The following is a 138,844-nucleotide window of genomic DNA, read 5'->3' on the forward strand; positions in this document are numbered from 1 at the left end:
ATTATATCACCTCGAGTTTGGGATTACCCCTATAAAATGCTTTTCACAAATATCTCCCTCCTAATTTACCTTGGTTTGATATTCTGGAAATGAATCAATAATCTAAGATTAGCCGATTATTCTACAGTTTCTGTGTTTGCTGCCAAAACAGCTAACAACTGATGAACAAGAAAAGTTATTATGGTTCAAATACTCAACAGCACCTGCTGATCGTCAATTAATTGTTACTGGACTCATTTTTCCCACCTATTTGATACTGACTGGATGTCAATTAATTGTTACTGGACGTCAGTGTTGTGGAATCTTTATTACTAGTATTTTCTTCCATCGTGCTAGACTTTGATGAAGTGTTTTTACTGGATGTCAATTCTTGACAGCCAAATGTTATCCTAAGTCCCAACTAATCTTAACTCTCCCAAGTAAATGCAAGAAAACATCAAAGCACTTACAAATTTAACTACAATCTTCCAGCCTTTGTTGTGAATTGTGATAGATTCTCACAAAAATAATTTGAACAGACGGGATCTTATAGAAAAACATATAGCTCACGACAGGAATAATAACAATGGTGTGAAATAGACGACAAAAGCTTTAAAACATAGGGAATGTTGATCTCTTTGTGGGTTGTGACTTGATAATTTGCTTTTGCAAATCTCTTGCCTTTTACTGGACGAAAGCTTGTGATCTTTTACAATGTCAAACCCAATCAAAGGTGTAAAATAATAAGAGCCAACAAATGTAATAATTCTTCATGTTCACAATATAGATAGGAAAAAAAAACATTTATAACCAAGTCACTGGCATCATAATATATATGCCTTTTTTTTTGTTGAAACAATTCATTGAGGTACATACACCAAAACAATAATGAATATGAAACACTGCTAGAGCATTAGAGATTTGCTGCATAAAAATGCAGAATCAGCACCCGTTCATCCTCAATCACAACTCTAATGAACCTTACCAATGTCATGCAGCGCATTCTGGGTGGCACAGACTCCTAATAGCTCTTGCAGCTTCAAGCAGCCAAACCAGCTATCCTTTTTTTCTTACATGGATATGCACATCGAGCTCTTGTATAATACATTAAATATTTAAAAAATATAAACATAACATATAGCTTAAAACAAGTGATCTAACAAATGCAGTGGAGAATATATATTTCAATCCGTGGAGTAAATACTCCATTTCAACAATCCCACCATGAATAATATGAAAACTAACAGGGTCTTATATCTTCTTGCTTGAATTCCAAATAACATAGTACTGCTCTTTATAGAGAGCCAACTAAACAACTCGATTCTAATTTCATGGAATGGAAACAACCAAAACAACTGGTAGATAGATAGATAGATAGATAAGCCGATAATTTCACCCACTCTGTTGCATCGCCTATTGTTCGTGTGCTCCCTTGTTGGGCTTACGATGATAGATTGCAGGTGATACTGAACGACCATAATTACATGATGAGTAAGACACCTGCAACAAGAAGTTAGTTTTTATTAAATCTACCATTGAATATATTTTTATTGTATTTTACTTTGCTTTGAAAATGTTGTTATTTGATCAAACTTGAATAAGTTTGATTTAGGAAAAACCCTTCATCGATTTGTAGTGTGAAAAGGAGTACAAGGTAAAAAAAAGTCTCAATTGAATGATTATTTGTGTTGTACAGATAAAGAAAACCAGGCAAATATCTAACCATGCAAATATGCAGAAATTTGGCTAGTTGGAAATTAACTTGGAGTGACCCACGCATATAAGCATTATTTAGAGATGCACTTGATACTGCAGTGGTAAGAGGTGTGTGGTTTCAACCCTGAGATCACGTGTTCAATCCCTAACATGCTCGTAATTTGTTCAAAAAAAAACTTTGGAAGGATGTTTCTCCCTCCAAATCTTGTTTTTATTAATATAAGCATTATTTACAATGAGATGTCAAATTACGTAACATAGTTGACACTTGACTGCAATGGCATAAAAGAAATCATCTCAATATAACAATTCTCTTACGTAACGATATAGGGGGAGGGGAAAAAAGGAATGTATAACTAGGAGTAAGAAGTTGATTGCACGCTGATATGCTAAAGTTCATAAAGAGTTTTTTGGGTTTTTTTTAAGATAATGAATAACCTGGCAGCTGCATCAAAGACGTACATAGGCTATCATGCATTACTGTACGCCAAGCAAAGATAGAAAAAAATAACGTTCATAAAGATACATCATATTAAACGTTGAGTGGGAGGCTTGGTGGACCTAGCATTATATAATGGCTAGTACATGAAAAAAAAGGTTGTTGATTAGGGGAAGAAATCAGCTAAGTACCTGAGTTAGTTCATCACCATCGTATTTCGAGCGCTGCTTGATTAGGATAGTCCTTAAGTGCCTCTCTAACAACAGCCTTGCTGCTTGAATAAATGGTTGCATGCCGAAGGGAGTGGAGATTCTCCAAACCTAAATCATTTAAGCCACCCCTCCTTAGGCTGGTCCAAATACGAAGATAAAGCCTTTCAAGGTGGGGCATAGCTCCTGGTTGAAACGATGGCATCATGGGGCTATAAAAGTGAAAATCTTTTAAACTCCGAAATACACATGCACCTCTGTGGATAGTGAGCTTTTCCTATAGTTGTTCCGAAACAAATGCTAACTGTAGCCTGAGAAAGCGAAGAGATGGAAGCTCAGCGAGGCGATCAAGGTGGTCAGACTGGAGATATTCAAAACACAGCCAAATGGATAAGGTGGTGAGGCGGGAGAGCATCGACGAATTGATCCAACATGGGAATGCTTTCATATACGAATGGTGCATGAACAACCTTTGGAGACCAGAAGGAACCTGTTGCATGTCTATGATTTCTTCAAAACTATTATTATTTCTCAAATCTAGGTCTTGCAAATTGGTGAACCTTTGTATAGACGTTTGAATGGATTCCTTTAACTCAAATGTTTTTTCACTACTGAAAACGATCCTAAGAGTCCTTAGCTCCGTCAAATTGCCAATCTCTTTTATTACCTTTCGGGTAGCTTCTATTACAAGCTCCTGTAAAGATTTCATATCCCCCAGCATCAGACCTTGTGCCAGCTTCACTCTGCCAGCATATAGCCGCAACAGTTTCCTTAGTTTGGCAAAAGACATTGGAAACAGTACCTTATGAGATTTAAAAGAACTTGGTTTACGTGCACCTCTTATGTCCAAGGTTTCGAGAGATTCCAGTTTCCCAATGCTTTCAGGGAGCTCAGTGGCACCATAGTGCCCTAGACGCAGAAATCTTAGGAGGAGTAGCTTATCGAGATGATTAAGATGGTTCTTGTCCATTCCACTGCAGTCCTCAAGCTGCAACACACGCAGGACATGAAAGCTCGACAAGGGTGGTATCGAGTCGACCTTGCCGAAGATAGTAATCGACCTTACTTTGGACAATTGTTCTCTTGCTTCTGGCGAGGCATAGGACTTATTGCTGTTATGGAGAGATAATCGGCGAATCTTCTTCTTTTGTGCTGTACATGTATGTTTACCTGTTTGTTGACCATCAGATAAATACGTTGTAACAAAATCTTCTTCTACTGACAGCTGATTTATTAGCTCAAGCACCATGTCATGTACTTTGCATGCATGCACCTTACCATCTTCATCCCAAAGAGTGTTCTCACTCATTGGCTGGATCAAGCTTCGATTGATGAGCTCGTTGAAGTAGCTCTCGCCAATCTCCTGCAAGCTTGTCCCTGCAGGTCGTGTTTCATCTGTAATAAAACCCTCTGCTAACCAACTCCATATCAAAACATATTTTCTAATTAGCTCATCCTCAGTATATTTGCTTAGAGACAACAAGCAAGTCTTCAAATGAAAAGGTAGATCGCTGTAACTGAGGCTTAATATCTTCCGCATGTTGTCCACATCAAGGTTGTTCTCAAGCCCCAAACTGATAGACTTATTGACCTTGTCCCATTCCTCTGAATTCCTTGGTTTGCTAGCAAGTAGGCATGCTGTAGTGATGATTGCTAGCGGTACACCACCACATTTCTTCAAAATTTTCTCAGTGACACCACACAAATCAGCAGGACAGTCATCGTTAGAGTCAAATATTCGTTTGCAGAACAATTGTCTGGAATCATCATCAGATAAGGGTTTCATTTCATAAACACCACCGCCTGCATGTTCTGCAATGACCTTGTTTCGCGTGGTTACAATTATTTTGCTACCAAGTTTAGCATCTTGCACAGCAAGTTTGATAGTATCCCACGCTGATTTTTTCCATACATCATCAATCACGCACAAGAACCTAAAGATGGTAGCATATACACATGTTATTGAACCTAGATATAAATCATGTGAAGCCTGTCCAAAAAAGATAGGAATATGTATCTTGCACATTGAATGTCGAAAATGATGTGCAGCTTTAAATGTGTAATTTTCCAACAATTTTGACACAATAAGTGCAGCTTTGTGAATTTCTATTCACAAAGTTACAAAGATACTTAATTATGCGTAAATAGGGCAGATTTCTGAATAACTATGTGTTCCATTGGAAAACCAAAACTTTATTTACAAGCCAGTTATATTATAATAGTATAAAAACTTGAGCTAGGATTCCCGGTTATATTAGAATACAATAAAAACTTGAGCCAGGACTCTTATTTGTACAACAAAAGGTATCTTCAAATAATGATAAAAGGTAGGTATAACATAGAAATGTACCTTCTATTGTTGAGGAAGTCTCTAATTTTGTCGATGAGCTGCTTCGTTTCCCATGTTTCATCTATGTGGGAATACATTTTCTCATCAAGTTGGAGAAGAATGTTCTTGAGAATCTTGTTTATATCAGGATTCAAGGACACCGAAACAAAACAATAGCTGTCAAATTTTGCCTTAAGCTCCTGAAATAATGAATTGGCAAGAGTTGTCTTTCCTAAGCCTCCGAATCCAACAATAGAAATTATATTTGATTGTTGGCTGGATGAGCCGTCATATTCCAAGAGTTGCTTAGTTAGCTCATTTTTTGGCTTGCTAATGCCAATGAGTTTTGTTGCCTTTCGGTACATAGCTTCTAGGCGAGAATCAACATCCACAACAGTTGGCCTGGCAGCGATGTCATCGACTCTGCACCTGTCACGACGCTCGCTGACCTTCTTGACCTGGTCCATGATGTCTTTGATGACACCGTGGATCTGATGGTTAGTTTTGAACTTGTTGAACAAATTGGTGACCTTCTTGAAGCTCGTGGCAGGTTCATGCCCCTTGCACTTTAACATGAAGGTGTCGATGGCATCCTCGATGTCGTAAGATAGCTCTCTCACCTCGCTGGCCCAGATCTTGACCTGCTGGTCAAGTTGATCCACAGGTGTCTCAGCCACCTTGTGGAGTGCTGCGGTCATACCTTTCAACTCTTTCTCAAGTTCTTCGATCTCTCCCTTGACACCCTTTTGCAGCTTGTATTCGCCAACCAGCAGCTCCCCAAGCTTGGGGAGGAGGGTGTTCATTGCCCCAGTGGCGATGTTCATCTTGGCCTATCTGATGTTGAATGCCTGCACGGGTATACACAGATGCACTTAAATGAGCCTCTTGAGTTTATCAGTATGTATCAGGATTCAGGAATGATCAAGCAACCGCAAAAACATGGAGAAAAACGACATCTGAATAATTAAGCTGCTATGTAGCATGTCAAATCGAGACTAGATTGAGGTAACAACCGTGTGCTGCATCACCTAATCGATCCAAGCAAAGCTCATCACCGTGAGCAGCGCAAGATAGCGACCTCTCAACGCTATACGGTATACTAGTAACAGGAAGGACCAAGCAACGACGCCCAAACACACATGGAGAAAATCAGCATCTGGATCAACGGGGCGTACCGGAATTGGAGGGTCGGGACAGTGGATGCGGTCGTCGTCGCCGCTGGCTCCGCTCCGATCCGCCCCTTGGCCGCGCCGCCCCCGATCGATCGATGCCGTGGTGGAGTCCGGTCTTATCGAAGCGGCTGGCGGCGAGTAGAGGAGCTCGCTCGGGTCAACGGGTGGGAGACGGAGTGCTCCAGCGCATGGTAGTGGAGGAAATGATAAAACTAGCTGTGCGCCTGTGCCCCCGCGCATCGCGGATCATGCCTATAGATCCTTAATCATAAAAGAAAAAAAATAAAAAAAATAAAAATTAACATGATTGTAAACAACATCAGTGGCGGATCAAAGAAAATCGGTTCGTTGGTGTCATAACGTGTCTAGCTATCGGTATCGGTGTCATAGTATACTAATTATGCTTAGATTATGGTGTTATAATGTATGGATAAGCAGTTTTACTATAGGTTGGTTTTGCCAAAAGTCGTCAGTGTCGCCTGACACCGACGCATATACTATAGATCCGCCCCTAAACAACATAGCTTGCAACAACGCTATAGAATAATAACTCGATCAGAAAGAGAATATCACATAGAAGGGCATGCAGCCCAGTGGTTGTAGTGACACCCTAAGGTCCTGAGTTAAGTCTTCATAGGAGCGAATTTTAGATTGGATTATTTGAGGGCTAAGTTTCTAATTTAAAATTGGATTATTTGATGGCTAAGTTCCTAATTTAAAACGGCTACATATACCCCGGTTGGATGTTGAGGCCGCCAGTTGGATCTAATTTAAAATTGGATTATTTGAGGGCTATGTTCCTATGTTGAGGCCGGGTAAAAAATATCCTTCTCCCGGGTAAAAAAATATCCTTCTCCCTTTGAGGGCTAAGTTCCTATGTTGAGACCGGGTAAAAAATATCCTTAAAATATCCCAGTTGGATGTTGAGGCCGGGTAAAAAATATCCTTCTTCCGGGTAAAATCCCGAAAAAGGGTATCCTTCTCCCGAGTAAAAAATACCATTCTCCTGAAAAAAAAATCCTTCTCCCGAGTAAAAAATATCATTCTCCCGATTGGATGTTGAGGCCGGATAAAAAATATCCTTCTCTAAAAAAACGATGTTCAATTATATCCTTCTCTAGAAAAACCTAGTATGGTAAATATCCTTCTCTAAAAAAAACTTTGAGTGACTAGTATACTTTTGTGGAGCACATGGTGCTAGTACTAGTATGGCAAATATCCTTCTCTAAAAAAACTTTGAGTGACTAGTATACTTTCGTGGAGCACATGGTGCTGGTGCTAGTATGGCAAATATCCTTCTCTACAAATTGAGTGACTAGTATACTTTTGTGGAGCACATCATGCTAGTGCTAGTATGGTAAATATCCTTCTCTAGAAAAAAATGAATTAAAGTAAAGGATAAACAACGTAAAATCTACTAAAAGTACCAAAAAAATGGAATTTCATCAACATCTGAATTTTTGTATATATATTATTTATTTTATTGTTTTGTATCTAGCAAAATTGTAGGGTAGAACGACATAATAGATCCTGGCTTCTCCATTTAATTCGGAGAAAAGGAGGTATTTTTGTTCATGGAACATTGATAGAGAAAAAAGCCGACTATCGGATTTGAACCGATGACCCTCGCATTACAAATGCGATGCTCTAACCTCTGAGCTAAGTGGGCTTACATAACAGAAATAGTGTAACAAATAGAAATATGTATAGTATAGGAAATCCGTAAATCTAAAAAAAACTTTGAGTGACTAGTATACTTTTGTGGAGCACATGGTGCTAGTGCTAGTATGGCAAATATCCTTCTCTAAAAATTGAGTGACTAGTATACTTTTGTGGAGCACATCATGCTAGTGCTAGTATGGTAAATATCCTTCTCTAGAAAAAATGAATTAAAGTAAAGGATAAACAGCGTAAAATCTACTAAAAATACCACAAAAAATGGAATTTCATCAACATCTGAATTTTTGTATATATATTATTTATTTTATTGTTTTGTATCTAGCAAAATTGTAGGGTAGAACGACATAATAGATCATGGCTTCTCCATTTAATTCGGAGAAAAGGAGGTATTTTTGTTCATGGAACATTGATAGAGAAAAAAGCCGACTATCGGATTTGAACCGATGACCCTCGCATTACAAATGTGATGCTCTAACCTCTGAGCTAAGTGGGCTTACATAACAGAAATAGTGTAACAAATAGAAATATGTATAGTATAGGAAATCCGTAAATCTAAAAAAAACTTTGAGTGACTAGTATACTTTTGTGGAGCACATGGTGCTAGTGCTAGTATGGCAAATATCCTTCTCTAAAAATTGAGTGACTAGTATACTTTTGTGGAGCACATCATGCTAGTGCTAGTATGGTAAATATCCTTCTCTAGAAAAAATGAATTAAAGTAAAGGATAAACAGCGTAAAATCTACTAAAAGTACCACAAAAAATGGAATTTCATCAACATCTGAATTTTTGTATATATATTATTTATTTTATTGTTTTGTATCTAGCAAAATTGTAGGGTAGAACGACATAATAGATCCTGGCTTCTCCATTTAATTCGGAGAAAAGGAGGTATTTTTGTTCATGGAACATTGATAGAGAAAAAAGCCGACTATCGGATTTGAACCGATGACCCTCGCATTACAAATGCGATGCTCTAACCTCTGAGCTAAGTGGGCTTACATAACAGAAATAGTGTAACAAATAGAAATATGTATAGTATAGGAAATCCGTAAATCTAAAAAAAACTTTGAGTGACTAGTATACTTTTGTGGAGCACATGGTGCTAGTGCTAGTATGGCAAATATCCTTCTCTAAAAAAACTTTGAGTGACTAATATACTTTCGTGGAGCACATGGTGCTAGTGCTAGTATGGCAAATATCCTTCTCTAAAAATTTAGTGACTAGTATACTTTTGTGGAGCACATCATGCTAGTGCTAGTATGGTGAGTATTCTTCTCTAGAAAAAAAGATGTTCTCGATTTTGAGTGACTAGTATACTTTTGTGGAGCACATGGGGCTAGTGCTAGTATGGTAGTACTGTAAAGACAACGGTAGTTGTTCAATTAATTGAGTGACTAGTATACTTTTGTGGAGTACATGGTGCTCGTGCCAGTATGGTAGTATTAGAGCAGGTACAATAGCAGGCTATAAGCCAGTTGCAAATATATTTTAAGGAGTTAAATAAGGAGAGAGAAGAGCAGCGGGCTACAGAATTGTAGCCACCTGTAGCACGGACTCCAAGACGCAGTATGTGTATGACAGGTGGGACCAGATATTAATAGTGTAGTATGTAACTATTGTATGAATAAGCTATTAGATTGGCTATAGATGAACTGGAGCTAGTAGTTAGCTATACTATTGAACTTGCTCTTATAAAGACAATGGTAGTCGTTCAGTTATTCGAAGTGTTGTCGTGGTATCCTCGCTGAATATGACTTTTGTATGGACCTTGTCATGTAAGCCGTCAGACTTAGCATCACTTTTGCACATATGGCTGTTAGGCGCTTGTATGGACCTCCTTGTGTACGACTAAGATTTGTTATCTAGTCATTTGGAACTGCTTCTACATATGCTACATGGGTTGCTTTGTTCTGACTCACTTCGCAACTTTGCTTTGGTTGCCCACTGGTTATGAACTCAGGGATTTGATTATTTATTGTTGTGTTCACTTCAACTCCAAATGTGCCAGAAAGACACAAGTTTTATCATGTTATGCATAGCTAAGCGCCAAATATTATGGCGTGGAAACTGCAACATTCAGCGCCATAGCATTTGGCGTGGACATCCAGCACTACACCAAGCCATACCTACCTGGTCGACTAAGTTAACCAGTTCAGCGCCAAATACCTCGGCGCTGACCTTAGCCACAACAGCGCCGAGTCGGATGGTGCTGAGCTTTGACACACTGGCACCATCCACGGTGTCACGACATTCAGCGCCGTTACATTTGGCGCTGAACCTCCGGGTTATTTTTGAAATAAGTTTTGGCCGCGATTCATTTACGAAATAAGTTTTTGCAAAGGGTCAAATTGTCAAAAATTTTGCATGGTGCAGAGGCGTAGTCCTCGCGCGCGTAGAGAGGCTGTATTCACGTGGATGGATCATGCGGTGGTTAAATCATGCGCGCGGATGGACGGTAATGATTGGTCCAGATGATTTGGCCGGTAGGATTGGAGAGGGATAACTCCTCTTTTTTATATTAGTATAGATATAGATATAGATATAGTTATAGATATAGATATAGATATAGATATAGATGTATGGGACCATAATATTTTTATAATCAGTGTTACACTAACAGCGGGTATCTCGGCTCATAGTACAATTTCGTATTTCAATGCCTAGCTGTACCCCGGAAGACCTGGGGCGATGATTAATTAATTTGTAAGCATAGTCAAACAAAACCGTGTCAGCACATCACAGGTGGTAATTGCAACTTATATGGTACATATTTTTACTAAGCAGCTATACTAAATTGGCCGGCCATGAAAAAAAAAAACAAATAGAAATCAAGGTTTACTGCTCCATGATCCAGAACCTATGAATTTGTATCCAGTTCTGTAGATATGAGAGTTCAATATTCTTGTCAGCTTGTCATTAATATAATTAGCATCAATCTACATTAGCCACCATCTTTGCAAAAATCATCTTTGCAGACAGCGTATATAAGGCCCCGCTTGCAATAATCGCAGGTGGTCGCCTTACGTGCGCCAACTGCAAAGATACTTTTTTTTTTGCAGGTGGCTCCTTATGTACTCCACCTGCCAAAATAGTAGTACTCCCATCGTTCCTAAATATTTGACGTCGTTAACTTTTTTAAACATATTTGACCGTTCGTCTTATTCAAAACATTTAAGTAATTATTAATTATTTTCCTATGATTTGATTTATTGTTAAATATACTTTTATGTATACATATAGTTTTACATATTTCACAAAAGTTTTTAAATAAGACGAACGGTCAAACATATTTTAAAAAGTTGACGGCGTCAAATATTTAGGGATGGAGTATATAGTTATCTTCTTCCCCGAGCTCTATTCATTTCATCCGAGATTTCTTTCTCCTATAACAACCAAAATATAGGGGGGAGATTTTGAACTTCAAATCTTCGGGGATTTTTATACAGTGGTTAGATCTACACCTTTCTACTCTTGTTATGCATTTTTTTAATAATTTTAAACCTTTTCTTTAATTATGATAGATCTATGCATAAAAATGCAGAATCAGCACCCGTTCATCCTCAATCAGAACTCTAATGAACCTTACCAATGTTATGCAGCGCATTCTGGGTGGCACAGACTCCTAATAGCTCTTGCAGCTTCAAGCAGCCGAACCAGCTATCCCTTTTTTCTTACAAGGATATGCACATCGAGCTCTTGTATAATACATTAAATATTTAAAAAATATAAACTTTACATATAGCTTAAAACAAGTGATCTAACAAATGCAGTGGAGAATATATATTTCAATCCGTGGAGTAAATAATCCATTTCAACAATCCCACCATGAATAATATGAAAACTAACAGGGTCTTATATCTTCTTCCTTGAATTCCAAATAACATAGTACTGCTCTTTATAGAGAGCCAACTAAACAACTCGATTCTAATTTCATGGAATGGAAACAACCAAAACAACTGGTAGATAGATAGATAGATAAGCCGATAATTTCACCCACTCTGTTGCATCGCCTATTGTTCGTGCGCTCCCTTGTTGGGCTTACGATGATAGATTGCAGGTGATACTGAACGACCATAATTACATGACGAGTAAGACACCTGCAACAACAAGTTAGTTTTTATTAAATCTACCATTGAATATATTTTTATTGTATTTTACTTTGCTTTGGAAATGTTGTTATTTGATCAAACTTGAATAAGTTTGATTTAGGAAAAACCCTTCATCGATTTGTAGTGTGAAAAGGAGTACAAGGTAAAAAAAAAAGTCTCAATTGAATGATTATTTGTGTTGTACAGATAAAAAAACCAGGCAAATATCTAACCATGCAAATATGCAGAAATTTGGCTAGTTGGAAATTAACTTGGAGTGACCCACGCATATAAGCATTATTTAGAGATGCACTTGATACTGCAGTGGTAAGATGTGTGTGGTTTCAACCCTGAGATCACGTGTTCAATCCCCAACATGCTCGTAATTTCTCAATATAACAATTCTCTTACGTAACATAGTTGACACTTGACTGCAATGGCATAAAAGAAATCATCTCAATATAACAATTCTCTTACGTAACGATATAGGGGGAGGGGAAAAAAGGAATGTATAACTAGGAGTAAGAAGTTGATTGCACGCTGATATGCTAAAGTTCATAAAGAGTTTTTTGGGTTTTTTTTAAGATAATGAATAACCTGGCAGCTGCATCAAAGACGTACATAGGCTATCATGCATTACTGTACGCCAAGCAAAGATAGAAAAAAATAACGTTCATAAAGATACATCATATTAAACGTTGAGTGGGAGGCTTGGTGGACCTAGCATTATATAACAGCTAGTGCATGAAAAAGAAGGTTGTTGATTAGGGGAAGAAATCAGCTAAGTACCTGAATTAGTTCACCGTAATAGTAATTCGAGCGCTGCTTGATTTGGATAGTCCTTAAGTGCCTCTTCAATAACAGCCGTGTTCTCACCCATGTAATCAATGGTTACATGCCGAAGGGAGTGGAGGTTCTCCAAACCTAAATCATTTAAGTCACCCCTCCTTAGTCTGGTCCCAATACGAAGACAAAGCCTTTCAAGGTGGGGCATAGCTCCTGGTTGAAACGACGGCATCATGCAGCTATAAAAGTGAAAATCTTTTAAACTCCGAAATGCACATGCACCTCTGTGGATAGTGAGCTTTTCCTGCAGTTGTTCCGAAACAAATGCTAACTGTAGCCTGAGAAAGCGAAGAGATGGAAGCTCAGCGAGGCGATCAAGGTGGTCAGACTGGAGATATTCGAAATCCAGACAAATGGATAAGGTGGTGAGGCGGGAGAGCATCGACGAATTGATCCAACATGGGAATGCTTTCATATACGAATGGTGCATGAACAACCTTTGGAGACCGAAAGGAACCTGTTGCATGTCTATGATTTCTTCAAAATTAAAATTATTTCTCAAATCTAGGTCTTGCAAATTGGTGAACCTTTGTATAGACGTTTGAATGGATTCCTTTAACTCTAATGTTTTGACACTATTGAAAACGATCCTAAGAGTCCTTAGCTCTGTCAAATTACCAATCTCTTTTATTACCTTTCAGGTAGCTTCTATTACAAGCTCCTGTAAAGATTTCATATCCCTTAGCATCAGACCTTGTGCCAGCTTCACTCTGCCAGCATATAGCCGCAATAGTTTCCTTAGTTTGACAAAAGACATTGGAAACAGCACCTTATGAGATTTTGAAGAATTTGGTTTCCTTGCACCTCTTATGTCCAAGGTTTCGAGAGATTCCAGTTTCCCAATGCTTTCAGGGAGCTTAGTGGCACTATAGTGCCCTAGACGCAGAAATCTTAGGAGGCGTAGCTTATCGAGATGATTAAGATGGTTCTTGTCCATTCCACTGCAGTCCTCAAGCTGCAACACACGCAGGACATGAAAGCTCGACAAGGGTGGTATCGAGTCGACCTTGCCGAAGATAGTAATGGACCTTACTTTGGACAATTGTTCTCTTGCTTCTGGTGAGGCATAGGACTTATTGCTGTTATGGAGAGATAATCGGCGAATCTTCTTCTTTTGTGCTGTACATGTATGTTTACCTGTTTGTTGACCATCTGATAAATACGTTGTAACAAAATCTTCTTCTACTGACAGCTGATTTATTAGCTCAAGCACCATGTCATGTACTTTGCATTGATGCACCTTACCATCATCCAACAGATAATAGACACTCATCGGCTGGATCAAGCTTCGATTGATGAGCTCGCTGAAGTAGCTCTCTCCAATCTCCTGCAAGCTTGTCCCTGCAGGTCGTGTTTCATCTGTAATAAAACCCTCTGCAAACCAATCCCATATCAAAACATCTTTTCTAATTAGCTCATCCTCAGGATATTTGCTTAGAGACAACAAGCAAGTCTTCAAATGAAAAGGTAGATCGTTGTAACTGAGGCTTAATATCTTCCGCATGTTGTCCACATCAAGGTTGTTCTCCAGCCCCAAACTGATAGACTTATTGACCTTGTCCCATTCCTCTGAATTCCTTGGTTTGCTAGCAAGTAGGCATGCTGTAGTGATGATTGCTAGCGGTACACCACCACATTTCTTCAAAATTTTCTCAGTGACACCACACAAATCAGCAGGACAGTCATCGTTAGAGTCAAATATTCGTTTGCAGAACAATTGTCTGGAATCATCATCAGATAAGGGTTTCATTTCATAAACACCACCGCCTGCATGTTCTGCAACGACCTTGTTTCGCGTGGTTACAATTATTTTGCTACCAAGTTTAGCATCTTGCACAGCAAGTTTGATAGTATCCCACGCTGATTTTTTCCATACATCATCAATCACGCACAAGAACCTAAAGATGGTAGCATATACACATGTTATTGAACCTAGATATAAATCATGTGAAGCCTGTCCAAAAAAGATAGGAATATGTATCTTGCACATTGAATGTCGAAAATGATGTGCAGCTTTAAATGTGTAATTTTCCAACAATTTTGACACAATAAGTGCAGCTTTGTGAATTTCTATTCACAAAGTTACAAAGATACTTAATTATGCGTAAATAGGGCAGATTTCTGAATAACTATGTGTTCCATTGGAAAACCAAAACTTTATTTACAAGCCAGTTATATTATAATAGTATAAAAACTTGAGCTAGGATTCCCGGTTATATTAGAATACAATAAAAACTTGAGCCAGGACTCTTATTTGTACAACAAAAGGTATCTTCAAATAATGATAAAAGGTAGGTATAACATAGAAATGTACCTTCTATTGTTGAGGAAGTCTCTAATTTTGTCGATGAGCTGCTTCGTTTCCCATGTTTCATCTATGTGGGAATACATTTTCTCATCAAGTTGGAGAAGAATGTTCTTGAGAATCTTGTTTATATCAGGATTCAAGGACACCGAAACAAAACAATAGCTGTCAAATTTTGCCTTAAGCTCCTGAAATAATGAATTGGCAAGAGTTGTCTTTCCTAAGCCTCCGAATCCAACAATAGAAATTATATTTGATTGTTGGCTGGAAGAGCCGTCATATTCCAAGAGTCGCTTAGTTAGCTCATTTTTTGGCTTGCTAATGCCAATGAGTTATGTTGCCTTTCGGTACATAGCTTCTAGGCGAGGATCAACATCCACAACAGTTGGCCTGGCAGCATTGTCGTCGACTATGTACCTATCACGACGCTCGCTGACCTTCTTGACCTGGTCCATGATGTCTTTCATGACACCGTGGATCTGATGGTTGGTTTTGAACTTGTTGAACAAATTGGTGACCTTCTTGAAGCTCGTGGCAGGTTCATGCCCCTTGCACTTTAACATGAAGGTGTCGATGGCATCCTCGATGTCGTAAGATAGCTCTCTCACCTCGCTGGCCCAGATCTTGACCTGCTGGTCAAGTTGATCCACAGGTGTCTCAGCCACCTTGTGGAGTGCTGCGTTCATACCTTTCAACTCTTTCTCAAGTTCTTCGATCTCTCCCTTGACACCCTTTTGCAGCTTGTATTCGCCAACCAGCAGCTCCCCAAGCTTGGGGAGGAGGGTGTTCATTGCCCCTGTGGCGATGTTCATCTTGGCCTATCTGATGTTGAATGCCTGCACGGGTACACACAGATGCACTTAAATGAGCCTCTTGAGTTTATCAGTATGTATCAGGATTCAGGAATGATCAAGCAACCGCAAAAACATGGAGAAAAACGACATCTGAATAATTAAGCTGCTATGTAGCATGTCTAATCGAGACTAGATTGAGGTAAGAACCGTGTGCTTGCTGCATCACCTAATCGATCCAAGCAAAGCTCATCACCGTGAGCAGCGCAAGATAGCGACCTCTCAACGCTGTACGGTATACTAGTAACAGGAAGGACCAAGCAACGGCAAAACACAAGGAGAAAATCAGCATCTGGATCAACGGGGCGTACCGGAATCGGAGGTCGATCGGGACAGTGGATGCGGTCGCGCCGTCGCTGGCTCCGCCCCGCCCCGCGCCGCCTCGCCCTTGCTGCGCCGCGAATCGGGTCCGCCGCCACTCAGCCACGTCGCCCGCGATCGATCGATGCCGTGGTGGAAGCGGCCGGCGGCGAGAGTAGGGGAGCTCGGGTCAACGGGTGGGAGACCTGGAGTCAAGCTTGCTCCAGCCGAACAAAGAGAATAATGAGAGGATAACTAACCACGGTATTTGAGGGAATGATAAAATAAGACCTGTCCGGGGTAGGAATGCAAGCGGCAGGCAAGCGGGCTTCTTTTTTCCTGTTTATTTCACTTTTAATTTATTTTTTCTTCTCAAATTTATATTACCACGCGAAAGATAACTAGCAGGCAGGTTTCTATAGGGTAGCGGGACTATCCATTTGCATCCCTAGTCCGGGGGGAGGAGGAAAAATCGTCCTCCCCCTCCTCCCGACGCGCACATGTTCCCCTAGGCCCTACCATGTGTAACTGTCCACCTGCCACGTGTCTTCACACACATACTCTGTTGCAACAAATCACCCATATATTTTAGAAAACTCTTTATTAAGGGAATTCATTTTATTTTTTATTCCACAAAAAATATTTCACCTAGTGCACTCACAATGTTTTACTACATATAGATCTAATATTGTGGCGGATTAAAATATTCTTTTATAACAAATCAGCCACATATTATGGAAACCCTATATTAAGTGAATTTGTTTTATTTTTTGTTCCACCAAAAATATTTTATCTAGTGTACTTATAATGTTTTACTATGTATGGATCAAATATTGCAGTGAATTTAAACATTCTTTCGTTTTTCGCTATTTGCTGAAACATTGTTTTTATATAAGGTGAAACAACGCCACAAATAATATTTCACATAGTGTACTTATAATGTATCACTATGTATGGATCAAATGTTACAGTGAGTTGAAACATTCTTTCGCTATTTTGCTGAAACTTTGTTTTCATACAAGGTGAAACAGCGCCCGATGTAAACGATTGGAACATCGATCTATTTAGTGAAACAATCCTGATATACGTGATGGAACAACGTACAACATTTCAAAATAATTCAATAATAAGCTTAAAAAATTCATCGGAATATATACATGTGTGGTCTTGTTTTAAAGATTTAATTGTAACGAATTTAATGGTGCAATCGGATCATGATTTGGATAAATATTTTGAGAGAAAAAGTAGTTTAAAGTGGTTTTGTATGCATGCATCACGCTAACGTCAGAGCACGAATTTTTTAAGCCCGAATCGGGCGCTCGACGGGTAGTGCCTCCCCAATATAATTACTGTTAATTCATAATATTAGTATTGTACTTATACAGTTAAATAATATGAATTGGTACTTTGAATTTGTTTACTTATAATTTTATTTATTTAATAGCAATATAGTACTCCCTCTATCTACTTTTGATAGTCATATTTCATCTTGGCACACAGACTAATGATAAGTAATTCTACTTATCATCTATTTAAACATGCTACTGGTCATTCCTCGTAAACAAGCGATTCATTAATATTTACATTTCACGATGCTCAAGTAGCCAATCTTGTGTGGAAGAATGGAGAGTCAAACATTAAATCCGAGAAAGTTATTAAGATGATAGGTTGATGAATTGAAATATGCCTATCAAAAATAGAATTTTCAGATTTGAAAATATGACTATCAAAAGTAGATAGATGGAGTATAACTGTTACAAATATATAGGACTATAGTTTTTTTAGCTACACAAGTTAGATATTACCTCCATATTTTAATGTATGACGCCGTTAACTTTTTGTCCAACGTTTGACTATTCGTCTTATTCAAAAAATTTATGTAATTATCATTTATTTTATTATGACTTGATTCGTCATCAAAATGTTCTTTAAGCATGACATAAATATTTTTATATTTGCATAAAAATTTTGAATAAAACGAATGGTCAAACGTTGGTCGAAAAATCAACGGCGTCATGCATTAAAATACGGAGGGAATATATATCAGTGCAATATATCTGTTACAATTGCATTATCAGCACAGAATACAGAATTATTCACATATACAGAATACATATGAACGAAATACAATCCATTCACAATCCATAATACTCACTAATTAATTAGCACAACAATATTCACGCAAAAAACAAAATACGCGGGCCGATGGGATCGACTTGGAAAACTTTCGCTGGCCGAATCCGTCTATGCGATGGCAAAATACATATGCCAACATTTTAAGATAATATTTAAACATTGAGACAAAACTTAAACATTAAAAGTAGGTATAGTTTTTTTATTATAAACACAGTCCAAAAGCAAGTACTAACAACAGCACACTCACCTCTATCAACAGTGTGTTTGTTTGAGTTGTGGCTTTTAAAAAATAGCAGTGAGCCGTGGCTTTTCGAAAAACAGTTGTGGAATATGGGCTGTGGCTTTTGAAATAACTAGTCATACTTACAAGCAGGTCCCACGTATCATACACACTGGATCTTATCTCTCTCCTCTCTCTCTCCCCTCTTCTCTCTATCTTATATCTCTCCCCTTCTTGTGGCCGAAGCGAGCAACGACCCAGGTGGGCACACGGTCGGCGGAGTGGGGCGAGTGGCGGCTGGAGTGGGCTACGGGCAAGGCGGATCGACCGGCTTCGCCGCGAGCGGCGGCCGAAGCAAGTGCAGAGAGGGATGAGGCGAGGAGGACGGTGAGCAGGGGTAGGGGCGGGACACTATTAGAAAAACGGTTTTTCATGACGTTTGAGAAATCTTTTTCGTGGCGGGACAGAGATAAAACTGCCAGCGAAGAAAATCGGAGGGGTGGGGGGTCATAGGCCGCCAGCGAAAACTGATTTTCGCTGACGGCCACATTAAGAGGTTTGCCATAAAAAATACTATATTTTTTGAGGCGGACCTCTTAAATGTCCACAGCGAAAATCGGCGTTTTTGCTGGCGGATGCTAAAGAGATTCGCCAAGAATAAAACAGAGCCGCCAGCGAAAAGCAAAGCCTCGCTGAAAAATTTTGGCGGCATTTAAAACCATGCGCGCGAGATTCCTTCACCCACCCACGCATTTAAAACTGATTTTCATCCACCCACCCACTGCCAGAGGCTGCCACCCACCCACTCTATCTCTTTCTCCTCTCCACCCACCTCCTCCTCCTCCTCCTACTGCACCACCTCTCTCCCCTCCTCCTCTCGGAGCCCCCAGCCCTCCTCCGACGGCGACGACGGCATCCATGACTAGCACGAGCGGCCTTCGCGGCGGCGATGACAGGCGGGCGATGGCGGAGCTGACACCGACGACGACGTGCCGGACCTGGCGGGTGCGGGCGGCGGCGCTCGGGCGCGGCGGGCGGCGGTTCTCAGGCACGGGCAGCGACGCTTGGGCGCAGGCGGGAAGGCCGGATCCGCCGCCGTCGGGCCGCGGGGAGGCCGGATCCGCCGCCGCCAGACCACGGGGCGGCCGGATCCAGCCCGGCCCGTGCTCCCGGCTCCCTCCTCTCCGATTTATTTTTTTTTTTGCGCATGTTGTTGCAGATGATGCACATGTTTTGATCTGTGTAAATGATGTTTGATATGTGCTAATGATGATTTTGTAATTCATGTTTGAATTTGGAAATGAGCAGCGAATCTAGATCTGGATTTGAATTTTGAAAATGAATCAATGGGCTTTTCTCTAAATCATCTTTGCTGGCGGCTCAGCAGCTGCATGGGTTTTTTTTTTTTGGCCCAAAAAAGAATTTTGCTGGCGGCCGATTTAACAATGCCGCCAGTGATAATTCATTTTCGCTGGCGGCCATCTTAAGCCAACCGCCAGCGAAAATGCATATTTGCTAGCGGCTGGCTTAAGACGACCGCCGGCGAAAATGAATTATCGCTGGCGGTCGATAACCGCTAGCGAAAATATTGATCTTCACTGGCCTTTGCTCTGTGCCGGCTCTAAATTCCGTCAGCAAAAACCCAAAATGGCCGCCACGAAAGATGGTTTTCGTTGTGGTGGGAGGAAGGAGACGGGGCGCTCCGCGTCGGCCGACGCCACCCGCCGCGAGGCAGACGGAAACAATCATGTCATAACTTTCGCAGTAAATCACCATTATACGATAATTCATTTACCGACGAAAACGTCACTTACAACGTAGTAGTAACTCAATTACTGCATTATGCGAATCACCTCATCCAGAAACAACAACACATTTACCACAAACTCGGTCACCATAGGTACTAAACGAGTAACCCATTTATTAGCTATGGCAAACAATTTAACTACCCAGTAAATCGATTACCAAAAGCCTGGCTGTGACAAGGTATCCCTATTAACCCACAGTAATTGATTTACCTCCAGCGGAGTATCTTCAACAACTACCCCGAATTCAAATATATCTAATCTATATAGAACGAACGAGCTGAGGGCAACCGAACACGGATTTTGCGGACTCTGGGCGCAACGTGCGGTGCTCGGAACAATATTCCACGCGCAAGCGCTACCATTAACATAACTCCTTTCAGCCCGATCTAACTCTTTTACCACTCATCCGATCACCAATTCACCACTACCCCTTCTCCGTACATCGATAGAAAAATTAGTACAATTTCATGTACAAATAATTGGGGTCTGTCTTGAACCCCACGACTTATTGAACCTAGACTAAAAATGATCTTTAGTCACGGTTGGTAACACCAACCGGGACTAAAGATCAAAAAGTACCTCTCAACTTTTAAATAGGGACTAAAGATGCTTTTTAGTCCTGGTTTTTATTAAAACCGAGATTATTGTGAAATTTGACCGACCGACCAAAGATGGTTTCTCCACCAGTGTGTGCTTTTGACACATGTATAAATGTTCTATATAGATATTTGCAAAAAAAAAATATTGATATTTCAAAATTTTAAAGTTCAAGGAAGTTACAAAGACTTGAAAAATCTGAATACATGAAAACCTAATCTAAAACAACATTTTATTTGTTAGTGGAGAGTAAGTCATAGTGCATTTCTGTTTCGTAGGTATGACTGCAACCAACCGTCCGAATGGGATTCTGTTGTATAACATCCCCTTTTGAAATACATCAACTCCATACCAAGTTCACATAAAATACTGATTTTTTTAAAAGAAAATTCAAACTTTTTAAATTTTATTTTTAAAGGAAGACTATCTCAAAAGAGACCTAGGATGTAGAAGATCATAACATGAGCGATTCGGCAGATTCTCATTTTCAAACTAGAACCAGGTTTAGGAATAAAATTTGGGAGAGTATATTAAAAACTAAAAGTTACTAAAAAGGTTTTTTAAAAAAATCTAAAATTCCATCAAATTTCAGATGGGCCGGATTACTCGTGGGCCCACATGTCAGCCACACGCCACCTCGCACGTGCGTCACGTGACGGGCTCCTCGGCCCATTACCTCGCGTACCCTCGCACCCGTCTCCCGCAGACAGATCCGCCTCGATTCTTCGCCGCCGCGACGAGCTCCCTCCATGGCGCCGCCGCCCGCCGCCGCGACCTCCTCGTCGTCCTCCTACACCGACACCTCGGGCTCCTCCTCGGACTCGTCCTCGTCCTCGGGGAGCGACCGACGCCGACGCCGCGCCCGCCACCGCAGCGGCCACCGGAAGGATGCCGCGGCGGCGGCGGCGTCCTCGTCGTCGGCGCTGAAGGCGCGCAAGGACCGGAGGTCACGCCACAAGCGGCGCCGGAGGGAGCGGCGGCGGTCCCCGTCCGACGACGACAGCTACAGGCGAGGCTCTCCCCCTCCTCCTCCTCCTCCTCATCCTTCCTTTCTAGGTTTCTTGTGCTAGGGTTAGGCCCAGATCGATCTCGTGATCTGTGAGGTAGGGGATACGGCGATGTTGGTGGTGGATTACATCCAGATCAACGGTTTGACGGGATTCGATGGGTGGATTAGCATCGGTGAATGAATTTTGCTCGTTAGCTCCTCTGATAGTTCATCTTGACCCATGATTGACGCTACATCAGGAGTGGTATTAAGGGGATAACGAATTAGTTGCACAAGGACGTGAAGAATTTTCGGTTGTTTTACAACTAACAAAGGATTTATTTGTTCAGTTTGGTTTGGTCGTGCCTTACTTGAGCAACGAGAGCCCTAACCGTGAGAAAAATTTTAGGATTTCACTTCAACTTGATACTTCATCCGTTTCATAATGTAAGACTTTCTAGCATTGTCCATATTCATGTAGATGCTAATGAATCTAGACATATATGTGTGCCTAGATTCATTAGCATATGTATGAATGTGGACAATGCTAGAAAGTCTTACATTATGAAATGGAGGGAGTAGTAATGAGCACTGAATGCTAGCTCGAATCTACATGGTTTGGAGAATTTCTGTGATGTACTTTTTCAATGTGTAACAATCGCAACAGTAGTAGGACAAAGCCTCATTCCTTCCTAGTTTAATAGTCAGTGATCGGTTCTATCAGCAGTAGGACAAGGATTTCTTAGATATGATTTGAGCTCACTATTGAAGATGAGTGTTCGCATCTCCATTTAAAATTCCTTTTCAGTCAGTTAAATATTCTGTAAGCCTGAGAGGGTGGCAATCCATGGCATTTACCGGAGCTATGATGCTTTGTTCTTTTGAATTCAATTTATCTGTGATTAGGAGCTATCATGGCATCAAGTTTAGGCAGCTAAAGCATAGTTCAGAATCTAGGTACCAGGGAAATTTTGAAACAAAAAATGCCATAGTCTTGCATTACATTGTTACGGCTTGAATCATTCAATTGGATGACATTGATCGGCATAGCAACAAGTTTTTCCCTAGTTTTAGCCTTCAAGCTGTCTTGGCTTTCTCTGCTACACTGAAAAAAATAGAGATATTTTGCTTCTTGCGAAACTTGTATTCCTGTTTGCTTTATGCCACCACTGTTATTTTGAAGTTTCTGGTGCTTTTTGTAGTAGCTCAAGCTCTTACGACAGTGAACATGAGGGCAAATCATGCAAGCACAAGAAGAGCAGATCATCAAGGAAGGTACTGCCCCATCAATGCATTCATATTTGATTTCTCATTTAGATTTTTTCTCCATGCGTCGAATATGTGGCCTCATTGTATTTACTTACCTGACAGTCTAGGGAGAGGGAGCGAAGCAAGGATAGGCATTCTAAACGAGACAAGAGCAAACATAAAGAGGTAAAAATCCTATTTATTCAGAAAATACCTTTTTCTTGGTTTAACTTTTCAGTGAATTGAATCTGTGTTGCATGTAATAATCACTCTCTAGAAATCAGCAAGTGTTGGTTGCATACTTGCGTTTGATTGCTGTTACAGTGCCATGCTATATCTATTAATAGAAATCTACAGGGTCATGTCTTATGAAGTAGATGTGTAGACTTAAAATATATGTGGTTTACATTTAAATACAAGAGGTCCTTATATATCTTGCTGCCTGTTTCTGGGTTGGCTCTTTGACATTGGAGCTGGGATTCGTGAACGGGTGACAACATGGTGGATTGGCTTGCTGGTTGGCTTGTTGGTTGATTGGTTGGTTTTGTTCTCTTCAATGCGGGAGCTCTACACAGAAGAAAGATAGTGAACGTACTAGTGGCCCTGTGCAGCTCTCCAAGGTATATTAGATACTTGGCTTTACATTTTTCTTTTCTATTTGTTTTATTTAACATATGAAACATTCTTTATTCTGTAAATCAGTTTCTTGGACGTGACAAGGATGAAGGTGTTCAAAGGAGTGCAATCTCTGGTAAAAAGGTGAGAATAGTCTCTTGACCTCTTCAATGTACACCTTTTGAATTGTACAATAGAGGGGGGGAGGGGGGGGTGCCTGTTGAAATAAAAAATCTTCTGATCAAAGTAAGGTTATGAAATATGAACAATTTTACAGTATCCAAACTGTTCCATCGGTTGTTAAATTCAATAAAACAGAATGGGCTACCTCGCATATGCCCCCCCTCATAACAAATTATTTTAGGAAAGCAAAAGATTTGATGCATTTGCATTGACAGATAATGATGAAACTTGAGAAATCCAAGGAAGACAAGCAGGCAGAGAGCAAGCGCAATGAATTGTTGAAGTTTCTGAATGCAAGTTATGATTGACAGTTTGTTGGAAGTGCTGTCATTTGCTGCCTTTTGGATTTGTCTTGATACTACCGCTTAGTCCACCAGTGCTGTTGGTTATATTTACAAGTTTTTTGTTCCCTGTTATTCTAGTTATGGCATGACCGTCTGTGTTCATGCCAGCACTTAGATAGTTGTCGCATCACCGTTGTCACTAAAAACTATTACATTTGATCCTGGGCTGATAATGTTTTCAATTTTCATGTTATTACTAGCATATGCATTTGAGTGTTTCCCGATATTTTTTACTCAAGTGTAAATTTCTCCCTTTGCTGTTTCTGTATGGTTAAGCTTTTTTTCACTAGGGATTAGCTGCTCGTTTAGCTGTTTACTGATAGGAAAGACTTCCAATTGGTCTTCTCACATGAAATCGCACTCGTTTAGATTCATGAAAATTATTAGTCGTTGAAATTATGGCTGAGTGGTAAACACGGTCTATTTGAGTTGTTCAACGTATGGCTCGTATCTCTCGATGACCTTTTTGCAACAGGGCACCTTCAAATATTGACAACTTGGCATTGAGGGTGCGGTTGACTACATCAAAGTCCAGACTTGTAGGCCTTCTGGAATCATACCAAACATTGCAAAGAGCATATAATTCCGCAGAAAATTTCAGATCATTTTGAAACCTTCGAGTCGATCAGTTCAACCATATTTTTTTAAAAAAAAAAATCGCAAAGAAACGATTATACGATCGCTTGCCATTGGTAGTCTGGTAGAGACCCTCATCACTTGTGTTTGTGTTGCTGATTATGGTTGACAATTTCACTTGTGTTTCTTCTTCTTCTTTTTGTGTGGGTGTTTTTTTTTTTGGGGGGGGGGGGGGGGGGGTGGGGGGGGGGTGCGAACAATTTCTTGTCTGTTTCTGGTAAATAATAAATATATTTGTTTGCACTGAACAACACAGGTGATGAACAATTTTAGCAAAGAATTATTTTACATGCTTTGCCACTCTTGTCCAGACTTGTAGGCAATAGCCTATAAGTACTACCTTTGTTAAAAAATATAAGAGATTTTGACCATATAATTATGTGGGTACTACATAGTTTAGCTACATCTAGCATTTGTTAGAGTACATGATGAACAAACTGGCCGTGATTTTCTTTTATTTTCTTTAAATTCTGTAGCCAGAAACCATGTAATAAATCTCCATGAAAAAAGTGATATCATCATAATTTAGAAAAAGAATCTAGTAACGGAAAACGGTATAGTGTACAAACTCATGTCTGAATCTACACAAGAATTTCATTTTCAGTCCTGAAGAATGATGGGGTGCGTGTATGTGTGTGGCTAATCCCAGAAAAGTACAGAAACTTATTGAAGGGTTATTACAGATTTACATGAAAAATAGCTGCTTTTATCAGATGATGATAACATCAGATAAAATGGTTAGAGCTTATCAAAAGAAAAATGTGTTGACTATGGCAGCAGGCAGCTACAATTGAGCAGCCAGGATCTCATTCCATGTGTCTGGAACACCAGGAAGGCACCAGTGCAAGCAATCCTGGACCCCTCCTCTACCTCTGATGCTGTACCTGGATATATGCCCTTCATCCCTCAGCCGCGAAATCGCGGTGATATCCAAGAGCTTGATTCCGGTGCCTCTCACCGCTTCCTCGGCTTCGGCATCGTCAGAACGATTCCGAAACACCGAATTCCCCTTGGATAAAGGGTTTTTGTTGTCACATGTTCCTCCAGTGTTCCACTCACCATTGAAGAAATGCCTGGGTGACAATGACCTGTAGAAGACCTTCAGATGGGGGTACCTTGGAAGCTCATCATCCAGCCACCTGACAACATTGTGGATGGTGAAGTTCTTCGCCTTCCAGATGACGGCGATATCCCGGTCATGGCTCGGTGCCCCGGAGACGTACATTTGCCACCGGTTCGCCTTCATCTTCCCCCGGTTCCAGTGGTGCCCGGTGTTCAGAATTATCACATGAAACCTGTGGAGGTTCTTCTGAAGAAATGCAGGAGGGCGGTCTAGGTGCATTGCATAGCCGGTTGCCTGATCAGACCTCCTGAGAGGCTCCAGATCACAGAGCGTTGCTGACCAGTAGTAGAGGATGGTGGTGTTGGTTCTTCGGAACCGGTATGCCCAACCTTCCGGTCTCTTAGCGTGGCGCGCAACGACAAGGCTGTAGCGTTTACCGACATCTTCGACATGCGAGTGATCATCCCCACCTGTGAGCATGCACATCATGGACTGGAACATCTGCCTCCCCAAGGAGTCACCTACAAAAGCAATGGTTTTGTCCTGCATCCTGAGGCATGTTAGGATTAGCATGACCTGAAAGACAGAGAAAAGGATGCAGAAGAAGAAGAATGTGTTGATTAACTGTTTCTTGCAGAATGTAGACTTACCTTTTCAAGAACTGGGAGGCTTGGAATTCTGGCATGTCACAGCCTTCAGGCTGCCATCTGAATTTCTCATAAGCGAAATCCTTTCGTTGTGTCAATCTGCAAGCCCAGCTATCAGAGAGCCATTTTTTGCAGCTGAGACCAGAATATAATGGTCTGCTGTCATCAGGAACCCATCTTCCATTCCTGTAGTCACATTCTGCTAGACAGATGAAGAAAGCATCAGAAGAAACAGCATTGCATTAGAGCTGCAGAAACTTCTGACTAGTAACCGGTTTTGCTAGGCAAATCTGTGAGTTGAGTAGGATTTAAAGGAACATTGTCCTCTTTGAGCAAGTTTATACCAATTTAGTAAAAAAAATTATCTTATTTACATTTTTAAGGGGATATTTCTATAACAGACATTATATTGGATCATAATCAGAGAGATGTTGGCCATGACCTTTCTTCTCAGGAGGTGATGCTTCCCTTTTACCAGTGACGTTTTCTGCTTCATGAACTACAGACTGAGGTGGAGATGCAGCAGTAGCTTCCCTTCCTACTTCATCTACTAACTGCACTAATGGATCCAAGCTAGAAAAAATTTCTTCCTTGGAGATATCATGATCTATATACTTGGATTGAACTGAAGAAATTTACAGAAAAATGTCAGTGCAAAGAACAACACATAGAAAAAAACTCAATTAGAGAATGGATATCAGCTGTTGAGCTTGCAAAATGAGAGGACCTGGATGGCTCAAAGCCAATGGCTCTGATCGGAGGAGCTCGCCGCGATTTCGCAGCGATCCCTTCTCCCATTTCCATGTCAGGAGCACCACAAGGAGGGCAAGACAGACAAGCTTGAGCTGCTTGAACCTCAGACCATTCAGATTCACCAATCTCATCCCTTTACTGTGCTCTGAAGCAAACCCCTGTTCTTTTTCAGGACTGAATTGTGCTCACAAGACATCAACTGCAGATAAAATAGAGGTTCTCTGAATTCTGTTGGTCAGGCAATCAGGCAGCTGCATCATACAAGAAGAATGTAGACAATAAGTAAAAAAAGGTGAGTTCAGATTAATGCTACCACACCTAACATTAACAAAAAAAAATAGGTGCTTGTTTTTCAAGAAGAATGCATGTGGTAAGTTTGGTACAGAGTAGAGATCAAAGCAGTAAACAGCAGTTGTGATCGGTTCGGTTGGGAAGGCATAAACATCTTCCTAATTAGAATTAAAGAGTTGCAGGTGAGGCTGAAGCTGGATGGTGGCAAGTTCAGCTTTGCAGACTCAAAGCTCACACCTTTCATGACCAGAATTAGTTATATTCTAGTCACAAAGTGCTGCAGTTTCAAGGTCAGGAAAAATAAACAAGACCGCGCACTCCGACCGATTCGAGACTTGGAACTTTTGACGAACTATAGATCTTGAACATGTCAAAGTTCATCAAAGAAGAGCATGACTTGACGGAATTTATCAGGAAAACATTGTGAACGAAATTTCTAGCAGCCCATTGCAAGAAAACAGAAGCTCCCCAAAGAAGTGGCCCCATCAAATTTCATCCAATCCTGGTTCAGTTAATTTCCTTTGATAGGTTGTTTGCTTCTTCCCGGGCTCAAAATTGAAAACGAGGAAGTTCACAACCAAAACGCTTGTATCCTGACACAGGACGATGAATCGAACTGAATTCGAGACGAACACACCAAGAAGGCGAGACGGCAGCAGGACAAGCAGCAGAGCAAAGAAACCAGGCGAGAAGGGAGACAGATACTGACCAAGAACCGGAGCTCGCCGTCGCCGTCGCCATCGCCGGCGAGCAGGACGACCACGAAGCTCACCTCACCTTTTTATTTTTTTTTACTAAATCACCGGGGGTAGAGAATCCCTACCTGAATATATTATTGAGCCAAATGATCTTACACGGGGCAGGCTTCACCTACGCAAGCGCAGAAGCTCTAGATTATATGAGAATAGAGTACACGTGGAATACAAAAGAGGAGAGAACAAATAAAGAAAAACCTCCCAGGAGATAACTATTGATGACCAAGAAGCTCACCTCACCTTGATCCTCCTGCCAAAAGCCCAAAGGTTTCGGTGTGGCTGTGGTGGTTGTAGTGCGGTGAGGGCGGTGGTGGTGGTGGTGAGATGGAGAGAGAGAAGGTGACGTGACGTGGGGTGCACGTACGGTAACGGTACGGCAATGCCAAAGCTTGGATCACTCCGGAAAAGGGATTAACCGAGGTGGTGGTGGTGATGTGTACGAGGAGGAAGAAGGAGGAGGCGTCGCGTAGAATGGAATCGATAGCAAAAATGGAGATCGAGTATTATCAGAGTGGTTGGTGGTTAGGCATGCACGTCAGGATTTCAAGATAGCGTCAGAGAGTATCATCTGTCGAATCATCAGGCATTCAACCATTTTAGGCTTTGCCGTTCACCGCACCTTGGCTGTATATCCCCACGGTCTCTCTCAACTATACACTATACGAGGCCGGCAGCCACCGATGGTCCATCAATTCTTCACACACTTTATTTTCGGATCAGAGATATTGAACTAATCAGACTGTAATACCAATTATAGAGTCATAAATAGTCTTTTCTTAAAAAAAACTAAACAATGAGGTGAGGGCTCTCCCACTTATATATTAGGTCTCTTGCCTTTCTACAACTCAATATGGGACTATTTCAACAAGAAATACTCTATACAACTCATTCTCTAATATTATGTTTGATTGTTTGCAATATTAATTCTATCCTTAGCCCGTATAAGCTACTCCATCCGTCCCAAAATATAAGTATTTTTGGACTTTGATACGGTTTCCGAGATGCTACTTTAACCAACAATATCTATAAAAAATAATATGTGTTTTAAATAAAAAGAGTTGCATATTACGATAGTTTGTTTAATAATAAATCTAGTTGCATTTTACATGATTGATCTTTTTTATTTTATTCTATTAATAGTTAAAGTTAAAAATGTTTGACTTGTCAGTATTCTAAAAATACTATATTTTAGGACAGAGGGAGTATCCAAGATAACTACAGCCTGACTAAGTACTACCTCCGTCCCAAAATATAATAACTTCTAGACAACTATGTGTCCAGATTCATAGCTAAAAATGCTTATATTTTGGGACGGAGGGAGTAGATTCTAATGGAGTTGTTTGGTTGGTTGGATTGATTAGTCCTAGTTGCAGTGAGATGTTGTCTGGATGAATGTACGAAATGATCATGTATTGAAGAGATCTTGTTTTGTTGGTTGCATTGAAGAGATTTTGTTTTGTTTGCTTGAGAATTTTGAGTTTAATCACCTCTTTTGTAAGGTGGTTAGAGTAGTACTCCTAGAATTCAACGTAACAAATTTCACTAAAAATTTATCCCACGTATACCAAGTCTTCTGGCTGATCGTGGTGAAGTTGTTAACTTTGTTTTCTTCTTATAATGTATCGACATGCAAAGAATTCTCCTTGTAATGTATGTTTTCCTCATACCACAGCTGCACCTCCTACTGTGTCTGAAGGCCAAGAAGACAAGGCGGTGTTGTGAAATAACTTGTCGGTGACGAGGCAACTGGACTGATTGCTAAACCACACCAATAATAGGATGGACAACTGGGTAGCAGACAAAACCCCAGAAGAAATTCGTAGTCCCAATGTTAACCCGATAGGTCTACGAACGGAGCGATAAATTCTGATTAAAAAAGAGCCGCGAACAATGTTAACCCGACAGGTCTACGAACGGAGTGATAAATTCTGATTAAAAAAGAGCTGCGAACAAGTACTTCCTCTATCCCATAAAAAACCAAGAGCGGGGCGGCCGGTGCAGTCCACGGGGGAGGTGGAGCGCCACCTCTCCTCCTCCTCTTCCTCCTCATCGTCCTCGTCGCACCACCCACACATCAGCCTCTAGATCTCGAGAGTTGGAGTGAGGCGGAGGCAGAGAAGGCCGGAAGGGCCGGCTCCCACCTATGAGCCATCAACGACGCCGTCTGGCCTATGCTTCGTCTCCGGGGCCCCCCACTCTAGCACACGCCCTCCCAAAGTTTGCCACTCCCATCTTCGCGTCTAGTGCTGCCACCCACCGCGCTCCCGTATCTAGCACTCGGTGGAGACCGCCGACAGTGCACTCCAGGACAGCGACCACCGCGGCGGCTGTCAGTGCCACAACGGCGAGCATTGTCCTCGCCGTGGCGACAAAGAAGGGAGAAGGATGGGAGGAGATGGGGGCGGGGGGCCACCACTTCGGCGGTCGCGCGTGGGGAGGAAGGGGAATAGGCGAGGTCCGTGATGAGGCTGCCACGCGAATGGGACCGTGCCAGCACCTGGTCGGCCTTCGCCTCCGTCGCCGGCTGCCTGGTCCGCCACCGCCTCAACCACCGGCCTCCTGGGCAAGCTCTGCCTCAGCCGCCCGTCGCTCGGGCTAGCTCGTCCTCCACCGTCGACCACCTCCGCGCTGCGGAGCCACTTGCCCGAGCGCATATGAGAGAGAGAGAGAGTGCGACCGGGGAGAGAGAGGTATGACAGGTTGCCCAAGGGAGGTATTTTAATTTTTATTTTGCTGACTGAATTGTCACGTTGGCGCCACGTGTGCAAACTCAAGTAAAAACCGCTCAAAACAGTGTTGAGGGGGGTAATTCGTCCGATATTGAAAGTTTGGGATGAGCAATGTCTGGTTTTTAGGTTTAGGGGGTAATTCGGTCGTCCGCGATAGTTCCGCAAGGGGGGGGGGGATTCGTACTTTTTGGGGTAGCAAATAATGAAATTTCTAATCCAAAGCGGCTGATGGATGCTCTTAGCGTGAAAAGCCATCTCAGCCACCGGTGCGAGATCAGACGGTGGAGATTTATCAGGAGCCTAGAACAAACCCTAGCCAAGAGCCCAAGAGCCTATAAAATCCAAAAGAAACCCTCCCCTCTCCACCACCCAGCGAACCCCGCCGCCATGGAATGCTCTCTCATTCAACTCCTCATCCTTCCAATCGATCTCCTCGACCTGCTATGCTCATCCCTTCGAAAAGTTCGATTCTTTTGCTCCAATCCTTTCGCTGTAGATTTGGTTTGGTTTTCTTTGCGTTTTGCTTTTGTTTTGGTCTCTCTTTTTTTCTTGGATCGATCTGTGTCTCCGATGATGATGTAAATTTTTACTTTCGTTCTTCTGAAGTTGCAATGTGGAAGAACTATTTGGAGACCTGAACTGAGGGGGTTCCCATCGATCTAATCTTAATCCTCTTTTTTTTTTTGGTTTTTATAGTTTGGATCTGTGTGGATTCATGGATGATCCCAGTGAAGACTTGTGATGTTAAAAAAAGTAGTGGCCTGATTCAAATCTGATGAGTCATATTATTATCACGCAGAGGGATCTTGAATATTTACGTTTTCGCCGAAAAAAAAGTTTATTTTTTGCATTTTATCTGCCAAGATTCGATTTTTGATTGATTAGTTCAGCCCCTGCTGCTCCCAGTGACTGCTGCATGTTTTAAAGTTTCAGCCTTGTCTGAAGAATTACCAATCTGTTGATGATACCCATACACATGTTCTGAGGGAGATTTTGGGACAATTTTGAATTAATTAGTTTCTTTTTTTCTATTCTGATGTTTCTGAATTTGCAAGATTGTTTTTGGTTAGTGTTCGTCTCTGATGATGATTAAAAATGATTAACTTTCGTTCTTCTGATGCGCTTTTCTCATGGCGCGGTGCGGAAGCAATCTGGAGACCTGAACTGAGGAGACAAATCGATTAGGTTTCTTTTCAAGTTATTTTTGGCAGCGCAGATATGTTTTTGTTTTTTTTTTGTTGCTTCACGACTGGAAGAATGGCCGATGATATTGGTTTGGTCATCCTGTAGAGAGAAGCATAGATTGAATTTGGACCAGAATTAAACAGCATGGCGCTTACTAACCCGCGTCAATGTTACCTGTCTCCTGGCACATTTTGATTTATAAAATCGATTTGAATTTTTGGTCGATTTTGTGGTACTGGGGTTGATTTTGTTTGATGTTCAGTTTCTATAATGAAAAACATCTGGACGGACGCGTAGTCTAATGTGATGGAGAATATTGCAAGCCCGAATCTTAAATCGATAATCCCTTATCTAATGTAAGGGACGATCTATTGAAACTGCTAAGGTACTCTATATATACTTGAACATACGTGACAACAAACAGTAGTAATTGTAATTGACATACCAACAGAAATAATTCCCAGTGAAAAAAAAGGTTAACAGAAGAACGGTAATCTCCATTTGACCTACATAGTACTCCAGCTCGCAATGACAGATCTGCACGTACAGGAATGAATTATCGAGAACGAAGTAACTCTTGTGCCGGAATTCTGGTAGACTTCAAAATCCAGTCTATCACTTGATTTGATATACACGGAGAATTATGTTACTTATCTTATGGTACATGAAACAATGGAACACGTTCTGAATGTTACTGACGAAAAAGAACTCATCTGCACAAAAGAATGTCTCGGCAAAAACAGCATACATCTCATCCGGTGCAAATGGCGATACATCTCAAGCCGACCAGTGTAAGTGGCATTTCTCTTCTACTACAGGCTACAAGCCTAACATACAATCTGTGTATGATGGATGGATCAAGCCGGTATGCAGTATGAGGTGCTCAGTGTCGGAGGAAGGACGCACACCAGGTGAGGGCCTGCCGGGTTGCAGCTGATGTTGGCCTCGCCGACGTGCGGCAGGCCCAGCTGCGGCGGATGGACGTAGCCGGACACCAGCGGCACGCACGTCACCGTGATCTCTATCCTTGAACCTGTTTGTTGTGGAACATGCGCGCAATGTTATTCACAAGGGCTTGTAGGCGAACTGAAAATTTGGCATTGCAAGATGGAAATCGATATATCGAGTTTCGGTGTCTGAACTCGAAATTATTAGTTACCTTGTTTGTTTGACAGCGATACGTGACCGCATTTCCTCCCAGCAACCATCCAGTTCTGTGGGTTGGCGTCGACTTGATAAAGTATTTCGTCCTGCCAAAACCAAATTCAAGTTCAGTTGGAAGGAGAAAACAATTTCATCTCTCTTGTCCTATGGGCCTGTCTACTGAAGCAATGTACTCACAAGATCATAACCATTAAAGTACTGGTAAAATTAATGAATGTGATTTTAAACAAGGCTCATATGGAGACTTACGGCTAACAGAGAGGCATCCTCCGGGTTCTTCAGCCTTTCAACCCTCCATCTCATGTTGACCAGCTGGCCAACCCTCAAGCAGTCCGAAGAAAACGGAAGGAACCCAACTGCCACACATGGGTCCAGGACAGGGCGCTTCATCTTCACCGCAATCTTGAATACAAGCTCCTCAGAATCATCAGGTTTAACAGGAACTGGAGAGTGTGCTCCAGTTGTTCTGTCACCGGATATTCCATACTTAATATTCAACATGCTATCTGCCTTTTCTAGCTCATCCATATCTGGAATGTGGGATGCAAAAGTTATATTCAGTCAATCATCCATGTGTAAGAGCAAGGATATATAACAGCAAAAAAGTGTAACCTCTCATAAGAAAATGATAATTTTCTTTTTTGGATAGGAACACAAATATAATTGCCATGTTTTTTACATCTGATTTTCTCTTTGCAAGATAGAAGGGAGATATGGAAGATGTAATCAAGAAACATGGCAGTGTCCTGTTTGTGAACTTGAAGTCTCACAAATCTAAACACATGAAAGAATTAGGTGCACCAGCAGCATGCTAGCAAGAGCCAGCGATTATAGTATGGTAATATGCAATTAGAAATACGCTAATACCACTTGTCTGTCCCTAAAAGATTTTTTGGATGCTCTGATATTTTGGTTATAGGAAGTGCAACAGATGAATTGCAAGTGGCAACTGAAGATGATAAGTGTGATATTTAAAAGGTCTCACCTCCTAAGGCACTTAAACGTATTACAAATAAGATTCCAGCTCTCGAAGAAGGAGCAATAACCAGAGGGAACAAGTTCGAAGTTGGTCGTCCATCTCCCTTTCCTGTGTGTTCAAATCCAGATTGCAGATCCAACCATATATCCTTTACATGCAGAGTGGCCTTCACTTCAGAATGCAATATCACCTGGACACCAAGAAAAATACAAATTGGGATTCAAGAATCCAAGAAGACTGAATGACTATCAATACATGAAGTGTCTCAGTGAACAATTGTGCAGAGAGTTGTACCTGCAGTAGTAGAGTTCCATCATAGCACTTATCTACTACGCGTGTGCTCACATGGAATGGGTTAGTGAAATGTACTGCGATAGTCCTGGAAATAAAATCACAATGGTAAATTTATTTTATTTGGACCCCTCAAAAAATTTATTTTATTTGGTGTACCTAAAAAATCAAAATATGGGAACAGAAAAAAGTTTACCTTTCAAACACTTGATTAAGAAAAACTCCAAATTCAAGCTTGAGAGCAATCATTCTCATCCCATCTACTATGCTCTGTTTCTGAGGGGATGCTGCACAAAAAAAGGACAATACAAAGGTCAACCAATTGATTGAAACATACAGAAAATAAAATATTCAATCAACTGCCTGGAACATTCTAATATGCTGAATACATTACTTATTTATTTTGTACAAACCTGGCGATGCACCCCTTGCAATTGTATCATCAATAGCACGAACAGGAAACCATACAAGAGTAGTCACATCACTAGCCCAGTCTGGTATTTTTATCTTCCCATCTTCAATAGGGACCTTCTCAACCTTACGAGTATCAGTGGAGCTTGATGATGTCTTGGAAGCATCAGTACCACCAACATGCTCCACATCACTTCCATAAGTTTCTATCTCAATCATCTGGGACTCCTCAATTTTCAGTCCAGCACCCGCATCTATATGCAATATGCCATCTTTCAAAGAATAGTCTATTGGCTTGACAATTAACCCAATCCACTGAAGTTCATTCATAAGCAATGCAGAGGACACAGCAGGAGTAATATCAACTAAAGCCCTTGGTTTTCTCACCTGCAGTAATTACAGAAAACACTTGAGGCAAAGCCCAATATAATATGGTTCGTTAATTACAAAAATGTTTATTCTGTTAGTTGATATCCATCTTTTAGTTGTGTCTTGTGAGTTAATAGTGACTAAATTTTTGTGACACTCCAGTTAATGTTAATGTCATCACCTTCAAAACAGGCCTTGTTGGCTTCTCAAAGCTCATGAATTCATCAGTGTCCACTGGACCATCTTGAGAAAATCCATGCGATCTGAATGATAGCTTGCCAATCTGGCCCGTCAGAGCACCCAACACATAGGATCCAGGCTTTTGAGGAGGAATGTCGAAGGTGATGATATTTCTACCGGGTACAAGAACTCGAGCATCTGAACTCTTTATCGCCTGCATGACATGGAAACATTAGGTGATTGAAAAGAACAAATGCACTATCTGGACCTTTTTACGCGTTATAGCATTAGCACTGGAAGTTATAAAACGGTGAAACAGAAGTCTAATTGCAACCATACTGGTATAAGGCTATAACTAACATCCCACAAGGAAATAAACAATAAGCAAACAGTAATGTAATAGCAACTCAGCTGTACCTTAAGACCTTCATCTGCACTAGAGGAAGCCGACAATCTTAAGCTGAGAGACTCGAGTGTGATGTCATCCGGGAAGGCACTCCAAACAGCTACAGATAGTGTACCAGGATCTCCATCACACAACTCTAGTGGTGGAGCAGGATTTCCAGCAAATGTAATAAGTGATGAGACATCAAGGGGCACAGGATGCTTCATTTCACTGTGAGCAAGCCGAACAACCTCTGACTGGAAAGCTTGCCGCTCTTTAGATGAAAATAAGCCACTCTCTAGAGAAAGTAACTTCACACAGGAAGTCAAATAACCAGCTTCATCATTGAGAATCTTCTGGCATTCTGCAAGATCAGGAAGAACATCTGCCAACAGCTCTTCCCAGCCTTCTGCAGAATAGAGAGCACAAACTTTCTCATAGGACTTTGCAGCCAAATCATAATTTTCATGCTTAAAGAATAGAGCTGCAATTTCTCCATCTAGCACAACTCCATGTCTTTTCCACCAAGAGTGATGATAATTGTCAGCTGCGCCTTTAGTAAGCTCCATATATCTTTTCTGGTAACAGAAAAAAAAAACTGTTGCAATGAATTATCTATTGCTTGTGCAAACCTCTGTATGTTCACGATTGTCTCTAAAGTAATTAGTTAAAAAAAGCATATTACTTTAGAAGGAATCCATCATGATGAGCATGTTGAATAATTACAATACCTCAAATTCTTCTAGTGATGAAAGTGATGTCATAAAATTAGGGTCAGATACTGTCTGCTTCAGTGCATGCTCAGCTGCAACATGAATTTCTGACAACCTCATGGGGCGATCAACTGGCAGAGAAGTCTCAGATGTCGCTGGCCCTGACATTGTCCTGGCCATGTAGTTCGAAGCAGATTTGTTGGGCGAAGGTTTTGAATTTGCATCCAGACCTGAACTGCCCACACAAAAAAGAACATAGATATGTGTTAATAAGAATACATTAACACAGATATGCTGAAAAATTTCACTTGAAAGATTACATCATGAAAATGGAGGAAATCGACAGTCCTTACCCATCACCTGAATCATATAATTCAGATATATTTCCAACAGAAAGAAAAGCCCTACGCCTATTAGCCTCACGAAGAAGCAAAGAAGGTTCTAATGGCAGTGGTTTCCTGTGAATATTGAAGATCTTTTCTCTTGATTTTGCTTGGAGAATCATCTGGACAAGGAAAATATTTCATAACTTTAAGCTACAGTTTCCCAAATATGAAATGAATAAACACATAAGTTCATGCGTGACGATAAACAAAAAGACTAGCAAAGTACAGGTCAGTACAAGCATTTCTAAAAATTACATATTCCATCCCATCGCATCTTTCAGTAAGTACTGAAAATATCAGCAACAACTTTATGGTACACTGTTCAATCATCATTGCCACTACTGTTCTGTGTCATATAATCTGGGAACTTGTTTTCCCATTCTTCTTCATTTGTTCTACATTAACAAATGACTGGTACATATTTGTAATGCATGTGAAAGTTTTCAATGTGTGCGAAAGATACACATTCTTATAAGTTATGGCTTCATTAGAGTTATAACTTAGGAAGTGCTGAAGTGGTATGGGCCAATTAAGCAGGACAAGAGCAAACTGACTCAATACAAGAGAACAGCAGTCTACATGAAGCATCACTAGAAGATTAAATGTCAAAAAGTAATGCTGAAAACTGCTTGCCTTCTCCTTTGCCATTGTTTCTGCTGATGAATCCGGTGGAATAGAAGGCCATGTAGCTGGCTTTGGCCATGGTAGCATGCTTAAAGATGCACTGCAGACACAACAAAACATATCATTTTGAATGCAAGATTGATGATGAATCATGAAACAATCAAGATACAATGTCTCACTGTTCAGTGACATGTAAAAAGAGAGGAAAGTAACCTATTAATTGGTAATTGACCAATAGGAAAGTTGAATTTAGTATATCTAATAGAGGAGCTGGATTAGTACCTGTTGACTGGACTTTTTTCTATCTCAACTCCATAACCAATCAAATAAGCAAGCCTCAGAAACTGCAATATCCATCAAGAGTATCATATAAACAAACAGTTTTCTGTACAGTACAAAACTGAGAGAAATGTAATTCACAAAGCAACGAAAAAGGGCTTGATTGATGGCACACAAGAAATTCATTGTAATAAAAAAACTAACACATATTGTTAAGAGTACAAAAGAAAGAAGAGAAAGAACAGACACAGTTTCCATTTGAATTAAAAATATTGAGTAAATTGCACTATAGGTCACTAAACATAATTGGGTGGTTCAAGTGGGTCATTCCCTGGAGATACACCCCTCAACTTGATTCCGTGAATACACGGGATCAATTCATGACAACATGGCTAGGCAACTCCGAAAATGATTCATCAGGACTAAATTACTTAATACAGTAATAGAAACTAATGTGAAGATAAGGATGTAACTAGTAAATGATTTGAAACTACAAATAAACAACAACATTACTTATTAACAGAAAATATAAATGGTTTATGACAAATGTATATAAATCATCAAACAATAGAAACTTGTGTGAAGACAGGTAACTTCCAAAATGATTTACAACTAAAAATGAAAGCACGGCTAGTGTGAAATGATTAAAAATATAGCAACAGAAACTGGTCTTGACCAAGTACAAAATTAAGTTCTTTTTTTAAAGATTTTTTACAAACTAACTCTTGCATAATACTATTTCCCACTACTGTTCCACTTTTTTTGTACTTAATTTACAATATTAAATAGGAACAAGTAGAAACATTAGATTTAAGCAATTAAACTTAGGCTGTGTTCGGGAGGAGGGGTCCTCCCCGGCACGTAAAACGAAGCACCTATTATTGTATGATTAATTAAGTATTTGCTAATTTTTTTTTCAAAAATGGATTAATATGATTTTTTTAAGCAACTTTCGTATAGAATTTTTTTGCAAAAAATGTACCGTTTAGTAGTTTGAAAAGCGTGCGTGCAGAAAACGAGGGAGGGAGGTTGGGAAAGGGAGGTAAAAAACGCAGCCTTACTAGATACTTCTACAAATCACAATGCATCAATGCTAAAACAAATAAGCCTCATTAAGTACAGAATTCTAGACAACATTCATTAAATCCTAGCAACAAGCTACCAGATAATGGCCAATATTCATACTTCTTCAATAACTCATGGGAAAATGTAAATTCGTAAATAGAATAAAAATACGATATATAGCAGGGAAATCAATATTAAATTACCAGAAGTATCAGAACTTACCTTAATACGGCACAGAGAATAGAGGTCACCCTGAATACGACAGAACTCCCTCTCTGAGTCGATAGCAACAGCTGTACCATCATAGTGTGAGGTTGTTGCTTTTATTAAATCCATACATGCAGTTATCACCCATACTTCACGAAAACAAAATGGTAGACCATTCTGAAAGCACATTCAGAATTACTTGAGTACACTTCACACAATATAGTCTTTCTAGAACATAAACTTTGCTTGTAGAGGAATAAAACAGAGAATGTACATACCTCCTGCAAGGCTAGCGTCTTGGAAAAGCTAACCACAAAAGCATATCCTCTTGCAGCAACCTCAATTGGGCGATGCAATTTAAACAATAACTGCAAAATGGTGAAATGGAAAAAGTATAAAGGCAATATATAAGGTTCAGTTGAACTAGCTCTAAAACAGAACAAAGTTCTGGCACTGGATGTCTAGTTTTATGTAACATGTTCCACTTGAGTAAAACAGTGTGCATGTTTGTATTGAGCAATAAAGAGCACCGCTACGCCATTAAACAGTAGCACTCTAGGCATATGTGAGTTGCAAATTGCAATTGTATGTGAGAATGACATGTGGGGCCTGGACACACATGTCAATGACACATACAATGGTATTCTCTAACTGTGACATTGCCAACTCATCTTAACTACTTTAAAAGAGCAGTCGTTGTCCTTCCTCCTCTAAAAAAATGCTCCCTCTCTTTATAAAAAAACCACCCTTAAAAAAAATCTAATGATCCCGTTGCAACGTACGGGCATGTAACTGGTAATAAAAAAAGAACCAAGCAGTACAGCAATGAAGAACAGATTGCAATGAAGTAAGAATGAAAAAAAATATTACTGACTTGACAAAAAAAATCATAGGAAAAAATAGCATTCAGTTACTCATTTTTTTACGACATGTCTTATACCTTAGCCTGGCAAGCAAATATGTATTGTCTAAACTCAAATTCTCTGAACACATCATCCTGGACAATTTGGGTCAATGCTTTAAATCCTGGATTTAGCAGCGCCGCTTGATCATCACCAGTATCCAATCCTCCAAATTCTCGATGTTTTCCAGGAGAATTAACTGCATTCATGTGAACAGAATGTTATGAATACTAATAACAAACCATGCTGTAAGACAATATTCCTTACATTTTATTTTAGATATCTCTATAATATATACTAACTTACGCAGCAAAGTGATAAGTTTTACACCACAGTTAGATCCTTAAGACAGAAGAAAAGAATGAGATATAGTCAATGATGATGAAATGGTAGTTTCGAAGCATGATAAGTACTAAAAAATTCGTAAATAAACAGTTATTCTCCAGAAAGAACAAGGAAAACTTGGAAATTAGATTTACAATTTTACATGTTTATGGTTGGAAGCAATATTAATGTTTTATAATGTCATCTGACTGATCTGGTATCAGAAGCACAGCTTTTAAAACCTCTATCTAATACTATAAAATCTATCCATGAAAAAAAACATTTCTAACCTAAGATTTCAATAAAAATCTATATTTTCTATGAGAAGTGAATGACATATTGTGCAACGATAAAAACATAGCTTAGTCCAAAGACTCCAAATAAGCATGAATAGATGTACGGAGTTACTGCAAATTCATGAAAAACTTCATCACTCTTGAAAAAAATCTTATACCGCGACCTTTATATTGATTAGGGCAGAAAAGCTTTTGGATATATGCAAATGTACTAGATGCAAAGCTCAAAAATGAATGCAACATAACTGCTACATCGAAGTTAGAGAAAACCTGATTCTGAGTAGCATAGTTCAAGCTCGTCGTATTCACGGAGTGAATCTTCATGAAGATTAGTCATCTCAAACATGAAAGCCAAGCTTTCCTAAACAAATAAATGATATCAATTACAAGAAAGCCACATGAAACAAAGGTATGTTTGTTCATAAAACCAGTGCTACTAAAAATATAATTTCAACTGACAAGCATCAAACGTGGTTGCATTGTTATACCTTAAGAATAAAAAAGTTGCAGAAGTTCCATATCGGAGTGAATCTCTGCTCACTTAACCTGCGAATTTCCTCTTCATAAAATTGAACCCGCCTATCCAATGTGTTTCTAATGCAGTCCACCATTTTGGAGTCAAAATCATCCCAGAATTCCGCATCAGGTCCATGGAGATCAAATTTACAGCATCTGCATCATAAAAGGCCATACTTTTTAAACCTGTTAATAACTCGATACTATTTGTAGTGAAGTTTAACTTAAGGTCCCAAAAAAAGTTCCTTGGGAATTTGGAGGTTGAGCATCCATATAGGAACAACATAAGTGCAAGATGACCGCAAATAGCATGTTGAACTGAATCAACCAAAACATTTACATTTTTCAAAGTCAAAGATATGAATATTACCAATACTGTTATGCAGAATTGGCAAACAAATACCTTTCTCTTTTTTTAGTGTTGAAATCGCTCTCAAGCCTAGCATATACTCTCTTTGCCATCTTAGATGCTTGGTCATTGCTAGGATGGGCCTTAGACACAAATACAATGAACCATTCCCTCTCATCATTTTGCACAATCAATTTGAGGCGAGGCTTAAGAATGGTCTTGAACTCATCAAGATCCTGGAGATTTCAATAGAGAGAAATGAATGCAAAAAGTCATCCACATGGTCCGTTTGAGAAGTGATATTATTACTTGAGAAGAATTAGAAAGAGCAGCATGCATGAGGACACGAAAGTACCTCGCAACTGACAAGAACAACAGTTGCATATGGTTCCCGGAACCAAAACAAGTATTGATCTTGTGGAAATCGACTACGTAGCCTCGAATCAGTGGTCTGTATAAACTCAGCTGGTAGGTTTTCCACAAAAACAGGATTCCTCGCCTTGTTATTGAGGCAGGCCTTCTTCACTGGTAAGCGTTGCTCGAAACTTTCTTTCACATTGAGCCACAAGTCACTCACATCTTCAACTGTTACAAAACGCAAATTACCATGTATAAGAAGAAGTCCACACAGATAAACAAACTTGAAATTCATTTCCACCAGCATGTGCAGCAAAGAAGTAAAACAATTAATGTTCAAACCCATTTTCAATGTAATTCTCCAAACTGTACGCCCTAAAAGGAAAATCTTCCAACATAGCTAGAAATGTGCTAGCAAGTTGAGCTGCAGTGAGTGAATGAGGGTAGTTATACTTGGGAGAATCCTACACGGGTTGTTTCATGCCGATGTGATGCACTGCATCACGCTTCCAGAATCAGATCATGGAACCACCAAACCCCCCGCATCTTCCATTGCTGCTCGTGAGCTCAATCACTATGAAATTTTACACAAACGCAAACATGCAAACTACCTGCACTGCGAATCTAACTAAACTAGACCCACTATTCCAGCTCGAATCGCCGCGGCCCCGAGATCACGCGGGCCGAGCCAGCCGCGCGGCTTGACGGATCAGATCCCGGGGCCATTTCTAGGGTTCAGGGAGGAGGAGGAGGAGACCCGTACCGGCGACGACGATGCGGTCGCAGGAGGACTTGATGGTCTGGAACTGCGCGAGGTAGTTCGCCATCGCCACCGCGCCCGCCCTTCACCTCACGCAGCCTCCGCTCCGTCCCCTACTGCTCCATGCGGCGTCCCACTCGCCCCGCCGCCGCCGCCGGTGAGGGGTTCGCCGGAGAGAGGCGGCGCGCGGGGGGGGGGGGGGGGAAGAGATCGCGAGATGCGGAGGAGTGGAAGAGTTCGGTGGAGACGAGACGAAGGCTGTGGCCGTAAAGCGGGTCGGGGTAAACGGGTCGGAGAGGCTGACGTGTGGGGCCCACGTGTCAGTCTCCCACGGGAGGCTTTAGATGAGTGGTGATATCTGCTGGCCCTGCTGAGTTCGCGACCTCGCTCGGGCCGAATTCACGCGCTTCTCTGGGCCTAATTGACGCGCAACTTTGGGCCAAATTCTCTGGCCGATTCGGGGCCACTTGCGAACCGGATTTGTTCTACGGATGGGCTGGGTTTAAGGGCAGTGACGGGCTGAATTTACCCACACTTGGTACGTATTTTTGGGCCAAGTTTAAGCATACTTTGGGCTGAATTTGCGCGGTGGTTAGGCCAAATTTGTGCGGATTTTGGGCTGAAATAACGTGCAGGTTCCGGCATTGCGGGCTGGATTTGTACTCGTATTTGGGCCAAATTTAAAGCCTATTTTGGGGGCAAAATTTACTAAGGCCTAATTACGGGCAAATTTGGGCCGAAACTGCACTCATGGGCCTACCTTACACGCAGTTTTTGCCGAATTTATTTGCACTTGAGGGCCAAATTTACCCGTATTTGTGGACCGAATTTACGAGATGTTATGATGCAAACTTATTACTTGTAGTCCTATATTCAATATGCCAAAAATTTTGCCCCAACAGACGAAGTTATATTAACAGCTCTGTGCCATTTAACACTTTATTCCCCAAAAGTGGTCAAATCAATAACCAAAGATGTTTAGTGCATTTACGAATAATCAAATGCAGCGACATGAACTAAATGTCTCATGGTGCATCACAAAGCTCAGATATGAAAAGATCAAGAAGACAGTCTGAATGACCGAAACTGTGTAACTCGCATGACATAAGAAAGGTATGATCTAATGCAGAATTGCAGATGACAGTTTAAAAAGAAGAAGAAAAATATGACACAGCCCCAGATTGAATTTAACATACATCCTTGAAATAAAATTAAAGTTAGTACGCATATGCATTTCAGAGAGATGTCATGGATTAGCCTATCTCCTTGGAGATTAATATTCACAGCTAAAAACAAACAAATTGCTTCTGAATTACAGAAACCATCACGAGGTTCAGCTCTTTAGCCCTTCCTGTGATGGCCGCTGTCAAAAGGAAATGACAGCGAATCATCATAACACAATCTATCAGGAGTTTACAGCCTCCTGGATGCTAACCACAAACCATGAAAACAATCATCAGAACTATGGTACAGCTACTAGCAATCTGAAAACCATGCTGCCTTTTTTCTTTTCCATAATCTGTACAACAATAACAACAACAATTATTCTGTACACCAGCCAATGCTACAATGATCCCAATCTGTGGTCGTCATCGATGCCGTCCTCCTCCTCGGCGACGAGCTTGTCGATCAACAGCTCCATTGTCCTGATGTACTTGGGCATGTAATGCTCCCTTATCATGGATCTCGCCAAGCGAATCTTGCTGTAAAGATGTCGAGGTGTCTCATACAAGGCAACGACCTCCTCACCTTGTTCACTTGTACTGTTTGGCTCTGATGATGATGGCAATCCAACCATGTGCATTATTCTTCCTGGAGGGTAGAGCTGGGGGGGATCTTGACTTTGGCTCGACGATGACGGCTCGTGTGGGTTGTCGGTCAAGGTTTCTAGAAGCTCCACGGCCTGATCTTCGTCTGTTTCATTGAGAGCTGGCTCATTCTCCCCTCTGTCGGTATCATCGTCATTATCTGATTCTTGAAGGTCAAGTTCTTCCATGGAAATTGAGACTAGTTGTGCCGTTTCGATGTCAGTTTTCTCAGCTTTGACATTGACATCAGTTTGATTTGTGATGTCATGAGTTCCATGTTTTGCAGAGTCAATGGAATGCTTATGTGCAGCAACACATGACCAGCAAGCTATTGCATGGCGTTTCTTCACCACAGCATCTGAATTTGACGAAGGCTTCACCTGATCAGCCTGCCAAATAATCATGAATCAACTATTTAGGTGACAAGTATGATTAGCTTGTTCGAAGAACTGGTGTTTGCAACAATCTAGCTGCCATACCTCAGAGCTGTTGGGCACCAGCATGTCAACATCTACAACCTTGGATCTTGGATCAGAGACGAATGGCACGTGCGATCGGATGAAGCTCACAGAGCGATTGACAAAGCCCAAGAATCTGGTCTGCTGAATTTGCTCACGAAGGTCATGTACCCAGGATGATGCCATGACCTGTCATCAATGACCGCGACGGTAAATATGTTGCAATGATTATCTTTTACTAGCTTCCAAGAACTGTTTGCAGGGAAGAATTTTATAAATGATATGCTCTAAAGAACTGCATCTGCGATACAGTTCTTGGTTCCCGTTTTGATCGTCATACTTAGGAATCTGCTCATGAATTCAGGTAGCTGAGAGGTACCTCTGTACGGAGCTTGGCAGCAGAAACTTTGCCAAAAGATGGAACTAGGTCATTTCTGTTGACAATGGTTGTGATGAAGTCTTTACCCGACTCAGCCAAGTCCCATGTCATGCAAGCAGCTGAACAGAAATAGTAGGACAGGGAGCATTACTATCTCACATCAAGTATTTCTACATCATAATTTTGTAGAATCAAAAGAAGAACATGGAGTTATTCTACTTATTCTACAGATGTATATGTACATCGCGATCGATTGGACATGTAATCTTTGTCCAAAAAAAATTGAATATGTAAAAATCATAAGATCCTTCAAACATTTGTTCATTGCTGAATAGTTAAAGCTAGAATTTTTTTATAACAATTAATTAATAGCTTTTAAATTGTAGGCGTGCAAATGCCATTCCATGAGACTATATTGGTGTGTAAGGTGCTAATATGGCCTTTTAGTGAAATATATTTTCTTATGTTAAGAATGCAATTCCAAGGTCCGTGAACAATGGTAAACTAGTTGCTTGTGCTCCATGATGCATACCTGGTCCAAATGCAAGACATGTGGATGATGATAACTTCTCATTCTCACGCAGAATGTATGCTAATATTGCAGCGATGCCAGCACCCATTGAATGCCCAATGATCTAAAATATATAACAACAGAAATGCTGTGATTTGAGTAAGCAAACAAAAATGATCAGATGTAGTGCACAGTGTTCATCATCTTGTACCACGAGAAAACTTGATTACAATGAATGCAACTACATTGAGATTGTTAAAAAAAGGCTACATAGGTTTGTGTAGACTGCACACTTTCTCTAAATAAAGTATAATGGTCGTTTGGATAATAAATAAATACACGATGTATGCCAATAAGCAAAATACGCAATAACAGTTTTACTAGTTTGTGAAACAAAATTCGTAGTTATTAGTCTAAATTGTTGAGCTTCTAAGTGCTGTTTCCACTTTGTCCCTTTGTGCTAGACTACTAGGCACAACTTTTAGCTTACTTTTGGACTAACTATGCTCGCTTCTGAATTGTCTTTCTCAGCACTAGAGAATCCTAGGAAGTCCATAAAATATGCATAGTAAGAGTACTTGAAAGTCTTTCTCACTTTGACTTCAAGGTAAGGAATAATATCTTGTTTCTAATTGGTTAAAACTCCATGTTTCCCATCCACTTGCTTTCTTGCACATGTTTTGGAAAATTTTGGCGTAACTTGGATAGGAAAACATCTCCCTTGAACCATGTTTCAAGATAAGCCTAGAAGATTACTGCTAAACTATGATTTGGTTTTGGTGGCATATCCCTGTCTAAATGAGAGTAAGAAGAGAAATGTTCTATAAACTGCATCATAAAAGAATGGTCCAACTTGACAACTAGTGGGTAGGCTCTAATTGCAATTAACTTAAAATTGCATCTGTAAAGGTCTGGGAAATAAATTACCTTCACTCCATAATCTGGGAATTGCGCAACCGCTTCATTGAGGCAAGGAATGGCCTGATTTGCAATCCAGCGAGCTGCCACTACCATTCCACAATGAGCATGTCCCAGCACCAATTTGGAGACATGACCATCTTGTGTCACAACATGATGAAATGGAACCTCTGCTCCGGTTGCCGCCGTCAACCGATCCTTAACGCTGATCGCCCCCCGAATAAAAAGGAGGAAGCATTTCGCACTTCTATCGCGGACAACTGTGAAAGAAGGCTTCATAAGCTGCACAACAATAACACATAATTTCAATCAATTTGTCCAGGTTTTGTATATGTACTAAAATTAAAGAAGTCCGTTTATATCCAACAACACAAAGTCGATTGATACTTACGCACCCTCGCCTTAGATTTCTTTATAAGAACATCGCTTTCGTCATATCCACCGAACTCCATGAACACTTTGTATGGCTTCTTTGAGAAATACATGCATAGCTTAAGGTATCCTAATAGTGAGATTAGCTCCTCCTTTACCACAGGCCCTTCCAATAGTTGAGAATTGCTTCCAGCATACTCATGCTGAAGATTACCCTGAAAAAAGTAAAGTGAAGTGTTCATGGCCATGCTAAAATATGTACTTCAACAACAAAAAGGGCTGATAACAACGCGGCGAAGACAATGGAGTAAATTGTTTATTGAATGTAGAATACTTTGAGCAGCCAAGCAACTATCATCTTTTCCCAAAGTTAGTTATCACCTATCGGGTTCAGACCTAACTATATACGGAGTATGAACTTTTGCATCGTCGAGCCTAAAGTAGCTGCAGTAAATTTCGTTATTTTGAAAGCAAAGTAGGCTTTATACATTGGTGAAAATTTTAAGAGAAGGCTGGTAACTTCCAAGCAATGGACGGTAGAACTGCAGCCACAGAATCACATTAGTCTTTCTTAAGAGTCACATAACGTCATGAACTAATCCAACACCTTGCTAATTTTTATTTCTTTTACTTCGATGCTTCTTAAGTTCTTATCACACATTGGATATGACTGGGTAAGACGAATATCGGTTTTGCCGCCAAGTCCCAAATGAGAAAATCATCCCAAAAAAAAAGCTAAATATACCAGTTATTACCGCGCTGTAAATAACTAAATACCAAGAGAAAAAAAAGAGAAGAAAATAAGTGAGTAGGAAAAATCTATTCACGCAGTGGTTGCACATTGTTCTCTTTGCTTGCAAGCAACAAAGATAAGAGATTCTGTTTTCTCTAAATCCAAAAATGTGATGGAGATATTTTTTGTTCCTCGAAAATCCAAGCAAAAATCCAATGAAGAAAAAACGGCAAGCTTTGACCGGGAAGAAACCAATCCCCTCTACGCCTCCTTCCAACGAACCCCAAAATCGGCAAAAAAAAATAAGAGAGAAAAAAAGAAAAGAAAGAAGCAGAGAAAAATCTCTCGCAAGAACAGAGAGCACGGCAAGACCGAATAATCTCCCATGGCGGCGCAGTTAGTCATAGTTGTGCTAGTATTAGGCTATTAGCGATCAATCAGCTCGTCGTCGGCGGCGGCGGCGGCGGAGGAGGGAGGAGGGAGGAGCGCACCTGCTGCCGCATGTAGTACTTGAGCCCGAAGGCGATCTCGCCGAGGGGCCACTTGCCGAGCGTCTCGCCGTAGGTGTACCGCACGGTGCGCGCGGCCGCCGCCGCGGCCTCCCCCCACCCGGCGGGCGCGCGCTCCGGCCAACGCCGCGCCCGCGCTCCGCGCCTCCTCGCCCGGCCGGCCTCCTCCTTCCTCCGCCTCCTCCGCGCCTCCACCGCCGCGGACACCGCGGCGGATATCGTCTGGTCCTCGTCGCCGGCGGCGTCGCCGCAGAGGCGGCCCGACAGCACGAGGTACACCAGCACCGCCGTGCCCGCCGCCGTCGCCATCCCGCCCTTGGCTCCCATCGGCGATGGCGAGGGAGAGGCGAGGCGAGGTGGGTTTCTTGGCTTCTCGTTGCGCGCGCGCGTTCGCCGCGAGGGGATCGTCGCCGGTGGGAGTTGGAAGGCGCTGCTGCGGTTTGAGGGGGGGAGGGGGGTAGGCTAAATTGGAGGGAGACTGGGACTCTGGGAGGGGGAGGGGTGGGGGGGTGGTAAAGAGACCGTTTTGCCCCTGGGGGTTCATCTTGCTTAGCTCGGGCCCACCATCTGGCAACGTTTCAAATAATGACATATTGACAGTATTGTTTAAAAAAAAAGGAAAAAGTGCGAATTACCATCTGAACTATTGCGGCACTACGATTTACCCACTTAAACTATAATACCGGACATTTGACACCCCAAACTCTTAAAACCGGATAAATTACTACCCAAACTCAATTCGAAACGGTTTTCAACCTGCACACACATGTCGATATAGTCAGAAAAAAATATTGTGGGGCCCACTTGTCATCGGTTTTTTTTTCTATCCTACCTTCTCTCCCTCTCTCTCTTGGTGAATAGAGGAGAGAGCACCGGCGCCTAGAGGCAATTGCGGGCAACAGGTGAGGAGCCAAGGACGGCGGCCGAAAGGGGGCGGAGGCAGCTACGGGCGACCGATTGGCGGCGAGGGCAGCGGGACTTGGAGCGAGGCGGCGGCGTGGAGCTCGGACAAGCCGGACTTGAAGAAATCGGACACGCCGACGCTGCTGCGGCCTCCCCCTTCCCCTTCCCTTCATAGAGCCTGCTGACCGGTTCCCCCTCCTCGTTTCGCGCCGCCGCCAATTGCCCGCCCCCCGCGCGCCACCGTCCCCCGCATACTGTCGTCTGCCGCCAGCCACATACGCCTACTCCCACGTCGCCCCTGCCAACGCCCTCCTCCACAGCGTCGTCGGTCGCCTGCTCTGCCTCCGCCTCAACCTCAGCCGCCCGCCGCCCGGGAAGCTCCGCCTCCGCCGCCTGCCGCGGCACTGCCCGGGAAGCTCCGCCTCTGCCGCCCACCACCCGTTCCGCCTCCACCTCGCGGCCTCCCACTCCGCCTCAGCCGCCCGCCAACCGCCCGCTCTGCCTCCGCCTCCGTCGGCCGCCCGCTCCGCCTCAGCCGCCCGGGGAGCTCCGCCTCCGCTGTCGGTCGCCTGCTGCCTGGCCCTAGCACGTGCGTGAGAGAGATGGAATGGGTTGAGAGATCAGGTTGAGGGAGAGGTATGACAGGTGGACCATGGATTGTTTTTTATATTTTTTTTGCTGATTGGATTACCACGTTGGCGCCACTTGTGCAAAGTCAAGTCAAAAGCACTCAAAACACTGTTCACGGGACTTATTTGTCCAGTTTCAATAGTTGAGGGTGTAGAATGTCTGGTTTTCGAGTTCAAGGGTGTAATTCGGTTGACCGCGATAGTTCGGGGGTAAATTGTACTTTTTCCAAAAAACATTGGCACTTACTATTTGTTACCGTGAACCGTGGTTATTGATAGGTGAGGGGAAAAAATAAAGCTTGAAGCTCATAACTCGGATCGATCGGCTGGTAGAAAGTTTTGTTTGGATTGGATCGAACTCGTAGTGTTAATGAGTCGAGCTGAGCTAGCTTTTTAGCTCATGGGCTTAACAAGCTAGCTCTCAATCTGCTCGTTTAGCTCGTTAGTATAAGATATCACCATATCTTTATATATTTAGTGCTCCATCCGTTTCAGGTTATAAGATGTTTTGACTTTGATCAAAGTCAAACTGCTTCAAGCTTAACTATGCTTATAGACAAATATAGTAATATTTATATTACCAAATTAGTTTTACTATATTAATAATTATATATATATATATAATAAATTTATCATGGGTCGAAAATATTACTATTTTTTTCTATAAACTTGGTCAAACTTGAAGCAGTTTGACTTTGATCAAAGTCAAAACATCTTATAATCTGAAACGGAGGGAGTACTTTTTAGTTAGTGCTTAATATGTTAATTACATCCAAACTATTTTTATTTAGTGAGTTCTTTATTAGTTAGTGTTTATTATTATGTAATATGATAATGAGTTTGAAATTATTAATATGATATAAATAAGATATGGCTCGATAACGAGCTTAAGCTCACCAGCAGGGCCGAGCTTAGCCTTTTAGCACATTAACGTTCATGAGCCGAGTCGAGCTGGCTCGTTAAGATAACGAGCTCAAACAAGCCGAGCTAGCTTATTATCTACGACATATGCCTGCCTAGGTAACTTTAAGCAGCAACTTTTATTAGGGTCTCTAGCTTTTTAAGCAGTCCAGCTTCTTACATAAGGCATGTTTAGAAGAGGTTCAATTATGAGGAGCAATGGGTGGGAATCTAGCTTATGAGAATCTCTTATAGATTATTTTATGCATTATGCAAATGTATCTTATTAGAATCTGAACGAAAAACTACACTATTTGGGAGAGTTTTTGTTTCTTAAATACTCTCTCCCAAAATAAATCAACCTAAGCAACGATGGGTTCCATCGTTATCTAGGTTGGTTTTATTTTGGGAGGAGGGAGTATGCCGTTAGTTAAAAACACTAAATTTCCACATAACTTCAATTAACCTACCATGTTCCGATTAATCTTTTTGAACGGTACCCTATCTGTCTAACAATTAAGTAACAAGCATTCCATCTTCTACAACACGGTTTTGTAATACTCCTCCGATGTACTCCTTGTACCTAAACCATATAAACAACATAAAAAGGTTGTATCTAATATATTCCTAAGTTGTAGCCATATTTTTTTGTTAAAAAAAGAGTACTTTTTCAATGATGGAGTAGGAGTTACATGACATTAATTATTTCTCAAGGTTTAAATTATAGCATTATTTTTCCCAAACCAACATTATCATAGGCGGACGATGTTACGGCTTGACTGTAAGTTAGAGGGGGCCGGGGCTCATCCGGAAAAAATGTTTTTTATAGTGTAGTATCTACAATTATACACATGTGAGTATGTTTTTAACGATATTAAGGGGTCGTTTGGCTCATGCCTAACATTGCCATAAAATCACTTTGGACTATTTAATTATTGTGGATTGCTATAGTTTTTGTGTCCAGTAAATTATAAGCCACAATTATGGTTAGTTATATAGTTTATGAATATGAGAGAATTTCTACTAAGTAAGTGACAATAAATTATAAGCTACAACGTTGTTAATTTCCTCTTAATGATAAGTAGAGTACGTGCATACTCGATTGCTTGTTACATGAGCGTTGCCGTCTTCAGCAAGTAAGGATAAGCCTATAGCAAAATCTCTCGTCTTGACCAATAGTGTTTCATAGCTTCTGCTCCTGGAATATAGTAAATTACTCATATTACGTACTCTCTCATGTTGTGACAGGACAAGTTTGCCCTCCCTATTTCTTTAATCATTCAATCATGTAAACATGCATCCTGAGATGGTACCAGGATGCTATTTATAAGAAGCATGTCATCAATGACATCACAACTTACATAGCAAATTTCATTTTCTTAAGAGTAAATTTCACAAAACTACATGTACTTTAGCCGAACTATCACAAGATGCATCATAAAACTATATATTTAATACCAAATTTATCACATAACTACATATTTAAGATACTACATATTTAGTAATAAAGTTATCACAAATTACATGTTTTACATCAATTAATTATAAAATTTGGACAATTATAAGTCAAACATAATATCAGAGCTAAGGAAATAAACCCCAAAATCTGTAGTTTTGTGATAATTTTATTACTAAATTTATAATTTTATGATACTTAGCCTTAAACCTGTAGTTTTGTGATAAATTTATTGTTAAATCTGTAGTTTTATGATACATCACCTTAAATCTATAGTTTTGCGATAATTTGACTCAAGTATATGTAGTTCTGTGAAATTTACTCTTTTCTTCTTAATGATAAGTTATATTACATTAGTTTGATACTAATTATTTTTCTTTCATATTGAGTAAGAAACATTTCGATTATATGGATTTTCCATACCCATTTATCTCCCAAAATTCCAAATAACTATGAGAGCCTATTTGTATTCGCTGATGTTTAATTAATAGTATCGTCATCATAATTTCGGCTGCAACTATTTTTACATGATCGAGGTCTTGTTGTGACCATTTGGATTTCTTTCTAACTACTTGGAGTAGTCAAACTATCTGTATATTAATTTTGTTATTTTCCCATAAAAGATGTTCTTTAAAAAAAATATTGGGTTTTCAGGTAAGGGCATTATGGTCATTCCAAATGATAGGAGGAGACATCTCTGCTTCTCTGCTCTTTGTAAGCTGGAATCTCTGCTTGACGAGGGAGAATATGGCAGAGCATATGCATGAAAGCTCTCCCTACAGGTGGGCCCCACATCCTGGGAGAGAGACGTCACACGTTACGACTTCAAATTTAAACAAACCATTTAAAATTTGGGAGCAAATCGATCGGCTTGGATCGAACTGTGAATTAATTTGTGAGGGTAATGGCCCCAAGAACTAAAACTCTCAAGGAATAACCTGATGGAATCATGTTTATTCTTTTGGTATCAATGCGATCTTATGCCTGGATATTCCATTCTTGCATGGTTGGGTTTGAGCTTCATGACGAATTCCATTCTCACGCTGAAAATGATTAGCGAGAGGTAGCTTGACAGATCAAATAACTTATAATCACTCACCTTTCAGTTTTTATGTAGGGCGTATTTTGATTTAAACGAAACTCTAGGGTTTTCGACTCTGCGCTCTCTTCGATCTTAGTGGTTTTGGAGTCCATCTACTCAGCATGTGTTTGGTTGAAGGGATATCCCGGGATGGGATAGGATCATCCCATTTTTACATGTGTTTGGTTGAGAGACTAGATGAGATAGGATGGTTCCAAAAGAGAATATTCCTTCAATATTCGGGACCAACTCATCCGCCAAAAACTGGTGGACGGATTCATCCCACCTCCGCACGCGTGTGAGGCGCGGTAACCCTCACGGCCCACCCTTTTTTTTCCCTTCGCTCTTTTCAGCTCCTCCTCACGACTGCGTTCTAGGGTTAGCGGCGGGAGCAGGGGCGAATCGGCGGCCAGCGTGCGAGGCGGCGACGGGAGCAGGGGCGAGCCAGCGGCGCGAGCAGGGATGAAGCGGTGGCGGGAGCGCGTGAGCAAGGGTGAGCCAACGGCGCAAGCAGGGGCAAGGCGGCGGTGGGAGCGCACGAGCAGGGAGCTAATGATGCCTCTTCTCTTGCCGGTCGCTACTCTGCTATCCTTCTGTAAATTTCTCTATCCAATAATTGGTATTGATCAGAGAGACTGATATTTGTCAATTCTCATCTCCGAAGCGCTTGATCGCTATCATAGTATTATCAGTAAGTATGAATGAAGTCAATTAGTCAGTAGCAATTGAACCAACAGCAGTATAATTAGTTCAAAAATGTGTTGTTTTTTTAGGTAAATTTCTTGACAGTAGATGATGGCCATGTGTTATTTTCTATGAACGGATTGATACAAGAATTGATGTATACTGATTAAAAATGTAGCGATATTAACGGTATTTAATTTTCAAATAGTGTAATTTTCATGTCTAAATGTTATTTTACAATGTGTACACTCCAGAAATCCCACCTTCATCCCTCTATCCAAATAAGGCATAGGATCATTCCAACCCATCATATCCTTCAAACCAAACAAAAAAATAGGATTCGTTCCATCCTTTCAACCAAACAGAAAATGGGATCATCCCATTCCAAAAAACAGGGATGGATCCAACTCATCCCACCTTGTCCCCAAACCAAACACATGCTCAGAGAGCCATCTGTGGTCTTTAGCTGGCGTTGCCACTTTTGGGGACTTGTTGGGAGTGTAGAGTGGCTCGGCCCCTTCCCGCTGCTTGGAGTTTGTATTTAGCCGCCGCAGTTTTTTAAGCTCCAGCTTCTTTTTTGCTTTTTTTCCCCTTCCCTCTGCATAAGCCGGTCTGGCTGATTGCGTCGTGTGACTATAACTCTTTTCTTCTAATATATTGACATGCAATCCTTTTGCGCGTTCGCGAAAAAGATTTAAAAGAAAAAAATGGAGATTTTGTGTGATCATTAGCCAAACTACAAATATATTCGGCGTGTAAAAACTATAACCAATATTTTCATATTTTTAGGGTATTTTTAGACAATTTTGGTTGTAGCTATTAACTGAACGTTTTATAGAAAATGATTTAAAGACATTTTGAAATCAAGATATGTCCAGTCCTTTCAAAATCAATAATGGAGGTAGCTCTTCATAATCTAGATGTTCTACCGTTGTAGCGTGATAGCTCACGAAAAGGTCATATTCATACATAACACAAATTTAGGTTTACTACTCTCTGTCTTATATACGGAGGGAATAATTATTCAAAATTTCATCAATTTGGTTTTCTACACCAATCCGCAATCTGTAGCAATATCAGCAATACTATTGAGACATTGATCCCCATCTATCAGTTGCGTTAGATACCTATATTATCTTACTCCACGACAACTTGCAAAACCATGTTGTCCTAAATGTCTGGTGTTCTTTGTGATATAATCCATCCCAAAGAACATGATATTTTTTTTAACTTTTGGTCCTTTTTGAAAATTTATTCTGCAAATAATTCCCTAGAAAACCTATTTTAGAAATGAACTCCTTTCGCATTGCCTTGAGGATATATCTATTTGTAATTAAAATGAACATATTTGTTTGTAATAAAAAAATATTTATAGATATGTCCTCAGCACAATAACACCAACACCAAGGACCTATTTTTGTACATATATATTTTTAATTACATGATTTTTTGAAAAATATATAAATAGATTTTCGACGCTAATGACATTGGTGCCAACCCCCTCACATTAGTGACTTAGCTTCTGTAAAGGGACGAAAGGGATGGCGCCAATATATGTTAGACCACGGCGCCAATGATGTTGGTGCCGTGAAAGGGAAAAAAATTCCAATCCCAAAGAACCTATTCATCCTGGATGAAGCCATAAATTAACACAATGCCCGCATAAGATCAAACATAGGCCGTGTTTAGTTCGTGTACTAAATTTTTTTTAAAGTACACGGACGTACATTTGAAGTATTAAATATAGACTAATAACAAAATAAATTATAGATTCCGCCTGTAAATTGTGACACAAATTTATTAAGCCTAATTAATCCGTCATTAGCAAACATTTACTGTAGCATCACATTATCAAATCATGGCGTAATTAGGCTCAAAAGATTCGTATAACAATTTACATGTAAACTGTGCAATTATTTTTTTTCACATTTAATACTTTATACATGTATCAAATATTTGATGCGATGAAATTTTTAAAAGTTTGAAGGGTACTAAATACTGCCATAACTGTGTGAAACAAAAGCTGTCGGACGGTCCAGCCCCCCAGCATTGTGCTCAGAAGGCATCAGCCAGTTGAATAGTTGCCTGTGTCACTGAAACCTGGGCCCACACCCGGTTTTCGTGGGCCCCGTTTGGTCAACGCACGCAGGCAAACGAGGACGTGCAGTGCAGTGCAGCGCAGCGCACACTGGTAGTGATTTTGTACGGGTAGCAGTAGCTAGCAACAGCTAACGGCCTGGATTTTTCACATTTTGGGACTTTTAAAAAACTTATTTCGCAACAGCTAACGGCTTGGATAAGTTTTTTAGGGGTCTATTTGTGAAATAAGTTTTTTAAAAGGACCAAAATGTAAAAAATCCAGGCTAACGGCAACGTTTTACTTTGAAAAAAAAATCTAGCATCAACTACAACAGCATTAATTAGTACAATAATCCAAAATATTAATCATAATCCCTCGTAGATCATATCAAATCATCGTGTGATCTTAGCATCTCATCGTTTGCTCTACGACTAATTAATAAGGCTGTAAAAAAATAAACAAAGTAACCAAAATAATTTGTGAGTAAAAGTTTTTATATATATATGTATTTTTAGCAATTTGAAATCTATGCTGCGAAATAAGTTACCATGGAGAAAGAAAATCTTAAAATTGACTATATAATGATGTTTAAAATTCCTTTTTAAATGTGGCTTAAATAAGCCAAGAAACAAATGGCAAGAGTGTAATAATTAATTAGCCAAATTAAGCACAATGCGACAGACACACATGTACATGTACTCGTGCCCTGACATGACATACATCGTGGGCTTGGACTGGAGATAGCTCTAGCTAGCTGGTGAAGCCGGCCATGGAGATGTTGATGATTTTTATGTTTTTTTTTCCTTTGGCCAACCATTTGTGGGCTAGCTGCAATTAGCACAAGAGATCACCCTCTCATCTCATGTGATCATGTCCCCCCTCCCTTGGCCCCTACTATCATCTTCTTTGATTTTTCTCATTTGCAAGGGGTCCATATTTGTGTTTGGCATCATTCAGTTAGGTATGTAGTATAGGCATGGTTTTGTGATGCATGGGTGTGAATTTGTCCTTTTGGATTTTATATATATTCATAGAATGACAAATGGTAAAAGGTGTGATGTGGGGAAATTATGGTGGTTGGATTATGAGTGGGTTACAATCGGAATCTATCCAGTGCGTCGAGGATCGATAAAGTTAGGTGAATCGGTCTTTTTCTATCTATTGGCATTTTATTCAACAATAATGGTTTGTTTTAGTAAATAACTATATGACATCATAAAAACTCTAGTGAAGGTCGTACAATATTCGTTAGAACAACCCTTCTTCGCTAAGACATGGACAAATATATTGGCCAACCTAGGATCTAATTAATTGATCACGAACTCCTGAAACAAAGTGGTAGAATGTGAATCGGATGTACTGTATATGTAATCGCACTATCCACACAACTAGATGTATGCACGTTGCAAAATTATGGGGTGTTTTGGTTATTCATTACTTTGTATCCGTAATGTGAAATAATGCTTACATTCTTTAATTTTCTGTGTAACCTCGCTAGCTATACAATCAGGGAGCAATATAGTTCATAGATATCGACCATACACGTACTTATATGGATGTGCATATATCCTCTATATCTAAATCAATTAAAAATACCTATCATTCAGTTTGCGCTACCACTACACAACCTCTAAACAACAGCCACAATAAACTCCTCCCTCTCCCACACCACACTCTAGTAACCCTAATTCAGACACATGTCATATCTTTCCCGTTATGGTTGCGCCGTCATCGATGTCCCCTATGGCGTGGCTTATCTCCGACCCTTTGCCTCCCCTCTGTTGCTGAAAGCTACTCCCTCCGTCCCAAAATATAACAACTTTTGGCTATGAATCTGAACACTACTATGTGTCCAGATTCATAGCTAAAAGTTGTTATATTTTAGAATGGAGGTAGTATACAAAACCGTCTCTACATGTTGTTTTCAATTTGCTACAGTTAAAGCCACATTGGAATATATTGAGGTGATGATCAATATTATAGCACGCCGTGCCCGCAACGCCTGGTTGTAAAGGGCCCGGTTGTCCTCTACCCCGATCATCACACAGCTAGCTTGCATTGGTTTAGCTGGTAGTACTGATCATCACACAGCTCGATGGATATGATATGATTCGCAGTTTTCTTGGTTTTTGAGAGCTTGAATTCTGGTCGACCACTTGGAGAGGCCAGAGGTCTGCAGCTTGCTGGTGCATGGCAGTTTATCTGTCCCAAGTACACTGCCAATGAAGACCATCTGCCTAGCTGCACTCTTGCTCATGACCAAAGTGTTGGTGCACATGTGTGATGTGTCTGCCAATTTGCAATCAAGGGGGTGTTTAAATCTAGGGGTGTAAAGTTTTGGCGTGTCACATTGGGTATTATATAGGGTGTTGTATAGGGTGTTCGGGCACTAATAAAAAAACTAAATACAAAATCCGTTAGTAAACCGCAAGACGAATTTATTAAACCTAATTAATCCGTCATTAGCAAATGTTTACTGTAGCACCATATTGTTAAATCACGGAGCAATTAGGCTTAAAAGATTCATCCTGCAAATTAGTTGCAATCTGTACAATTAGTTAATTTTTAACCTATATTTAATACTTCATCCAGGTGTTAAAAATTCGATGTGACATGGTGTAAAATTTTTATATCAGAACTAAACAGGGCCCAATACTCCCCAAAAAAAAAGTCAACCTAGGTTGGCTAGGGTTGTGTTTAGTTGAACGCAAAGTTTGGATTTTAGTTGATATTAGAAATGATGTGACTGAAAAGTTGTGTGTGTATGACAGGTTGATGTGATGGAAAAGGACTGAAGTTTGGATCCAAACTTTGAATCTAAACACAGCCTAGGTTAGCTTTTTTTGACAGAGGGAGTACATATATCTTAAGGATGTGTATGTTCATCCTCCGTTTTCATTTCAAGTCTATATATATATATATATATATATATATATATATATATATATATATATATATATATATATATATATATATATATATATATATATATATATATATATATATATATATATATATATATATATATATATATATATATATATATATATGCTAGTCAGCATTATTGACTATTACTGTACCATCGATACTTTCTTAATATATACGTACGCATGTTCCAAAATATTTATATAAGCATTTTCTATGAGTATTTTAAAAATGTATTTGGACATCCTTCCGTCCAGATACATTTTCGAAAACGAGCAGATATGCTTATATTTTAGAATAGAGGGAGTAATATTGTTAAGTGATTATAATGAACGAGAAAGTTGTAAAACCATATAATATTGGATATATATGAATAGTTAATCAGCTTAAACAACAAAATTCCTAACACCCCAAATGCATCATATTTCACCGACCCTTAATTTTTTTTGTGGAACATTTCAAGTGACATTTGTATATGTGAGCATTTCATCTATATGTTTTACTATAGAATGATCGAGATAGCATACTGGAATAAAAAAGAAGAAAAACATGAGAATCTGAAAAAAGGGACAAAGATATGCATGTTCTCTTGTGATAGCTAGGCAGTACAAATTGAACATACCATATGCACATGGAATATTTTCTAGGCTGGAGTAGGACCAAAACCATTACATGCATGCCCTACAACTACAGGATAAACAAAGTACTACCAGTTCAAAAATGGTGCTTCAAAAGAAGGATGCTCATGCACTTTGTGATGATATCTCCAACATTTTGTAATGGATGGCCATGTAGCTTATGCAGTGTTTGCAGTACTTGAAATGGACCCTGCAACAATATATGCAATCCATATGCATGCTACCACTTGACACACCCAGAGATAATGATTTATATTTAGTAGTACACATTTTGAAGACCGGAGAGATTCCTCCATTGGATTTGCCACCCAAGCACCTGCAGATCTGGCTGCTGCAGGTCGTGATTTTAGTGTTTTGAATTTTTTTATATTTATGTAGGAACATGATGCCAACTAATGTAAAATTAGTGTAGAGTACTACATAATTTTGATAGAGTTATAGGACACAAAAAAACTCCATGACTATATATGCCTCAATCGATCGTATTAAATGTTCCCAATTGGTTTTTCCCCTTCTAGCTATATATGAAAACATCGGAACATAGATTGTTGGTTTCTCATGCGAGTTCGAGAAGAAAATGGGTCATTGGTTTCATGGGAAATATGCAGAATGTATCATTACTTCAATTCCATGATGAACCGAGAAAATTTCTCACATTCCGAACAGGGGTTAGGTAGGGATCAAATTCATTATAAATTAGAAATGACACGGTCCATGACAACAAATACTCCTAAGTGGTGATTCATGAGAGCATATATATGTTTATTTTTTTATCAATTCAATCAATTGCTGTTTGTTTAGCATAATTTCATTACAGCCTTAAAGGTATGAATGTATAGAAAGGTTTAATTATGTTCAGGGTTTAATTAATAATTAAGTTCAACATATTAATGAATAATGACTATTGTCTAGAGCTGCCCTAGCAATGGCCCGACCGTTTGTACATTTGGGTTTGTTGGAATGATTGCCATAGTACAATCTTTACTATAGCTTCATGGCTGCAAGTTAGGCATGTATAGACCAACTGTCTGTGGCAGCTGGTAGAGCTGCACGCATGCGTGTCCTTGTTATTTTCGTACTCAATTCTTCATAACAAATTAGTAGCCATAATCTAAAAGAACGATATCTATTAAATACTATGTAAAATTGTTACTATCTCATGGCCTCCCTTGTTAGAATATTTTCATTTATGTCTATCCTAAAAATACGGTTTTTCAGTTTTTGTCTATTTTGCATGCAGCCATATTTGATTGTTAGATTTAAACCAATATATTCCTTCTGTTCACTAATAGGATAAGGCATATTAGGTTTCATCATGATGAAGCTTTGATAAAAAAAAAGGGTACTTGTCGACGGGGGATACCCGTTGTTGGTGACATGGGACCGGGAGTATCATGACTAGAGGCTTGGGCATGAGCAATCACCCACGAGGCCTGACCCCTTCGGGGGGGTCGGGCCCGAGGGTGATGTGGCCGCCCCCCCTCTTCGTCTCCCCGAGGGGTCGGACCGCTCTTGTTTCGGCCCCGAGGGCTGAGGCGCCCCGACCCCTTGTGGGTTTTGCGCCGCGTGTATGGGTTAGGTGAGCGCAGCGGGGCTCACCTAACCGCATTTATTGCGGTTTGGACGAGCGCGTCACGCTGCATGTAACGCAGTGCAGCGCGCTCGTTTATCCGGTCTGTGACCAGTCACAGACCGATCAGATCGTGGGTTAGGTGGCGACAGGCGGTCTGACGCACGCCTCGCCCCATCCCGTCAGGATGAGAGCCTCCAAGCACTCGTTCCTAGCCGGAGCCGGCGTGTTAGCTCCTGGAGGTGGCACGTTGGACCCGGTCAGATATATGCCAGGCTTCATCCTAACCATTACAAGCAAGATATTGTATGAAGAAGGGCGAACATGCAGATTGCTAAACTGACACGTGGTGGACAAGAATGACCGATTTGTGACCGGTCTGACACTGGTCATGTCGTCAGCAGACAGCCATGTTCCCACGTCGCGCTTGCTTCCGGCGGAAGTGGAGGTAGGTATGGGCAGTCCCATCAGAAGGTCATTCGGACGGCAACCATACAAATCTCTGTCCATTTATGAAGAGAGGATAAGTCCCCACACAAAAGAGAGAGATGGTGCATGTGGTATCCCCTTGAGATATAAAAGGAGGACCTTGCCCACTTAGGAGAGGGATCTAGAACGATCGAGGCTGGATTGGGAACCAGAGGAGAGGGTTTCGAGTGTAAGAGCTCTCTGGCACTCCAGCTCTTTGTAGCTTCTTCATACATAGATCCACCAAAACACAGGAGTAGGGTATTACGCTTCTCAGCGGCCCGAACCTGTATACATCGCCCGTGTCTTGTGCTTCTTCCATTCTCGCGAACCTTCCACAGACTAGGAGCTTAGAACCTCACCCAGGGTCCCCGGCCGAACCGGCAAAGGGGGGCCTGCGCGGTCTCCCGGTAAGGAGCCCCAAGCTCCGTCATCTGGCGCGCCAGGTAGGGGACCTCTGCGTGTGTTTTTCTAAGCTCTCGCATTCTTTCGTGTGCGCCAAGCTTTTCCTGTTCAGCCCAATGGCCGAACAAGCAAAGGCGCACAACCTCTCTCCGAGCGTTAGCGGTGACGACGGGGAGCCGAACCCACGCCGTCGAGCTCGTACTCCACCGCCCCCTCCACGCCAAAGTCCTAGGCGGGAGGAGGCGCTCGAGAGGGTCGAAGGATCCGCGACTTCGACATCCACGGGTGATGGAGAAGGGCGCCGAGATAGGGAGCGTCGCCTCCTTGTCTAAGGCGACGGCAGCACGCCCCAGGGCGCGCTCCAAGCTGCGGGCGCGCTCCTACGTCACCCGCCCGTCGTCCCTGACCCGGAGTCTCCAGCCCAACGTTGGCTGGACGACGTGGCCAACTTGGTCATGACGGCACGGCAGCACCTAGGTGCTGGTGGGCGGTCCTCCGCCACCAAGACCTCTGGCGCTGCTACCACCGGCTCCGTGTCGTCAAGGCGGAGGGCGCGGCGAGCGGCGGCTGTTGCTCGCCATTCGGCTGCCACTCCCTCGTCAGCGCCTCCGACCCGGGAAGATCAGCGTGGGGGGCCAGATGCCCGCATCGGTATCGAGCGCCGGCGTAATGGTCGACGTGCTCCCCACGCAACGGAGGGCGCCTCCTCGTCCGGAGTGTCACCTCAACACGGACGCGGGGATCAGCCCTCCGTCCCCCCGGTTGGTGGTGTCGGCTGTAGAGCCTTTGTGGCGAGCCTTCGGAACGTCCGTTGGCCCCCAAGGTTCCGGCCCACCATCGCCGAAAAATATGACGGGAGCGTCAACCCCGCCGAGTTTCTCCAGGTCTACACGACCGGGATCGAGGCTGCCGGGGGTGATGACAGGGTCATGGCGAATTTCTTTCCCATGGCCCTGAAGGGACAGGCGCGGGGTTGGTTAATGAACTTGCCACCCGCGTCCGTCCACTCTTGGGAGGATTTGTGCCAACAGTTCACCATGAACTTTCAAGGCACATATCCGCGCCCAGGAGAGGAAGCGGACTTGCACGCAGTACAGCGAAGGGATGATGAGTCACTTCGCTCATACATTCAGCGGTTCTGTCAAGTCCGCAACACCATACCATGCATCCCTGCACACGCGGTGATCTACGCGTTCAGGGGGGGTGTGCGGCACAACCGCATGCTCGAAAAGATCGCCTCCAAAGAGCCCCAGACTACCGCGGAGCTTTTTCAGCTCGCGGACCGAGTGGCTCGTAAGGAGGAGGCGTGGACCTGGAACCCCTCCGGTTCCGGTGTGGCAGCTTCGGCCGCCCCCGGATTCGCTGCTCGGACAGGGCGGCGTGACAGGAGGAGGAAGAAGAGGTCAGCCCATTCCGACGACGAGGGTCATGTCCTCGCCGTCGAGGGCGCTTCGCGGGCCACCCGAAAGGGGAGGCCTGCGAGCGACAAAAAGAAGGAGGCCGGCGCTCCCAGTAGGGAGCGCCCAACCGGCAAGTGGTGTACCGTCCACAACACCTCCCTTCACGACCTCGCGGACTGCCGTGCAGTCAAAAGTTTGGCTGAGCGGACGAGGAAGTGGGAGGAGGAGAGGAGGCAGGAGCGCCGAGAGGGCAAGTCCCCGGCGGTTCCTTCCGGCAATCGGCGAAGTGAGGCCAAGCAGAAGGCCCCCGCCGAGGACATCGATGACGGCGATGATGACCTAGGTTTCCAAGAGCCTGGGGCCACCATTGCCACTGTCGATGGGGGAGCGTGTGCTCACGTTTCTCGCCGGAGCCTCAAGGCCATGAAGCGAGAGCTTCTGGCCGCGGCCCCTACTCATGAGGCGACGCGCCGGGCGCGGTGGTCGGAGGTTGCCCTCACCTTCGACCAGACCGACCACCCACTGTGCGTTGCCCGGGGAGGACAGATCGCAATGGTGGTTTCCCCCACTGTTTGCAACGTGAAGCTGGGGCGTGTCCTCATTGATGGGGGTGCAGCCCTCAACATCCTTTCCCCGCAGCCTTTGACGCCATCAAGGCCCCGGGGATGGTGCTCCGGCCGTCCCAGCCGATTATCGGTGTGACGCCGGGGCACACTTGGCCGCTAGGTCATATCGACCTCCCAGTCACCTTCGGTGGATCCGCCAACTTCCGCACGGAGCGGGTGAACTTTGATGTGGCGGACCTCAGTCTGCCCTACAACGCGGTCCTAGGGAGGCCCGCGTTGGTGAAGTTCATGGCGGCGGTCCACTACGCCTACCTCCAGATGAAGATGCCGGGCCCCGGTGGCCCCATCTCTGTCCATGGCGACCTCAAAGTCACGCTCGCTTGTATGGAGCAGCGCGCGGACCACCTCGCCGCCGCGTCCAAGCCCGAGGGTGGCGACGAGAGGCTTGGCACCTCCGTCCCCGCCGCCCCGAGGCAGCGGATGATCACATGCGACGAGGTCCCGGTCAAGGAGGTTGCCCTGGGCGACGGCCCGTCCAAGACCACACGAATCGGTGGTCTTCTGGACGGCAAATAGGAAGACGCGCTCGTTTCCTTCCTGCGGGCAAACGCTGACGTCTTCGCATGGAGACCGGCGGATATGCCCGGGGTCCCCAGGGAGGTGATTGAGCACCGTCTCGCCGTGCGGCCGGGCGCAAGGCCGGTCCGGCAGAAAGTGCGGCGGCAGGCCCCGGAACGTCAAGCCTTCATCCGCGAGGAGGTGGCGCGACTTCTGGAGGCCGGATTCATCCGCGAGGTCATCCATCCGGAGTGGCTGGCGAACCCGGTGGTCGTTCCCAAGGCGAACGGCAAGCTTCGGATGTGCATCGACTACACCGACCTTAACAAGGCATGTCCTAAGGACCCTTACCCCCTGCCTCGCATAGATCAGATTGTCGACTCCACCGCGGGGTGCGACCTTTTGTGTTTTCTAGATGCATACTCTGGTTACCATCAGATTCGCATGGCTAGGGAGGATGAGGAAAAAACTGCATTCATTACCCCCATAGGAACCTATTGTTATACGACAATGCCCTTCGGGTTAAAGAATGCAGGTCCTACTTTTCAACGTACTACTCGAATTTCTTTGGGTAGCCAAATAGGACATAATGTTGAGGCTTATGTCGATGACTTGGTTGTAAAGACGCGCAACCAAGAGACCTTACTCTCGGATCTAGCGGAAACTTTTGAGAGTCTCCGCTCCGCCCGCATAAAACTGAACCCCGATAAGTGCGTGTTCGGTGTACCTGCGGGCAAGCTTCTCGGGTTCTTGGTCTCTGCCCGAGGCATCGAGGCCAACCCCGAGAAGATACGAGCTATAGAGCGGATTCGCCCCCCCAGCAAACTTAGGGATGTGCAATGCGTCACCGGTTGCATGGCCGCCCTAAGTCGGTTCATATCGAGGCTAGGAGAGAAGGCGCTACCCTTATTTAAGCTCCTCAAACGCTCCGAGCCGTTTACTTGGACGGAGGAAGCTGAACGTGCCCTCACTCAGTTGAAGGCGTATCTCAGCTCTCCCCCAGTTCTGGTCGCCCCGGAGCCAAATGAACCCTTGCTACTCTACTTAGCGGCGACCCCGCAAGTGGTTAGTGCGGCGTTGGTTGTGGAGCGCGATGAGGACAATCCTCATTCCGCGCATCCCCACCCTGTGCTGGCTTGGCCCGGGAGAGAGCAGGGAAGAGAGGCCCCCGAGCCGAACGGTGGCCCAAGGCCCCCGACGACCGGAGCTGGCCCTCTGCCCGCTTGTCAGACGGTGCCAGGTGCCCCCGACCCCCAGGATGGCTCGGGGGCCACTGCGGGAAGGCCGCACCTATCGCCCTCTGACCCCGAGGCTAACCCTGTGCCGACTCGACCCGGGAGAGAGCAGGGAGAAGAGGCCCCCGAGCCGAACGGAGGCCTAAGGCCCCTGACGACCGGAGTTGGCCCTTTGCCCGCTTGTCCGACGACGCCAGGAGCCCCCGACCCCCAGGACGGCCCCGAGGCCACTATGGGGAGGCCGCCCCTGTCGTCCTCCGACCCCGAGGTCGTCGGCACAGAAGACGAGTGCGCCCCGCGAGGCCGCTTGGACGAAGAGCGCCCCAGGGATGCGGCCCCTAGCGAAGAGGGTCGGCCCCACCGAAAGGTGCAGCGGCCCGTCTACTTTGTTAGTGAGGCCCTCCGGGACGCCAAGACCCGATACCCTCAGGCCCAGAAGATGCTTTACGCTATTCTGATGGCTTCGAGGAAACTGCGCCATTATTTCCAGGCGCATCGGGTCACGGTGGTTACGTCTTACCCCCTCGGCCAAATCTTGCATAATCGAGAGGGTACTGGACGGGTGGTGAAATGGGCAATCGAACTTTCTGAGTTTGATTTGCACTTTGAATCACGCCACGCTATCAAGAGCCAGGCCCTCGCCGATTTTGTGGCAGAGTGGACCCCAGCTCCCGAGCCCGTCTCAGTCTCCGAGGCCAGCTCGGATCCTTCGCAATCGCCTCACACCGCCCACTGGGTGATGCAGTTCGACGGCTCCCTGTCTCTTCAGGGTGCCGGTGCGAGGGTCACGTTGACCTCGCCGAGCGGAGACGTCCTCAGATACCTGGTTCGCCTTGACTTTCAGGCAACCAATAATATGGCAGAGTACGAGGGACTCCTTGCGGGACTCAGGGTGGCAGCTGGACTGGGGATCCGCCGCCTCCTGGTGTTAGGCGACTCCCAGCTGGTCGTTAACCAGGTCTGTAAGGAGTACCGGTGCTCTGACCCGCAGATGGATGCTTATGTACGCCAAGTGCGGCGTATGGAGCGCCATTTTGACGGGATAGAGCTTCGGCACGTGCCCAGACGGGATAACACGATTGCCGACGAACTCTCACGGCTCGCTTCCTCGCGAGCCCAGACCCCACCGGGCGCCTTTGAAGAAAGGCTTGCCCAGCCGTCGGCGCGACCCGACCCCTTAGGGGAGACGGACGCGCCTGACCGGCCCCCGAGGCCCGTCGGAGTCCAGGCCTCGGGACCCGAGGGGAGCGCTCCCAGCTCCCTTAGATTGATTGCTTGGATCGCTGAGATCCAAGCATACCTCACAGATAAGACTCTACCCGAGGACCGCGAAGGGAGTGAACGCGTCCAGCGCATCTCCAAACGCTACGTGCTGGTAGAAGGGACCCTCTATCGGCGCGCGGCTAACGGAATCCTCCTGAAGTGCATTCCTCGGGAACAAGGCGTCGAGCTTCTTGCCGATATCCATGAAGGCGAATGCGGAGCCCACTCCGCCTCGCGCACCTTGGTTGGCAAGGCCTTTCGCCAGGGTTTCTATTGGCCGACGGCTCTCAATGATGCGGTCGACCTGGTCCGGCGATGCAGAGCGTGTCAATTCCACGCCAAGAAAATCCATCAGCCGGCCCAGGCCCTGCAGATCATACCACTTTCATGGCCATTTGCTGTCTGGGGGCTCGATATCCTGGGACCGTTTAGGCGGGCCCCGGGCGGGTTTGAGTATCTGTATGTCGCGATCGACAAGTTCACTAAGTGGCCCGAGGCTTATCCGGTCGTCAAGATCGATAAGCACTCCGCACTTAAATTCATTAAGGGCATCACAGCCCGGTTTGGGGTGCCTAACCGTATTATTACGGATAACGGCACCCAATTCACTAGTGAGCTTTTCGGTGACTACTGCGAAGACATGGGCATCAAGCTCTGCTTCGCCTCACCCGCCCACCCCAGAAGCAATGGCCAAGTGGAGCGCGCCAATGCGGAAATCCTCAAAGGCCTTAAAACCAAGACCTTCAACATCCTCAAGAAGCACGGCGATTCGTGGATCGAGGAGTTGCCAGCGGTGCTCTGGGCAAACCGAACCACACCAAGCCGAGCAACCGGGGAAACGCCTTTCTTCCTCGTCTACGGCGCGGAAGCGGTTCTCCCATCCGAGCTCACCCTGAGGTCCCCTCGGGCCACCATGTACTGCGAGGCTGATCAAGATCAGCTTCGCAGAGATGACCTCGACTACTTGGAGGAGCGAAGGCGGCGCGCGGCCCTCCGAGCCGCGCGCTACCAGCAGAGCCTGCGGCGCTACCATCAGCGCCACGTCCGGGCCCGATCACTCTGCGTCGACGACCTCGTCCTACGCCGCGTCCAAACGCGTGCTGGATTGAGCAAGCTCTCACCAATGTGGGAGGGTCCGTATCGAGTGATCGGCGTCCCCCGGCCGGGCTCCGTTCGGCTGACCACGGGCGACGGCACAGAGCTGCCTAACCCGTGGAACATCGAACACCTTCGTCGCTTCTACCCCTAATGGAGTTCGGGTGTCAGGTTTTGGGCTCGGGCCAACCCCGCACCCCCTTCAGGCGTGCAGGGTTGGCCGGGGGCTACCACATATGCATATTTTCTCTTATATATGTATTTCAATAAAAGCATTTTCAATTTCCTAAAGGCTGTATCTGTGCTGTTATTTCCTTTTGAAGAATCTTGACTTGAAATAGGTCACTCGTGCTCAATCCTGCCCTCGGGGGCTCGGGTCGGCACAAATCGCTAAAAGGGGCCCAGAACCGAGCCGTGCCCCGGGGCGTGGTGAACTCTGGGGGGGAATCGGCAAAAACCCACAATCGGGTCACCCATAACCCTCGGTCACCACGCTCCCGGCCTGGCCAGTCTCGACATGTGGATCTCCCCAGGCACCAGCCCCGACCCGAGCCATTTGAGGACTGGGACCTGGGCACGAGCCCTTGTTCAAGCTAAGACACAAAAGGACCACGGCACAGATCATCCTCATCTCATACACATAGCAAAATGAAATTGACACAGAAATTTCTTTATTTTGATTGCAGATTAAGTTAATCTATACAAAAAGGAGGCCCGAAGGCCTTGGAAGAAAGAAAAGAAGAAAAAACTGAAGATTGGCGGGGGCCTGGGGGCTTACTCCGATGCACCCGGGTCGCCAGCCTCGTCGCCACTGCCGCCCACACCGCCGTCATCGCCCTCCTCGTCGGAGTTGAGGGCGAACGTGAGCCGAGGAGCCGAACCCTCGAAGCTGTGGACGATATGGTCGGCGGCATCCCGGACCTGCGCGCGCGCGCCGTCCTCGGTCCCGGGAGGGAACTCGTCCAGCGCTGTCCAGGGGGAGAAGTCGGGGTCCCTGGCCTGGTAACTCGCCAGTACGAGCTCCACCGCTCCTCGGGCGAGGTCCCTCGAGGATGACTTAATCGTCCCCTCGAGCTCCTCGGGGAGCCGCTGGAGAGTCCCGGCCATCTCCGAGAGGCGCTGGGCGAGGCCCCCCTGGTTGGCGGCGTACTTCACAGTCCGCCCGCCCCAGAGACCCGCCTGCCGCCCGGCGCGGTCTAGACGGGAGACGGCGTCCCGAAGCATGCCGGGCCCTACCTCACCTGCCAAGCGGAGGGCCTCGACCTCCCCGGCGGACGAGTCTAGCGCGCCCTGCAGATCGGCGATGGTGTGTTCGGCAGCTGCGAGGCGGGCGGCTAAGTCGTTTTCGCCCGCAGCCGCCCCGCCGCTGCGCGCCCTCGCGTCCAGTTCCCTTGCCTGCGCCTCGAGTTCAGCGGCCCGCTGGTTCAGTGCGGCCCTCTCGGCGCGGGCACCTTCCAGATTGCGGCGCGCCTGCTCCTCCCGCGCTGCCTCGCGGAGGGACAGGCTGTCCGCCAGCCGTTGCGCCGCGGCCTCGGCCTCCTCGAGAGCTCGCTCCCGCTCGGTGAGCGCGTCCTCGCGGAGGCGGAGCGCGGACTCCTCTTCGGCGCAAGCGGCCTCGTGCGCCGCCAGCGTTGCCTCCCGGATGGCAACGGCGGCCTCGCGGTCCGCCAGGTCCCTCTCCACGACGCAGGCGCGCTCTTCCAGCACCATGGCACGAGCCTCAAGGGCCTCTTCGCGCCGCCGGGACGCCGCTTCGGTCTCCGCCGCCCGCCGTCCTCGGGCAGCAGCAGCGTCAAGGACCCCCCGGGCGGCGTCGAGCTTCTTCCCTAGCTCCGCCTCCCAGCTCCCGTATTGAAGGCGGAGGGTGTCCTGCGCCTCGTTCATCACGGTAGTGGCGATGAGGGCAGCCCCCCGCTCCTCCTCCACCTCCTTGGCGATCTCCCTCAGCACCTTCCGACGGGCTTCGAGCTCTGAGGCGTGCCGGCGGTGTGCGTTGCGGCCCACCTCCACCATGGCCTCCACCGAGCGTCGCCCCTCCTCGACACGCGCCCATGCGGCGTCGAGCTCCGCCCGCTCTGCTTGCAGGGCCTCCATCTGAGCACTTAACCCGTCCAACACCGTGGTGTTTGCGACGGCCAAGGCCTGCAGAAGGGGCTCTGCGCTCAGTGGGGCAACGGAAGGCGTGGGGAAGAGCCGCCTCGGAGAGGATGCCGCGCGGCTCGGCCCGCCGATGGACGTGCCGGACTCGGGGACGTCCCCCGGACCCGGCTTGTCCTGAGCGTCGCCCGAGGGAGTGGGCCCAAGCGATGCACCCGCGGCCTCGTCGCGAGCTGCCTTGGAAGTCGTCGTCGCCTCAGCCTGGCGAAGTCTGGCCTCCTCCCGAGCGGCTTCTTCAGCTTGGCGAGCTCGGACGGCCACCCGGGCAGCTTCCTCGGCTTCCCGAAGGCGGTCCGCGGCTTCTTGCCGGTCAGTCTCACGGGTTGCCTCGGAGGACGTCGTCGCCTCGGCCTGGCGGAGTCTGGCCTCCTCCCGAGTGGCTTCCTCGGCCTGGCGAGCCCGGGCGGCCTCCCAGGCGGCCTCCTCGGCTTCCCGTAGGCGATCCGCGGCTTCTCGCCGGTCAGATTCCCGCCTCCGGGCCTCTGCGGCCGCCGGATCCTCGGCCTCAGACTGGCCGGACTTGGAATGGCGGGAGGGACGCGACGGGATCTCGCTGAAACAGAAGAAAGACCAGAAGACAAACAAAATGGGTGAGTGAAAACTTGTGTTGAGAGAATGAATACAGCCACGATGGGCGTGGGACGAACCTGCGAGGGGGTCGGTTAAACGACCACCTTGGAGGGGAAATAAGGTTTCCCCGGGATGGTTCTGTCCCCCCCATCTTGCGGAGCCGTTTCTTCTTCCGCTCCCCCTCGGGCTGCGACGACGGCACGGCACCCTCCGGGCGCCTGCTGCTGGCACGCGCCGCCCCGCCCCCTCGGGGAGGAGATGGGGAAGGGGTTCCTTCCTGCTTCCTCTTCCCCCGGGCGTCGGTAGGGCGGCTGCTCCCCGGGCCCTCGTCGCGGGGCCCAGAAGCACGACCCCCTCCCGGGGTAGATTGTTCCCCCCTGCGGCTCCCGCCCGCGCCATCGTGGCCTCGAGGAGCCCGCTCCTCCGACGCCCCGACCGCCTGCATGATGGTCAGGATGGAGGCGCGGTCTGGATCGCTGCAGAGGGGGAGGACTCCTTGGGGAATGAGGGATGCCTCCACGGAGCTGAGATTCAGCACCCGTTGGACCACTATCTTGAAGTCCTTAGGGGCCCAGTCCCATCTGACCCCCTGGTGGGTCCTCATGTAGTCTTCGGACCCGGTGTACTCCCAGGCGCCCCGGGCGCGCCGCTGGAGCGGCGCAATCCAGCGACGAAGGTAGTCGCCGTACACCATGGCCCCTGTGAGCCCCTGGGATCGCAGGCCCGCCAGGCGGTCGAGGATGGCGTCATAGCCATCTCCCAGATCTACCGGCGCCCGCCAGCTGGAGGCCTGCGCCGGGGGCTGGCTCGGAAGTCGGAGGCACGCTTCGTCGGCGAGGGGGGTGTAGAACCAGTCGCTCTTCCAGTCATCCCACTTCTTGCGGAGGACGCAGGGGATGTAGCGGTTCAGCACCGGCCCCCGCGGCTGGAAGTAGCAGCCACCAACCACCGACGGCGGCGACACCGGCTGTACGGTGAAGAACCACCGGAACAGCCGAAGGGATGGGCGCACCCCGATGAACATCTCGCACAGGTGCGCGAAGATGGCCAATGTCATTACCGCGTTGGGGGTGAGGTGCGCCATCTGGAGATCGTAAAACTCCAGAACTTCCATGAAGAAAGAAGAAAATGGCGGAACCAGCCCTGCCATTGCAAAAGGGAGGAAGAAGACGGACCGCCCCGGGTAGCATGGCGCCGGGCGTCCCTCGCCCAGCGTGACTATCTCCCGGCCGGTGGCAGATTCCGGCATGAAGCGGCGTGGCAGCCCGGCCTGCCTCTCGCTCACGATGCGGGAAGGCGGCAGCACGCTACCATCGAGCAGAGCGGAGCCCCGTGCCATGACGCAGGAAGAAGAGATGATTGAGAGCGAGCGCGTGAGGCGAGGGTAGGGCACAGGAAACAAGGAGTTAGGGCGCAAGCGGCGAAGACAAGGGGAATAATGGCGAGAGGAAGGAAGCAAATCTCTTCCTCGGTGTCTTTATACCCTTGCCAACGCTGTGCCCGGCTCCTCGCTTCTTGCGCCCACTATCTCGCTCCCTCGTTTCTCGCACCCACGCTTCCACTAATCCCATTCGCCCGCTTGCGGCGCATGAGGTGGATATGCGGCTGTGGCAGTCGAGATGGAACATATCGTGCGCGCGTTAATTACGCTCGCCGACCGAAGCGCCATCACCATATCTCCAGGCAAAACGAACCGGCTCATCCCGATTCATGTGCTACTCGAGTAATGTGGCAGCCTTGAAGAGGCCGCTCATTATTGACAGTCGAGTTACCATTGCCGATGTGCGTGATTGGCGACCGTTGGTTTTCTGCCCAACTGTGGAGACCGGTCCCACCTATCACCAGGCCTTAGGAAGTGGCGTCACGCCCGACCGCTTCCCTCGAGGAGGGCGATCGCCCTGGCATAACGCCGGGGGCTACTGTCGGTGACATGGGACCGGGAGTATCATGACTAGAGGCTTGGGCAGGAGCAATCACCCACGAGGCCTGACCCCTTCGGGGGGGTCGGGCCCGAGGGTGATGTGGCCGCCCCCCCTCTTCGTCTCCCCGAGGGGTCGGACCGCTCTCGTTTCGGCCCCGAGGGCTGAGGCGCCCCGACCCCTTGTGGGTTTTGCGCCGCGTGTATGCGTTAGGTGAGCGCAGCGGGGCTCACCTAACCGCATTTATTGCGGTTTGGACGAGCGCGTCACGCCGCATGTAACGCAGTGCAGCGCGCTCGTTTATCCGGTCTGTGACCAGTCACAGACCGATCAGATCGTGGGTTAGGTGGCGACAGGCGGTCTGACGCACGCCTCGCCCCATCCCGTCAGGATGAGAGCCTCCAAGCACTCGTTCCTAGCCGGAGCCGGCGTGTTAGCTCCTGGAGGTGGCACGTTGGACCCGGTCAGATATATGCCAGGCTTCTTCTTAACCATTACAAGCAAGATATTGTATGAAGAAGGGCGAACATGCAGATTGCTAAACTGACACGTGGTGGACAAGAATGACCGATTTGTGACCGGTCTGACACTGGTCATGTCGTCAGCAGACAGCCATGTTCCCACGTCGCGCCTGCTTCCGGCGGAAGTGGAGGTAGGTATGGGCAGTCCCATCAGAAGGTCATTCGGACGGCAACCATACAAATCTCCGTCCATTTATGAAGAGAGGATAAGTCCCCACACAAAAGAGAGAGATGGTGCATGTGGTATCCCCTTGAGATATAAAAGGAGGACCTTGCCCACTTAGGAGAGGGATCCAGAACGATCGAGGCTGGATTGGGAACCAGAGGAGAGGGTTTCGAGTGTAAGAGTTCTCTGGCTCTCCAGCTCTTTGTAGCTTCTTCATACATAGATCCACCAAAACACAGGAGTAGGGTATTACGCTTCTCAGCGGCCCGAACCTGTATACATCGCCCGTGTCTTGTGCTTCTTCCATTCTCGCGAACCTTCCACAGACTAGGAGCTTAGAACCTCTCCCAGGGTCCCCGGCCGAACCGGCAAAGGGGGGCCTGCGCGGTCTCCCGGTGAGGAGCCCCAAGCTCCGTCACCCGTAGACCGGATATAGAGGGTATTAGGGTCCATTGATATGAGGATGTACGTAGTACGACATCAAGCAGACAAAAGACAAGGATTATACTGGTTCAGGCCCCTTGATAGGTAATAGCCCTAATCCAGTTGATATGAGATTATATGATGGAAACCACAGAGTACAAAGGGAATAGCAGAACTCGATGATACCGACAAGATCGTAGTCGAGTTAGTCCGACTAGATCTTCCGGCGACTTGGCTCCTGCGCGCTCCGGCTTTGTAGGCTGTGGTGGGTGTATTGACGGTGAGATTCGATGCCTTAGGTCCTGCCCAGGGGGTCCCTTTTATACCGCGGGTCAGTTGATCTCCAAGTAGGACTCGGAGATATCGGAACCCTCACAATATGGTAAAGATCCAGTCTCATCCGAGTAGGACTACTTCCATCCATGGATTCTGTTTCTATCACGTGATAGATTTCCTTAACGTATACAGAAACTGTCCGTATACGCGCGGGTATACCGTATCAGTACTCATCGTACGTCCAAGGATAAAGGGTATACCTTATCCGTAACCCTGACAGTACTCTATTAGCATCTTAATTTTGTGATAAAAAACCATAATCTTAAATACTTTTGAATACGAACACTACTTTGCTAGGTTGGACAAAAAATCACATTAGTCCCGGTTCGAATAGGAACCGGGACTAAAGAAATCTTTAGCCCCGGTTCCAAAGCGGCACGGCACTTTATGAATTTTAGTCCCGGTTGGTAACACTAACCGGGACTAAAAATCATCTTTAGTCCTAGTTCAAAACGTGGTCAGGCCGTGTCAGACCCCCGCTATCTTTAATCCCAGTTGGTAACACCAATTGAGACTAAAGATGGATATTTAGTCCCGGTTGTTTATCCCAACCGGGACCAAAATTGAAAAAAAAATGCAGCCCGCACATCTCCCCTAGCGCTATCTCCTCGGTAACTGGCGCCTCTCCTCTCTCTTCTTATCTCTTCGCATCCCTTCGCTTCTTATCCCTTCGCATCCTCTTCTCTTCTTATCCCTTCGCATCCTCTTCTCTTCTTATCCCTTCACTTATTACCGGCGCCCTTCCCCTCTCCTCTCGATTTTCTCTCCTTCCTCTCTTCTTTCTTGGCGTTGCGCGGTGGCAGGCGGCGGCGCGCCATGAGCCGTGGTGGGCGGGAGCGAGCGGCGGCGGCGGTGGAGGGAGGCGGCGGCCTGGACACGGCAACGGGCGGCGGCGCGACGGTGGAGGCGGCGCGGATGGGAAGTGGCCGGCGGCGGCGCACACGGAAGAGAGGTGGCAGGCGGTGGGCAATCCGGAGGCGATGACTTGGCGATGATTTTGGGGATAATTTTGTGATGTAAATACGTGGGTGATTTTTACATGTTTTTGTGAATCTGTGGATGATTTTGTGATGTAAATTTGTGGATGATTTTTAGATGTTTCTATGAAGTTGCAGATGAATCTGTGATGTCAATTTGTTGATGATTTTGTCTATGTGGTTGATGATTTTGTCTGTGTGGTTGAGTTCGGTGTGAAATCAATATGAAAGTACAAAAAAAAAAAGGAAAAGGAAAGAGAGCATCACGTGACGCTTTTATTTTTACTCCCGGTTGGTGACTTAAACCGGGACTAAAGATGGATCTTTAATCCTGGGTATTTCAACCGGGACTAAAGATCACCATCTTTAGTCCCGGATTCTCCCTCCCGGTTCGCTACCCGGGAATAAAGGGGGCTGTAAACCGGGAGAGATGTGGGGTTCTCCAGTAGTGAAATCTGATAAACATCATTTTTGTGTCATAAAGATATATATGCTTTTCATATCAAATGAATTAATTGTTAGCTAAAGTTTGCTTTTAATTAAACCTAATATAGCTTGAGAATCATACTATAGATTAATTAATGATGTTAGGTTTATGTCCCGTTGCAATGAGCTTATTAGCGAAGAAGTTGGTTACTTGATGGATAAGACACTCAATTAGCGTATAAATAATTAAATATTAACTATTGGAAGAAAATTTTAAAAATAAATTTATTTGATTTTAAGGATTTTTTATAAAGAACTTTTTCAAAAATCATACCATTTAATTAATAGCTTAGTAAGCATATCCATGATAATGTAGTAGCTATAATCTAAAAGAACAACATCTTAAATATTTATATTGGAAAGAAAGATGTTCAACTAAACAAATTGAAGTTTCTTGGCAATCAAGTACTGACTCAATCTAGAGGGCAAGCAGTGCATGAGTATCAAGATTTGAGTAAATTTTACAAAACTATAGGTACTTTGATTGAATTATCACAAATAGATTTAAGGTGTTGTATCACAAAACTATAGATTTAACATAAGATTTATCACAAAACTTACATATTTAAGACCGAACATCACAAACTATAGATTTAATACTCATTATCAGAAAACTACATATTTTACAATTTAATTCCTACCACTACTATTATGTTGGGAGCGTATCCTATGCACACATGCCCTCGCGTGTAGACACCATGTACACCAACTAAAAATTATCACAAAAAAATCTAGAAAAATTCATACATGTGCTTTCAATAGCATTACATCGGCGTGCAAAGTTGCATCTTCAAATTCATTCTACATGAAGAGTACCAAAAAGACAAAATTATGACAGAATTACAACCTTAAAACTGTCAGATTTTTTTTTGTTACGGCTAAAATATAATAAATTTGTTTTTATCCTTAGGTGTAATATTATTGAAAGTACATGTATGAATTTTTCTCTTTTTTTTGACATTTGTTAGTTGGTATGCAAATATGTACACGTGAGAGCTTGTGTGCATATGATATGTTGTCTATTATGTTAGAGTTATAAATGTTGTAGTTTTGTACTTAACTTGATGCAAAATATGTAGTTTTTTTTACAATTTTTCTGTTGAGTTTAATTTAATTCAGGTGGGGAGGCCCCCCTATGTAGCTTTATGATAATTTTATTACTAAACATATAGTTTTATAGTTTTATGATATCCATTTTAAATATGTAGTTTGACGATAAATTTGATTCTAAATCTATAATTTTGTGATACATCGTCTTAAACCTATTGTTTTATGATAGTTTGGACAAATTACATGTAATTTTGTAAAATTTACTCATAAGATTTTGAATAGATTTATAATCCTCTTTATATGAACCCAACTAAATTCTTTTAAAATCACACTCGCGCCGTGGATAATATTTATGGATACCATGCATGATTTTAACCAGAAGATAACCCACGATTTCACCACCCCACCACTAAGGAGAGGGGCACTTTGTTAGACATGTCAACCAACATACATAGAAAAGCGTGATAGATTAAAGAATAAGCCGGAGAAAAAGCGTGTGCTCTCTTTTGATAGATAGTCCATGCATGCATTCGTTTGGTGTTGACCGCGGCTGCTTTGCATTTACCATCTGTTGTTCATGTGAGATTGACCGATCGAGATCTCGTCATCATGTGTGTGTTTGTTCAAACTTGATCACATTTGCATTTAATTTGTCGGTGACATCAGATGCTTAATTAATTGGCTCTTAATTGCAAGATCTGGTACTGTTCTTCACTTCTTATGTATGGAATTTAATATATTGGCTTCTGACGACCCAGCTCCGGCCGGCTACTACCACTACCAGCTAAAGCTTTAAAGAATTATAATTAATTACTCCCTCTATTTCATATTACAAGTTATTTAAATTTTTTTCCTAATCAAATCTATTTAAGTTTGATTAAGTTTATAAAAAAATTATAGTAGTATTTTCAATAAAAATAAACATATTATCAAAATATATTCAATGCTAGATTTAATGAAACTAATTTAGCATTAACAAAACTAATTTAATGTTTTAGATGTTGCTAAATTTTTCTATAAATTTAGTCAAACTAAAAAAAGTTTGACTAGGACAGAAATTAAAACGACTTATAATATGAAACGCAGAAAGTGTTTCCCTTTAGGACTAATCCAAAACATGTTTGAATTTAACCTTTTCTTGGCCTGACTTTTTTTTTGCAAATTCCAAAATTTTGCTTCTATCGAATACCCCTGAAATATTTTTGATTTCTGAGATACATAGAACCTTGCTTAACATTTTTATTTTATTTTTTTGGGGTTGGGGGGTTTGGGGGTGGGGGGGGCACCTTGTTCGAGTTGGTGATTACAAAGGGCATATATTGCTGATCTGTTAATTGACAAGTTCGTCTGAAAAAGTTTGGTTAAAGTTACAGAATGATGAGATAGGAGAATATGTCCTAATGACAAATTAAAAATGTAAAATACAAACACAAACCAAATCAGGAGAAACATGCATGCATAAGCATCTCATCAAGTTCAACCACAATAACATCATGTTACAAGTAATTAACGTGAAATTATGATCGATATTACTGGAATAAGCATAAATTCAGTAGTGGTGGTGCCCAAAGATGAATCTTAGTGCAATCGTTACATCTTTTAATTAACCAGATGTCGCAAACGCAATATCGAGGTGCCAACTAATTTACTAGGTGGCAAAGGATTCCAGAACAAAATCGAGCCAACAGATTGAAATAAAGTTTTGATGCCCTCTCAAAAGGAAAAAAAAAAAGGTTACATTGGAATAATTTGATTGCTTAATTACCTCAGACAACGTGTCATGCAGGATGCTCACATTCAGAGAACATGATACGACTGGCAATCTGTCATGGACCAAAAGATGAGTGCAAGAATTTGCTTGAGTCAGAGATTGAGGCAATGCATCTGTCGGTGCTGAATTAAAAACACTTTCGGCATAATGTTTGGAAAATGTGATTGAATGAAATAAATGTGCTCCGAGATGATCAGAAAAGGATTAATTTGACTATGAAAACGGCAGAAGTGGAGAAAGAAGAATTATATGTAGTAGTCCTTATGGTAGAATTTGTCACTACTGTAATTTATCAACAACTGATGGAATGAAGAGGCATCATCATCTGTTGAAAATATTGCCTGGCAGCTTAAATGGAGCTTTGACTAATTTATGTAGATCAAGATAATTAACTAGAGTTAATAATGCATGGTTGCCTACATACTTCTTTTTTAAAAAATATAAAATCTAAACTCAGATAGATTGAGTTTGTCTTTATGTGATATTTCAGAGCTCGATGGCAACTGCTGCTTTCTGAACATTTCAGAGTTACATATGCAACTATGCAAGCATACGCGTTAAGGAATCAGTGGCCGTTTCTTCAGCTCAAAGGAAGCTAAAAGCAATTACACTCTCTTCAAGCACACTAACTAATTAAATTGATAAAAGATATGATATTCGTTCAGATCGATGGAGATTTCAGTTCGTCAAGACGACAGATAGCGACGGCATATATCATATATATGTGTGTGTGACGCGGTTCTTCAGTCTGAAGAAATCAAGAAAGCCATTGTGGTTTAAGTACGTATAGACCATACCTTATCAAGCCTGAAAAAGATCGATCGATGGAAGCAGAATTGAAGCACCGTGTGCAATTTCGTTGATCGTCAGGACTTCAGGTGGTCCTTTTCAGCATGTTGTTGTATTCATGTGAAGCTATGTGCAGACAACTAAACAGATTCGGGTTTACTTTGGGATAACGCGAGAATTTCCTGATATCGCTGTTAATAGAACACTTCAAATTTTCGTGAAATTCCTGCGTTTCTTCAAAGGAAGCTTAATGATCAGCATCGTAAAGGCAGCTTCGTCATAAGTTTGATGATATTTTCTGCGTTGGGTGCAAAATAAATCGTGTATTTCCAAAAGAGAATTCTTGTGCGGTTCCCCAACTAATTCAGCATGAGGCCATGAGCCGGCCTGCAAGCGCCGCAGTTTTATGGGCTTGTAAATGGGCTATCTGGCCCATGAAGGCACATTTTTAAGGAAGGGAGAAGTCCAAATTGACCTCCTTAATACATGTCGGATCTAATTCGTATCCCTCAATCGTAAAACCATGTATAGCGGTTGCTTCAACTATTAAAACCGTACAAAACGACTTCATCGATAATATTGACGGTGGTTTTATTGACATGGATAAGGTGGCAAATTGGACTTTTTTCCTTCGTAGACATGAACTATCAATTAAGTTAGGTTTGGCCCACAAATGAATACACATACTAAACTTAAACTTTGCTCTGATACATTCTCAAATAGCAGAAAGCCCAATACCAAGATTTGTGGCATAGTTTTTGTTGGGCTCAGGGCACATGACACTAGTGCGAAGAAAGTTGCTACGCCAACATGTACCCAGCTAAACTTTTCTTTTTGTTTTGTTTTAATCGAATCTCCCCTTTGGTAATTCCATGACAATTTTGCTATATATTTATCGACAAATATATAGGTGGTCCCTTTTATGATCCCTCCAGTCACCAAAACATGTCGTTTCAGACATGTTTCGAATCAAACGTCAAGAACTCTGAAGGCGAATATGTTCTCAAATATTTACATTAGATGTAGTACAGTTAAAAATTGATACAGAGATTTTTCCTTGAAAAGTGACTTCATAACATTATAATATTTTCGAGTCTTTCAGTGTTTCAAATAGAAATTAAAGGTCAAACTTATTTCTAAAAGATCGTATTGTTGTTGCGAAAGGGCATGTAGCCTAGTGATTACAGTGACCTGAGTAGCACGCAAGGTTCTGAATTCAAATCTCCAATAGGAGCGAATTTCAGATTGAATTGTTTGTGGGGCTAAGTTCTCAATTTAAATAGCTGCATATACCCGGTTGGATGTAGAGGTTGGGTAAAAAAATATCATTCTCTAAAATTATCCTGCTCTAGAAAATAATAATAATAATAATAATAATAATAATAATAATAATAATAATAATAATAATAATAATAATAATAATAATAATAATAAAAGATCGTGTTGATGTCTAAAAGAACATCTTTTATGAAAAAAAAGAGCAAAAGTTGCCTAAAATTTAATTGAAATATCCATCCTATTGCTTTTGTTTGTTCAACTTTATAGACATGCCGAAACGGATCATCAGAGACACAACCGAGTCACACTCTCAAAATCTCCAATGAAAAAAAAGCGAACCACCACCTTCCTTCTCCTCGACCCCTCTTCCTCCTAGACAGGGTCGGCTTTGTTGCCGGTGATAGGAGGAAAAGGGGTCATGTCACTTCCTCCTTGTAGGGGTAGCTTCTAGTATTGTTCTTCTCAGAGGTGGTCGCCAGCAGCGACAGATCCCCATAATCTCGGCTCCACGGAAGGAGGCATCGAAACATATTTCAGAGATAGTCTAAAGTTTTTGGCCTCTTTGATCTCTACAATGGCGGATCTTTAAAAGACCACTAAGATTTTTTCTTTAGCTATGGAAGTCTCAACCTTTATCATGTGAAGGTCCTGTTTGGGTTTACTTCTTGGCTTCATCTGTTGCAGCTTGTCATGGTTTCGTCATCTTGACCATTGTCGTCTCATATCGGGTTGTTTTTTTTCTATTTCTTTAGAAGTCCTTCTTTGTACTTTTAGGTTTTCTCAGTTCTTCGCCCATCTTTTAGGGGTCTTTATGTAAAACTAGCTGTAATCCCAGTCAATTTATCAATAAATAAATTTGCTGGCTCACTGTAGATACTCCGAACCATTAATTGGTCACCTACTGTGCACGTTCTACATCGTATTTCTGGGCACAACACCTACAGTCACCACCACTGCACCTCCTATACAAACCGTTAATTTGGTGTACCTATACCGGCCCATTGGCATTTTGGCAACTGCAGCCTGATTCAATTCAATTCAAACCACAGAACTTAGGCCCCTTTGAATCAAAGGATTTATATAGAAACTTCATAGGATTCAAATCATATAAGACATTTTCCTATTTAAGGGATTCAAATGATTGAAGCTTTCCAAATCCTATGAAATTCTTATGGAATGGTACATTGTATGTGGATTTTAGAGGAAATATAGCATGAGCTCCAACCTCTTGGAAAATTTTCTTTGAGTCTATCTCTCTTATCCGATTCCTGCGTTTTTCCTGTGCTCCAATCAAACGACTATTCTTGTGTTTTTCCTGTGTTTTGCAATCCTCTGTTTTACACTTCAATTCATATCAGAATCCTATATTTTTCCTATTTCTCTATTTTTTTAACCCTGCAATTCAAAGGGGCCTAGTGTGTTTTCAGCCACTGTGTTTCCAAGCATACATGATGATGGTGTCTCTGCTTGCACATGTACGGTCCCCCTCTCTGCAATTAATTTGCAGACATTTTTTGTTCATGGTTTTGTTCCTTCTGCCCTTGATCGTCATACATGTCATATGGTAGTTGCAACAGTTTTTTTTTAAAAAAAAAAGTGTCGAAAACCAGTCAAAGTTAGTGGGCTAATTTCAAGCTGGCCTTTAAAATTCGTGGATGAAAAACAGATATAGCCATAATAGAACATTGGCGCACTCCAAGGTAGTCGTGAAATATCTCATATATCAAACATATATAATGTAAAGGTATATGGTTCACGCGTCCATTTGCGTTAGCTCGTATATGATTTTATTTACACATATGGTTAAAGATCTCATCTACTATTGGAAACCTTTGCTAAGATTAGTCGCCAAGGAAGCTATAATTAAGCATCCAAGTGTGGTATTAGGACTGAGGAGTTCCACATGCAGAAATTTGGGCCCATCTACAGAGACCACATGGGGTTCCTACTTTACATTGGTACAGTTTATATATGGACCCAATATTAGGTTTATACAGACCATCAATCATCAAAGGTGTACAGTATTGTAACATGTGTTAGGTCTCATACAATCATTGCTAGTATTAGTTAACACTACTTACACTCTAAGTTGTTTTCAATCTTGTTTGGTTCACAGCTAGGGAAAATATATATACCAGTAGCCAGACTTTGTTTGGTATTACGGTGGATTATGATAATGTCGTTTACTGCAAACATTTTTTTTGATATTTTAGTGAAATAATTGGGAGCGACATCACATGGATAATATATTTTCTCTGATCCAATTGTAATTCGATCCGCGAAACAAGTAGTTACAAAAATATAACTTTTCATTTTTCACAACAACTTAGAAAATAAACACAACACACCACAAAATATGAAAAATACCTTCATTTGTTAATTTAGATTGCTTTGGACATTGACTTGGGCAGTATGAATCTAATAATACCAAGTCGAATCCACGGTTGGTAGCTGTCATTATTTTTGTGCGATTGATATATAATTGTGATATTTTCCATTAGAGAGATCATAAAAATATGTCACATGTGGTGCTACTTAATCTTGAACTGAACATGTTGTACATTACTCAGCATGTTCAGTCTAAAGGCTGTCGCTGACTGTATACTCCAAGTGATCGAAGACCTTCCAGTTGTTAAACCTAAGAATCCAGTTGGATCGATCACATGATCCAACACAAATTAAAAATAATTATCAACTCCTCAAGAAGGATCCAACGGCAGAAGTTGATCATATCATCTGGTGTAGAAAAATAATTAGCATATGCATCCTTGACAAAATTGATGAGTGATCCATTGAACAGATCGATCTGTGATCCCTGCAATCCATGACGAAATCCATGAACTTTTAGTTCTGTTTTATATTCTTTTGTTCAACATTTTTGTTTGTATTATCTAAAAAAACATTTTTGTTTGTGCTTACAAATTAAAATGGACTCAAGAAATCGTGCCAAATTAGATGAACCCGAGACCTATAGTCGGTATGACCACAGCCTCCAAGCAATATATATATATATATATATATATATATATATGTATATATATATATGTATATATATATGTATATATATATATATATGTATATATATATATATATATATGTAGTAAATTTGTTTGGTGCTCCATGGTGCCCGGGCACCATTGTTGAAATTGAGTATATACCCAATTCAAATGAGTATGAAACTTTTTCAATTACTTAGGTATTAACATTAACTACTTTACTAACTAGTTTAAAGCAAGTTTGAACTGAATTTGAACTTGTTTTTGTTAGATTTTGATTCTAGGTATATAGCATCCATACATATAATTAGTTAGGTATGTAATCATGGATTGTGAAATAAAGTTAAATTTGAGTTGTTTTGTTGATAAGTATAGGTATGAATCAAATTATTATAACTAGGTATATACTCACAATTTGAAAATTTTGAAAAATTTGAGTAATTTTGTGCATTAGATACCATGGTGCCCCATATGAGTGTCCTATATATGTATGTATGTATGTATATATATATATATGTATGTATGTATATATATATATGTATGTATGTATATATATATGTATGTATATATATATGTATATATATATATATATATATATATATATATATATATATATATATATATATGTATATATATGTATATATGTATATATATATGTATATATATATATATATGTATATATATATATATACATATATATATACATATATATATATATATATATATATATATATATATATATATATATATATATATATATATATATATATATATATATATATATATATATATATATATATATATATATATATATATATATATATATATATATATATATATATATATATATATATATATAACTTCACTGCAGAAAAATCAGATGAGAATTCTATATGTGGTAATTCAATGTTTTCTTACATTATGATAATCCATGAATGAATATAAATGAAAATCATCAGATTAGAAATCTTTGTACCTATTATCTTAAAAAAAATTCCGTATCTAGCTTAATGTTTTGAAAGCTTCATAATGAAATTCCAAAAAGTCTCATTCTTACAATGTTATATATTTTTGGTGAAAAAAAAGCATTACCTCTTCCTCATATGCACATACAATACACAAGAGCGCGGGAATTGTTACTCTGCACTGTATTTTCTACCCTCTTAATTTGTCCATTAGTGGCGAAGCAAGTTTCCCTATTTATTACTTTGATGGTGTATATTATTGATCTTTTAGGGGTTAATCTTTGTACCAATCTTCTTAGCACCTCTTCATATGGCTCCTCATGAATTCTCATATAGGAACTGTACAGTTGCCACTCCCCTACTCATGATCCTCAATGCCATGGTGTTACAATAACATTGTCCTTGATTTCCTCTTACCATCTAATACCACATCAATGAAAGGTAAGGCTGATGAACTAAGCAAGGTAAACGAACAAAAAAGTCAAAGTAAGGTCAGTGTTTAACTTATCGATGTGCTATATGTGATAAAAAAGATATTGTATATCAAATATTGGTGGGCATGTCAAAATTGTTGATGACATCTTATAAGAGAGCAATCTTAGATAGTATTGGTGATAGACGGGGAGAAACTTAAATCAATTTAATTTTCTATCCTATGAAGGTGTAAACTTTTTTACTAGTACTTTTTTTTGTTAGGGCATGTTTGTCACATTTCTTTACCAAACCTTATTAGCGCGTGCGCCCATCAAATCTATAGGCACACCAAGACAAATTTCGGTAAATAAATGAGTATATGTAAGCGGTCTCCTAGCCAGAAACCACAGCAGGACGATAGCAACAATACAAACGACTACAAATATAGATTGATCCAGTAAATTATAGTCCATTTTTTCTCCTACTGCATATAAATTGTACATATATGAAAAAAACTTAAGCATATCTCTATGAGACTTTGACATTAGTGGCACAATGACATCAACATGGTGATCATGACAACACCACTATACTTGATTTTTACCAGTACTATTTTATTAAAACATATTTCCACTGGTTTAATAAATAATAATAATTTACATACTTATTATTACTTCATTTATATAAGAGTAAATTTCATAAAACTCAACCTATTATAGTCCAAGTTAAAAAAACATGTATTTTGACACGTGACACATAACCCCAGGTATTATGATTCTCAAGATTTACAAAACCACACCGTTAACTACTTTGATAGACTCCTATAGCAAAAATTTTTAAAAATGATACAACATTTGTATGATGAATAAAATACTCATAAATTTGATAGACTCCTATAGCAAAAATTTTTAAAAATGATACAACATTTGTATGATGGATAAAATACTCATAAATTTGAGATGTGATTGTAGAACTAAAAAACATGGTAGATTAAAGCCAAAAACAATCAGTAACGTGGTTCTGTAAAACGTTAGGATAATATAATACCTAAAATTATATATCACATGTCAAAGTTTCTGTGGCTATATGCAACTTGAAGTATACAAGAGAGGATGAATATGTTTGAATAAAATAGTAGATACTATGAGATTTTATGAAATTTACTCCATATATGTAATTACCTACAAAGCAGTAGTCCCTCCGCCTATTTTAAGCGCAACTATAAATTTCCATGTCCAACTTCGATTATCTATCGTATTATTTTTTTTATGATTAGTATTTTTATTGTTATTAGATGATAAAACATAAATAATACTTATGTTTTTTTTTATTTTTTTAAATAAGACACTATTATGTTTTTTTTATTTTTTTAAATAAGACACTATTAAAGTTGGAAACGAAAACTCTGGCTGCACTCAAACCGGGACGAGGGAGTTTAAAACAAATGCAAAGGCAAACTATAGCAGCAAAATACTATCAAGCAAAACCTCTCATCTCCTCTCCCCTCTCCTCCTCCTCCTCCTTCTTATTCTTCTTCTTCCTCCTCTCCTCTTGTCCCATTCCCCTCCAAATCTCCAATCCCAAGCCCAATTCCTCCTCCCCCCTCTCCCTCCCCCGCGATTCGCCTCTCCCCATTCCGCCGCCGAAGGGGAGGAACAAGAAGGAGACTGATTCATTCATACATGGCGGGGCTAGTAGTAAGTACGTCCGATCACTAAATCTTGGGATGGGAACAAAAATGGGGGGTTGCTGCTCGCTCTCGCGGCAAAAGCGCATCACTGGGTTCTTGATTTGTTTCGAGATCTTTTGTTTGGGGGGAGATCTCCCGAATGCGGCCTGCTTCCGCTTCTCCGAATGATCTTGGTTTTGGTTTTCATCAATTTCAGGTGCTGGTTGTGGCAATGGCGGCGGTGGCGGTGGCGGTTGGGGTGGCGAGTGGGGAGGAGGAGGCGGCGGCGGCGAGGTGTGCGCGGCGGCCTCGGCCGCGGCCGCACAGCGTGACGATCTCGGAGTTCGGGGCGGTGGGCGACGGGGTGACGGTGAACACGCTGCCGTTCCAGAACGCCATCTTCTACCTCCGGTCGTTCGCCGACAAGGGCGGCGCGCAGCTGTACGTGCCCCGGGGGAGGTGGCTCACCGGCAGCTTCAACCTCACCAGCCACCTCACCATCTTCCTCGAGAAGGACGCCGTCATCATCGGCGCCAAGGTTGTTCTTCTTCTTCTTGTTGCTCACTGCCTACACATTGTGAATGTTTCGTTTTGATTAGCATGAGCGTTTGCATTTGCATTGGTATTTGATTTGATGGGTTTGATGGACTTACTAATCCATGGATTGGTTGGCCATCATCATATTCACCTACCTGTTTGCGACGATGTGCGCGGACTGACTTGATTGATTGAATGGGATATTGCTGCATGAATTGTGGGCTTATCCGTCGATTTCGATTGCGTTACTGTAGAAAAGGGTATAGCTTTTGGTATTCAGACGGTTTTTAGCGGTCAGCTCGTTTGTTTGGTGGAAAATATTGCATTGAACTGATTTTTACCATATTTCGTAAATGGTGTAAATTTGCTAGTTCGTTTACCATGAAAAATGATCTCTTTTGGATGAATAATATTAATTTGCTTGTTGTTTGGGCCTTAGCCAGTCTAGTAAACACTGGAGCTGTGGAGCAGTATTTACTGGTAACATGTAGCCATCCCATGTGAAGGCAGCACAGCAGCTAAGGAAAGACAATTTACGATGGCATTGTTTTGAAGTCAAGCCGCTATCTCTAATCATGCCGCAATTGGGATGTAGTGCTAACAGGCTGGCTGATTTGGATTGGTTGCCTGTAATATACAAATTTTTTCGTGTGTTCTGATGGCATCTCTTAGGTTACTGTTCCACTGCATTCTTATTGAAGTGTGAAATGTTCGAAAACTAGTGATGCTACCGTGAAATCTTATACAAGCAAAACAAATCAATGAAAAAGAGAATACTTGTGAGAAATGGTGCCTTGCTCCCTATGACAAGTATTGAAACTGACTGTATGCCTTTGCATTTTTGCTACAGGAGGTATCAGAATGGCCAATTGTAGAACCGTTGCCATCATATGGCCAAGGAATCGATCTTCCAGGTGCGAGGCATCGCAGCTTAATAAATGGACACAATGTGACTGATGTTGTAATTACAGGTAAATACAGTCTTCTGTGACATGCTAAGAGTTTGTTTTTTCAGTTCGTTGTTTTTGTTATTGTATTTATTTTGCATTCTTAAAATGCACTTGCTCCAGGGAACAATGGAATCATAGATGGCCAGGGTTTGACATGGTGGAACTGGTTTCGCTCGAATAAGTTGAACTATAGCCGCCCTCATCTTGTGGAGTTTGTGGATTCGGAAGATATTGTGATTTCAAACTTGACATTATTGAATTCCCCTGCATGGGGTATACATCCAGTGTTTTGTAGGTACGTTCACTTTTATTTTGTAGGTAATGTTTGGAACATGGATCCACAAATCAATTATAGGCACGCTAAGACAATTTTTTCTCCAGCAATGTAATGGTCCACGATGTCACCATTCGAACCTCATTGGATGCTCCACTTACCGATGGAATTGTTCCAGGTAACACTGCATTTTACCTTTAGACATTCATTACGTTTACTTTCTTTTAGAGAAACATTCATTACTTTACAGGAGTCCATGCATCATATTTAACCCATGTAATCTGTAAAATTTTGTCAGTTAGATATATTCTACTTTTCTCGTAGATAAAGATTACATCATAATAAATATGTACTATTATTAGGAAGCTGTAAAAGAACAGGACTATCAGGCTTAGAAAACGAGATCATTACTCTGATAATATGCATCATTCCAACTTCAAATAGCAAGGGAAAACTTCAAACTTCTTATGTCAATTGTTTTCCTGATCTTTCTGCCCACATTGGTTTGCTACGGAACATCCAAATGTTTTGACTTATTTCTGTTGCTTTCTTGGTACAGATTCATGCTCTAATATGTGCATTGAAGATAGCAGTATTAGCGTCGCTCATGATGCTATCTCGTTAAAAAGTGGGTGGGATAACTATGGCATTACCATTGGAAGGCCGGCATCAGACATTCACATAAGCAGAGTAGATCTCCAAGCCTCACTTGGAGCTGCTCTTGCATTTGGGAGTGAGATGTCTGGTGGTATTTCGGATATTCATGTTGATCACCTTAATATCCATGGTTCCTCTAGAGGCATCCTCTTCAAGACTGCACCCGGCCGTGGAGGTTATATAAGAGATGTTGTAATATCAGATGTCCAAATGGAAGATGTTAATGTCGCCATTAAATTCACTGGCGATTGGTCGACACACCCAGATAACCATTTTGATCCTTCTGCGCTCCCGATGATCAACCGAATCACACTGAAGAACATGGTTGGAACAAACATATCAGTTGCTGGAGTTTTGTCGGGAATAAACGGTGATCCATTCACCAATATCTGCCTCTCCAACATCAGTTTCTCCCTAGCTGATTCGACACAATCCAGCTCTTGGTCTTGCTCCAACATCTCCGGATACTCTGAGTTGGTCTTTCCAGAGCCTTGCCCAGACCTCCACCATTCATCCTCCAATTCTTCCATCTGCTTCTCCCTTCTTACCTACCATGCCCTTGCTGCAGCATAAGTGCATAAAGTACCAAGTGTCCATCCTTCGCTGTTCCAGTCCTTGTACAATCCAGAGAAAAATCCAACTTTTGTCACCATCTTCCTTCCAAATTCTTTCCAAATAGGTGTACAAAAGAATCACCACTCTTCTTGTGCTACCAGCTTTGAGGCTCATGGATGGAACAATCTATGCTGGTTTGTCAATGAGGAAGTCTAGAGGGGTTCTCTGCACAATGAAGTGTTTGCTTGTACAGTTAAGATTTGTTCATTCAATCTGTAAGAAAAAAACATTTTTTTTTGGTAGAGGGGATAAGTCTTAGAGAGTCTCTCCATACTACTGTCAATTTTGGTCATATAAAATAAAACATATTATGATTGAGTCACCCTGTATATCCCAATCAATCTTGTGAGAGCATCCAATAAAAAAAAACAGCATATCACATGGTATCCTGGAATTCACAGGCTGGCCTTGTTGTGTAGGCCAGGGTGTCAATAAATTTGGTGTCAATGGAGTTGTTAGATTGATGTGGATTGCTTCCTTTGTCTCCTCCTGGATATTATTAGCTTCCCTTTGTCGCCATTGCTGCAATGCCAGTGTTAGCTAGCTCATTTCTGGGTTGCCATTTATGCAAGCACAAGATGATAAATAATAAGCCATATGAGGAGGAGAGCTGGCATTGATGGTTAGCTGATGATTTGGTGAAGGTATCATTTCTTGTATTGTATTGTACTACCCATCTAACTTCAATTGGGCACCATGTGCAGCCTGATGTGCTTGTCAAGATTGTGATACTGATGCCAACATGTGAATGAAATTTACTATGTTCTGCAGAGAAAAAAAAATATCACTTACTGAAACTATACTACTGTCTTGTGCAGGTCCGAGGTTAAGATAAGCACATCCAAAACAGAAGATTCTGTAAAACAATAGTACCATTATAGCATTGGATCCCAGTTGTTAAAAATACTGAACTGATCATGTGATGCAACATATCATTGTACAAGGAGTACATCCAAAAACAAAGTTTCAGACCAAAACAAAGATTCAGGCTTGTCCAGTGTCTCAAGGCAGTCAAAGGAGGATGTGGAATACCTGCTGGATGATAGAATGCAGGTCCAGTTACTGCCAGCAGAAAACTTCAGTGGATTTACTGCTAGAGAGAAAAATGCTCCCTATTTTTTTTCTCACTCCATTCCAAAATAAAGAAAATTGGATAGTAGTAGATTGGATCAGTGCATTAATTGCTTTGTGGGTCCTAGCCTCATCATAGCATCTCCAGAGCAACTTGAACACAAAAAATGGGACCAAAGGGATGGCCGGAAGGCTATCGAAGTATCAATTCTTGGCATGTCCTTCTAAGAACCGCGATGTGGATTAGTGATGCAATTAATTGACCTAAAAGATCATTAATTTCAGTATGGCCCGGCGAAAAGATAATATCAGTATGTGCCATTCTTCAATAGGTACTAGGCTTGTTTGATGCTATACTAATATTGCGCCGCTCTCTGAATTTTGAGTGTTCAAGAAAAAAAATATATTGCCACTATTTCAAATCTCGCTACCATGGATTTGAACCATCATTTTCTCCATTATGTCTCTTCTTTGCCTCATGCCACCAGAATGGAGCATATTTTGTCATGTTATTGTGCTACACTTTAGCTAAGCTATGACCAATAAAAAGTAAGCAGCATTCACTACTACAAAATCGATTTTTTTCATGGCATCACCCAATTTTTTTTTCTGGCAATTATACGCGAAAACCGCCAGCGATAATAGAACGAGGGGTGGGGGGGGGGGGGGGCTACGGATCGACAGTAAAAATGGATCTTCACGGCGGCTAGATTAAGAGGGCCGCTAGCAAAGATACAATTATTTTTGCTGGCGGACCTCTTATGTGACAGCCAACGAAGATCTATTTTCGCTGGTGGTCGGCTAAGAGCGTTAGGAAAAACGCCCTACAGGCGCTATAAAAGAATGGTCTATCTATCTACAGGAAAATCCCACTCAAGAAGGAGGGAGATGGGAAGGGGCCTGTCCTCTCCCAGCTCACTCTCTCCACTCTCGATCCCTCCTCCCACCTCTCCCACTCAAGAGGGAGGGAGATGTAGAGGGGGCCGTCCTCTCCTAGCTCTCTCTCTCTCTCTCCATTCTCGATCCCTCCTCCCACCTCTCCCAGCTCTGGGTGGTGGTGCTCCAGCATGCAACGGTGCCCAGCGGCGGCACACCTAGTAGCCGGATCGAGGCGGCGGTGCGCAGGCGGATCGAGGCGGCTGCCATGCTCGGCGGCGGTTAGATCAGAGGCGAGGGCTCGCAGCGACGATAGGTCAAGGCGGTGGAGTGCGGATCCAAGGCCACGCGAGCTCTGCCATCCACAACGACCTCGACCTACATCCACATCCGGCAGCGGCTTCAGCTCCACCCCATCCCTATGCCCCGCAGCGGCCGACCCCTCCCCATCTCCCTCCCTCTGGACCCTCTCCCTCTCCCAGATTTGGCTGGAGGGGAGTGGTCGGTGAAGACAAAGGAAGGGGGAGGAGGTGATGACGCGGTGGAGGAAGAGGATGAAGGGAAGGCACGGTGGAGGAAAGGGAGGAGAGCTCTGGATCCGTCGGGCGGCGGCGGTGTGATGTGCGAGCAGCGGAGCTCGGTTGCGGGAGGCAAATGGCGGATCCGGCGGTGGCTCGTTCATGTCCTGTATCGGCAAGTCCTCCATCGGCAAGCCATTAATTTTGATTTGTGATTATGAAATTGCATTGTGATGCCGACATATTTGAATCAATGCTTGAATTTGTGATTGTGGACTTGTATTTGTGAATTTGTGATCGAATTTGTAATTGAGGGGTATATTTGAATCGGATTGAATTTGAATTTTTGTTTTTTTTGCACCAGAGAATATTTTCGCTGGCGGTCCTCTTAAGGATGCGCTTATGAAAATTGATTTTCTCAACCGGTATTGTGGCCGCTTGTGAAAAGCAAGGATTTTCTCTAGCCTTTACTTTATGGCGGGCCGCTCAGCCGTCAAAGAAAACCTCTTTTGGCCGCCAGCGCAAATTATTTTTCTAGTAGTGGCTTTAGCTAGCAAAAGAATAATGTGTTATACTTTTCAAGTTGATGGCATGTGGGACCATGAGAAATGAGAAAGAATTTTACTACAAATGTGGTCATGAACTAAATAATAAGCTAACTTAAACTTGTCTAATATATGGCGTGATAGCCTTAGGCAATACTCCATTCGTCCCATAATGTAAGGGATTTTGGGTGGATATAACATATCCTAGTACGATGAATCACATTCACCCAAAATCTCTTATATTATGAGACGAAGGGAGTATTTGACAATAAATCAAACAGCCTCTAAGATTATCTGTTGCTTGAACCTGAATAGTCTGCTGTATTGCAGACGATCATCATAGCTACTACTCCCTCTGGTCCTATATTTCGTATTGTTTTGAACATAATATCATATAAGGAGTAATTAATTTAAAAGTCTCATCAGTTCTCTAAAAAGCTGATTGTAAGCACTAAGCTGTAACAGTTTATTAGAAAAACAAATTATATGTAAAACTTTTATAAAAGCAAATATTGAAAAAGAAACTAAGTTGAAAATATATTAAAATTAAATTCAAAATTAAATTTTAAAATTAACATTTGGCTTTGACTTATTCTTTTTACGCAAATTAAACAAAGTGATATGGTTGAGGGATGTGAATTAGATTCGGGTTATAGTTGAGGGACTCCAATATAGACTTTTACCACTACAATGCCAGTAGTAAATGGGCCTATATTGGGCTTGGAATCTTTACATATGACTCTCAATGGATTTTTTCCCAAATTTTCATGCCGTGAAGGCTTCTGGGTGTTCCTTTCTATTGAATTATTTATAATACTTCCTCCTTTTTTAATATGTACCAAATTAATTCTTTTACAGCACTATTTATTTAATTGTTTAGTTAAGTAAATAAAATCTGTCATCAAAATTATCAAAGGTACTTTAAGAGTGCATAGTATGTTTGTCTATTTGCACAAATATTTCTAGGAAAGATGAATGGTCAAGTATATTGAAAAGCTCAACTGCGTTATATATTAAAAAAGTCATCCGAAAATGTTTCTAGCTCATGTTTTGTTAATGCGATTTACTTTTGATCAATGATTGATCATCAAAGGTGTGCAATTTACTCTTAGCTACAGATAAAATCCACTTACCCCTATAGTTAGCATTTTTTTTCAAGCCAATTTCCTGCAGCAAGACGCATGATTTCCATGGGTTGAGATCAGGTGCAGTTGTTACTACAACTGCACAGTAAGGGCTGCAAGCAATCTAGACCATTTGTATTTTCATCCAACGGTCCAGATTTGTTGCTACAAAACACATAAAACAATATATTTTTTGCTACAGTATACATGTGCTACAGTGATGCATTGATATGAACCATTGATTTGTTATCATGCAGTGCTAGTGCAACTGCTTAAGTTGCAGTTACACTAGCAACTGCACCGGATCCCAATCCGATTTTCATCTAGGGCCCTTCACAGTCTATGCCTTCTAGAATACTTTTTTTAAAAAAGGACACTACCAGTCTTTCAGGAAGGGTCACTATCTGACTGTGTGCGAATGAAAGCAAATACGGATAAATTCAGCCTCATTCTTAAAAAAGAAGATAATTTAATTTCTTGGCATTAACAATAACTACACCAATAGTATAATATTGTTGCTTGTACAAATAAACAGAGGTTCAGTCACCAACAAATAATTGTGCCAGACTAGTCAAGTATTGGATGAATTAATTTCATAACCCTGATTAGTCTCTTATCCTGTCTGAATTTCAGACCTTCTAGATCCCCTAGTCAACAACTCTGAAACTGGCCAGCAGGCTGCGGAACAGAAGCCCTGAATTTCCACAGTTCAAGCCATGTGATCTCCAGTCAAACTCTCCTGCCCACACAATTCCACACCAGACAAGTTCAGAAAATTAACTCTTAGCACAACCCAATTTGTTCCAGTCTGAACTTTGATGGATTGAGCGGCTGCATTGCTAACTGTACTACTAAATGATCTGAAATCTTCTTCTCTTGCAGCCTATAAGTACCCCATGCCATTGCTCACCTCTAAAGCACAAAGCATTCAAGCAACTAGGTATCTAGCTAAGCAGTGGTGTGATCAGTAGGAAGTTGCAGGTGGGGGATATATCACCAATGGCTCCGGTCAGCATCTCCGACGAGCGCGCCGTCTCGGTGTCGGCGGAGCGGGTGTGGAAGGTCTTCTCCGACGCGCCCGCCATGCCCAAGGTTTGTGCCGGCTTCATCGACGCCATTGAGGTCGAGGGGGATGGCGGGGCGGGCACTGTCACCACCATGAAGCTCAACCCTGGTAGGTCCTCTAGAACTACAAAAAAATATAGATTGCCCCCTTTTCCCCTTCTTATGCCTATATTCAGTATTCTACACCAATAGAAACTCAATGAAGTTCACTCATTTATAATTGGCCTTCGTTGGCTGGTTGAGCATAGGGATGTAAGTGGCTAACCCGTGAAACCCACTTATATATCAAAATAAGCTGTGGTTCACGGCTTACCCAGTTACAGAGCATGTTGAGTGTGGCGGTGCGTATATGCCCGTACGTATTCTGTGTAATCGAAATAGTAACAAATATTACAATCATGTGCAGCTGTGGATGATGGGGGGTCATTCAAAACACGTGTGGTGGCACGTGACAACGCAGCTCACATTATCAAGTCAGAGGTTCTGGATGTGCCGGCCGGAAGTAAGGTGGGCAAGCTCAAGTCGCACGTGACAGAGACGAAGATCGAGGCCGCCGGTGCCGGCTCTTGCTTGGCCAAGATAAACGTGGAGTATGAGCTCGAGGACGGCGGCTCACTGTCGCCGGAGAAGGAGAAGCTCATCCTCGACGGCTACTTCGGCATGCTCAAGATGATCGAGGACTACCTCGTCGCTCACCCTACCGAGTATGCTTAAAAATTGTCATAAACCAAAATAATATACATCCATCTCCGTATTGCTGCTTCCTGATAATTAAATAATGTGAGCCACGACAAATCCAATCTTTTGTGGTGTTTGATTTTGTGAGAGTGATTTGTGTTTGAGGTTATGTAAGAAATAAATCATAATTGTGATCGTGTTCTATATGTGTGCAAATGAACATGTTTGCTGCTGGGAGATCACTACAAAGGCTAATGCAAGAACATGCATGTGGGTGGATTCCAACCACTGGGTTATGTTTAGGGTTCTGGTGCGGGGCAGGTCGGAAGAGGGCCTTGGGAAAGGCAAGTGTGGGGATTCAATGGGGATGGTCATGGGAGTGGCTGATCGGCAGTGGGTAGCTAGGAAAGGCCACCAACCAGTTAGGTTGGGAGGCGTAGAACTGTAGAGGACGGTGGTAGTGATGGGGTAGTGCGGGAAAGCGACGGTGGCACTATCGGCCCTAGAGGTGGGGAAGAGGGTGGGGACGAACCAGCAAAGAATTGGTCACCAGGATGAGTTTGCCGAATGAAAGGCCATCATGTAGCTGGTTCGCCACGTGGAGGAGGTGCTCTGTCCCATTGGGGAACAAAGAGATGAGAAGCTGAAGTGATGTGTTGGGACAGGACACACTTCTCTAAATCTGTGTAGTATACCAAGGGGGAGGTGCATCATGGACTACTTGTGGACAAGTGTTTCCAAAGATGACTGCCTTAAGCTGATTGCCTATGAAAATACCCTTATTTTTATAGGCAGTCGATTTAGAAGATCACTTGTAATATAAGTTGGTTACAAACTCAGAGGAACAATAATATTAAGACATCACCCTTTTTCATGTGGCTTACAAGAAGTATACTTTCTCAGGGCTGACAATACTTATCGTTTTGGACAATAACATGGTCTACAAAAAATAACTTTAACTAGTATTTTTTATTACAATATATATAGAAATATCAATAAATATATAATTTTATTGGAGCACTTTTTAAGATAATCTATATATGTGATCACCATATTTCTAAGATAAATACTTTAGATGTTAGATTTATAGTTAAAGTTTTTAAAGTTTGACAATAACCTTATCAAAACGATAAAATTATCAGCCTGAAGGGAGTATAACGGGATAAAAGACCAAGAGTCGTAAACTAAAATGAATATATTACGTGCTTAACTAAACTTAATTTGGATCACATATTTAACATCTCCCACAAAACTACAACGTTTGGACCGATCTTGGCTTTAAACGTTGGCATACTGTAGATCGGCTTAAAACGCACAGCCCAACCTGCCTGCCTGGTCCAAGTCAACGTCTATTGATTTTTTTTTTCTGATTACAATAAAAACGCATGCTCATACATGCTACCATGATATGGATCCTTTGCAATATTACTGGTGCAGTAGTAGTCAATGACACGTGGGAGGCTCACACATCAGTGATTGCTACTCCCTGTTGTACATTCCAACATCTGTTAGTATTCCAACATCTGTTAGTGTATCCAATTTAACTTGTAGGACGGATCTAACATGAAAGAGATAGGCTCTCGGGCCTACTGGGACGACGACTATGGAAACCCCCACGAAGCTTTCACTAAATTTTTTTTTGTTATAAGTAGATGGGAAGAAGGCTTTAATTTCATTAGTTTCTTCAGACTCTTATATTATTTCTTCCTAGATCCGTGGAATAACGATAATTCCATATACCTCATTAAATTTCTGCTACAAGCGTACTCACATGTGTAATTATGAGTACTAAGATTGCTCCATCACCGCATTAATTAGTGCTACTGCTTATTTCATATTTGCATCATTTCTAACTAAATAATTTCAACCTTACACGGGCGGAAGGTAAAATTTTCATCTTGTTGCTTTTGTATGCTTTAGAATTCTATTTGCCTTCCTTTATATATATGACTAGGAGTAGTTTATAACTTTATATCGCAGGAAGCTGAAGTGTGGTCACCGCTAATATTCATATTTCTCATAAGAATTAAATTACCTCAACTAATCTCTATTTTGAAATCATCTCACTCGAAACATCTAGTGCTAGCTCTTACCAGTCTATGATTAATTATAGAATAGGAAAAACACCACTATCATTATTTATTTAGAAAGGTCACTGTATATGTGATTGGTGTGGAAATGAATTCAACCACAAATTAAACAAAAATAATTTCATGACAATGAGGATGATTTCATTAACAGTACTGTCACGTATATTAGTTCTATTTTTCCCTCCTCTCCGAAATCAGCATAGTAATTCTCAATTAATTTTAGCATATGGATGATTAATTTAAGTAGTAGGTTGCACTTGCTCCTTTCAAATTATTTACCGTTCTAGCTTTTGCCTTAAGTCACACACTTTTATCTTTGATCATTAATTTTTAAAAATCCATGTAGTCGTTTAACAATACATAATTATATGAAATTTTCTTTTGTGTGAACCTTGTAATAATTGGTTGTAGCTCTTAAGCAAAGGCCAGGATGTTGCATTCCATTATCTTAAAAAAAACATAATTATATGAAGGTATTTTCCATGGTGAATCTTAAAAATATAAATCTTATGATGTTAAATTATATAAATTTCTATAAATTAATGATTAAAGATATACATATTTAATTTAGGACAAAGAAGCATATAATGTTATGTAATTTAAAACGTGTGAGTATATTACAATAAACCCATTAACCCAAGTCGCCTAGTACAAACCAATTAATACGTTTACACCTCCTGTTTAGCATTTCGTCGTTGCCAATTTCCTGCAGCAAGAGCATATGATTCCATACAGATTCTCCTACTAAAAACGTCACACCATTTTAAGAAAACGTCACTAGCTGATGATGTGCAAACGAATTAAATTAAGTCAGAATATACGGATAATCCCACAAGTCAAGACATGTGATTCAGTGTACACCCAAGTCTTCACAAATTTCCACATCAGACAGGTTCAGAAAGTGCAACAAACAATTATTTTGCCTCAACTGAACTCTGATGGACTGATGAGCAGTTGCATTGCTAACTGTAACGAATGATATAGGGTGTGTTTAGTTCTTTGGTCGTAAAGTTTTTGAAGTATACGGACACACATTTGAAGTATTAAATATAGACTAATAACAAAATAAATTATAAATTCCGCCTGTAAACACCGAGACGAATTTATTAAGCCTAATTAATCTGTCATTAGCAAATGTTTACTGCAGCATCACATTGTCAAATCATGGCATAATTAGGCTCAAAAGATTTGTCTCGCAATTTACATACAAACTGTGCAATTGATTTTTTTCCCTATATTTAGTACCCTATGCATGTGTCCAAACATTTGATGTGACGTTTTTGGCTAAAATTTTTTGAGATCTAAACAAGGCCATAGATTCAGATTAGGAATGATCCCTTCTTCTTTCGCAGCCTATAAGTACCTGCATCTCACCTCTGAATCACTCGCAGCAACAACTGTACAAACAGCTGGCTAGCGAGCTACCATCAGTGACCAGTAGTGTGCATTGTTAGCGGTAGGAAGTGTTACGGGTCGATCGTCACTGATGGCTCCGGTCTGCATCTCCGACGAGCGTTCAGTTGCAGTTTCGGCGGAGCGGTTTTGGAAGGTCTTCTCGAACCCGCCCGCCATGCCCAAGGTCTGCGCTGGTTTCTTCGACGCTGCTGAGGTTGAGGGGGATGGTGGGCCGGGCACCGTTGTCATTCTGAAGTTTAACCCTGGTATGCAGACCTAAAATATTGGCTCTTCTATTATTCGTGCATCTGTAATAGGTACACGCAGCCTAGATAGAGACTAGGGTGTATTGTTAATACCTTGCAAATGTTTTCGCAATATGATTTCGAGGGTTTAAATTATAGCGTTATTTATGCATATATGGGCACACTTTCAGTAGTAATTTAGTGAGGTTCACGGATTTATCATTGGTGTGTTTGTGTGGTGGTATGTGTGCGTATGTTTTGTATTTCATATCATTGGCAAAAAATTATATACAAGCGGCATTTTACAATGTCTTCTACTGGCGGTAGAATCAATCTAGACTATTTATTTTTCTATTCCAATGAGTTATATCTATTTATACCACCATATCAATTATCGGTAGTACGATAATTTCTCCGCTAACGGTAGAACTTATAAATTAACGCTTAATTAATATCATTTATACCGGTGATAATACCGTTAGTATAATACTATAGTAGAAACCAGTGTAAATGTACTAATTACATGATAGTAACAAATATTACAATTATTTGCAGCTGTTAAGCAAGGGTTATACAAGACACGTGTGGTGGCACGTGACAACGCTTCTCATTTTCTCAAGTCAGAGGTGCTGGAGGTGGCGCTTGGCAGGGCAGGCAAGCTCAAGACACACTTGACGGAGACGAAGCTTGAGGCCACCGGTGCCGGCTCCTGTATGGCCAAGCTCAGGGTGGAGTGCGAGCCTGAAGACGGTGGCTCGTTGTCGCCGGAGAAGCAGAAGATAATCCTCGAGGGCTACTTCGGCATGCTCAAGATGATTGAGAACTACCTTGTGGCTCACCCTGCCGAGTACGCCTAAAAATAAGTGTTACAAACCAACATAATGCATTCATCGCGTGCATGATAATTAAATAACGTTCGTGAGCCACAACAAATCCAATTTCTTGTGGTGTTTGATTTCATGTGGGTGGTTGTGTGTGAAAGATAACTTGTGTTATTTCAGTAGTTGTCATAGTGTTGTCTGTGTGTGTGTGTGTGTGTGTGATATTTTCAGTGTTGGTGAGATCATTTTGTTTCATAAGTGAATAAAGGAATACACAGGTGAATGCGGTGTGTTTGGTGGAGCATTTAACTATTTGTCACTTTTACATTTGGCATTTAACTATTTGCCACCGCTATCTCAATAACACGTGGGTCCACATGTGTATATGACATGTGGGTTCAGTGTCAAATAGTTAAATATCTCGTGTTTGATGGCTATAGATCAGTGTAAATGTCACTAAGAAATATTTGTGCAGTCCCTTATTTTGCTACGGATGTCTCACTACCACAATGCAATAAGGCTAAATGGACAAAATTGGGTAAAATTAGGATAGTATATAGAGAAAAAATATTACATGGCCATGAGTTTTTTTCTCAATCCATTAGCACTCAGTTTTTGTTTTGATTTCCTATGTACTATTCTGTTAATTGAGCATAAGTTGACCGTTAGATTTTTAAAATGACTAAATTGACCCTATCTTATACTTGTGTGCAACCTATGCGAAGAACATAAATCTCAGTGTGATTTCTTTCTTCACAATAAAATCAAATGCAGTAGAACTATTTGATGCCAAATTTGAAAGAAAAAGAAAATAAACTTTCAACCAAATTGAAAAGAATTTGATTAAATACTTACATTTTATTTGGGTTTAAATTTTGGTGAAAATGTTGTCCGAGTTTCATCAAATTTGATTTGAGTTTTTTTTAAAAAAAATTCAGTTCTGAATTTGTGGTAAAATAATTCTACCCTATTTAATTATTTTACAAATGAGTATTTTTTTCACATTAATTAAGAATTGTTTTTTCCCAATAAGCTAGCATATAGGTACGAGATAGAGGTAATATAGCCAATTTGAAGAAAAATTACCAGTCAACTCACGAAATGGTACATAGTAGATCAAAATAAAAACTCAAGGACTTAATAGCAAAATTCAAGAAAGTAGAAGCAATTGAGGAACAATTGGGCACAAGGAATTTACTCCCTTTGGTAACTGCTAGTACTGCTGATGAAAAGGGAAGCTGAAGCCGACACAATTAATACACAGTTACCCCCTCCGTTTGAAGAAAAACCAATCCTAGCTACGAATTTGGACAGGTTTGTCTTTTTTTTTTGGACGGAGTAGTACATATAATCACGACATGTGTTGAATTTTCGATTCCGATGCAACGAGAGTAGCTCAGATACTTAGCTTAGGTCATCCCCAACCCAAAAACTATCAAATAGTTTCCATACTTGCCATGTCATATAGACACTATATATAGAAACTATATATCCAATGGATGGTGTCTTCAAATTAAATTATCATCCAAACACCCCTCTTTTTTCTCCTTTTATCCACCTATCCCCTTTTTTTGTTCTTGGTTCTTTGTTTCTTGCATGCGAAATGGTTTCTTCATTAACTCTCTTGCCACATTAGATTTTTGCTTATGTGGCAATGCATTAAATGCTACGGACACTAGATTATATGGATGGTTGGGGATGGCCTTATAAGAACCAATTAATCACACATCTGATCTGTGGAAAGTATATATTGTTGTTAGAAAAGCCTCGTCCTCAAGATGATCATGGTGTGGAAAGTATTATTGGCACTTCTTTTTTCCTCATCATCTATCTGGACAAATTTTTTGTATAGATCCTTGATTATTCTGTTGTTTTTTATGAAAAATATGATGGTATAAATACACACGGTCCTCAAAAATATACTTGCACCTATCTATAGCTATTCTAATTATGAAAATAAGATTAAAATACTTCATTTATTCTTTTGAGCATTGTATTGTGAAAGGGAAATCATCTTATTTGTCTCTCGCCTACTTTTGCACTGCTGCACAATGCATAAGGTAAATTTGGACAATATATAAAGTGCAACTTCAGCGTAAATCAAATGTGACTTTTAGTTTACAGCAGCCTAGATGCATTCCTATAAGCTTATCTAATCATAATTTTCTGTTTCATATTAAAAATGATCCATAAGAAAGTATATATAGTTAGTTTATTCAACCTTAAGATGTACATTTTTTTGTTTTACCTAATGAAAAAGAAAGAACATTGATGTGAACAAACTAAGAATATATACAGCATTAGATCTATAGAGAAAAAATGACTGAAAATTGATGAAAAAACAATTAACTGATAAAGGGACCCTCCCATTGGATTATGTTGATTGAAATTAATTACAATCATAAAATGCAAATGCAAATTGATCCTGGTATAGATTTTTCTACCAACATTATATAATAATTATAAATGATACAATTATATGCAGCCGTGAATGTAGGGAGCTCATACAAGACCAAATTGGTGGCATGTGACAAGGCGACACACAAATTGGTGCTTGAGGCTGAGAGCAAGGTAGCAAAGCTCAAGTCGCACTTGAAGGAGCGGTGATTGCTCATCCTGCGTGGTCAAGCTTAAGGTGGAGTACGAGCTCGAAGATGGCGGCTCACTACTGCCAGAGTGGGAGGAGATGATCGTTGATAGTTATTTTGGCGTGCTCCAGATCGATGGTCGAGGCGTACCTCATCGCTCATCCTGCAGAATATGCCTGAAAAAAAAATGTCACGATCCTTCCATGGTGTTACTACTGCGGGTATAATTAAATGGTAATTTTATCATCCTTAAAAAAATACCGAGAGATACCACATATTATTGTGTAAATTTAATACCTTAATTTTGTGCTATGTATGGTATTTAAATGTACCGTAAAATTTCTCCTAATTAAAATAATGTCTGCCAACAAGCTCACTAGGAACATAATTCTTGTGATGCTTGAGAGTTATTATTCTGTGTTTCAAGTTGTGTAACACTTTGAGTAATTCTGATTGGGTTAGTTGTATGTGCACATGTATATATGCTCAGTGTTGGTGAGATCTCATTTTGCTTGATGAGTGAAGAATTAAAAATACACATAGGAATGTGGTATGTTTTTGTTCAATTTTGAAATATTTACTTCCTTGCTAATTTAATTAAATGAAACTCCTGTCCGTTTGTTTCAAAAAAAAAAGATCGGAATTCATTCCAGGTGTTTCTTCTCCACTTTCTTGCCAAGCACTGTTTTATGATTGATAGATAATTAAAATGTATACACAATATTATTCTTTAAGATTATAGTTTTATAACTTCACAATTAGCTTCCACAATTAGTAAAAATGGCATAACTGTGATGCACCCAATAATTAGAGGGGAAAATACAATATATATAAAGAAAAGAATAGAAGAGCTTTAGAATTAGTGGGTTTTGGGTGCTTTGGTTGCCTGATCATTTGTAATACCCGTTCGCATTTTTTGCTTGAAGGGAGGACAAATGCGTAAGGGAGTATTACAGTTTAGGTGTGATTCAACGGATTAAGTTAGGACTTAAACCATTTTCGAGCCAATTTATTGGCACCCGCTAAGCACCAATTGTGCCCCTCTTTAGTCTAGTGGTCGCCAAGCCGCTGGAAAGTCCTTGAATTATGGTATTTCCGCAGTTCTCAAGTCTCAGCTTGTCAATATGATAATAATGGTATGGAATGATTTCAAAATTGAATTCCTTCTATATGAATTTCAGTTTTTTAGGTAATATAAGTGAAAACTCCTAATAACTACATCGAATTAAGGATGCACACAACCATTGCTCTCACATGATCAGTTTAGATCCCCATCGTGTGGCTTATTCAAAGAATAAGCCAGACGACATATTTGCAAACGAAAAATAATTTATGAGTAAAACTTTGATATACATGTTCTTAGCGGTCTAAAAGCAAAGGCTAAAAAATAAACTTCGATGAAAAAAACTTCAAAATCAACTCCAAATTTAGCGTTAAAAATTCAAATTTTGGCTGATAAGCATAAGTATAAGCGAAAAGATGAGTTTGTTAATTGCTTAAAAAGGAAAAGCAAAAAAAATATAAAAAAATCGCACGACAAACAAAGTTGTTATGCACAAAAGATGACTTTATGGTCCTCGAGGAGGCATCCTATTTTTTCTTAGATAAAATTTGGTATACATCAGTATCATGAGGTATTAAACCTCGTACGTAAAAAAAATCTTTCAGTACCTCTCAATGATTGTAAAATTTCTCTTTCCGTAGAACACCCACCTACTAGAAAAACCCGACGAGCTAGCCGTGCAACGGCACTCAACAATAATTCAACCGAGGAACAACCGTGCTAGATCCATCCGAGTTGGCAAGGTAGAAATTTGCACTGAGGCGAACACCAAAGGCGATGTCGTACAGGACGTACGTACGGTCGTGACAGCCGGGTCTAGATACTAAGATCGATCCCAGAAAGACCGGAAGAATAGTTTCATTCTTTATAGATAATGGATTAAATAACCCGGCCTTTACATCCAAGTGGATGTATACAACCACTGAAGAATAGTTTCATAACATCCTGAATGTCAGCACTTCTAGATGTCTGATGTCCTAGTCAAACCACGCGGTCTCCAGTTCTCCACATTCCAACTACGAAATTCCACATCAGATAAGCTCAGCATTCAGCTTAGAAGCCAATTTCCCTTTTTTTATTTTTTAGGAAACATGATGCACCGGGTGTGAATCGTGATGCACTTCAAAATAGTTCTGGCGAATAGAGTCAGGAGTTTGTTCTTTGATACAGCAGCAATTAGATGGCTCAGCAACTTAAAAATCGATTAACCAGAACTATAGTTTGGTTTTGATGAAATACTTTACTGTACTTGACACCCCAGGAAGCAAGCACTCCATAGTGTGAGCTTCAGGAGTTCAGAGTTTCAGAAGCTGAGCTAATTGATAGCTAGTATTACTCTACTGACACTGGAAAAGCTGGAGCCGACACGATTAATACACAGTTATAGATAATCACGACATGCCTTGAATCTCAAAAACCGACTAATCACATCTAACTTTTGTGCAAAGTATGGTGTTGGAAAGTCCTTAGAGATCTTACTGCAAGAATTTCATGGACATAACCGAAATCATCTCAAAGACCCCTCCAACCTTATCTGAGAGAGTCAGACATTCTAGATCACTGGTCAAACTCTGAACTGATCGATCATCTGCATAAATAAATTGAAACACTGAATTTTCCACAGGTCAAACCATGTGATCTCCATAGCCCCAATTTCCTGATACTAAAACCCTGAATTCCACATATCAAACTAAACTACAAATCAACCGGAGAAAAGCCGGATGCGGTCCTCTTTCACCTATAAGTATCCCCATTCTGCAGCTCACCTTTGAAGCAGAAGCAAAAGCAGCTGAGCTGAGCTAGCTATAGCCATCACAGCAAGTGTCAGGTGGAAACTAGCTTAGATAGAGATGGCTCCGGCCTTCGTCTCCGACGAGCGCGCCGTCGCGGTGTCGGTGGAGAGGCTGTGGAAGGTCTGCTTGGACGTGCACTCCCTGCCCAAGGTCTGCGCCGGATTCATCGACGCCGTCGAGGTCGAGGGGAATGGCGGGCCGGGCACCATCCACATCATGAAGCTTAACCCTGGTAGGTCCCGAATACATATTGGCACTTTTTTCCGCTTCTTACACTTGCATTTGTTATTTTAAGGGGGTTTTTCGAAGATAACTTTTACGGTAAGTATACTGTTAGTATAAACAATCCAAAGATGTAAATTGATTTTACTACCAACTTAAATCGATTGCAGTATAAAATTAAGGGGGGGGGGGTAAAATGGTCTTTCTCTATGCTAGATAATATCTCCCACTTAAGTTATCTAGCATGGGTTAATAGTTATCTACTTCCTCCGTTTCAAATTATAAGATGTTTTGACTTTCGTCAAAGTCAAATTGCTTCAGTTTTAACTAAGTTTATAGACAAATATAGTAATATTTACATTACTAAATTAGTTTATTAAATTAATAATTAAATATATTTTTATAATAAATTTATCTTGGATCAAAAATATTACTAATTTTTTCTATAAAATTAGTCAAACTTGAAGCAGCTTGACTTTGACCAAAGTCAAAACATCTTACAACCTGAAATGGAGGGAGTAGCATCTATTCAACCTATCTGGTCAGTAATCCAATCCGATGCACGGACAATTAGGATTACTATCAGAGTGAAGATATAACACAAAATAACTATGGGTCATAATAGTTGTAGTTTTATAAAATTTATTATGCTTTTATAACTTTCTAATAAAAATAGGATGACATTACTAGTCAATAAAAACATACTTGTACCTAACCACTATTGAGTATGAAGAATGAAAAAGAGTAAAATATATAGCTAGTTTTTAAACTTGTCCAGAGATGTTATCAGGATCTATGAACTTGCAAAAGACGCATTTGAGATCATAATCTTGGTTTAATGAACCACGTGAGTCCAAAGTGTAGCTGATAGGGCAAAGCCCTGAACATCCACCATGGCAGAACATTTTTATCTAGCCCGCTCCACTACAGTAAAATCGATCAATCAGTCGTGTGTGCCACATTAAGAGATGTGTATATGTCGATGTCAAATGACAATTGCAATTAATAACTATTACAAACCATATGCAGCCGCGGACGCAGGGAGCGTATACAAGACCAAAATAGTGGTGTGCGACAGCGCAACTCACGTGCTAAAGGTTGAGGTGTTGGAGGTTAAGAGCAGGGTGGGCAACCTCAAGTCGCACTCGACGGAGACGAAGCTCGAGGCCACCGGCGACGCCACCTGCGTGGCCAAGCTCACGGTGGAGTACGAGCTCGAAGACGGCGCCTCGCTGTCGCCGGAGCAGGAGAAGATGATCGTCGACGGCTACTTCAGCATGCTCCAGATGATCGAGGCGTACCTCGTCGCTCACCCTGCTGAGTACGCCTAAAAATATTGTGGTCATGTTACTGTGGCGTGGTCGCATGTGAGAAGAATTATTCTGTGTTTAAGGTTATGTAATAATTTCAGTATTGTGTTTTTGCTTCACGAGTGAATAAAATACACATAAGAATGTGTTGTGTTTGATGGTTAATATATATGGAAGATTGTGGATCAGTGTAAAAGTAGATTAGAAATATAATAATATTTGTGAGTTTATTTGATTACGGAGGTTATCTGTACTTTTTATAAAGTTATAACACTAAGTCCAAAGCTCAACATGCATCCATGCCACATCATCACCCACCAGCAATTATTACATATTTAACGTCATGCAACCATACAACATCATCTACAACTTTACAAATCAACATGCAAACATATCCAATCATCATCCTTCACATCATTTGCATAATATTTTAACAAATCTATCTATCATTTTTATAATATTTGATATATACTTATCAATATATTTCACATTAAAATATGGGTATCATTTGTTTGTTTCATGATAATTACTAATAAACCTTGATGTTTCATTATTTTTTCCTTTTTACTCCTTGTTTGATTGTCGAAAAAAATATATTCAAAATTAGTTAGTAATTTCCACAATAAAGCACGGGGAATCACCTAGTACTAATAATACCATATGCCAATGCATTTGGTTTGCATGCTGTGCCTCTGAAATTTTGTAATCTGTTTGGTAATAAATATGTATTATTTGATTTTTTTTTTCAGTTTTTAGTTCTGATTTTAACCATAAATTATTATTAGAATAAGTTTATGAGATTATGAAAGTATATATTTTTAAGACATGTCTACATATATCATTTTTACATTTTTAAACTAATTATTTTAAAATTTTATTAATGGTTAAAGATTCAAAGTTTGTTTAGAAACTCAAATGACATGTATTTAATTTCGCCTTAATGTATTTAAGCTCTCTAATTGTGATACCAACCAGATCTCAAACCGTGGTACTTAGAAAAAAAGGCCCCTCCCTTATGAGACAAAATTGGTTAACACCTGTTAAGACACGGCCTATGATAACATGCGTGGTCCCCGAATAGTACACAAAGAAATGCATACACATGTACAGATCGATAATTAATCACCCCGTGCATTCAATCTTATTGGTTCATTGACATAAGCAGCAAGTAGCTGTGCTAGATCAGCTAATTAAAAATCAATTACACGCAACTCCACCCTCCTACCTCCTTTTGTCATTTGTTATTTATGTTTGAAGCCGTTAACTTGTTAATATATTTTAATTATTCGTCCTATTTAAAAAATAAATGTTATGTAAATATCAAAATATAAGCAATGTAAACCAAATTACACAACAAAATAAATAGTAATTTTATAACTTTTTTTAAAAAAGATGAATGGTCAGACATATATTGAAAAGTCAACCACGTCAAAAGAAAATGGAGGGAGTAGTTTGGTTGGTGAGCAAGAAGTCCATCATGTGAACTTGAGCGTTAGCGATTGGCACAATATCACACACCTCAATGCACAGCAAACACAATAAATCGAGAAGAACTTCTCGATGCTGCAACAAGAACAACGCAGATAAAAAAACATGTGAATTTTAAAAGGAGTATACTTTTAAAAGCGTGACAAATAATTTGTTCAAACAAGAACAGCGAATACCAAGAACGACGTCATACAAGACTGACGTGCGGTCGTGTATTTTGTTCATCCTATAATAAACTGTGTCTATATTTATAATACTATAATATATCGTATTCAGTACGATTAATTTATTCTGGACGGAGGGAGGGAGTAGTCCCCATCTCAAAACCCTTGTACTGTACCTATCATGAATTTCAGCACTTCTAGATGGCCTAGTCAGCTCTGGGCTGAATCCTTATCGATCAGCTACAGAACAAACAACAAACCCCTGAATTTTCCACAGGTCAAGCCATGTGATGTGATCTCCATAGTCCAACTTCATGGCCAACCCACAATTCTGAATTCCACATGATCAGACAAAGTTCAGCTATCAATTCTAGAAGCCGATTTCTTGGAATGATGGCGTTCCAAGCTAATTTCCAGCTGCATGCTGATGAAACCCTTCTCTTGCTACCTATAGGTATATATACACCATGCTACTGCTCACCATTGAAGCAACAAGCCTAGCTTACATATATAGCCATCAGTGGTCAGTGGTGTGATCAGTTGGAATCTAGCTAGCTAGAAGGTATAGAGATATTAGTGATGGCCCCGGCCTTTCTCTCCGACGAGCTCGCCGTCACGGTGTTGGCGGAGAGGCTGTAGAAGGTGTTCATGGACGCGTCCGCCATGCCCAAGGTCTGTGCCGGCTTCGTCGACGACATTGTGGTTGAGGGGAATGGCGGTCCAGGCACCATCTACACCATGAAGCTTAACCCCGGTCGGTTTCGAACAATAGCATTGGCACATTTTCACTTCGTACACCTGTAATTTTGGAAAAGAAATTTTGGGAGGTGGGGGTGAGGAGCTTAATTTTCATCCTTTAGGCTAAGCTCGGGAGTGAGGGTTGGGAACCTTCACTTTCAGCATGCAAAATGAAGCGGCAGTTAGCGCATGACTAATTAAGTTTTAGCTAAAATAAGCATTGAAATAGATTAATATGATTTTCTAAAACAACTTTCATATAGATATTTTTTTGTAAAAACAAAATTTAGAAGTTTGATAAGCATACCTGCGAAAAACGAGGTAGAAGTTTGGAAGGAAAGTTTAGAACACAGCCTAGTTTTTTTTTTTTTTTGGATCTTTCTACTAACCTAGCCTCATCTGTCACTCGGTATCTTGAGATAAGTTGAGATCTTAACTAAGATAGTGTTTGGGAAGAAGTGACTAAAGTTTAGTCTCTCACACAAAAATTTTAATCCCTCCTATAGGGACTTATGTTCTTGTGAGAGGGACTAAAGTTTAGTCCCTCCTTCCCAAACACCACCTAATTAAGAGGGTTAAAATTACAGCTGTGCAAGGCGAATTGATTGGGTATGTATAACAGAAAATACTCCCTCCGTTTCAAAATGTTTGACACCGCTGATTTTTTCGTATGTGTTTGATCATTTGTCTTATTCAAAAAATTTAAGTAATTATTTATTATTTTCGTATCATTTGACTCATTGTTAAATATACTTTCATGTGCACATATAGTTTTACATATTTCACAATTTTTTTTTGAATAAGACGAACGGTCAAACATGTGCTAAAAAGTCAAAGGTGTCAAATATTTTGAAACGGAGGGAGTATTCCTATTATATGCAGATGCGGGAGTCGGGAATACATACAAGACCCGAGTGGCGGTGTGTGACAATGCAGCACGCGTGCTAAAGTCAGAGGTGCTGGAGGCAGAAAGCAAGGTGGGCAAGCTCAAGTCGCACTCGACGGAGACGAAGCTGGAGGGCACCGGCGATGGCTCCTGCGTGGCCAAGCTCAAGGTGGAGTACGAGCTCGCCGACGGCAGCTCGCTGTCGCCGGAGCAGGAGAAGACGATGGTCGACGGCTACTTCGGCATGCTCAAGATGATGGAGGCGTACCTCGCCGCTCACCCTGCCGAATTCGCCTGAAAACTGTCTCAACCAACACAATCCATGGCTGATAATTAAATAATGCGAGCTCCAATTTTCTCGTGGCGTTTGATTTTTTTGAGAGCAGTTAATAATTTGTGATATTGTGTTGTATGTGCCTAGCTAGCTATGTATGCCGTACGTACGAGCATGTACTTTTACTTCGATAATGAATAAAGAGACAAACATCTGAACATGTGTTGTGGTTGAATTTGGAGGCTAAAATATTATTGCAACATCAATGCAACTATCGGTACATATCTTATTGACATCATGCCTATATGACAAAAGACGACCAATAGCATATTAGGTAAGATTACAATGACAGCTAGAAGATTCCCCGCGCGTGCACGTTGCCACGGTGATTTTGGTGGTAAAAGAAGTATGACATGAAATGTATATATAATGTACGTTGAAAACGTTGAGAGCCAAAACACCATGTGGATTGTTATGGATGGAATTAACATGCAGAATGTAGAGGTAAGATCCATCTGCGACCAAATTTCACAAGTTTACACGGCAGGAACTTATATATGATGTACATAGAACTAACAAAAATAAGTATATAAAAGAGAACTTTATGCAAGATGCTAGTGGTAACTCCACCCAACTGAATTGAAGTAAGGATGCACACACAGCTATTGCTCTATCATGCTCAACTAAAAAGTGAAAGATAGAAAGTAAAGATGTACTCCGTTTCAATTTCGATTTGCTTGTCGTTCTAACAAATCTCATACTAAACTAGATGCATGGTATAACAAGGCAAAATTTGCTATAGAACATCTAAAAAATATGAAATTAGTTAGGAGACACCGCAAGAATGCGTTTTTGCTGTAGGACACAAAAAAAAAATAGTAATTAGCTGTTGGACACCCGCGAGATTATTTTATTATATCCGAAAGAATTGGAGAGAGAAATAGTTGTGTAAGTACGGTTCTACCCTTTGATTCTTTTTCTTTTCTTCTTTCTTCCTTATTCTTTTCTCCCTCTCACATTATCTCTTTCCCTCTCTGCTCTCAACCACCGCCACGTTCTCTCCTTCCGCTCCTCCCGGGAGGACGAGGTCGGGCGCCTCATCCGCTCCATCTTCACCGAGAGCGGCGGCGGCACCGCCGCCTTCAACCTCGCCCGCCGCCGCCGCCTCGCCCGTCGTCGCGGCGCTCGCCCGCCGCCGTCGCCATTTCTGATCCGTTCTTGTTTCAGAGCTTGCACCCGGCGGCGAAGTACCACGACGCTGCGATGGCGATCGGCGGGTGTCCGATCTACGTCAGCGACAAGCCGGGGAACCACAACTTAGAACTGCTTAGGAAGCTCGTACTACCCAGCGGCTCCGGGCTTCGGGTGCGCCTCCCCGGCCGCCCCACCCGCGAATGCCTCTTCTCCGACCAGGCGCGCGACGGCGCGAGGTAACAAAAAAGATTTCAAAATTATAGTAAATTTGTGCGAAATGGATTCTAATTTCATGAGAATTTGGGTTAATTTTGATGAAATTTTGCACCTTGCTCAAGATATGGAATCTGAACAAGTGCGGCGGCATTGTCGGGGTGTTTAATTGCCAGGGCGCCGGGTGGTGCAGGGTGGCCAAGAAGACGCATGTGCACGATGCGGCGCCCGGAACGCTCACCGGCGCCGTGCGCGCTGACGACGTCGACGCCATTGCGCAGGTCGCCGATGATGGCGACGGCGACGACGGCTGGGATGGGGAGGCCGTGGCGTACATGCAACGGGCGCGTGAGCTGGTCCGGCTGCCGTGCGACGCCGTACTGCCGGTGACGCTCGGGGCGCTCGATTACGAGGTGTTCCACGTCTGCCCCGTCCGCGCTATCGCAATGGCGCCGGGAGGCACCGTCGTTGCGTTCGCGCCCGTCGGGCTCCTTGACACCGTCGACGCCACCGCCGCCGCCGTGGCGCTCAGGGTGCATGGTTGCGACCATTTTGGCGCCTACTTCTCGCGGAGGCCGGCGAGGTGCACGCTCGATGGCGCCGACGTGGGGTTCACCTACGACGGCGACACGAGGACATGCTCACAGAGGGACCCGCGTCGGATTAATTTGAGCCAAGGGAAAACTGGTCTTTAATGATTATTTCTCTCTCCTATTCCTCCAAAAATAATAAAATAATCTCACCGGTGTCCAGCAGCTAATTAACAGTTTTTTGTGATGCCCTACAGCAAATACACGTTCTTACGACATCCCCTAGTTAATTACACGTTTTTCGGACGTCCTGTAGCAAATTTTGCCGTATAACAATTACATTACTATCCTCATCTTTCCAAACCAAGGGTAGGAAGTAGAGAACTTCTCTAAAAGTGTTTTGGAATGTAAGAACATATTTTGACACAAGTTTTGAATGCTGGAATGATAAGCAATTTGAAACGGAGAGATTTATCAAAGTTAGGACGTACGTGCTCTGGTACTAGCCGTACGATGACGCCCAATAATTCAACCGAAGAACAACCACACCTATCGATCCGAGGTGGCAAGGTGGAAATTTTGCGTTAAAGCTCAATTTGTCCCTGGTGACCGTGACATCAGATTGAGTATCACTGAGTCTACCAATTGAAGGTTGTATATATCCGAGGTGGCACAGTGAAAATTGATACGCTATGAAACCCAACAAGATTGAAAGAAATTCATAATTGAATTAATACCTACCGATAAAGGGTATTTGTTTAGACCCATCTCAGAGCATGACATGTAGTCGTACCTATCATCTAAAAGCATTTAAATTAGGGTCTGTTCGATTTAGATTATTAAACAAATTATTATCGTTGATTACCTACCAATTGATTATGGAAATAAATTAAATACTTTAAAATTAAACTTAATAAATAGTTTAAAACAAGTGATCAAAGCAGTAGAATAAAGTTTGTTGAGAGATTTTTTGAAACATAGAACAAATAATCAGTTCCAATAATCCGGCGAATAATCTGAGAATCAGTGTTCTAACTGTAAACAAAGACCATGATCTCATATATGATTATTCTCCCAACCGTCCTATATATGCCCAGGTCTCAAATGTCAGCTCTTCTAGATGGAACCAAAGAAAAAAACCCTTAATTTCCACAGGTCAAGCCACATGTGATCCCCAATATTCCTACTTCCAGAACCCTAGAATTCCACACAAAGTTCAGCATATGCAACCAATGGAGCTGAGTTCCCAACTGCAACATTTATTCTGGATGATGTCTTCTTCTCCTCTTGCCACCCTATAAATAGCCCATGCTACTGCTCACCTTTGAAGCACAAGCACAAGCACAAGCAGCTCTAGCTAGCTACAGGCATCAGTGGTCAGTAGAGTGATCAGTTGCAACTAGCTAGCTAGTTAGATTATATCTTCAGTGATGGCTCCGGCCTGCGTCTCCGACGAGCACGCCGTCGCGGTGTCGGCGGAGCGGCTGTGGAAGGCGTTCATGGACGCGTCCACTTTGCCCAAGGCCTGCGCCGGCTTGGTCGACGACATTGCGGTCGAGGGGAACGGTGGTCCGGGCACCATCTACACCATGAAGCTTAACCCTGGTAGGTCCAGAAAGATCTAAGTACTTGTATCTACTGATTGTACTTATTATCTCGGCCGATTTTTTTTCTTAAATTTTTGTGAATTTGGTCAAAATTTAGTCAAATTCAGTTAAATTATTTTCAAATTTCTGAAAAAAAAATCAGTCCAAAAAGTGCCGAAAATCCCGAAATTTTGGTTCTACCAAAATGGCTTTCGGCGAAATCGAAAGTGAAAATCCTGTCAACAACAAAAAGAATTTGATTAAGACAGTTAAAATTACTATAGTGCAGTATAAAATTGATTGGGTATATAATAACAACAAATGTTAAAATTATATGCAGCCGCGGGTGTGGGAAGCACATACAAGACCCGGGTGGCGGTGTGCGACGCCGCAAGTCATGTCCTAAAGTCGGATGTGCTCGAGGCAGAAAGCAAGGTGGGGAAGCTCAAGTCACACTCGACGGAGACGAAGCTTGAGGCCACCGGCGATGGCTCCTGTGTGGCCAAGCTCAAGGTGGAGTACGAGCTCGAGGACGGCAGCTCACTGTCGCCGGAGAAGGAGAAGGACATCGTGGATGGCTACTATGGCATGCTCAAGATGATCGAGGACTACCTCGTCGCTCACCCTGCCGAATACGCCTAAGATGAAGAGGAATACTGCCTCTATCCAGTATATCCCACCTAGAGTGAGTGATAATTAAATAATGAGAGCCGCAGAAATGTCCAAATTCTCGTGGCGTTTGAGTCCGTGAGAGTAATTTCGTGCTTTAAGTTTGTGGTTGTGTTTATGTGCCTTTCTATGGTCGTATTCAGTGTTAAAGTTATCATTTTGCTTCATCAATGGGTGAATAAAGAGAGGCAAGTCTGAATGTGTTCTGCTATGGTTTGGAGGTTAATATGGAAGATTGAAAATCATTGTGAATGCTGCCGATCAGAAATACTACATGCTATTAAGACAAAGGTAACAAATAGTATTCGTAGAGGGCGCTATAGCGGTAATGGCCCTCTACCACTATCGCTATGACGTAGCGGAATGTAAATAGTACGTTGGAATTATTCATGATATATACTCTCAAATACGTGAGATAATTAAATGCTGCTATTGGAACTTAGTATCCGCTATAGCGCCCGCTATTCGTGATCCACTACATAGGCATCAATTCACTACCAACCCGCTATATGCTATTTATTAACTTGAATATACCACCAACCCACTACATAGACAGATGGCACATACTGAGTACAGTACAATTACAGCTGAATTGTATATCCTTAACGAGAAGTTCAAACATCCAAATATTTCAGAGGAAATGGTACATCCGTCAGTCTATGAATCCATTGAGTTGATTAGATATGCATACTGTGTCAGGTTCCATTTCAAATCACCATGAATTTTTGCGAAAACAGTTCAATTTCAAAAGGAAATAGGTGGAACAAAGAATCCTATGTTCCAAACATCTGAAGAAGCAAAAAACAAAGCAATATATTTCTGTTTGTCGGTCACTGGAAATTTCGGCCCTCCATATGTAATTCACAGGAAATTTTATTACGGCGTAATCTGCAATCTGAATTCGCTGCGAAATGCAACCACAAACCGAAGACAGAATTTTCCATCGAAATGCCTCGTTGCCGCTTGCTCCTGCTGACCAAGTAAGAATTCATCAGACACACAACATACAGTTACAGATAATCATTTTGAAATGTCTTCAATAATTGCCTACTTGGAGTATCAATTAATCACAACTAATTTAATTGATAAACAAACAATCAATTAATCACATCTAATAATTGGGTACAAGTACCTTTACTGAGTTGAATTTGACAACACGCCCCATGAAGCAAGCACTACTTCATGTGAGCTTCAGAGAAAGTTCAGAGCTTCAGAAACTGAACCACTGCACTACAACTGATAAATACTTCTTCAGCTATGGGAAGCTGAATCCGCCGCCGCCGATGCGCTCATCGTGAGAGTAAATTTCGTGTTTATGAGCCTTTCTATGGGCGTGTTCAGTGTTTAAAAGTTATCATTTTGCTTCATGAATGGATGAATAAAGAGAGGCAAGTCTGAATGTGTTCTGCTATAGTTTGGAGGTTAATATGGAAGATTGGAAATCATTGTGAATGCCGCCGATCAGAAATACTCATGGGATCACTATATATGTCTTACAGCAGAATAGGAGGAATATATCCACAACGAGAAGATCGCTTCTCAAACATCCAAATTCAGAGGTTGAATCAACTGAGTTGATAAGATGGATACTGTTCCAAAAACTGTTCAATTTCAAAAGGATCCTACGTTACGAAACAGAATTGGAGTATGTTCCAAAACAGACAAGGTCTGAAAAAGACTGAAAACAAAACAAAAGGTAATCTTTCTGTCTGTCGGTCACTGGAAATTTCGGCCCTCCGTTTGTTTAGTTCACGCCAAAATTGGAAGTTTGATTGAAATTGGAACGATGTGACGGAAAAGTTTTTGTATGTGTAGGAAAGTTTTGATGTGATGGAAAAGTTGGAAGTTTGAAGAGAAAGTTGGGAACTAAACCAGGCCTGAATTCAGAGGAAATTGCTGCTTGCTTTCCTGCTGAAATTTTCCTAGCACAGACGTCACACACACAATATACAGTTACAGATAATCATATGACATGTCTCCAATATTTGATACATAATCAGTATCAATTAATCACAAGTAACTTAATTGATACACAAACAATCGCTTAATCACACCTAATACTTCGGTAAAAGTACTTTTACTGAACTGAATTTGACAACACGCCCCATGAAGCAAGCACTCCTTCATGTGAGCTTCAGAAAGTTCAGAGCTTCAAGAAACTGAACTCGACACCACTACACTACTGATAAATAACTTCTTTCTTCTTCTTCTTCTTCTTCGGCTATGGGAAGCTGAATCCGCCGCCGCCGATGCGCTCCCGGGCGCCGGCGGGCGGGTTGATGTAGACCCAGAGGAGGGAGATGATCATGGAGATGAGGCCCGACCAGACGAAGACGATGGTGGGCACGCGGCCGCGGCGGCCGAGGAGGCCCTTGGCGAACGGGTAGAGGTGGCACAGCACCCAGAAGCTGAAGAAGGCGCCGCCGAGCAGCTTGCTCCACTGCGGGAACTCGCTGTACAGCGTCCTCGCCGCCGCCACCGCGATCGCCACCGCGTTCACCATCATGATCGTCACCGGCGGCACCATCAGGTAGCTCCACCTCACCTCGTACAGCTCCGCGAACGCCTCGTCGTCGTTCCCCTCGCCGCCGACCCCGCCATCGCCGCCGCCGTTCCCCGGCTTGGAGGTCAGCGTGAAGGAGATGTCCACGCCGGCGATCACCTTGAGTAGGCCCTGCAGCACGGCGGCCGGGTGCGCGCTGGTGCCGCCGATCACCCAGAACTGCTCGTTGCGCCACCACTCGTGGAGCGTGATCCCGGACCACTTGATCTCGAGCAGGGCGAGGAGGCAGAGGGTGAGGGTGATGACGAGGAGGAAGGCGAGGAAGGTGGCGCTGAGTCGCTGCACGATGAACTTGCCGGAGAAGAGGGAGACGGCCGGGAGGAGGCAGTAGGCGAGGAGGAACACGGAGGTGAAGGGGTACATCCCGGCGTTGAAGTAGGCGACGCGCTGCAGCAGCTTCATCCGCGGCGAGGCGAAGAGGGCGTTGTTGCGGGAGAAGAAGATCTCGACGGAGCCCGTCGCCCACCGGAGCACCTGGTGGAGGCGGTCGGTGAGGTTGATCGGCGCCGTGCCGCGGAACGCGTCGCGCCGCGGCGTCACGCAGTAGACGGAGCGCCACCCGCGGTTGTGCATCCGGTAGCCGGTGACCACGTCCTCGGTGACGGAGCCGTAGATCCACCCGATGCGCCGCCCCCACTCCGTCTTCTCCTCGTAGAAGCAGGAGATCACGCCGATGGCCTCCGCCACCGTCGCCGCGTCGAGCGGCTCGCGCGGCACAGCGAGCGCGCCCGCAGGGCGGCCGTGGTGGCACCCGGGGGTGTCCTGCAGCAGCCGACCCTGGTACTCCGCCACGGGTATCGACGCCACGAACGTCGCCGACCCGCCGAACCGCTTCGGTAGCATAGCCGAGGCCTCAATGTCGGCGCCGCCGTCGTCGTCCTCGATCGGCGGCAGCATCATCTCGGTGTCGTCCTCGGCCCTGTCCGTCTTCTTGCCCATGCTCTTCTTCTTGGTGAGGAACAGCTTGATCTTCCTGCGGCCGAGCCAGCCATGGTGCTCGGTGGCGCGGGGCGGGCTGAAGCCGTACAGCGCGGTGCGGCGGAAGACGCAGCCGGTGCCGACGTACATGGGGCCCTGAAGCCCGTCCATGGCGCGCATGGACACGTCGAAGAAGACGAGGTTGTGGTTGGCGTACCGGTCGCTGGGGTCGACGCCCTCGAACCGCTGCGGGAACTGGACGAAGCACACGCGGTCGCCGCCGCGGTCGAGCATGAAGCACATCCCCTCCCGGAGCGCCGACGAGTTGTGCACGTAGTGGTCGCAGTCGAGGTTGAGGATGAAGGGCCCGTTCGACATGATGGCGCTCGTCCGCACCAGCGCGTTCATGGCGCCGGCCTTCTTGTTGTGATCGTAGCCCGGGCGCTTCTCCCGCGACACGTACACCAGCATCGGGAGGCGGACGTCCACGCCCGTGGTGTCGATCAGCCCGCCGCACTCCGCCGCCTCGCCTCCCATCACCGGCTCCGAGGTCGGCGGCGCCAGCATCGCCTGGATGATCCCGGCGTGGTCGCCGCGGGCGTGGTCCGCCGCGGGGCACGTCCACGTCCCCGGCCAGTGCGAGCCGTCCGACATCCACGTGGCCTTCACGGCGGCGGTCTCGACCGCCGCCGCTCCAAGCTCGCCGTTGCCGGCGGCAGCCGCGGCGGCGGCCTCCTCCTGCTGCCGCCTCCTGGCGCGCAGTTCCTCGCCGGCGTTGTACGCGTCGGAGCGCCGCCGGATCGCCTCGGGGAGCGAGTTCACCCGCACCTTGAACTCGTCGTACTCGCGCTTCACCTTCCGCCTCTCGCGGACGAAGTCGACGCGCACCTTGTTCTTGAGGAAGTCCCTCTTCTGGCCGAAATACGCCTCGGGGCACCGCGGCTCGACGCCGTGCTTGCGGCAGAATGGCACCCACGTGCGCGCGAAGCTGGCCGTCTCGGCGAGCGCCTCGAACGACAGCAGCGCGCCGCCGTCGTCGGAGAGGTAGCAAGCGAGCTTCTCGACGGGGTAGTCCGCGGCGAGGATGGAGAGGATGGTGTTGGCGGTGACCAGCGGCGGCTCCTTCTCCGGGTCGGCGCTGGTGACGAACACGTCGATCCCGGGGAGGTCGGAGCGGCCCTTGGGGTTGCGCGCCGTCGGCGACTCGAACCGCTCGGCGAGGACGGCGAGGTCGGCGGCGCGGTGGACGGGGCAGAGCTTGGGGAGGCTGTCGAGCAGCCATGAGAAGGCGAACCACACCTCGCACGCCACCGACATCGCCCACAGCCACACCGCCTCCGGATTCGGATGCCGAATCCTCCACGCGAGGAAGAACCCCAGCGCCACCAGCCGAATCGCAATCAACAACCTAATCAAAAACAAATCCACCTCAAAATGCTAACAAATTTGCTCAAATTTGGTAAAATTTGTTGAAATTGTTCAAAATTCAACCTAATCAAAAACAAATCCACCTCAAAATGCTAACCAACTTGGTAAATTTTGTTGAAATTGTTCAAAATTCAACCTAATCAAAAACAAATCCACCTCAAAATGCTAACCAATTTGCTCAAATTTGGTAAAATTTGTTGAAATTGTTCAAATTTTGAGGAGGATTTGGTACCTGTAGGGGCTGAGAATGGCTTGGGAGACGCTGGTTTTTCTGGTGAGGGGGCGGCGGCAGCGGGCACCGAAGTTGGGGGGCTCGTCGGCGGCGACGAAGCCGGCGCCGCTATGGGCGTGGCCGTCCTTGGGCCAGAGAGCGTTGCCGTAGCCATAGGTGCCCTTGGTCTCGAAGAGCCAGCGGGCGTGGTCGAACTCGGCCGGCTTGCCGTTGCCGTTGGCGGCGGCGCCGGGGACCTTCATGGAGTGCACCACGGAAAATTTCCTCGCCATGGATGTCAGCGGCAGCTGGTCCCTCTCCTCGGAGGAGGAGACGGCCTCGTCGTCGTCGTCGTCGGTGACGGAGTCGGATTCGTCGGTGTCGGAGCCCGCGGAGAAGGCCTCCTTGCAACCGGGGCAGTTGCCCGCGGCGCACTCCGCGTAGCACTCCTTGCAGATCATGAACCCGCAGTCGCACGGCGGGCGGCCGCCGTTGAGGAACGCGGGCATGTCGCACCCGCGCATCTTGCACGACATGTTCCCCGACGCCGCCGCCCTGGAGGCGGCGGTGGCGCCGCCCTCGCCGGAGAAGTTGAGCACGTGGCCGCGCGTGGCGCAGTTGAGCCCCCCGGTGAATATCGTCCCGGAGATGTAGCTCCGCTGCGGCCGGTGCACCTCCTCGGCCTCCGCCGCCGCCTCCGCCTCGCTCGCCACGGACGCCGTCGCCCGGTCGGGCGTGGGCGGGATGTGCACGGTGTAGTGCACGAACTCGGCGCTCTCATCGGCGCCGCCATCCCTCGACGCGCCGAGGTACCTACTCCCGCCGCTCCGCCTCACCGGCGACACCTGCAGCGTGGCGGTGGACGACCCGAGCGAGTGCCTCGGCACGGGGGACGTCAGCCCGCTCCCCCTCCTCACCACCGCGTCACCCCCCGGGCTCCGCACCGGCGACACCGCCACCGTCACCGGCGCCCCCGCCGGCAACGACAGCCGCCGCGACATCCCCCACAAATCACCTCAAAACCACAAGCTCACTTCACTTCAGCTCAAGCTCAAATCCACACCCGAAAACCGCCGGGCTCAGCTCAACTCCGGCGAGAAAAAGCTCACGCCGATCAGCTCGAGCTCGGGGGAAGGATTGGCCGCGACGAATTGGGGGAGAAATTATAGGGATCTCGAGGATCTCTCATGTGAATGGAGGAGGGGATCGATGAGTGAGCAATCGATTGGGCTCGAGGAACGAGGGGATTTATCCCGATTTATTCGAGCTCGACTTTTTTGAAACGGCGAGCCCCAACGGTCGAGTGAGGGATGACGTGGCGGGAGCCTCAGCGGCAACGGTCGGGGGATCTGGCCGTCGGATGGGGGGATCGGACGGCTGAGATTTGACTGGGGAGAGCGCGCGCCGGGGATGGGGAGGGGGAGCCTCAGGTTGGGAGGGGGGTGGTCCTCGGGTGGAAGATGGAAGTAGCCGTTTGGAAGGGGGAGATGCTTCGTGTGGGGCCCACCTGAGCTTGAGGTGGGGGACCACCTGGGCGTGAGGAGGATGACAGGTGGGCCCGGGGGGTGGGGCGTGGATCTTGTGATTTGGGTGATGAGATGCTACTGATTGGGGGTTGTTTTGTCTTCATCTAGTGGGTAAAATAGAGCAAAGCTTTTTGTGGGGTGGGTAATCAATGTTTTTGCCCATGTTGCACTGTTGCTTAACATGTTTGATGGTTCTGGTATGGTAGAAGAAGGTTTGCACTAATTGAGGCTGCCATGTGGGCCTGGTGTAATCGGGTTCCAAGAGGACCCATTAGGCCATCTTCAATGGGTACCCTTAGGTCGTGCCCCTAGCGCCGTCCGTTAATATTTCTGTCTGCGTCGTCCCCTCGCGAGTCCACGCGCGCCCTGGCTAGGGGACCTGTCTCTCGTTGTTTTTTTGCCAGGGGATGAAGGCAAGCAACGCATTGCCCCGATGGGCTCCTGTGGCCACTGTGTCTCCAGCGATAGGATTCCCCTTCCACCCCTCTCCTCTCTCTCTTTCTCTCTCTCGCCCGTTCCCCTCTCTCGGGCCCTACACCGCCACGGCAACTGCCCGGCAAGAGCAGCGACGAGGAGCGGGAGGAGGCAGTGGTACGAGCGGCGGCGAGGAGTGGGAGTAGGGCGGCGGAGGTCGAGCTTGGCACCGTCGACGGGCTTGAGGCGCCTGTGCTCGCCGCCGAGGAGCACGTGGACGACGTCGTGGTGGTGGTCGTCGTGCTCAGGGACGACGGCGACGAGATCCGGCCATCGCACGCCTTGCCCGGTCTCCTCTGCCGGCGCCTTGCCTGCCACCATATCCTCCCCGATCTGGCCGTGAGAGGCCCAGATCCACCCACTACGGCGCTGGATCTGGCGTCCCCGACTAGTGACGGCGCGAGGCGGAGGATGCCGGGGAGGATGGCGACGGGAGAGAGGGAGAGAGAGGAGTAGCGGTGGACGCCGGCGATGGGAGGGCGGCCCTCCTCGTCGTTCTCACGGCCACCGGCGACGGGAGAGGCGAGCGACGGCGGCGGCGAGAGGGAGAGGCCCCTGCGGCGGTGAAAAAAAGAGAAGAGGGGCGGGAGAGAGAAAGATTAGGGGTAGAGTAGTAAAAATAAATATGGGGCTTTGTGGGCTGGGATACCCATTGTGGGTTAGAGTGTCTCTATTAAGTTGCTTCAGATTTTGAGGAGCCCATCCAGGGGTATCCTCCATTACGAGCTGAGTTCCCCTACGAGTGTCTTCAGTTAGTGAGGATACTCTAGGAGTAGCTTACATTGTAGATGCCCTTAGTCGGTCTTTCATGAAGCGGCTCCATTCGGACGCGCTAGTTGTCGCAGCTACAGCATGGCCGTGGCAATTACTGGAGCCGGTTTAAATTGCCATAGTCGCAACCATTGTGGCAGCTAAGATAGCCAAACATGCCTAAAGGTTGTACAATTTTGATAAGTTTTTTTTACACACGCACGCTTTCTGAACTACTACATGGCGTATTTTTTCAAAAAAATCTATATGAAAGTTGTTTTAAAAAAATCATATTAATCTATTTTTAATTTTAAAATAATTAATACTCAATTAATCATACATTAATAACTCAACTTTATTTAATTTATATTCCCAATCTTCACCTTTCTCCTTTCTCCTTTCTCCTTTCTCCTTCTCTCAAACACCCACTAAATTCATGTGTGTAAGTTCCTACGGAGACCATCATGAATGCCAAGTGTAAAAATTCATAGCAAAGACGCAACATGCTGAGTCGTCCAAAGAACTGAAAAAGTATGGAATCTCGCTACAGAGGAAATGATGGATGGATCCCAGCCGTTGTTCCGATGGCTCTATCACCGACCTGGGCCCCCACCGTCGGTCACTTTTTTTTTCTCTCAGATTGTCGAAGTCAACACCATCTGCTGATCGAGTTGACTGTCTGTCCTCACTCACAGCCGTTGGAGTACTACGCTTTGCAGAGCATCTCAAAAATCAAATCACTCTAGCGCCAGGACCTCGATAGTTTGCTCTATATAGATTCGGTCACTGTCAAAATTTAAATTTTAAAAGCAAAATTTGGAGATGATTTTGATGTTTTTCATCAAATATTTTTTTCATCATTAGTAGCATTTAAATCTATCTATTATATACTAAAAGTCCATTAAACTTCCTACAAACGCTCCTAAGTCGTCACGTGGCGTCCCTACAAACACTCCTAGCTCGCCACGTGGCGTTTTAATAAATCTTAGAAATTCTAATAAAAAAGAAAAACATCTGGCCATTGGTTTTCAATTAATCTGGTAGACTCATTATTTTTAGCCATTAGATCTTTATTTAAAGATCTTTATTTAAAGAAAATACCAAATCAATCTATCTTAAAAAAATACCACGTTACCCGGCCGTACGTGCCATAGAACCTGTACGTCCCAATGTAAGTACATATCCCCTAAATGTATTTTTCCTTTTTCCTTCTTGTATTCTTAGATTAGATGAAAAACTAAAAAAAATCCATGTTAACCATGTTTTTTATGTTCTAAAAGTACATGTTATTTCAAGTTTTATTCTAAATAGCGCATCTCATCGAATCTTCCATAATAATAATAATAATAATAAATTAAAATTGTGGATTATATGATTGTATATCACTGGAGAGCATAGTTAAATTGGACATATATTAAAAAAACAATTTAAATTGTGAGTAGCACTCTAAAAGTTTACTCACTCCATACTGTGTAATACTGATATATCCAAATGATGTTATTAAATTTATCATGAATGTATTTTCACATATTATATGTTTCTTTGTTCATATGTTTTTTTTTGGAAAATTAACAATCATATATATATATATATATATATATATATATAGTATATATATATATATATATATATATATACAGCATGTGGATGTCATTTTATCTTTTAGGAATTATTTGGGCTACCTCATTGGATGAGCATATCTAGGACACACAAAATAAAGCATATCATCAGCGTAAGATTAATTAAGTATTATATATATTACATAACCCGTGCTTATATATATATATATATATATATATATATATATATATTTTCTTTCTTTCTTTCTTTGCAGCTATGAGATTTTCCTCAAATTGTGCATATGAGTAGCGACCACTCCTAACGAGATTGTCAAAGAATCCACGTCGCCACAGCACCACTTCACGCCATCTCACCAATTTTCTTGAAAGTATTTTTTTACTAATTATATGAAAGGCATTCACGAGCGCATATATAAATGTATGCTCATCCATCATATAAATACACATACGCACACCTACACTAAGAGAAAAAAAATATTTGTCTCAAAAAAAGAGGAACAAGTACATGCTTAGTATTTGCCAGAAAAAACAAAACAAAAAATATATGAACTCATATGTTTATAAACGATGGTGATAAATGAGTTTATATTCGTACCGTCGTTGTAGTTTAAGGGTGTAATTCAGACTTTTTCCTTTAAAAAGTCATTTCCACATAAGGATTTATAATAAAATTTTAATCATCGCTAAATAATTAAGGTGCCTACACATGTGCTATAAACGCTCTCAAGTCGTCACGTGGCACTCCTTTAAATGCTCCTACGCCACCACGTGGCATTTTAATAAATTTAAGAAAATCACAAAAAATCTGAGAACAAACAAAACATCCATCCGTTGATTTTCACTAATATGCAGTGGACTCATTGTTTTCTATCATTAGATTTATCTATCCAAATAGATAAGGATAAAAACAAAAAAAAAGGCCCCCATATCTCAAACCTCTCCCATACTTACTCCGACCAGTATGTACCTCCCCAGACCCACCAATTTTCCTTCTCTCCTATTTTCCTCAATTTGTTAGATGGAAAAAATATTTTATAACCCGTTATTTTCTATCATTAGATTTGTTTATCAAATAGAAAAGGATAAGAAAACAAGCCCCGCATATCCACCCCTCCCATTCGGTATATACGTGCCTCCCCACCTATTTTCTTTCTCTCCTATTTTTCTCTTTTAGTTAGATGGAAAAAAATATTTTATGAAAACTAATTTTAAACAACTATATTATCTAAATCATATAGCTACTTTTTAATTGGTGCACACCATTAGATTATTTACTATAAAATTTAAAACTGAAGATCTAAGTTAAGTATATTATTAAAGAAATTCATCACTTTGTGTCATATATATTCTACGGACTAACTATTGTTCACTGATTCATACATTTTGAAGAAAATATCAAGTAGATTTTTAAACCTTCTGATTAATAACATATACTTCGAGTAGAACAATTTAAAACAATCTAAGTGGTTTAATTAGAAAATACAACACCCAAAGTATTTTCTAATCGATCTAAAATTAAATGTATTTATAAAAATATATAACTCAAAACTAGGACCCATAATATCTATCTTAAAAAAATAATATCCTAACAACCAAAAATTTATTAAAAATATGTATTAATTAAACTCCCTCACGAGCGTTCATAAGTCACTCTCTATCATGTCCTAAGATAAAAAAATACAACTAAATTGATGTATCCATTATTTTTAACTATTAGATCTATTTCTTAAACATAATCTTAAATCGTCGTGTGCCACGTCCTATAAAGCAAAAAAGTATCTTAGAAATTCTTTAAAAAAATGAAGCACCCCATCATCGGCTATCACTTAAATCATTTAGAAAAATTACAAAAATAAAATCTCTTCCACCTCCTCCTCGCCCTCACATGCGCACAACACTGCCCATCCCCGTCATATTGTTTAGATCTTAAACTAAAAGAAAAACAATCAATAATGTTTGATATTTTTAGAAACATATTACAAATATAGGTACTCACAACACATGCACACTCACCCCTATGAACGCATAAATACATAGCCTACCCCTATGAATGTTTTTTTAGAAACACACAACAAACGTAAGCGCTCACAACTTAATGGACGCACACTCACCCCTATTAACTCACAAACACATAGCTTACCCCCATTTGAATATCTCCAAAAGATTAGACGACATATTTTGAGATTTAAGAAATCAACACGGGCGTCTCACTGTCGATGGATACGCCACCCACCACTGAAAGAATAATCAGTCGTAAATGCGAGCACCCATGTCAAAGTCTAGGACTTGAACCCGGTGGCAAGTTCCAATACAAGGAACCTAACCAGTTGAGCTACACTCACTTTGCAATAATATTGAATTTTAAACACACATAATTTTTAAGCTATATTTTTGGAATAGTCCTATGCCTTTTAAACCGGTGGAACCATTATTTCTTATCGTTGGATCACTCTTATATAAAAAACAAATGTGTATTCATGCTATAGTAATATGAATACTATAACATTTCAAAATTAATACAGCACAATTATGTTTTGTCATTATAGTATTCATGTTAGGCTGTGTGGAGACTCTTACATGAAATGTTTATAGATGGATCACCTCTCAAAATACATCAGTTATATTAGGCTTTATAAACCCATACATTTAGTGGAGCTTCATGTCCCACCCAATTCTCCTCTATTAAACCATGATAATATATATGCAATTAAAAAAAGAAAAAAAACCTTACTTTATCTTTTGTTGACATGTTTTCTAAAGAAAATAATTCTAGCTACTTTTCAAATGATGGAGAAGATTATAAATAATTACTTGTAGATATTACTAAAATATGATATAAGATAAAGCTCATAGGTTAGAAAATTATAAAAGCAATTAATGCCGACAAAAATAATTTATGGAGAAATCGTAGCAGATGTTCTCTGGTTAATATTTTGCTCTTATAAGTGTCTCCAGCTTAGCGTACGACACATGCCCGCGCGAATGCGCGGGCTACCTTGCTAGTTACTAATAGTAGTAGTACATATATAAACGTTTTATTCATAAATTATTTTTTACTATGTCATATGGAAGCATTATCAGTAATTCAGTATATGACTACTGATCAAGTGATGTTCGGTTATTCACTTCTTTTTGAAAAGAAAAAACAAAAACGAAAAGAAGAAGTTGAGTTATTGATCAGTTGAGTACTAATCATATTCGGGACATTTTGGTGTGAAGTTTACTCTACCAAATTTCGGTACTTTGAATAGTATTTGCTAAAATATGTCAATCGCACATAAGTTGAACAAAAAATGGCACTACAAAAATCTGCAATAGATTTTGACACGGTAGTAAACCAAAGAAGCCCCTTCATTTTGTTCGGTTCAATTGGCTGTTAACCTCGTCTTATGAATCAATATGGAGTATTTCAGAGCATGAAGGAGGAGATCCCTTCCGAGTTGTGACAGTAAAGGCAATAACAGCACAGATGGAAATTACACACGGTAGTACACACTATCCATAAGGGCATGTACAACCAAAGCCATGCCCTCACTAACTGAGAGCATTACCAGGGACACTCATCTTACAACCAAAGCCACACTTAGATTGGCTCTTTAAAATTTGAGAGCATTATCAGGGACACTCATCTTACAACCAAAGCCACACTTAGATTGGCTCTTCAAAATTTGAAGCAGCTGACTGAAGGTACTTTAATCCACAGTGGGTGTCCTAGCCTAAAGAAACCCCATGTAACAAATTCCCAAAATACCGCCCACAATCTCGAGGGGGGTGGGTGAGAGAGAGAGAGTTGAGGGGTGGAAGGGGAATATGGTGGCTGGAGAGACCGTCGCCTGTGGCGCCCATCCCCACACTGCGTCCCTTCTGTCTGTCCCCTGGCCGAAAAGGAGATAGAGCCGCGTCCCTTAGCCAGGGCGTGCGATGACTCGCGAGGGGACGACGCGGGTGGAAAAACTCACGGCGATGGACAGCGTGCTCTGGGGAGACGGGATGGGGGTACGCACTACACATTCTCTAGCTAGTGAGCTGTGATAGAATGCAGAATGATAATTCAGAATTACAGAGTACCATGGTAGTAATTTGATTGGGGAGGACCAGGGAAGACATGAGAAAAGTATCACATGTTGGCCTATTAAACTCTACAACAACTACTACTACCATACTGCCGGGCATTTCGAGTGAAATCATGTAAATGGATGTGTCGTGTACAAATTTGAATTTACCAAAATATCACTAGCTGTCAAAATGTTCAGACTTGCATGAGATGGACTGTTCAGACTCGCTGCTATATATACACGCTTCTTCCGTTCTTGCTTGTATTCAGGGCAAGAGTTTCTTTGCTGGATCTTTATTCAAAAAGAAAGAGGTTGCAACTAATTAAACAGTGATTTAGAATGTACTTACTCCTGCACAGTGATAAATTTTTGAATGGGCATTCATTATGCACAGGAAAATAAAATTAAATTTTGAATGGGAATTCATCATGCACAGAAAAGTAAAACAAAATTTTGCTCTCGTTGAGAGTCGAACTCAAGACCTCCCGCTTACTAAACGGGTGCTCTAACCAACTGAGCTACGAGAGCTTCCTGGCGAATGTTCTGTGAAATGCTATAAAAAAAATCTGTCAAACTTATCACACTCTGGTCAGCACTCCTCAGACCCAATTTTAGAATTCATACATGTTAAAATTCATGTGAAATTCGTAGATATATAATAATCCCTCCGTTTCAAAATATTTGACACCGTTGACTTTTTAGCATATGTTTGACCGTTCGTCTTATTTTAAAAAATTTGTGAAATATGTAAAACTATATGTGTACATGAAAGTATATTTAACAATGAATCAAATGATGAAAATAATAAATAATCACTTTAAATTTTTTGAATAAAACGAATGGTCAAACACATACTAAAAAGTCAACAATGTCAAATATTTTGAAACGGAGGGAGTAGTATTTACTTGAGAGTAAACATATTTTTTTTGTTAGTTCATGCATCCATCATCCTTTTAATTTGCCCCCATGTGTACAAACAATGCTTAACTATCTCTATCCCGAAAGGACCAGCAAATGTGTTGCATAAAACGGCTCGGTTTGGCTCGTTTGTTGGCTCGAGCCAATTCACGGCCCTTTTGGCTACACAACGTTTCAATAGACGTGACCACATATCACACATTTGCATACAAACAATCACGCTTGTTAATTTGGCTCCCCCAGCTTATTGCAAAATTGCAGTGTCATATTGCCCATCATCACTTACATCACATATAGAAGGCTAAAAATCCATTATTACTTGTCAAATATTCGCACATTAAACTTTCGAGAAGCACAGTAAAAAAAAAAAGACAGACGCTTAAATACACACCGTACACTTGTCCTCCCTATCCATATAAACAGCTCATGAGCCAGCTCGGGCTAACTCGTTTAGCATATGAACCGACACAGACTAAGAGCAAGTTTAATAGCATAGTCTACTGACTACAAATTATCTATAGTCAATTTAATAGCCAATTCATATAATTTACCTATAAACATATACTACACAATTAATACTTTGTCCCACCTGTCATACATACATGTATCTTGGAGTCCGTGCTATAGCTGGGTACAAATCTATAGCCCACTAATCTTCTCTCTCCACTTTTATCTTCTTAAAATATGTTTGTAACTATCTTATAGCCTGCTATTATACATGCTCTAAGCTTAACATGAGCGGGAAAGTGCAAATGGAAACCGAGGTAGAATTTGTATCTTAAGCCCTATTCTATACTCCAGCTTTAAAATTTAACTTTCTCGTTTACCGTTATCACGCTTCTCAAACTACTGAACGATATAATTTTTTGCAACAATTTTTTATATATATAAGTTATCTTTAAAAAGTCAAACAAATCAACTTTTCAAGTTTACAATAATTAATATCCAATTAATCATGCACTAATAAGCTTTCTCGTTTTACGTGCTATGCAAATATTCTTCTCTCTTGAACTCTTGGTCTTGGTGAAACGAATGAAGTCTTACGGCCTAACATATTTACAAACGAAAAGTAATTTGTGAATAAAATTTTTATATACGTGTTCTTAGCAATTTAAAAGCAAAGACTGAAAAATATTTCGATAAAAAACCTTAAAATATGATTCAAATTTAAGGTTGAAATTTAAGTTGTGACCAATAAGTATAAGGATAAGATAAGTGAAAAGACGAGGCCGTTAATCAGAAAAAGAAGAAGATAAAAAAAAGACATACTGGGCCTCCTCTTTCGGCCCATCATTACAGCCCATAATAAATATCACAAAACCCAAGGGTGCTACTCGTAAAACCGCCCTCCTCCTCCTTCCTCCCTAAGCAAAACAACAAACACCTTCCCTTCCCTTCCCTTCGTCCAGCCACACACTCTCCCTCTCCGTGTCGGTGTCTCATCTCTCTCTCTCTTCCCATCCGCCGCCAAAACCCTAGCCCCCCCTAAACCCCGCCGCCCGATCGCCGCCGCCGCCGCCGCCCTCCCGCTTTCGCGGCCTCCGGTTTGGGCGCCCCCCCCCCGCCCGGCCCAAGAACCGTGTGCCCCCGCCGCCGCCGCCGCGATGGACATGGACTCGTGGGAGCGCCTCGCCGCGGACGCCAGGCTGCAGGGTTCGTGCTTCGGTAGGGCCAAAAGATTCGGTTTCGATCTTGCGTGCGGAATTTCGGTGGTGGTTGTGTTTTATTTTATTTTTTTTTATTTTTTGGTGTGTGTGTGTGGGGTTTTTGATTTTGTGGTGTGGTGGCAGATGCGTTGATTGGGATGGAGGAGGCGGAGGGGAGCGAAGGCGAGGAGGAGGCGGCGGAGGTGGCGTGCCCGTTCTGCGACGAGGAGTTCGACGGATTCGGGCTTTGCTGCCACATCGAGGACGAACACCAGGCGGAGAACAGGGCCGGGGTAATCATCCAATCGATCGATCTCAAGCCCGAAACAAAAATATAAAGAAAGAAAGATAGTAACAAAATTGTACTGATCCTTTAGTTGCTTTGCTTCCGGCAAAGAAACGTCGGGCCTTTGCTTATTAACGTTCGCTGTAAAATGGTTGGGCGAATTGTTTATTTCGTATGGTTTCTTGAGGAATGCCTGTGCTTGCGCGGTGATTTTAGTCGCTAAGAAAAGGGTTTTGATTCCAAGGTAGGATTGTTGGGGGGCGCCTTAGTTGTTTTTGGTTCCGTACTATGCGCGTTCGATGCTTTTTATTCGTAGTGAAGCGGATGTTGTTTTTAAGATGTGTATGGTGCTTCTACTTATATGTACACAGGTGCATTTTAGCTACCTTTTGATATTAAGGTGTAAATTCAGTTCCGTTGATGGTTTTCTTTGGGTGCATAGTGCGGTCCTGTTCATCAGCATGGTGTCTTTCAGCTGCTTTTTGTTGTGGCATTGATACTTTAGTCACCTTGGTGCGATCTTTTTGGGCTCATAGGGCAGTGTTACCTGGACACGGGCACGTGTGTCAGAATCCGACTTGGATTCGCATGTCCGATTCGGCAAAAAAGAATTAGACACACAAAATACCTCTTTTTGGAATCCTACTCAGACTTGGGGTGTCCAATTTGGGGGGAAAAAATCTGGACATGGGTGTCCAGGTAACACACTAACACTGCCATATCATATAGGGTTCTTATGCTCGTATAGCAAACATGTTCGAGCTGTTTTTAGTTCCTAAGTAATGATTTTAGTTGCAAAAATTTGATTTTGTAGGTTTATAAATTGATTCATGAAGTGTTTCTGAGCTGTTTTCACTATAGAGTTCTGAAGGTAGAAGTTTTTTAATTTGATTGTGCCACGTCTGTCCAGTTTGCCAAACGTCAAAAGCCATAAATGAAGGCAAATCAGCTAGGTGACCTTAGTGTGTGCCGCGTGCCTAGGTGGCCGTACGTGTGTCCACTTCATTGATTGTAACTGTTAAATTGCATATACTTTAGGAAACCTATAATTTATGATAATATTTTAGATGTTCCAGGTGGTGCCTAATATAGTATTTGTGGTATAGCTAATAATACAACCACAATATATATAAGCTTCTTTTTTTTTCTTCGAAATTTCATACCTTTTATAGTCAAATCATTATACAGTCATCAATGTCAAGGGTCTTTACGTGCTTTTGGCAAATACATGTGCATCGGGCTATTAACTTTGAGATGTTTGGCTGGCTTTTGAATACTTGTGTGTCTAATTGTGTTCTTAAATGGGCTTAATATGCTCTTCCTTTGTGAGGAATTGGGCTGCTTTTGGTTGAATGTGATAATCCCATTACTTTTCTTAGTGCGCATGCAATTCATTTTATGTTGATAAGAATTACAAGACACAACTATTTTAGCCAGTTTTCTAACATCTAAGTGTTTTCCGCCTAGCCTACCTAGAGCCCTAGTGGTGATTGGCAGAATTCTTCCCTTTTGCCTGCCAAGCCAATTTATCCCACCTAGGCCTGCTGATTTGTCGTTAGGTGCTTGTCTGTGATCCTATAAGGCTTCTAGCACATTGATGTATGCTGATGTAGTGATTTTAGCTTTTCTATTTTTGCCACAATGATCACAATTCTTAAGGACAGCTGTACTCTTGGGTGGTTTTCAGGTATTTAAGCTGCAAAATTTTTGTGATTCGCCCTTTGATTTTATCCGAGTAGATGTGAATAACTTTTTGTTGTTTCCATGGAATGCTTTTGTATCAGATCCTTTTAGTTACAGTACTATGAATTTAGTTGGATTGTGGATTTTCGGCAGTAATAAGGTTCTTCTGCCATAGTAGTAGTATAATTTCTATAAAAAAAAACTAATACTATTTAGCTGTTTTCCCTTTTTTAAAGATCTTAGTTTTACTAGCTTAAGCGGGATTGGGGCAAAACTTTCTTCTGCATCCCAATCTTTCATTGTGCTGCCGAGCTTAGTATCATTGACTTTGAGTGTGCAATGTCCAATAAAATGCTAAAATCTGGCTGTTTCCAAACTCCAATGGAGTGAAAGGTTCTGCTTGTAGTTTCTAGATGTAGTTCTCTGAGTAGTTTTGGGCTGTAGTGTTAGTAAGTGGATTTGAGGTTGAGTAGATAATGTTTCACTCATTTTGTCTTTATCCCATTATGAGTTTTCATTTAATCCCATTATGAGTTTTCATTTAATAGGTGATGGACTTAACACACTATTATGTCATGCCCATTTAATTATGTAGCTTACTGCACAGCACATTAGTGCCTGCTGTTTCTGGTACTGAGGAGAACATAGGCTGTTTCTGGTACTGAGGAGAACATAGGCTAGAATATGTAGACCCTACATAATATCATCTGAGTACTAAGCATGTGAATCTTAAAACATCAAGAAGTTATTTGTAGTTGAAGATTGTGTTGAGTTATGTATATTGTTTTGCTACAGAACTTGTACTTAAAAGGTGTTTTTATGCTAATACATTTATTTTAGCTGCTTTTTTTTTGTGTAATTGTATTGTTGTTGTTCTTTCAGGTGTGTCCAATTTGCTACGATGCGGTTGGGATGGACTTGGTTAGTCACATCACTTCGGAACATCCCAGTTTCTTCAAGGTATCAGTACTTCCAACATTCATCAGCTATTCATTAGTCAATTAATTCCACTATTATAATATTGGGGTATTGCATATATGCCAGTAGGGTCTAGGGTAATTGTCAATCTGCTACTTGTTTTTTTGCTAATATCAAATTGTATGTGATAGATGGTTGTTATGTATGAATCAAATTCCAGGAAATAAGTTGCAAACTTTGTTGATTCCCCCATCGGTCTTATTCTACTGGATTTGGATTGCTGTTTTTTTTCCCAGAATACCATTGTGTCAGATCCTTTTAGCAGCTACTGCCATATATAAGGTGGTAGTATCTTTTCTATCAAAAAAGGAGTACCATTGAATTCTTGTTTTCCTAGTTAAAATTCCTACCTGGGAATTTGGCCATCTTTTCTTCTGCATCCCAACTTTCCATTGATGGTGTTGAGCTTCACATCATTAGCTTCAGTGTACAACAATATCAATTCAAAGGCTGAAATCCGACTGTGTCCAATATAGTCTCCCAAGTGAAATGTTCTACAGCAGTTGAGTAGACTATGTTTGTTTATTCCATTTTATCTTGGTTCTAATGATTTACGGATTTTCAGTTTGGTGGGCTTAAAGCTGAATCTTGCCATGCCCATTAAATTATCGCTCAGTGCATATTTCCTGCTATGTTCTATAGTGGCCAACTGGCACTACTAAATTAATTAACTGGAGCTTTGTATGATAGTAGCATTGACAGGGCCGGTCCTTCTAGCATAGCATTCAGGTGATGTCATGGAACTGCAGTAAAAGTGTAGAGCCAGTACAATTTGTTTCATAGGCAGAAAAATACAGATCTTGTAGCGATTACCAAGCTTCTTCTGTAATTGATTAATTAATGGCATCAATAGTATGAGAGAGAATCACACATATATACCATGTCAATTCACCACTCGTTTTTGGCTCATATCAAATTTTATGTGACAGATGGTTATTTATATATAAATCATTGAGGCGTGGTTGACAATTCTGGAAACATATCATAAAAAATTTATTTATTTTCTGATGAAAATATGTACTTATTGTTTAACTCCCTTGACCTAAACTAATTTGCAGGGCAAATGGAGAAATCGGCGAGTTTCACATGGATCACATTCTTCAACGCGTGCCACATTAAAAAAGGACGCGGCATATCTGCAGTACCGTTATGGAGGATCCACACGTGCTGCTTCACACAACACAGATCCTGATCCTCTACTATCCTCTTTTGTTGGTAACTTCACCGACACAGATTTACCAAAAGATGTACAACAAGAGTTCCGAGATGAAACGGATGAGAAAAGTGATTCCTTAGTACAGAAGGAACAGAAACCGGTGGAAAGGTATTGAAAACTTTTTGAAAATCAATACGTATTTTTTTTGTATTACTGTACATCAAATCTTTGGCATTAGTTCTAGTATGCAATTGCTTCATTTTATAGCCATTAGTTAGTAAATCTGTAACACTGAAGATATAGTTCATTAAGTCATTGGCTTCAAGAAGGATGCTGTTCTTCTATAAACACTGCCTATTAGTAGAATTATTATACAAACACATCTCATTTTACCAATGATTAAATTTTATGTTCAGCATGATGATGCACTGACTTTGGTAACTTTTTTTTTTTTTTTGGCCAGTGCTGATGAGCCTCTGCTCCCTGAGGTCAAGGAAGAGAGAACTCGGAGGAGCCAATTCGTGCAGGGGCTGGTATTGTCCCTGATGTTTGATGACATCTTGTGAAGAGTTACATTCTAAAAATTGATTGAAGGCAACAGTCGCTTCCGCGAAACAGTATAATACCAAGCGGAAGTTGCTGATGTCTAAGCTGATTTGCCATCTGAAGATGACAGCATTGTTCTAGGATCATCAGAAGGATGAATTTGTGAATATATGGATGCTCGTTAGCATGTCACGGGTGTGTCGCCTCAACAAATAAGATTATATGTATATTTTGGTAACATCACGAATACCTGTGTTATCAGGAGACCCAAGTGGTAACATCACGAATACCTGTGTTATGGTCCATGTAATCAAGGTATGTAAGATCAAGGTACACGCGTGACAAATCGATGAAAATTCAAGGTAGGCATCAGCATCAACTCCACACAATTGAAGGTTTGAAGAAACAATGACATTCTTCAGCCTTGGAAGTATACATATCAACTTGAAATATTATATTCATACATAAATGAAGTGTGTGTGCATGTATAGTCCTAGTCTGGAGCAATGATTAACTAGTTGGTTAAACCTATCAAATGTTCGGAAGAATTGTAGTCCTAGTCAGCTCTTCTGCTTCCACCCAAGATTGATCTTTTCTTTTCTTTTTTTCTTTTTTGGAAGCCCACCCAAGATTGAACTTAACTACAAACGCGTAAATATAAAGAGATAAGTTCATATTGTTTCACGCACTAATGATAAAAAAAATGTCAGATTGCCTGCAATTTTGTATTGTTCACGCGCTGGTGGCACATAACACCTTTTTTAGGGTCACAGAAGATCATTTCTATGCCTATACTAATCACTAGTAAATGCAATATGATGCGTAGTAGGATCTCCTAATTAATGCACCTTCGTTACCCGTAACTTCCCCCGATACAATTAGTAACTAAATTTTTAAGGGCAAGTACTATAAGAGCAAGTTTAATAGTATAGCCCACTACTAGCTCCAATTCATCTATAGCCAATCTAATAGCCAATTCATACAATAGTTGCTTACTACACATCTGGTCCCACCTGCTATACACACAATACGTATCGAAGTCCGTGCTGCAGCTGGCTACAAATCTGTAGGCCGCTGCTCTTCTCTATCTTCCTTTATCTTTTTAAAATATGTTAACAACTGGCTGCCTGCTATTGTACCTGCTCTAAGCCTCTATGCCATTGTCTCTAGGTATCATGTAAGCTAGCTCACTAGATAAGGTGGATGAGAGAAATGAAGAGAGTGGAGTAGCCACCAATGGATTGATAGGAAAGAAATAAAGCAAAAGAGAGATGAGAGCAAACTTCAAGAGAGATGAGAGGTTTGGAATAAAAATAAATTTGTAGGTAAATCTTTTATATATGTGTTCTTGGTGACTTAAAAGCCAATGCTGAAAAAAAACTACGTTGAAAATATCTCAAAATTAAGTTTTAAAATTTAAATTTTAGCTTTTTCTTTAGCTTATTAAATTAATATGATGTATTGGAACAAGTGTGTTACAGGTAATTTGTTGTATACATTACAGTACCTCAATTAATGAGTTGATGATGTGGATCAAATTAAATTAATGAGTTGATGATGCGGATGAAATTAGGGGTGATTATCACCTCCACTGTAAATCTTGCTCAACAAGCCTCTCTCCTCTGTGATTTATTTCAATATTTAATTTCATGTTAACACATTTAATTAACGGATTTACTCGCTATGGTTAACTTTTTAGCAAAGTGGATTCCATTTCCACACGTTTACGTTGACCATTGGAAGATGAAAGCGTCCGAATTTTAAGAAGAATGCAGGACCAAACAAATAGCTATAGCCCATTGTTCTTGGCTTGCATGCTGGCTCTTTTGGCCCCATTCTTGTTTTATGTGATCGTTGAAACAGATTATTAGATCCACGATTCAAGTAGCACTGTTTAGATCACTCGTTTTAAGCTATTTTGTAACCTTATTTATTAGAATACTTAATCTATTTCTATAACTAAATCAATAATTTGTCATAATAATCTGCTCAATAATCTAAATTAAACCAGACTTTAAACTTGTTAGGAGCTCTATCTTCATATCTTTATATCACTTCTATGCAAGACGGGCCACTATGGACACCTGTCCTGTTTCTTCAGGCATGACAGACAGCAGCAAATGGCACATGTCAGGAAATGGAGGTGTGTTATGTTTTCTTTGGACTTTTGATGCCATTGTGTTAATTTGTTGTAAATGCTCTCTAATTTTCTTCTTTTTAAAAAAAATACCCATGGATATTCATTTCCACTAAACATATGCCATTTTTATTTTAAAATCGTTCTAGTAGGCTTGTAGCTAGCCATCATCCACCTTGCGTAGGCCTTATTTAGTAGGGGAAAAATTTTAGGTCTGGCTATCACATCGGATATACGGAAACACATTTAAAGTATTAAACGTAGTCTAATAATAAAATAAATTACATATTCCGCCAGGAAACTACGAGACAAATTTATTAAGCCTAATTAATCCATCATTAACAATTATTTATTGTAGCACCACATTATCAAATCATGGCGTAATTAGGCTTAAAAGATTCGTCTCGCAGTTTACACGCAATCTGTGTAATTTTTTTTTCATACATTTAATACTTTATGCATGTGTCCAAATATTCGATGTGACAGCGTGAAAATTTTTGTCTTGAAAACCAAATAGGGCCTTACCATGAGAATAATCTTTGCTCACGTTTGTTATCCATCAATCTCTCAAGAAAAACACCTTGAGTACTCCCTTCTTCCCATTTTAAACGCTACTATAAGTTTTCGTGTCCAATTTTGATCGTCCATCTTATTTTAAAAAATTGATTAATATTTTTTTATTATTAGATGATAAAATAAAAATAGTATTTTATGTGTGACTTATGTTTTTTATTTTTTAAAATTTCTTTAAATAAAACGAACGATTAAAGTTGGATATATAAACTCATGACTGCACTTGAAATGGGACGGATAATAAATACCAATGGTGACGTCATCATGGCAGGAGCTGGATGACGTTAGCGTATCCCGCTGACACCTGGGCCCAGCCAGGCCGCCGGGCGGGTCCCACCCGGCTGCAAGAGCAATTATTACATCCACACTCGCAGTAGTGCAGCTTTCGGCCGTAGACGACGACGACGACCTGGTTGTTTGGATTATTTTCCGACAGCGTCAACTTAATTCGATTGTTACTTGCAACCGCGTCTGATCCCCCGATTGCTCCAATTTTGCTTATTTAAAAAGGAAGTAAATGCTTTCTCTCATTTTT

General features: G+C 42.4%; 16 protein-coding genes and 7 non-coding genes across 30 annotated transcripts; 12 read left to right on the forward strand and 11 right to left on the reverse strand.

The window, feature by feature from the left end:
- Positions 1-1,136: 1,136 nt before the first annotated feature.
- LOC4352476 (disease resistance protein RGA5-like) lies at positions 1,137-6,027 on the reverse strand. Its single transcript, XM_015764384.3, has 4 exons — positions 5,848-6,027; positions 4,694-5,520; positions 2,326-4,277; positions 1,137-1,479 (listed from the first exon to the last, which is right to left on the reverse strand). Exons 2-3 carry the CDS (start codon positions 5,494-5,496, stop codon positions 2,621-2,623), a joined length of 2,460 nt encoding a protein of 819 aa, XP_015619870.1. The 5' UTR covers positions 5,497-5,520; positions 5,848-6,027; the 3' UTR covers positions 1,137-1,479; positions 2,326-2,620.
- Positions 6,028-7,440: 1,413 nt separating this feature from the next.
- On the reverse strand, positions 7,441-7,513 carry TRNAT-UGU (transfer RNA threonine (anticodon UGU)). The gene has a single exon. It is a non-coding gene; the product is annotated as a tRNA-Thr (tRNA).
- A 431-nt stretch (positions 7,514-7,944) lies between these two features.
- Positions 7,945-8,017, reverse strand: TRNAT-UGU (transfer RNA threonine (anticodon UGU)). The gene has a single exon. It is a non-coding gene; the product is annotated as a tRNA-Thr (tRNA).
- Positions 8,018-8,448: 431 nt separating this feature from the next.
- TRNAT-UGU (transfer RNA threonine (anticodon UGU)) lies at positions 8,449-8,521 on the reverse strand. The gene has a single exon. It is a non-coding gene; the product is annotated as a tRNA-Thr (tRNA).
- Positions 8,522-11,284: 2,763 nt separating this feature from the next.
- On the reverse strand, positions 11,285-16,141 carry LOC9269074 (disease resistance protein PIK6-NP-like). Of its 2 annotated transcripts, none has more exons than XM_066306703.1 (4): positions 15,928-16,141; positions 14,775-15,601; positions 12,404-14,358; positions 11,285-11,623 (listed from the first exon to the last, which is right to left on the reverse strand). In XM_066306703.1, the coding sequence occupies exon 2, from the start codon at positions 15,575-15,577 to the stop codon at positions 15,098-15,100; it is 480 nt and encodes a 159-aa protein (XP_066162800.1). In that variant the 5' UTR covers positions 15,578-15,601; positions 15,928-16,141; the 3' UTR covers positions 11,285-11,623; positions 12,404-14,358; positions 14,775-15,097. The 2 variants fall into 2 exon arrangements, with proteins under 2 accessions (XP_066162800.1, XP_066162801.1); XM_066306704.1 differs by having other exon boundaries at positions 11,285-12,045.
- On the reverse strand, positions 13,098-14,851 carry LOC136354603 (disease resistance protein Pik-2-like). Its single transcript, XM_066306104.1, has 2 exons — positions 14,775-14,851; positions 13,098-14,358 (listed from the first exon to the last, which is right to left on the reverse strand). The coding sequence occupies exons 1-2, from the start codon at positions 14,849-14,851 to the stop codon at positions 13,098-13,100; spliced, it is 1,338 nt and encodes a 445-aa protein (XP_066162201.1).
- Positions 16,142-21,381: 5,240 nt separating the features above from the next.
- On the forward strand, positions 21,382-24,257 carry LOC9271613 (uncharacterized). Its single transcript, XM_015762852.3, has 6 exons — positions 21,382-21,686; positions 22,868-22,940; positions 23,037-23,099; positions 23,489-23,533; positions 23,616-23,672; positions 23,927-24,257. Exons 1-6 carry the CDS (start codon positions 21,427-21,429, stop codon positions 24,017-24,019), a joined length of 591 nt encoding a protein of 196 aa, XP_015618338.1. The 5' UTR covers positions 21,382-21,426; the 3' UTR covers positions 24,020-24,257.
- Positions 24,258-25,215: 958 nt separating this feature from the next.
- On the reverse strand, positions 25,216-28,246 carry LOC4352482 (protein trichome birefringence-like 14). Of its 2 annotated transcripts, XM_026022060.2 has the most exons (5): positions 28,155-28,246; positions 27,129-27,405; positions 26,844-27,026; positions 26,405-26,600; positions 25,216-26,304 (listed from the first exon to the last, which is right to left on the reverse strand). In XM_026022060.2, exons 2-5 carry the CDS (start codon positions 27,283-27,285, stop codon positions 25,476-25,478), a joined length of 1,365 nt encoding a protein of 454 aa, XP_025877845.1. In that variant the 5' UTR covers positions 27,286-27,405; positions 28,155-28,246; the 3' UTR covers positions 25,216-25,475. The 2 variants fall into 2 exon arrangements, with proteins under 2 accessions (XP_025877845.1, XP_066162716.1); XM_066306619.1 differs by having other exon boundaries at positions 27,129-28,246.
- Positions 28,247-31,492: 3,246 nt separating this feature from the next.
- LOC112937517 (small nucleolar RNA Z159/U59) lies at positions 31,493-31,578 on the forward strand. The gene has a single exon (XR_003240182.1). It is a non-coding gene; the product is annotated as a small nucleolar RNA Z159/U59 (small nucleolar RNA).
- Positions 31,579-32,004: 426 nt separating this feature from the next.
- On the forward strand, positions 32,005-32,103 carry LOC112937518 (small nucleolar RNA Z159/U59). The gene has a single exon (XR_003240183.1). It is a non-coding gene; the product is annotated as a small nucleolar RNA Z159/U59 (small nucleolar RNA).
- Positions 32,104-32,166: 63 nt separating this feature from the next.
- Positions 32,167-32,306, forward strand: LOC112937536 (small nucleolar RNA snoR137). The gene has a single exon (XR_003240201.1). It is a non-coding gene; the product is annotated as a small nucleolar RNA snoR137 (small nucleolar RNA).
- Positions 32,307-32,552: 246 nt separating this feature from the next.
- LOC4352484 (trafficking protein particle complex II-specific subunit 130 homolog) lies at positions 32,553-42,924 on the reverse strand. Of its 2 annotated transcripts, NM_001423562.1 has the most exons (21): positions 42,675-42,924; positions 41,910-42,139; positions 41,609-41,790; positions 41,178-41,361; positions 40,960-41,050; positions 40,108-40,268; positions 39,446-39,535; positions 39,183-39,344; positions 37,899-37,960; positions 37,626-37,716; positions 36,960-37,111; positions 36,625-36,841; positions 35,926-36,471; positions 35,510-35,722; positions 34,962-35,346; positions 34,745-34,835; positions 34,552-34,636; positions 34,264-34,447; positions 33,528-33,808; positions 33,274-33,364; positions 32,553-33,147 (listed from the first exon to the last, which is right to left on the reverse strand). In NM_001423562.1, exons 1-21 carry the CDS (start codon positions 42,736-42,738, stop codon positions 32,972-32,974), a joined length of 3,738 nt encoding a protein of 1,245 aa, NP_001410491.1. In that variant the 5' UTR covers positions 42,739-42,924; the 3' UTR covers positions 32,553-32,971. The 2 variants fall into 2 exon arrangements, with proteins under 2 accessions (NP_001410491.1, XP_015620115.1); XM_015764629.3 differs by lacking the exons at positions 41,609-41,790; positions 41,910-42,139; positions 42,675-42,924 and having other exon boundaries at positions 32,709-33,147; positions 40,960-41,045; positions 41,178-41,307.
- A 1,000-nt stretch (positions 42,925-43,924) lies between these two features.
- On the reverse strand, positions 43,925-48,796 carry LOC4352485 (uncharacterized). The gene is made up of 7 exons (XM_015765325.3): positions 48,342-48,796; positions 47,141-47,332; positions 46,755-47,027; positions 45,849-45,951; positions 45,317-45,435; positions 44,959-45,126; positions 43,925-44,868 (listed from the first exon to the last, which is right to left on the reverse strand). The coding sequence occupies exons 1-7, from the start codon at positions 48,684-48,686 to the stop codon at positions 44,236-44,238; spliced, it is 1,833 nt and encodes a 610-aa protein (XP_015620811.1). The 5' UTR covers positions 48,687-48,796; the 3' UTR covers positions 43,925-44,235.
- Positions 48,797-86,510: 37,714 nt separating this feature from the next.
- Positions 86,511-90,193, forward strand: LOC4352486 (probable polygalacturonase). 2 transcript variants are annotated; one of them, XM_015765002.3, is made up of 6 exons: positions 86,511-86,734; positions 86,920-87,240; positions 88,090-88,210; positions 88,310-88,484; positions 88,571-88,641; positions 89,023-90,193. In XM_015765002.3, the coding sequence occupies exons 2-6, from the start codon at positions 86,935-86,937 to the stop codon at positions 89,691-89,693; spliced, it is 1,344 nt and encodes a 447-aa protein (XP_015620488.1). In that variant the 5' UTR covers positions 86,511-86,734; positions 86,920-86,934; the 3' UTR covers positions 89,694-90,193. The 2 variants fall into 2 exon arrangements, with proteins under 2 accessions (XP_015620488.1, XP_015620487.1); XM_015765001.3 differs by having other exon boundaries at positions 86,516-86,730.
- Positions 90,194-94,788: 4,595 nt separating this feature from the next.
- On the forward strand, positions 94,789-95,816 carry LOC4352487 (pathogenesis-related protein 1). The gene is made up of 2 exons (XM_015765003.3): positions 94,789-95,043; positions 95,341-95,816. The coding sequence occupies exons 1-2, from the start codon at positions 94,869-94,871 to the stop codon at positions 95,646-95,648; spliced, it is 483 nt and encodes a 160-aa protein (XP_015620489.1). The 5' UTR covers positions 94,789-94,868; the 3' UTR covers positions 95,649-95,816.
- A 3,260-nt stretch (positions 95,817-99,076) lies between these two features.
- Positions 99,077-100,467, forward strand: LOC9267850 (major pollen allergen Cor a 1 isoforms 5, 6, 11 and 16). The gene is made up of 2 exons (XM_015763575.3): positions 99,077-99,363; positions 99,898-100,467. Exons 1-2 carry the CDS (start codon positions 99,189-99,191, stop codon positions 100,197-100,199), a joined length of 477 nt encoding a protein of 158 aa, XP_015619061.1. The 5' UTR covers positions 99,077-99,188; the 3' UTR covers positions 100,200-100,467.
- Positions 100,468-105,584: 5,117 nt separating this feature from the next.
- Positions 105,585-107,377, forward strand: LOC4352488 (major pollen allergen Bet v 1-D/H). Its single transcript, XM_015762865.3, has 2 exons — positions 105,585-105,839; positions 106,859-107,377. The coding sequence occupies exons 1-2, from the start codon at positions 105,665-105,667 to the stop codon at positions 107,158-107,160; spliced, it is 477 nt and encodes a 158-aa protein (XP_015618351.1). The 5' UTR covers positions 105,585-105,664; the 3' UTR covers positions 107,161-107,377.
- Positions 107,378-109,276: 1,899 nt separating this feature from the next.
- Positions 109,277-110,909, forward strand: LOC4352489 (major pollen allergen Bet v 1-G). Its single transcript, XM_015763319.3, has 2 exons — positions 109,277-109,545; positions 110,412-110,909. Exons 1-2 carry the CDS (start codon positions 109,440-109,442, stop codon positions 110,711-110,713), a joined length of 408 nt encoding a protein of 135 aa, XP_015618805.1. The 5' UTR covers positions 109,277-109,439; the 3' UTR covers positions 110,714-110,909.
- A 794-nt stretch (positions 110,910-111,703) lies between these two features.
- Positions 111,704-112,856, forward strand: LOC4352490 (probable galactinol--sucrose galactosyltransferase 2). 3 transcript variants are annotated; one of them, XM_015764895.3, is made up of 2 exons: positions 111,704-112,119; positions 112,273-112,856. In XM_015764895.3, exons 1-2 carry the CDS (start codon positions 112,084-112,086, stop codon positions 112,789-112,791), a joined length of 555 nt encoding a protein of 184 aa, XP_015620381.1. In that variant the 5' UTR covers positions 111,704-112,083; the 3' UTR covers positions 112,792-112,856. The 3 variants fall into 3 exon arrangements, with proteins under 3 accessions (XP_015620381.1, XP_015620380.1, XP_066162692.1); XM_015764894.3 differs by having other exon boundaries at positions 111,716-112,119; positions 112,222-112,856; XM_066306595.1 differs by having other exon boundaries at positions 111,727-112,119; positions 112,290-112,856.
- Positions 112,857-113,958: 1,102 nt separating this feature from the next.
- LOC4352491 (major pollen allergen Bet v 1-D/H) lies at positions 113,959-115,126 on the forward strand. Its single transcript, NM_001425683.1, has 2 exons — positions 113,959-114,231; positions 114,553-115,126. The coding sequence occupies exons 1-2, from the start codon at positions 114,057-114,059 to the stop codon at positions 114,852-114,854; spliced, it is 477 nt and encodes a 158-aa protein (NP_001412612.1). The 5' UTR covers positions 113,959-114,056; the 3' UTR covers positions 114,855-115,126.
- A 1,716-nt stretch (positions 115,127-116,842) lies between these two features.
- On the reverse strand, positions 116,843-121,216 carry LOC107276048 (cellulose synthase-like protein D4). The gene is made up of 2 exons (NM_001425682.1): positions 120,023-121,216; positions 116,843-119,770 (listed from the first exon to the last, which is right to left on the reverse strand). Exons 1-2 carry the CDS (start codon positions 121,000-121,002, stop codon positions 117,103-117,105), a joined length of 3,648 nt encoding a protein of 1,215 aa, NP_001412611.1. The 5' UTR covers positions 121,003-121,216; the 3' UTR covers positions 116,843-117,102.
- Positions 121,217-128,840: 7,624 nt separating this feature from the next.
- On the reverse strand, positions 128,841-128,914 carry TRNAT-AGU (transfer RNA threonine (anticodon AGU)). The gene has a single exon. It is a non-coding gene; the product is annotated as a tRNA-Thr (tRNA).
- Positions 128,915-130,707: 1,793 nt separating this feature from the next.
- On the forward strand, positions 130,708-136,095 carry LOC4352494 (protein DEHYDRATION-INDUCED 19 homolog 4). Of its 2 annotated transcripts, none has more exons than XM_015762832.3 (5): positions 130,708-130,969; positions 131,095-131,243; positions 133,802-133,879; positions 134,956-135,221; positions 135,517-136,095. In XM_015762832.3, the coding sequence occupies exons 1-5, from the start codon at positions 130,909-130,911 to the stop codon at positions 135,617-135,619; spliced, it is 657 nt and encodes a 218-aa protein (XP_015618318.1). In that variant the 5' UTR covers positions 130,708-130,908; the 3' UTR covers positions 135,620-136,095. The 2 variants fall into 2 exon arrangements, with proteins under 2 accessions (XP_015618318.1, XP_015618319.1); XM_015762833.3 differs by having other exon boundaries at positions 130,708-130,957.
- The last annotated feature ends 2,749 nt before the right edge of the window (positions 136,096-138,844 follow it).

Source organism: Oryza sativa, chromosome 12, assembly GCF_034140825.1.
Source record: "Oryza sativa Japonica Group chromosome 12, ASM3414082v1".
Lineage (NCBI taxonomy): Eukaryota > Viridiplantae > Streptophyta > Magnoliopsida > Poales > Poaceae > Oryza > Oryza sativa.

Excerpts from the sequence above, each read along its gene's own strand:
- LOC4352482 (XM_026022060.2), bottom strand. The coding sequence starts at position 27,285 with ATGAGATTGGTGAATCTGAATGGTCTGAGGTTCAAGCAGCTCAAGCTT. Across the intron at positions 27,027-27,128 it reads ATTGGCTTTGAGCCATCCAG|TTCAATCCAAGTATATAGAT; the intron begins GTCCTCTCATTT and ends AAATTTCTTCAG. Across the intron at positions 26,305-26,404 it reads GCCTCCCAGTTCTTGAAAAG|GATGCAGGACAAAACCATTG; the intron begins GTAAGTCTACAT and ends AACATGCCTCAG.
- LOC4352484 (NM_001423562.1), bottom strand. The coding sequence starts at position 42,738 with ATGGCGAACTACCTCGCGCAGTTCCAGACCATCAAGTCCTCCTGCGAC. Across the intron at positions 42,140-42,674 it reads CGACCGCATCGTCGTCGCCG|TTGAAGATGTGAGTGACTTG; the intron begins GTACGGGTCTCC and ends GTTTTGTAACAG. Across the intron at positions 35,723-35,925 it reads GTGCAGATGAAGGTCTTAAG|GCGATAAAGAGTTCAGATGC; the intron begins GTACAGCTGAGT and ends CATGTCATGCAG.
- LOC9271613 (XM_015762852.3), top strand. The coding sequence starts at position 21,427 with ATGGCGCCGCCGCCCGCCGCCGCGACCTCCTCGTCGTCCTCCTACACC. Across the intron at positions 21,687-22,867 it reads TCCGACGACGACAGCTACAG|TAGCTCAAGCTCTTACGACA; the intron begins GCGAGGCTCTCC and ends TGCTTTTTGTAG. Across the intron at positions 23,100-23,488 it reads ACAAGAGCAAACATAAAGAG|AAGAAAGATAGTGAACGTAC; the intron begins GTAAAAATCCTA and ends AGCTCTACACAG.
- LOC4352489 (XM_015763319.3), top strand. The coding sequence starts at position 109,440 with ATGGACGCGTCCGCCATGCCCAAGGTCTGTGCCGGCTTCGTCGACGAC. Across the intron at positions 109,546-110,411 it reads CACCATGAAGCTTAACCCCG|ATGCGGGAGTCGGGAATACA; the intron begins GTCGGTTTCGAA and ends TATTATATGCAG.
- LOC4352490 (XM_066306595.1), top strand. The coding sequence starts at position 111,953 with ATGGCGATCGGCGGGTGTCCGATCTACGTCAGCGACAAGCCGGGGAAC. Across the intron at positions 112,120-112,289 it reads CAGGCGCGCGACGGCGCGAG|GGTGGCCAAGAAGACGCATG; the intron begins GTAACAAAAAAG and ends CGGGTGGTGCAG.
- LOC107276048 (NM_001425682.1), bottom strand. The coding sequence starts at position 121,002 with ATGTCGCGGCGGCTGTCGTTGCCGGCGGGGGCGCCGGTGACGGTGGCG. Across the intron at positions 119,771-120,022 it reads GCCATTCTCAGCCCCTACAG|GTTGTTGATTGCGATTCGGC; the intron begins GTACCAAATCCT and ends GTTTTTGATTAG.
- LOC9267850 (XM_015763575.3), top strand. The coding sequence starts at position 99,189 with ATGGCTCCGGTCTGCATCTCCGACGAGCGTTCAGTTGCAGTTTCGGCG. Across the intron at positions 99,364-99,897 it reads CATTCTGAAGTTTAACCCTG|CTGTTAAGCAAGGGTTATAC; the intron begins GTATGCAGACCT and ends AATTATTTGCAG.
- LOC9269074 (XM_066306703.1), bottom strand. The coding sequence starts at position 15,577 with ATGAACATCGCCACAGGGGCAATGAACACCCTCCTCCCCAAGCTTGGG.
- LOC4352486 (XM_015765001.3), top strand. Across the intron at positions 87,241-88,089 it reads CCGTCATCATCGGCGCCAAG|GAGGTATCAGAATGGCCAAT; the intron begins GTTGTTCTTCTT and ends TTTTTGCTACAG. Across the intron at positions 88,642-89,022 it reads TACCGATGGAATTGTTCCAG|ATTCATGCTCTAATATGTGC; the intron begins GTAACACTGCAT and ends TTCTTGGTACAG.
- LOC4352494 (XM_015762832.3), top strand. The coding sequence starts at position 130,909 with ATGGACATGGACTCGTGGGAGCGCCTCGCCGCGGACGCCAGGCTGCAG. Across the intron at positions 130,970-131,094 it reads GCTGCAGGGTTCGTGCTTCG|ATGCGTTGATTGGGATGGAG; the intron begins GTAGGGCCAAAA and ends GTGTGGTGGCAG. Across the intron at positions 133,880-134,955 it reads AACATCCCAGTTTCTTCAAG|GGCAAATGGAGAAATCGGCG; the intron begins GTATCAGTACTT and ends ACTAATTTGCAG.
- LOC136354603 (XM_066306104.1), bottom strand. The coding sequence starts at position 14,851 with ATGTATTCCCACATAGATGAAACATGGGAAACGAAGCAGCTCATCGAC. Across the intron at positions 14,359-14,774 it reads GACTTCCTCAACAATAGAAG|GTTCTTGTGCGTGATTGATG; the intron begins GTACATTTCTAT and ends TACCATCTTTAG.
- LOC4352487 (XM_015765003.3), top strand. The coding sequence starts at position 94,869 with ATGGCTCCGGTCAGCATCTCCGACGAGCGCGCCGTCTCGGTGTCGGCG. Across the intron at positions 95,044-95,340 it reads CACCATGAAGCTCAACCCTG|CTGTGGATGATGGGGGGTCA; the intron begins GTAGGTCCTCTA and ends AATCATGTGCAG.
- LOC4352491 (NM_001425683.1), top strand. The coding sequence starts at position 114,057 with ATGGCTCCGGCCTGCGTCTCCGACGAGCACGCCGTCGCGGTGTCGGCG. Across the intron at positions 114,232-114,552 it reads CACCATGAAGCTTAACCCTG|CCGCGGGTGTGGGAAGCACA; the intron begins GTAGGTCCAGAA and ends AATTATATGCAG.
- LOC4352476 (XM_015764384.3), bottom strand. The coding sequence starts at position 5,496 with ATGAACATCGCCACTGGGGCAATGAACACCCTCCTCCCCAAGCTTGGG. Across the intron at positions 4,278-4,693 it reads GACTTCCTCAACAATAGAAG|GTTCTTGTGCGTGATTGATG; the intron begins GTACATTTCTAT and ends TACCATCTTTAG.
- LOC4352488 (XM_015762865.3), top strand. The coding sequence starts at position 105,665 with ATGGCTCCGGCCTTCGTCTCCGACGAGCGCGCCGTCGCGGTGTCGGTG. Across the intron at positions 105,840-106,858 it reads CATCATGAAGCTTAACCCTG|CCGCGGACGCAGGGAGCGTA; the intron begins GTAGGTCCCGAA and ends AACCATATGCAG.
- LOC4352485 (XM_015765325.3), bottom strand. The coding sequence starts at position 48,686 with ATGGGAGCCAAGGGCGGGATGGCGACGGCGGCGGGCACGGCGGTGCTG. Across the intron at positions 45,436-45,848 it reads ATGTCTTGCATTTGGACCAG|CTGCTTGCATGACATGGGAC; the intron begins GTATGCATCATG and ends ATTTCTGTTCAG. Across the intron at positions 44,869-44,958 it reads TGGTGCCCAACAGCTCTGAG|GCTGATCAGGTGAAGCCTTC; the intron begins GTATGGCAGCTA and ends ATTATTTGGCAG.